The sequence below is a fragment of the Boleophthalmus pectinirostris genome, unplaced genomic scaffold, assembly GCF_026225935.1.
Source record: "Boleophthalmus pectinirostris isolate CB_2022bp ecotype Guang Dong unplaced genomic scaffold, ASM2622593v1 HiC_scaffold_4, whole genome shotgun sequence".
In the NCBI taxonomy this organism is placed as follows: Eukaryota; Metazoa; Chordata; class Actinopteri; order Gobiiformes; family Gobiidae; genus Boleophthalmus; species Boleophthalmus pectinirostris.
Genome location: NW_026571353.1, coordinates 25,635,564 through 25,779,742, shown reverse-complemented (window position 1 = coordinate 25,779,742; position 144,179 = coordinate 25,635,564). Strand labels below are relative to the sequence as shown.

Below are 144,179 nucleotides of genomic sequence, written 5' to 3'. Positions count from 1 at the left end.
GTGTCTGTGTACACTGGTGTATGGGTGTGTGTGTGAATAGGTGCTTTTGAGTGCCTTGAAGGTGGAAAAGAGCTGTATATAAATGTGACCATTTATCATTTAGTAGTTGTTGTTGTATTAGTAGTAATAATAGTAGTAGTAGCAGTGGCAGTAATCCTAACCCTAATTTACAAACCCTTAACTTACAAACATTTCACATAAAACTATGACCGGAGAGGTTTAGGCTGATGTGAGCTCACGTACAAACAACAACAAATTATGATGCTAAGATTATGGCTGTCAGGAAACAACAAGCAACAGCAGAATGCTAATGGTCGCTGCACTAACAGACTGTATATATAGAAGGACATAGCTCGCCCGATAGATCCCGTGTTCCTAATAGGGAGTTAGCATGGGTGTCAATTTGTTCCTTGTCACTTTCTATTGATCTATTATTCTATTCTATTATGTAGTGAGGATATATTTGGTCATTTTTCTTTTACAAATAGTTTTTTTTTATATTCATTGTAAAGCTACCACCTATGATAATAAGATCGGCCGACCTTCCCCTGCTGTATTCTCACATATCACCACTAGAGGCTACCTATGTTACTGCAGGCCGATAGTGTGGCAGTGTTTGTCTGATAGAAGAAGACCAGAGTGCACAGGTGAGTCTGAACAAAGGCCAGGTGTGGGGAAAGGCTGTGCAGGTTTCACATCTTCCATCTACTAATGAAAAAAAAAATTATAAAAATCTAATAAACTGGCATACTGTAGCTTTAGAGTCCAACCATTGTTTTTCCTCCAACTAGATGCACTTGACAAGTCGATACAGTAGCATTAAGGTATAATTCTAATCCTATGTACAAACCCATATTTAGACAAAAGCCTACACTGCATTTTCTGAGAGGTATGCTTAACCAAGCCACATCATGTTCCACTGCTCCCGTTACTGCATTGCCACTTTGTCCTGCCTTTACCCACTATACAATCAATGTCCACAAAGCCCCGCTAATCAACACGCCACCATACAGCGCCGCAGCTCATTAGAGTACATGCATAGCTCACCCCGGGATTCCTGCCTACTTTTCAACACCAGCGCATTACTCTTGCCCGCCGTGATGTAGCACTGCCATTGATCCACCATTGGCCTTGAAGGGTGAAGGGGCCCGCGAACGGCTTGGGGGCCAATATACGCTTCCGAATCCATCTTCGCGACGCAACTTTACCTGATTTAGCACCCAGCTTTTTGTTATCAGACCCATAAGAAGCAATGATCACAGCTCCATCTCTGTCTCCTCTCGCAAGACCTTAGATTGAGTTCATACGTTGGCACCATTAGCAGCGATTGATGGATGAAGTCTTTTCGCCGTAGTATGCAGCTGTAATAAACAATCAATGGGGAAGCATGTGCAGCACGGATCGGCCCCAGACTCGTCAATAGCGTGTATGAGAGCCCTTGTTTTCCTCTCGCGGGGTCAATACTAATAGGCCACTGTGCAGATTGGAGATCCTCAGCAAGCAATCCATAACCAAGTGTTTGCACAAGACGAGCACATGTCCTTGAAGCTCTCACTCCACTGATACTGTTATATTTGGAGTGTATTTGAAAATACAAGTACACACATGATGGGAAAGATGAATATTTTAGATCGACATAAAATCCTTACATAATTTTACATTTATGTTGATTGTAAACTGTGAAATTTATCAGATCTGTAAGGATTTAAAGGTTCTATATTACAGAAAATTTATTCTTGTGAGCTTTAAGCTATGTTATAATATTAGGCTATGTTTATATGATAACGGTCTGAACTGAAGACACAAAAGTGGCGTTGCGTCTTCACTTTTTATTCCACGTTTAAACAAGCATTTTCGGGATGAAATCTGCACGCATACGGTGAAACAAAAGTGTGTGGAATTCGACTGGGTGTGCACGCCAGGCGACTAGGTGGTGACGCTAGGTGGTGATGTATGTGATGTAAAAGCGTATGCAACGTGAGCAGATCTGACCAGAGTTTTGCGTCTTGGGCAGTGTAAACGGAAACACTACTGTATTCAACTTTTCCACTCTGGAGGGTGGCTTGAAATTTTTGCATTTTTAAGCCCCCAAAACGCAGTCACCATCTAAAGGAAAGGCACTTCCAATAAAATATTTTGTCATTTTTACCTGCAAGAGTATAAACAGTATAAACAACTCCTCAAAAACACACCTGGAGTTGTGTTTTGTTTCATTCACACATTTGAGTAACACTTTATTATCTGTTTACATCTCCAAAACTCAAAATGATACCTTCCACCTTGTGATGTCATGAAGCTGTATTTTTCATGTTAACAGCTACCTTTTAACTTGGGTTCAGTAGAGACTGGCAATTACAGGGCTGAAATAATTCAAGTGATTCTAGTGAAGGTGTATGGAGTTTAAAAATACAGTGGAGCAGTTGCTGTATCACCACATGACATCATAAAGTGGAACAGCGTGTCTTCTGTCTGAGAGAAGAACACATCCTAAATGTGCAGTGTTTGTGTGTTAAACCTGTGTAAATGAAATAAAACAAAAGTCTGGGTATGTTTTTGATGAGAATACAATATTATAACATATTCAGAAAATTTGTGTAATATGGGCCCTTTAATAATAACAATGGGCCATTAACTTCCTGGTCAAACCTTCACAATTGAACCTTCCTGCTGGCCCAGTCTCTTCATAGTGGTATTTCACCATATGAACATGCAGTTACAATTATTATTTTTTTAATGGCTGTGTAACATTTTGCTATATATGTGTATGATCTGGAGTCTGTAAAAAAAAAATCACATTAAAAGCTGAGGGTGAACAAAGGGAGTAGGTGAAAACAGAACATTTGTAATAATCGAGTACAATGAGGGAAAGACACATGGTTAAAGCTCACAAAAAGTTCACAAAAGACTATTTTGTGCAGTGTTTTCAGGATTCCCAATTATGAGATTCTTGGACTGAAAGCCATTAGTATTCAAATTTCTGCAATTGCTATTTTAGTGTGTGTGATGTAAAACCACAATGGATTCCTGGTAAGTAATAAGTACTTGAAATTACAATCCTACAAAACTATTATGACAGATGAAGTCACTAGTGAGCCCAGTAAGTATCAAAGTTCCACCGCTCTTTGTTTTACTTTTATATCTGGTTTTAGCTAATTCAATTCCATGGGCGTTGCTCAAATGATGCAACCTTTTATGGCCCTTCATACAAGATGCAATTGTAAATGTCATGTTCATTAACAATACGCAATGTGTCATCCTTGGACTGTACAACTGTAGTGGTTCTTTTTTTTGTGTGTGTGTCTGAATCAGATTTGTTGGTTGAGACTCTAACTTGGACCCTTAAAGCTGCATTATGTAACTTTTCTGATGGACAGTCCTGTGCCAGCTTGTTCCCACAGTAATGCTATTTCTTTGCTTATATTGTTCCACAGAATCACGTTTAATGTATCTGGCTTGCATTCTTATTGTAATCAGGTTAGCCTCTCCACAGACCTGACTTGTAAATGGGCCTGGAAGTGCCGCCTGCTTGTCCCCATGGCGATACTGTAGATAAGTTTCAGGCCATACTGTCAAATATCCCAGGCAAAGCAATAACATGTACAATCCAAATCGGATTCAGACACAAAATGCACTAAAATTGTACAGTGAGTGATCAAGATTACAACTATAGCCTTAAAGCTGCACTATGTAACTTTTCTGATGGACTGTCCTCTACCAGCTTGTTCCCATAGTGATGTTACCACTTTGCTTATATTTACTCATAATGTATCTGGCTAGCAATTATTCAAATACTAAAACATACCTAGAATATATGCATTCTTATTGTAAACGGGTTGGCCTCTCCGCAGACCTGACTTGGACCTGGAAGTGCCGCCACTTGTCCCCACGGAGATAGACAAGATTCATGCCAATAACAGGCACAATCCAAATCAGAAATTTAGAATCAAAACGCACTAAAATTGTACAGTGAATGGTCGAGATTACAAGTGGAGCCTTAAAGCTGCACTAGGTAAATTTTCTGATGGACTGTCCTCTACCAGCTTGTTCCCATAGTTCCCGCTGTTCCCGCTTTGCTTTTGTTTACTTTTAAAGTATCTGGCTAGTAACTATTGAAATACTAAAACATACCTGGAATACATGCATTCTTATTGTAATCGGGTTAGCCTCTCCCCAGACCTGACTTGTAAATGGGCCTGGAAGTGCCACCTGCTTGTCTCCATGGAGATAGATTGGTTTCATGCCAATAACAGGCACAATCCAAATTGGATTCAGAAACAGAATGCGCTAAAATTGTACAGTGAATGGTCGAGATTACAAGTAGAGCCTTAAAGCTGCACTATGTAACTTTTCTGATGGACTGTCCTCTACCAGCTTGTTCCCATAGTGATGTTACCGCTTTGCTTGTACAGTATTTGCTTTTAATGTATCTGACTAACAATTATTCACATACTAAAACAAACCTAAAAGACATGCATTCTTAATGTAAAGGGGTCAGCCTCTCCACAGACCTGATTTGTAAATAGGTCTGGAAGTGCCGCCTGCATGTCTCCATGGAGATAGATTGATTCCATGCCAATAATAGGCAAAACAATAACATGCGCAATCCAAATCAGATTCAGAAACAGAATGAGTTAAAATTGTACAGTAAATGGTCGAGATTACAAGTAAAGCCTTAAAGCTGCACGATGTAACTTTTCTGATGGACTGTCCTCCTACCAGCTTTTTTCCATAGTGATGTTACCACTTTGCCTATGTTTGCTTTTCATTTATGTGGTTAGCAATTATTTACATATTAAAACATACCTAAAAGACATGCATTCTTATTGTAAACGGGTTAGCCTCTCCACAGACCTGACTTGTAAATGGTGCTGGTTGTCTCCATGGTGTTAGATAGGTTTCATGCCATACTCTGAAACATTTATAGCAATAACATTTACACATTGTTTTGGAGACAAGCCACTTTTTCATGCCATTTCATGCGATCCATAATCCCACCATCTTAAATCTGTCATTTTGATTGAACTAACATTGTCGTCTTGTTCCACTAAAATACATATCACTCAGTTCCAGAGCTATTACATGCTAATTCATTTCCTTACATAAACAGTTCCCACAGTCGCTATAATGTCAAACTTATGTTTTTGAACCAAACAAATTTAAGCCGGACATGTAATTGCTAAATGACCACATGAGCGCTGTGTTTTTGCCAAGGGAAGGCCTGTATTTACATTGGGAACTGATCTTGTGACTCTCGTTTCTCTTGGGAACATCTAATGGTTACACACTAAGACAGACTGTGCTGGTAATGGACATTAAGGAGCACATTATTATAGCAGCGAAGGGGAAAAATAATAATGAGGAAAAAAGCGTGCCTTAGTTGGATGGAATGACAGTTATGCAGAAAAAAATGTCGGCGTGTAGTTGCTAATGAATACGCCGTCCTTGGCCTCTGTGCAAGATAGCGAGCGACTCCAAGCTTAATGCAAACTGTAGAAGGTCAGTGGTATAAAACAATCTCCAAAGCAGTCACGGGAGGAAAAAGCCAGATAACTCTTAATAAAACTGCTAATTAGAATATTAATGGACTGAGGCAACCACTCATTGAACAGCTGATGGATAGTGTCAGAAGGTAATGTGATATCCTGCCACGAAATTAGCCCTATAGGTAATAGGAGCTGTTAATTGAATAAGTCTATGTAATGACATTGGCCGTTATTAGGGGCGATTAATTTTAAATATGTGTCTGTTGGACCAAGGACACGTCATGACGGGGGAGTTAAGAATACAGTTACCATGGAAATACAGTATGGGAAATTGGATCATAGGTCAGATTAACTTTTACTTTGGTTGTGTTTCTTTTTTTTGTGGGTTAAAAAATACAGAACAATACAAGAACATCCACAGAACTCTAGACAAAAACAGTAACAATGCATTCTGTCTGTGTGTTTATGTGTGTATGTTTTTTTTTTTTTTTATTCACTTCCAGGCCCTGTTATTTTGCCTACGTCGTCAAATGTATAATACTCCCTACAACAAAAGCATAGCTAGACTGGACTGTACCAGACTAGAATGGAAAACACTATCACTATGTCTTGAGGGTTCATGTCTCAAGGTGCTGTGTCCTAGCTTGGCCGGCACCACCTAGTGCCTCCGCTCAATTTCATTTCTCTCCAGCAACTAGGTCAGGAATCAGAATACACTAGATCAGGGGTGGGCAAACTACGGCCCGGGGGCCGTATGCGGCCCTTTAAACCTTTTAATCCGGCCTGCCGAACTGGAATAAATTACAATAATAAACCTTGTTGATGTTTTATTTGTCATGCATTTCCAGCGTTTCCCAGTAGATGGCGCACTATATATACATTGAGGGGCGGTGCATTAGGTTGGCCGCAATGCTTTATGGGAAAGTGTTCTTACAGGAGTTATTCGGACCATGAGTGAAGTAGTTGGTGCTTAAGATATAAGACTGCACTGCTTCCTGTTTGATTTGGTAAAAATCAATCAAGAAAACTTATGGCCTCCGATTTGTAATTATTAATGTGTACAACATTTCCGCGTCAGGATTAGTCACACTCACTGGTGTGGTTGATCGGCGTGAGCTTAATTTATGAGCTGTTGGTAGTCATACTTGTAAACAGTGAACTCATGATATACTCACACTTGTGGTGTGCAGTGGAACAAGTCTTATCGGATTTATGTGTTCTGAATCTTTCACAGCAGTGATGAAACGTGTAGCACGCGTCTGAAGTCCCAACTAAATGTGAAGAACGTAACAAATCTGAGCTCTTATGTCTCCTGGCCGGCCCTTCAGCCCCTATGTGGCCCGCGAGCCAGGAAGTTCACCCACCGTAACACAAAAAATCAAGCGTTACTAACCAGTACTCCTCTGTCAAACATGCCAAAAGATTGTCCTGATCAGAACATAAATTCTGAAATTTGAAGAGTTCAAACTTTCTTTTTTATAGCAATCTTGGGCTGAACCAGTGCAGCTTTATATCTTGAACACTTCTACCTGACTTATGGTCCAAATACGCCGCCTGAAAGAATACTTTCCCATAAAGCATTGCGGCCAACATAATGCACCGCTCCTCAATGTATATATAGTGCGCCCTCTACTGGGAAATGCAGGAAAAATAAAACATTAACAAGGTTTATTATTGTCATTTATTCAAGTTCGGCGAACCTGAATAAATTACAATAATTTATTCAAGTTCGCCGAACTTATAGTATAATTAAAGTAATTTATTCAGGTTCGGCGAACTGGAATAAATTACAATAATAAACCTTGTTACTGTTTTATTTTTCCTGCATTTCCCGCGTTTCCCAGTAGATGGCGCACTATATATATACATTAAGGGGAGGTGCATTATGTTGGCCGCAATGCTTTATGGGAAAGTATTCTTTTGGGCGGCGTATTCAGACCATGATGGAGGTAGAAGTGTTCAAGATATAAAGGGGCATTGTCTCCTTTCATATGGTGATAATGCTAAGTCTGTATGGATGCAATGATTAAATTAATACCAATTATGTACAGCAGAGGTACTCTCATTTTGGTGAATGCATACATGATAAGACACCGTGGAGTAGAAACTGCTTTATTTAGTAATATGATCTAACCGCGCAGGGCTAATGTTCTCATGTGGTGTGTGGTGGAGCAGACCTCATTCACTCCTCATGCGTTCTGAAACTTCTGCGTCTCCAGAAGTTGCAGCGCGTAGTGTCAAATACGTTCTACATGAGCGTAAATACGAGTGCAATGGAGCCGGTCTCTTAACACGTTCTGCCTCCTCTCCGGCCCTTCAGTCAATTTTTAGAGCCCTATATGGCCCCTGAACCAAAAAGTTTGCCCACCCCTGCACTAGATGGTTCGCAAAAACCCGGAAGTGTGAGTTCGGGCATATACGTTCGAGCCATACATTCTGTGTTGGTAACGATTCCCGAGATCGAGGATTTAAAGCCGGAACAAAGAGAATGTTTAGAGAATTTTATCAAGGGGAAAGACGTTATTGTCCTTCTTCCTATGGGATTTGGGAAAAGCATAATATACCAGTTAGCCCCGTTAGCGGCCCATTACATACATCCCGACCAAATAGCAGCGATTGGTTAAATGATATAAAGTACCCGCCTACTGTCGAGCAAACAAATTCTAATTCTGCGAGGTCAGACGGTTTCCACGGCTGATGAATCAGGCTAATAATGCTCCCTACAACAGAAGCATAGCTAGACTGGACTGTACCAGACTAGAATGGAAAACACTATTATAATATCAGAAGCATTCATGTTTCCAGGTGCTAAGTCCTGTACAGCATTGTTTCCAAAGACTGGGTCACGAGCCTCAGGTGGGTCGCAAGAGAATTTTTTTTGGTTGCCTTTTCACGATCTGCATGTAGGTCTGCAATATACACTTCTGACACATGTTGAAACGTTAAGACATGTTTTGTATAATTTCTAATCTGTTTGTTATTATTTTATTCACTATTTTGTTCCAGTATTGCTGGTTCAATTGAATGTTGAAAAGAAAAAGAAATGGGCAACATTTAATGTCCAAATAAACGACTTATGGAGACCTTTTATCGCTGGTTCAATTACTGTTTTTCATTGTTTAAAACTTGAGTAATACAAATTGTTCAGAGAGACACGATCACTCAGTCAACAATAAAATATCCTTATCAATGTTCAATAATGGTCAAATCCACCTTTATTTTGTAATTTATAAATAATGTCAATTGACTTGGTTTGTGACTTTTAAAATATGGGTCCCTAGAAAAAAAGTTTGGGAAACACTGCTGTAAAAACTTTGTGGAGTTAATATGATTGACTGAGATTCAGGAGCAGGACCACGCCTCAGCCTCCCCCAACCACAGCTCAACTATGCCTGCAATGACCCAGAAGCCCTATTTATACAAGCCTATCCCGACAACACTGTCTGTGCTTTCTCGACCCCCTCCGTCCCATCCCTGTGTCTCTTGCTCATCCTTCAGCTGGACATCATGTACAAAGGAGGGGGGAGGTCCTGAATCGGCTGGACTGACCACCTGAGACAGGGCCCCCATCCTGAGCCTCCTTCCAGCCATCACAACTATCCATCATCAATAAATATCTTTATCGTATTCCATTGTTGTGGTGTGGTCCTAATGAATCCTGTGATAAAACTCCTTCAACTCTCGGGCTACTACAATTTATTTTTCAACAGATACAGTATGTGTGCATTACTTGGTCAAAAATATAATATTGATGTGAGGTGTGCGTGAGTGCTAGTGGTGATCGGAGAAGCTGATAACTCATACTGGCAGCTTTGGTTATGTCAGATTCAGGCTCAGGTTTCAGGTTTCCATTTATTTCATCATCTCGTGGAGAAATCTGACTTGGAGGAGGACTCAGTAGCATTAACCTAACACTCAGACATGATAATACATAACAAAAGACAAAAGGCAAGGCAAGTTTATTTGTATAACACATTTCGTACACGTGGTACTTAGTCCTGACCCTGGACACCAGCAGGAGGCCGGTCCCTGAGGTCCTCAGAGTGCAAGATGGTTCATATGGACAGAATGAAATTGTAAAGCAACTCTGAGCATCTGGAAAACTCTATATAAGACTAAAGCATTATTATTATCTTGATTGTCACCACCAAATTCTATTAACTGATTCTTTCCATAATTTCTGCAACTTTACTACTTTTTGTGTGTCTGAGATGCATTAAAAGAAGGACAACATCACAGTAATTGTCCTGACTGAGCTTTTAATCATGTTATAATCCTATTTCCACATCAAAACATGAATGGAGTTTTATCACTCACATGAAAAATCCTTTTTCTAATGTCTTCTTCTCAAGACCTGAATGTTCCTCTGTATTTTTGAAGGCTACACGCTTTTATTGAACTCTTCCTTATAATGCCAGTAATCTTCAAACTCCCCGCTGCTGCCACAAGAGGGCCCAGGATCTATTGTAAGCTTTGTACATACTCTAAAAACTTTTCCTAACATACATATACGTTATTTAAGATTGTAAGATGTTTAACTGTCTATTCAAATATATTAAGCAACAGAATGCACATAATGTTACAGCTTTAAGATAAGACAGTAAACCAGTAATAGAGACACTACTCTGTTTACTAAAAGTCTGCCATATAAATAAAAATGTATGTGAGCATATGTTTTCGATTGGAAAATGGCCCATCTTCAGAGTCCAAAAACAAGACAACATTCTTCCCTTGTTTGCCACAATCAAGCATCTAGGAAATTGCTCGCATCTGGAGACGGCATATTACACTGTGTATCGATCTATTTCCAAAAGCTCTCTTATTGTTTCTGAATTGGCACATACTATTTCTTCAACCATTCAAGAACATTAAGCAAAGCATCTGGCAGTTTAAACATGACATTTTGGAGCATACCCACTGAAAGCCATTAACTTAACAGTGATCATATGTTCCACTCAGACCTCCCCAAATTCAAATGTATACCTTATAGCCATAGACGTGCGCAGAGCTTTGTCTTTTAGATGTTTTTGTGGTTTTGAAATAGACATTTTAAATTGAATTTCACCATATTACAGCCTAACTTAATCTGTGTATCATTTGTTCATTTGTTTTTTCAAAATAAAACCAAAAATAAGAAAATGGAAAAACAACTATTTACTCCAAAACCAAAATGAAAAAAACAATAACAATTAGTTTTTTTCAGTTTTTTCGAATTTTGTGTTTAAATGAATAATGGAAAAAACAGATAATGGTCATTTCCAGTTTCTGTGACTTAAACTGCGATGCTGAACTTTCTGCGCCGCATATGGACTGAACCAGGTCTAAACATGTCTAAACCAGGACTGAGTGTCGAGACGGGCCCGGAGGTGCGCCCGCGTAGACTGTCAGGTGATCAGGACTGAGACCAGGACCAGACTGGGACCAGACCAGGAATGAGACCAGGAATGAGACCAGGACTGGACCAGGACTGAACCAGGACTAAGCCAGGTCTAAACCAAGACTAAACCAGGTCTAAACCAAAACTGAACTAGGACTAAACCAGGTCCCAGTCTCAGTTCTGGTCTCAGTCCCTCTCTGGTCCCGGTCTGATCCTGGTCTCAGTCCTGGTCTCAGTCCTGGTCTCAGCCCTGGTCTCAGTCCCTGTCTGGTCCCGGTCTGATCCTGGTCTCAGTCCTGGTCTCAGTCCGGTCTCAGTCCCGGTCTCAATCACAGTCTCAGTCCCAGTCTGATCCTGGTCTCAGTCCTGGTCTCAGTCCCGGTCTGGTCCCAGTTTCAGTCCCGGTCTCAGTCCCCGTCTGGTCCTGGTCTCAGTCCTGATCATCCGACAGTCTACGCAGGCACACCTCTGGGCCCGTTTTAGAATAGGTTTAGTCCTGGTTCAGTCCGTATGTGGCGCAAAAGTCCAGCATCAAAGTTTAAGTCACGGAAACGGGACATAGCCGTTACTCATTTTTTCCATTTTCTTATTTGTGGTTTTATTTTGAAAAACCAATGAACAAATGATACACAGATTTAACTTGTATAATGGATGAGTCAGTCGCCTTTTTTCTAATCTGTTATTATGTTGTTTCCTCGTCAAAAACATACCTGGTGCTGTGTTTTGTTTCATTCACACATGTTTAACACCTAACCCCTGCATATTTAGGCTGAGTTCTTCCCACAGAAAACCTTGTGATGTCATGTGGTAACACAGGAAGTACCCTACAATGTTTTTAAACACACCTTCATTAGAATAATTTGGACAATTGCAGCCAGAACTGAACTAAAACAGAGCATTTTGAGCTTTGGGGATATAGACAAACTAATAATAATGGGTTACTCAAACATGTGTGAATGAAAATAAAAAAACAAAAAAATAAATAAATATCTAGATATGTATTTGATGAGGTAACAATATTATAACATGGCCTTTAAACACAGGAACTTTAAAGAGTCTGTGCTCATTTTTGTTTCGTAGTTCTTGCCCCAGGACAGGTATATTGTACAAGCAGTTCTTGAGCTTGGTTTTTGTTTCTGAGTGGTGAGAGTGGAGAAACACTTATAAAGTCGTCACGCGAAATAATTAGGGCGCTTAGAACGCATAAGGTAAGTGAGAAATAACTTTGGACAACCGCAAATGTTTAAAATCAACTAATTCTGTTTTTCACATTTTTATAACCCCAAAAATCTGGTACACCATTTTTAGAAATTAAGACTTTCAGACTATTTGCAGACCACTAATTTTGTAATATTTGCACTACTAGCCTAAATGTGTTTAATTAAAAGGTAGGCCATTTAGTGCAATACTTTGTCAATTCTTTTACTTAAGCTTCTCAGGACTAGTTCAAAAGAAATGGATGGATTTGAACTACATAGACCATGATCCATTGTTCTATTTCAGTGCAGTCTACAAGAAGAAATAACAGTTCTAAACACTTTTAAGTCTTAATTCTTTGGATTAAGTCTTGTCAAGGCATTTTAAGAGGAAAAAGTAGCATATTAGACTCCACAAAATATCACAGTTTATCATGTTAAATATTGTACTGTGAGATTTGGATATTGTTACATCCCTAATCGTGAGCCTCCCCACCATATTGTGAACTTTCCCATGATATCACAATAAATACCGTGAGATTCATACCGTGACGATATCATATTATGAGACTTGGGTATCGTTACACCCCAAGAAACAAAGAATAAGCCTATGCAATGTACCATGGATTATCTAAATCTATTCCTTAAAGACAAGGTAAAAATAAGTAGTGTATTCAATACCATGTAAAAAATATGGACAATGTATTTCACATGAGTTACAAAACAGTTATTCTGGTGAGAAGTCGCTCTAAAACTTTTGACGGAGAGTAGTCAGGATTTCCTCTTCGACCACAAGTCACAACACAGTAGATAAATGAGAAAGGGGCACATGGAGTGAAGTCATCCTTTACTGCAATGGACGAGTGCTGCCCAATTGGGGAGAGCTCTGTGACAGACATACTTTAAATCAATACAATTTAAAGTTAATGGAACCAGACAGGAACAAATGGTGGTTAAACTTGAACAGACTTAGCAAAGGGGCTTACTTGTTATCAATGAGCAGTTTAAACATATGCCTAGAATCAATATACAAGTCTGGCAAAACGAATCGTTTTAGTATTTGGGTCTCTGATTTAAATGGAGCTCAACAGTGACCGACCGCTCCAGTCCCAGAAGCAAATTTTCCATTCATTTTTCCCATAGACTTTTTGAAAAATTCAAATATTCAAAGGCATCATGGAGGCTAACCAACTAATATCCATAACACGTTTGTTTAAAATCCAAAAAGCACATTAAAATGAAAGCTTCTGTGGTATTCTTAAATTACTTGCTGGTTTATAAACAGATTTTAAATAAAATTCTAGGTCTTGAGCTCATTTGTCACCACATAACTGTTGATGCCTGAGCAAATTCTCAAACTTTTAATATACATTTGTTTAAAGGTGTACGAAGCAATTTTAAGATGCATAACATTTTTCACAGTATGGCATCAAATTTATATATCTCCACTAAGGCTGCGTTCAGACTGCAGGGCTTAATGCTCAATTCGTATTTTTTTGTGAAATCAGGATTTTTTTGCGAGGTTCATTTAATTTTACATTTCCAATTAAATGCGATTTGTATGTGATCGTCAATGTGAACTTTAAATGCCCCAAAAGTGTCCCATATGTGCATTGAAAGACACAATGACGTCACACGCAGAGAGGGTGCTCAGTGTTTACAGAAGTAGCCTAAACATGGACCCTGGCATTGAGCACCTGGAAATTTTAAAGTTGCTGTTATACCAGAACCAGAACATGTACAGCTTATTTGTTTTAAGGAGAAGATTGAAAAGGAGAAGGACAAGGTTTTTGGCCATGGTGTTTTGTGGAAGTATCCGCAGAAAGGAACTTGTGGGTGCCAAGAGTGGTGGGATTGCTATGTGCTTCACTGCTTCACTGACACTGAGTTCATACACAATTTCTGTATGACGAGAAGAACGTTTGTGCACATTTGTGACGTGTAGGTGGGATGAATGCGACCTGGACGTTCAGACTGAAGTCGCATGTCAAAAGATCGGCTATGTATCGATTTAAGGACCACATATCCAAGTGACCTGGGTCGCATTTGAAAATAATCTGATCTGTGTCGTTCAGAGTGTCATTAAAAGATCAGATACAGGTCACATGGGGCAAAAAAATCTAATTTGGGTCACTTCAAGCTGTGGTCTGAACGTAGCCTAAGTCAAGTTACAAGTCAGATCTGTATAGACGCGGCTGTGCCCACAATAAGAATGCATGTTTTTCAGGTATTTTTCATCAGTATAAACACCTGTAATTTAGAAATAAATGCAAAATAAATTTAATGCCATAGTGTGGAACATTAACACGGAAAGCAATATCATTCCATGGAGCCAGGACATATGGTCAAACCCACATCTGAAAAAGTGGCATACTGTTCCTTTAAATACTTTACATTTTTCATTTTATCCAAACATACTGCGTGTACTGCGCTATAGTAGCTTTGGAGGATAATGTGGTCAGTTTGTGCAAAATGGAGCAGCTTATTTATTTTTGTCAATTCGGTAATTAAAATTTACATTCGCTAAGTAATTATGCTACAATTCCAACCAAAATGTCTTCGCCGCCACATGTTGAGTGCCAGTGGCTGTGGGTATCCATTGCAATGTGGTGTTCATGAGTGTAAAAATACTTGTGGACATGTGTTGATGTTATGCTAACTTGAATGTAGCAGGCCTGGGAGCAGATTTATGACAGAATGGGGATATGGCAGAGCTGTACGGTCAAACATAACAATGGAGTCCAGACCAAGACAGTAGAAAGAGCAATAAACAAAAGTGACAGTGCGAGAATGGCGGAGGTGCTGATGGAGAGAGACAGACAAACAGCACAAACTGGACTAAACATGGCCGCACATGTGGTCACCAGCAGCACACACTCACTCAGAGAAAGAACTGGTGAGGTTAAAACAGTAGAAGACAGACGTTACAGTAGACAGGGCAGAAGTGAATACATGACTTTAAATGTGTACTCAAGACAAATAACAAAAAAAACATGAGTTGTTAAAAGTAGAACTAAACAAAACAAAAATTGTATACTAAAAGTCATGAAAAAAATTATACAATACGATTAATTTAAATACAATCTTTAGGTAAAAAATGGCTGCAACACTATTATCTACACGTGACATGACTGTGGTTATGTTCAGTTCAGTAAATTATATTAGTGTTGCCAAGCTTGAAAATACTCAAAAGTACTCGATAACCAAAAGTAAGTGAAACTGAATCCATGTTTCATTCGTTCATTTGTTTTTTTCAAAATAAAACCAAAAATAAGAAAACGAAAATAAAATAAAAAAGAAACTATTTTCTTTATTATTTACCTCCAAAACCAAAATGAAAAGATGGGTAATGATTTATTTATTTTTTTTTTTTCAGTTTTCGATTTTGTGTTTATGAATGAATAATGAAAAAAAAGAAAAAGAAAACGATAACGGCCGTTTCTGGTTTCCGTGACTTAACCTGCGATGCTGGACGTTTGTGCCGCATACGGACTGAACTGGAACTGATCCCAAGACTGAACCAGGAGTACTAAACCGGGGCTGAACTAGGACTAAAACAGGACTAAAGCGCAGGACTGACAGTCGTCCTGGTTTAGATCTAGTTTAGTCTTGGTGTAGTCCTGGTTTAGACCTGGTTTAGCTCCCTTCTGCTCCGCTTCACTTCTCGTCCTGGTTTAGTTCTGGCTTAGTCCTGGGATCAGTCCTGGTTCAGTCCGTATGTGGTGGAAAAGTCCAGGAACAGTTTGTTTTTTTTCCATTATTTTAGTCCTTTTAAAGTCACAAAATCCTGAAAACTGAAAAAACAAATCGTTATCCGTTTTCTCATTTTGGTTTTGAAGACAAATAATGAGGAAAATAGCTGTTTTTAAATTTTCCTATTTTTGGTTTTATTTTGAAAAACGAATGAACGAAGGATACACGGATTCAGCTGCTACAAATACAACCCACTGGCAAAAATACAAAACAAAACAAAAAACTCAAAAGCGTGGCCTTCTCTCAATGAGCATCTTGATGAAGTCTCCTGAAATGTTTTTCACTCCACAGCTGTGCCTGGTCTGGGCCAGAAAATGCAAAAAGTGCAAACCAGGGTTCAATGCAAATGCTATTTTTAGTTTCCATGTGTTCAGTCATAGTTTTGATGCCTTCATTGAGAATCTACAATGTAAATACTCAAACTTTTGACCTGTAATGTACATCAATTCATTGCAAAATCTACAATACTCACCTGAAAGTAAAAGGTTTGGTCACTAAGATGAAAAATCAGTAATTAGACCCTGATTGTTTTTAGTATTCAGTACTAAAAAAATGTTATCATTGTGTCCCTGAGCATGACACTTGCCCCAGCTGGACTGTCCGTGTGAATGTGCTAAAGTGATGTGTTTATTGGACTTCACTATTCACCATTTCACTTTTTCTCCAAATTTGTTTCAATAGTCTGTCAGTTTGATTCAAAGCGATGCTGTGAAATCCCCTTTATTTCACGCCAACAAATTGAAAAATTGATCAATCCTCTAGAGGTGGTCTTAAAATACTGCTTTGAGGAGAATCGGAAATGTCATATTGGCTGAAACTTTTTAACAGGAGTGGAAACTGATTGTGTAGCTCCCCCAGTCTGCAGCGAAAGCCAGCGGAAAACCTCTGAGAAAGTATCAATAAAATGCAGCATCTTGGATCGGAGCAGGTCTGCGATCCAACAATAACTCACAATAACGTCCAAGGAGGAAGCATGTCTCCCATTTGCATTCCTAATAGACATCTGCTTTCCCCTTCAGCCACTTTTTAATAACTTCTACAGGATTGTTAAACTCATTTCATAGTTTATTCTCCGTCATAAAATTGCAGTCATAATGGGAATGGTCCCTTTGGGTTGCAATCCAAACTACCTGTAACACAAGCCAGACTAAACACCCCAACAGCGCACATACAAACATCACGCCATTATGAACCTCAAACAAGAGAGATTCTGTTTACAACTGATAAAACGTGTTTAGAGCGTGCGGAAGTGTGGCAAATACGAGGATGACGTTATAACACATAGGGCAAAACAGCAAACAGACCGGAGCGTTTGTGAGCGTTTATATGGAGCGATTTGGATCTACTACCCAGGAGGTGAGAAGGTCCGGAGTCGGATTCTCACGTCTGATTCTAAATGTTTTGTCCCACATGTTCTTCCTATTCATGAGTTTGAGGCAACTGATTCATTCTTGTTTTCGAGGATTTTGAGCGATATAGACTTGGACAAACTGCAAAGGAAATTATTTTAACATAGTAGAGCCACAATATTTAAAAAAAAAAAGAAGAAAAAGAAAACACCTCTAAAATTATGCTTTAGGATTGTAATAATAGTACAAGATTGTGAAAGGAAATGGTGTTGGAGAAAATAATATTAGTTAAGGATAGTGGCTTAAAATGCTTATTTAAAAAAGGGAGGGGGAGAGATTTAAATTGGCCAAAATATCAATATAATGGCCCTGTTACACCTTGATGATTTAGCCAGCGTATGTCCACGTACCAGAATTTCTCTAAAACACTGGCATATGCTGAACTATCAATGTTTTTGTTTTGTTTTTTTCAATTTTGGGCATATTCATAACAAGTTGTATTGATAATGCATTAGTAACTTATATAGAACATTTTGATAACTTATATATAACGTATACCAACTAATGCTTGGCGTGTTGACAGCGTCCACAGCTTATGCCTCACCGAAGATGGACGTGTTAATCGCTTATAAAAAAAAAGCTGCCGCTCGACGATTCATGATGACAAATCGATGAGATCATGCTGAAGTTTGAGGACAGCTAGTTTGTATTCTCATCTCAGCCTTGCCAGATCCTCCATCTCTCGGATGATGTGTGTAGTGCAGGGGTCTCCAACCTTTTTCCTCAGGTGAGCTACCTTTAAAAAAAACTAAAATTCCACAGAGCTACTCATTTTAGCAGGTCGCAGGAAATAAAGTATACATAAGAGCCATTGGCAAAACTTATATCTTTTTAATTTATGAGTGCACAAAATCAGGCAAAAAATAATAATAGGCATTTAATTAATCAAATTTGAGTTATTCAGGACAATAAGTGTAATTCTGAAATCCCTTGGCGAGCTACTTGAAAGCGGGTGGAGAGCTACTGGTAGCTCCCGAGCTGCTGGTTGGAGACTCCTGGTGTAGTGGGTACCGGTCTCCTGCTGGTGCCCAGAGTCAGGACTAAACAAGGGGAGTCAGCGTTTCAGGTTCATGCAGCTAAAACCTGGAACAGTCTTCCTGAACATGTGAGACAGACTCTTCTGTGACGCTGTTTAAATCTAGGCTCAAAACATTTCTGTTTAACTGTGCATATAACTGAAAGGTTTTCATTCCGCACTCTTCTCTCCAATTTATGTCTCTCTTTTTTAATTTTAATCTTCATGATTATTTATGTTTTGATTTGTTTTTATTATGATTTTAATGTATTTCTTATTCTGTAAAGCACTTTGAATTACTTTGTGTACAAATTGTGCTATACAAATAAACTTGCCTTGCCTTGCCTTACCACGGGGTCTGCTCACCATGAAGTCTAGAGGAGCACTGACAGTTTCCTTATTTTTATATACCAGTTTCCTTACATGCTGCCAATACGCCATTATATGGTAGCTATAAGTTGGAAGCGCATTCAATAAGTTCTGTGGTCGTCTGGAACATGTCAAATGCGTCTGCATACGTCAATATGCGTTGGAGGTAAGTTCGATATAAGTTACACATAGGTTCAAAGCAAGTTACTCATAAATTATGGGTACACTAGACAAAATTTGGGCAGTTTTGTTGTTTTGTATTTGTTGTGGGTGTTGCTCTATGTTTTTGTGTTGATTATTGTATTTTATTAAACGTTATATTCTGTGGTCTTCAATAAAATAAAATAAAAAAAGGATCAAAATATAAATGATAATAAATTCAAAATAAGTAGCAAAAATAGCAAGAGACTGGTGTCAAATAAGGCACAATTGTATAAATGTATGTGTAGAAGTAAAAATAAAATATAGAAACATAGTAATAGTAAAATATCTCAGCTATAAACAGGAGGAACTATGTCATTGCTACAACAACAGAGGGCAGTTTTCATGCTAAATCCTTCAAATCAGGACGGGGCATTCTGTCTATTTTGACATCTCAACTGTGGAACCACCTCCCACCAAGCTCATCATCATTTAGACCGGCTTTTAACATCTGGTACAATGATACTAATTATTAGGATTATAGTAGTTTGTCAATCTTGATTATGATTAAATGCATGTTTCAAACTCAATATTCCCGTTTCGTGCTGTTGTTATAGCGAAAACATACTTGACCATGAAACAATAACAGTGCTCCTGAATAATATGCGTCATTACATTAGAAGAAGTTAACTATGTGGGCTTAAACACACAAAATGAGACAGCGTTTGGGAAAAGCGGTGCAGTGGAGGATCTGTCCAGTCATTGTTTGCCCCTGGGCAGAGGAAAGACATTTTTGTCAAAGTCAGTTTGTGTGCTGCAGATTTGATCAGTATCAGGCAGGAGGCAGACGGCAGACAGAAGACGTGAGGCCTGGAGCGCAGAGGAGAGCAAGGCTGATCCTCACACACAACACACTCACTCACTCACTCAATAATAACACTACGCTCTAACAGTTCACTAAGTTCTCTAAAATAATTACTGAAAGCCCCCCTGTTTAAAGCCTTATTAGTAAAGAAGTAGCAATGTCCAAATCTGAATATTATGGTATAGTATTTATTGTGACTATTTGGGGAGAATTTTGGATTTGCTGCTTTTGCCTTTTACAATGTTTTAACAAGCCTTTGGCGCTATGGTCATATTCCAAAATAAAAAAGAAAAGAAAAAGAAAAGTGCTTCACTAACTATATAAATAAGTTTTCATGTTGTCTGCACTGAAAGAGGGCAAAGGATCGTGGTATGTGTAGTTCCCATATTTTTTTTATATGTATTTTTTTTTTGTACAAGAGAACAATAGGCCGCATTCATTAATCTTTTCTTAAATTTTTTTGTAACTTCCACTTTAAGAAGATGCTGAGAGAACTCTATGTCAGATTCACAAAGCGTTCTTAAGCTCGCAGATTCTTTCTTAAGTGCCTATTCACCAACACAGATACAAACACATCCGCGCTCATTTGCATTTAATTTACATAGAAATTAATATGTATATGTAATAGCGAGGGAGGTGGGCTAGACTAGGAGTGCATAAGAGTGCGCTCTGGTCATGGGGGGTGAGGGGGGGGTGATGGGGGTGTTGAGTCCAGAGTGGTGACCTGTCGCAGGGCTGTAACAGAGGTCCATATAGAGAGCACTGAGGCTGTTAGACCAATAGACTCTTAAAAAAAATTGGATTGGATTAGATTATTGAATCAGTTGATAATATATATAATATAATATAATATAATATAATATAATAGAATAGAATAGAATAGAATAGAAATAATTTAAGAAAATCTATAACTTACCAACATGGAGGAATTTGAGTTTTTGTTGCATTATCAGAGTGATAATATTCTAAAACAAAAGTGCTTCTTCCATGGGAACATTTTCAGTTAAGAAAACGATTTATGAATGCCAAAAATGTTCCTAAGAAGGCCCTAAGTACAAATTTGTTAATAAGAACATTTTATTAGTGAGGCCCAATGCATTTAAGAGTTTTGTAATTGTAGTATATTCAGTGATGGCCTACAATATTATGAGACTTTTCAACAATATAGTATCACAGTAGTTTAGTTTCCCTGCGTATTAGGAGGAAGAACTTACAATTATACAATATACAATGTGTGCATAATTATGAGGCAAGTTGTATTTATGAGGATTAATTTTATAATTGAATAACTACAGTGTTCTGGGTCAATCTAAAACATTAATAAACCTCAAACCTGAATATTTAAAAAAGTAAAAGTGAAGTTTTGGCTTTCTTTGGAGAAAATCTATGTGTGCAGAATTATTGGGCAACTATTAATATGAAAAATTATTATGCAACTAAAAGAAAAATGAACATTTTCCATTCTGACTTGTTTATTTTCATCTGTAAACAACAAAAAGAAAATTACAAATAAACATTTCTGAAATAAAAAATAATAATAATAAAATAAAAATGAAATCTGTGACCAATATAACCTGCCTTCTTCTCAGTAATGGTCATCAGCCTTCAATTCAAGCAGTCTGTCTGTTTTTTGATCTGTTGATGATCAACTTTTTGTGCAGCACCAACCACAGCCTCCCAGACACTGTTCAGAGACATGGACTGTTTTCCTTCACCGTAAATCTCCCATTTAAGAAGGGCCCACAAGTTCTCAATAGGGTTTAGGTCAGGTGAGAAAGGGAGAAATGTCATTTTTCATCTTTAAGGCCTTTACTGCCTAGCCAAGCAGTGGAGTACTTCGATGCATGCTATGGAGCATTGTCCTGCCTAAAAATCGTGGTCACGTTGAAAGATGCAAATATTTCCTGTACCAATGCTTGAAGAAAGTGTCCTTTAAAACTGGTAGCAAGTTTTTGAGTTCATTTTGAGTCCACCTTCAACTTGAAAAGGTTCAACAAGCTCATCTTTAATAATACCAGCTCATACCAGTACCTCATCTCCACCTTGCTGGCATCTGAGTCGAAGTGGAGCTCTGTGCCCATTACTGATCCAGCCCATCCATCTGGTCCGTCAAGAGTCACTCTCATCTCATCAGTCCGTAAAGCCTAAAATCTGTCTTTAGATATTTCTTGGCCCAGTCTTGACGTTTCAGCTTATGTTTCTTGTTCAGTGATGGTCGGGTTACAGCCTTCGTTACCTTGGCCATGTCTCTGCACTGGTCTCTGAGAACTGAACTCCTTAGGCCACACCCGCCCTCGTTAGAGAAATACACATCACCAAATATGTTTAAATCCAATAATAATTCAAGTTTACACAGCTTGGAGTTGAAGAATGTGCATAAAAATCATGATATGGTCAAAATTGTCACCTGCCTAATAACTGTGCACACATTGACTGTATGCACAACAAAAAATGTGACTATTTACCATTTAATAATACACTGGAAAATGCTAATCACGCAGTTTCACATTACCAGCATGTCTCCAGCACATAGAGCCAAAGCTGAAGGAAAACAGGGGCCGTGATGTTTTTGCTACAGTTCAGGCATGTAATGTATATACTACACAACACCCAGGAGACAGCAGCACGCCTGTCACTCTAAACATTTACATATTTATATCACTGCACAGGACTGAGTAAACCGAGACAACAAAATCTGTTTTCCCTCAGAAATAATGACTATAATAATGTAGTAGGCTAATTGCTGTCTGGACTATATAGTGTGGCATACACGTATACATTCAATTCAGCCCATTGCAGAATTTTGTTTGCCCATGCTTTTCCTCAATTGTATATTTATTTTGCTTAGAGAATTATTTTGAATGCGTGGTGACATTTAACCTACGCATTCAAACTGCTACTTTGTTTTCTGGCCCTGAATATACATCATGCCACAGCAGTTATATTGAAACCTACATTTTGAAATATGCAGTGCCAAATAGTGCAAAACAGCAGCTGGTGTCCTTAAAATACCCACTCTAATCCATTAGCTGCTTGAATAACCAGCGTCATGCTCTAAAACCTGCTTTATTTTTCAGCCATTACAAATCACAGTTGTAGTCGTGGATTAGAGCCTCTATGTAAGTTTAAGGTTTCTCCTCCAAATAAGTCGCCTTGGACACAGAATACACACTCCTACGAAGATGTGGACCCCAAGAAGAACCTCCCTAAGTTCAGATGGGCATGTATTAAAGATGTATTAAAAAAACTGCAACTTTTTTCATCCATATTTTGTCATGGCAAGACTGAATATAAAATAATAATGAATTTGGGGCACCACAAGGTTCAGTTATTGGACCGATTGCATTTTGTATATTTCTGTATTCATGTTAACCAGCATCAGGTAAACAGGAAGGACGTTGCAAGAGCAGCTAAAAGGGAAACAAGTCGATGAGTATGAACTTGGTGAAATCAAAATGCAAACAGTAAAGTGGTGTGTCATGGTACTCAGGCTTCTACACATCTGTCATGCTCTGGGCAGAGTTTATATGGCCTCAACAATGATCACACAACAGGCTGGTAATCATGTTGGCAGTTACTTTTATGGCCCTCTCAAACACACACCCCTGTAGCATAAATTTGTATATTTTGAACCATGTTTTTAGGAAATTTGGAAAAAACGTAACAGTGACTGAGAATGAAACTGCCAAACTTTCTTTCAACAAGAGGGGGCTTTTTTTTTTTTTTTTTTAATATGCTCTTTTAAGGTCCATACATCACCTTCTCTTCTCATGGGGATATTTTTACTTTGCCTGAAATGTTCCACACTAAGGCATTAACACATCTATTTTGCACTTAGATGTAATAAATTCACACAGTTGTTCTGAGACACAAGTTTGTGATTTTAAAACAAGGTCAAGCCACAGTTTCCTCTGCCAGTAATGGATGAGACATTCTTGATTTAATGTAGCAAAATAGACAAGTTTATACTTACTATTCACATGAAATCCCCCAACACATAAAACCATTGTCCTGTGGAAACTATTTGAGCAAATGTGACTCATTGTGGGATGGACTACTTCAATGTTGCGTTTTCACGGCTTAGAACATAGCATAGCAAGTATTTTTCTCAGAATTACCTCCTATACAGTGGGGTTTCCAAATGGCACACTGAAAGAAAAATGAGAAAATAATTTCTCTGATTTGTGAGAGCAAGATCATACACAGAAGGACCTAGCAAAGATTAATGGTTTGAAATGGAGAGGCAAATTACCCAAAACAGCAATAAAGGATTATGCTAACAATACAACCTCTTGCCTGTGGCCCAGTAGACCACACCATAGCTCACCAGCGCATGGATAAGAGGCATAACTTTCATGTGTCATGATTGAGTAAGGGGAATATTCAGGACCCACACCATACATGCTGATGCATACTTCTTCATTTCCTGCCTGGCTAGTTTAAATATGCATTGAGTTGGCCTACTGATACACTGACCACATTCTGGTAGTTTTCAGCAGGCAGCTTTGGAGGATGTGAATTTCTTCTGGGGCAATACAAATTATACATGACATCCTGTATATGTATGCATCAAAACGTTTTAACTACAGCTTTTATATTTTTGACAAATTGATATCTCTCTGGTTGCTTTTTAACCAGGAGGAATGTTTGGGAAATGTTGCCATAAAACAGATTTTTATGATTTTTTTTTTTTTTTTTCAACATCTATTTGGACTAATTAGAATAAAGATTTAAAATGTTTAAACTCACAATATTTCACAGAGACTTCAAACTCCATTTGTCAATCAATTTTCCTCATTATAATTTTAAATCCTCTTTTCTTGCAAAAAAAAATTAACTACCATGTCTATTTGTACCAAAATGTGACTTACTGATTAAAAATATAGTATGAAAAGAATGAGTAATAAACTGGAGATTATGAATGAGGCAACCTTGCTGCAAGTACTAAATAATGCAACAACATGTGACAAAAACAACTGAGTTAATGTGATTATAGTAGCAATTTATTTGTGCGTGAAAGAATGGCCAGCCGATACTAGGCACATTTGGTTTGGCAGGGTCATGTATATTTTATAAAACATGTTGTAAGTTTGGACAATGCAATATGTCCCTGTGCCCCATGGGATTTCTGAAGCTTGTACCACTTCCTGTTAAATCTATGGAAAAACCAGCTCCACCTGCAAGACTTTATGTGACTATAAATATTTAAGGTAAAGCAAGGCATATCCGTGAACAGTATACAGAAATGAGCTATTCTTGCCCAGTTTCTGAATTAAAAAACCTCCTCACAGTATCCAGTGTGATGAGCAGTACCGGACCATAACACAGTAGGTCATATATAACCATGTTCTACTTTAAAAGGCCGATTTAGCTATTTTCTGATCTATGTTATAATGTTGTTTCCTCATCACAAACATACCTGGAATTCTGTTTTGTTTCATTCACACATGTTTAAAAGGAGGAATATACTCTTGTCCACCTTGTGATATCATGGGGTAATACAGAAAGTGCTCTGTTTTTAAGATCTAGTCAGAAAAAAGGATTACCGTATTTTTCAGACTTCAACGTGCAATATCAATAATGTTGAATTCTCTCATCTATTTTCATACATAAGGTGCACCGGATTAAAGGCACATTAAGCGGAACAAACGGACGACACTTGAGACTGATACCTCAGCCGAGCCGTCCACAATCCATTGCCAGATAATGGATAGTGGCCAGATAGATAGATAATTCCCCCGGCGTTGCCTCCCTGTCTTGGAGAATGTGTATTATGATTGTGAATGTCAGTAGATAATTTATAAATTTTTAAAATTTCCTACGAGGAGGACTAAAATATACATAGAGTAATAAACTGTTTAATGCAGCTTTGTGCACATTTGTTTATGTTTTACAGAAACAAAACTTAAAACCACATGGCTAATTTACATAAACTATAAGCACTGAAAAAACAGCTCGCTCCTTGTGCGCTGATGCAGTCATCTTCTCTCAGACTTCGTGAGGCTCCTGACTACGGTAGCCATAATGCTCTGACAATCCATCAAGCGGTGCAGCTTCATAGCTTACCAAAGTCGTACTAAAATATTTTGACAGATTTCTGGGCGCCGTGTACCACATAAAATCAGCATGAGGTCAGTGAGCAGAACCAGAAATAATACATAAGGCGCACTGTCGATTTTGGAGAAAATTAAAGCATTTTAAGTGCGCCTTATTCTCCAAAAAGTACGGTACTCAGACATGTGTGAATGAAACAAAACACAACTCCAGGTATGTTTTGATGAGGAAACAGCCTTCTAACATGGATTAAAGCTCACCAGAATCCATTTTGTGTAATATAATAACTTTAATTTGAATGACATTAACAGCATCTAAATGACCTGGTGAAAATGTTGTCCACAATAAACGTGAGAGCAGGTGCTTTAACTCACACCCCCTCCTCATTGGTCAATTATCCTTTAACGACCAGGCTGCAAAAGACAGCATCACTAATGAAAAGCTGCCAATGGGTTTATTCTGTATTCAAACAGAGCCACGTTTACAGAATGCAGAGATAAATTTTTATACACTAACATAACACAATGTAATTCTTGTTATTGTGTGGGCTGGTTTCATTAACTAGTAAATTACACACACACTACTGGAGTATTAGACTACACTGACCTATAAAAAATGAAAAGACCTTTTGAACCACTTATCTCACTTATAATCTACTCATGTGCATTCAATTCAATTCACTTTATTTTTGTAAAGCCCAAAATCACAACAGCACTTCCCTCTCAGGGCACATAAGGCTATCGTTACAGCTGTTTATGTCCTGAATCGAAAACAGTATCTCTGCGGACATGCTCTGATCTATGTTATTATGTTCTATTCTCATCAAAAACATACCTGGAATTGTGTTTTGTTTCATTCACATATGTTTCACACACAAACCCTGCATATTTATGATCAGCTATTCTCTCAAACAGAAACAGACTGTTCCACCTTGTGATGTCATGTGGTAATACAAGAAGTGCTCCATTGTGTTTTTTAAACTCCATACACCTTCATTAGAATCATTTGTATGATTTTAATCCAAGAATTGCCAATCTCTACAGAACAAAGGGTACAAGGCAGCTGTAAACTCGAAAACTACAACTACATGACATCACAAGGTGGAACAGAGCATTTTGTGCTATGGAGATGAAGACAGACATAAAGGATATCCAGGTATGTTTAGATAACAACATTCTAAAATGGCTTAAAACTCAAAAGTCAATTTCATGTAAAGGGACAGTCCAGAATTTTGGACATAGAGCCTCATTTCCTAGTGAGCCAGAGCGTTGGAGACATGTAGAGACACTTTTTTAAATATTCCATCCAGTCCTTGTATTTGCAGAGGTCACTGGTGCTAGGCTAGTGAATGTCAATGGCCATAGTTATCCTGTCACTAAAAACAGTCTTACCCACTCCACAAAGCACTCAAAGCAAAACAATTATAACACCAGACTATCGATGTAAATGTCTGTGTTGATAGAGTATTTTTAGAAGTAAAACCAACCTTGCATTTGAAGAATTTATGTCAGAGCAGAAGCAGCGAGTTGTACTTCCTGATAGAAAGCTTGGCAGCGGTGGACTGATATCACCTAGCACCTACAGTATCTTATTGGCAAAGTAAAATTCCGCTGCTGCTGAGAAAATAGTCCCTCAACATGAGACGATTCATGCGATGCAAGGTTAGTCTTATTTCAAACTTATTCTATCAACACAGACATTTACATCGACAGTCTGGCAGAATAATAGATTTGCTTCGGGTGCTTTGTGGAGTGGGTAAGACTTTTTTATTGGTAGGACTGTCCCTTTAAGTAGATAAAATTTTGGTTGACATAAACCAAAATACACCAAATTGTTGACCATAAATATAAATATGTCATATTTTTCCATTAATTTATTTTATGTAAACGAACTTACATTTTTTAAACACATCAACATCAAATGCATTCTTTTTTATTTATCCTATGCTATTTATTTTTCTTTATTCATTTTTGCTTTTTTATTTTATGTTGACTTTACTTCTGCAATGAGAAAAGCTTGTGTTTTAGGAGGGGTGCACTGCTACCCCAGCTGCTCTCCAGAAGGGAAGATCAAATGTGCTCCCCCTGTGCAAATGGGGCCCCTGGATGTGCCAACAGCTCAGGGCCTGACCTCCACAACACCACACCAGCTCCAAACCTCAAGTGGATACAGCCAATTTATCAGATCGCACCCACACTTTATGCATCAGGCTAAAAATTGACCAAGACAGGCCACTGGGATGGTTCAAATGGCTTTATGAGTAAGCGTGATAGAGTACGTGCTACAGGTAAATGCAACAGAGGTGACAGAGTTAGCTGCGGTTACCTAGGTTAGAAAATAGTGAGAGGTATTTTTTGAGGTTCGGGTTAAACTGAGTGGTTACAGGATGTTTCTATTGGTGGATTTCAGACTCTTGAATGGGATGTCATAAGAAAAGTAAGGGACTGTTTTCCATCAGTTACATTGCTTTTTCCATAAAGAATATTTGAAATGTTGAACCTGATCATTTCTATAAGCAGTTAGACCATTCAGATCACTTTATTATAATAAAAAGTGTATTAAGGCAATATACATTTTGCCTGCCCCAATCTGTACTCCAGCTGTTCTCTTTTTTGCCATGATTTTAAGTGAACAAAAGTGGGACAAATACACTTGCACAAACACTCTTATGTGAACTTGATTTAATGTTCCAACTACTCAAAGTAGCAACAACAAAGAATTGAACATTCACAGTGTTGAGAAGTAACTGAATACATGTACGCATTCTGAATACTAATTTTGAGTAAATGTGTACAGTTGCATTTTCATTTGGTGATATTCAGAACACAGTTACTTTTATAAAATGAAAGGAATACATTGGTGGTACGTGATCACACAATTTTGGCTTCAAACTGCACAGAATTAGTCAGAAAAAATATAAACATTTATCTTTTTTGCACAGTGATGCTGTTTTTTTTTTTTCATATATATTTTATTTAATTTTTGATTTTTTTTTTATATTGTGGTCTTACGGCCACACAAAAATGCCACAAAATATACAAGTGTACAAATGCCACATTTAAACCCCCTCCTTCCCATTCCCAAACCCCAATTCAGCGTTCCCACACCCACCCTTAACAGACACTGAAAAAAAAAAAAAAAAAAAAGTGATGCTGTTTTTAGTTATACATTGCATAGTTACACTATTACTCAACTCTGCATGCGTGAAAATATTAAGAATACAGTACTCTGACTGGACCATGTATTGGAATGCATTACAAAATACATGTTATAATACAGGTGTTTTGTAAATAAATACATTTTGAAAGTATCCTTCCCATCACTGCATATTCATAATGAAATTGTGATTCCACTAATAGATACTGAAGTGCTATAAGCCCTTTGTAGCTTTGAAAATGCAATAGAGATAAACTTACATTCTGCAAAATGTCTGAAGAAAACCTCATAGAAAGTTCTACCAACACATTTTTTCTGTATTCTGTTTAGTTTATACCACGAATGTATACAGTACATGATATAACTTCCTCCCAACAGAAAAAAAGCTTTTCTCCCAGTGCATACGGTAGTAATCTTGAATTCACATTAGAATATGAGGCTTAGCATATGAGCAGAAAATTACACAGGCACCTGAGGCACATTTGTGTAAATAATCCTGTAACGCACACAAGAACAGACTTCCTATAGGCAGCCTGAGCCCACTGAAACATGCTCCTATGCACCTCTGCACTGTGAGGGTCAATATCATGTTGTTCACTCACTTTCACATACAGACACATCCCTGGAGGCCCAACACTTTAGCGTCCACAATGGAACAGTTAGCGCTCCGAGCCCAGATCGAAAACTGAAACATATTACGGAGCTATGCATGTTAGAAGAGAAAGCGCACGGGCAGGTATGTATAACACGGTGGGGACCAAACCTCTGCACAGTTCGTTCACATGGAGACTGCCTCCTTCATGGGGACAAAAATCAGGTCCTCATGACATAATCTTTTATTATAAGATGTCTGTATAATTCTTCAGGTAGGAGGTAGGTAGGTTTCATCTTAAAAGAAAATTAAGATCAAAGTGAGAAGAGTGAAAATGTTTTGCCGCTCATCCATGCAGCTTCTTCAGTTCTGACAGTGTTCTGTAAATTACAGCCTTATATCTGTCTGAAGGAAGAAGCAAATTACACCAAAACTACCATTCCCTAGTTGTTTACAGGCAGGAGCCCCTTACCATACAAATGCAAATGAACCATTAAATGTCAAAGAATTTTTCCAAGATTTATTTATTTTTTTAACATACATTATTATTTTTTTCTATTTCCACATTACCAATAAAATAAAAATCAAGTGACATCAGCTGTGGTTGGCATGTGTATTTAAGTTTTGTCATCTGAAACAATAAACTAAACATGAATAACTACCATAGACTATTTTAACAATGTTAAAACTATTTTTGTTTTATTTTTACATAATGCAAAGTGTAAAGGGTAATGTTTGAAGATGCTTTAGTGTTGGTAATTGCGCTGGAACACCCTCCTCTGCTCCTTTACTACGGCTGCTCCTTTCAGGCAGCTGTATGGCTGAGCTTTTTCACTTTCGCAACAAAACTTCAGGAGACGTACCTCCTCTCGTGCTGAGAGGACAGTTTCTCATTGTCTCTGTGAGTTACACCTCCACCAACTCCAATACCAGTGGTTTGAGAGTCTCTGCATCTCTCTGGATCCGACCTGTTTATGGTTCTCATTTCAATGATATTGTCCTGTGCTTTAAGTTGTTCCTTCATCTTTTCAAGGACTTTACTGGTGCTGGATAGCTTTTTTTTTTGAGCTGGACACTTTGTCTCACTGAACTGTTGGATCTCTTTATATCCATTTATTCAAGTCGCCAGCTCTTTGTTTTTCTTCTGGAGAGAAGCTTTAAGTTCTTGCATCTCCAAATCATCAGTCTTATTCCTAATTTGGAGTTTGCAAGCTCTTGCTTCAACTGCATATTTCCCTGTACTGTAGAGTTGTACAGGTACTGAATCTCCTTATGTGCATTAATCTGGTCTTGCAGTTGCTTGTCTTTCTACTGAAGAGAATCATTGAGTTTAACGGTTGTTCAGCAGGAGTGCAAACATGACAAAAAACACTTAAAGGTGCTCTGTGTCATTTTTCTGATGGAGGATCTGTGGCCTGGGCAGAAGGACAAGGGACAGTAGCATGCCAGGCGGTCATCATGACTGCCGAGAGCAGCTTTCGTTTTTTTTTTTTAATTATTATTATCAACAACATGTTTTAAAGTTCAGATATTGGTAAAACATAGGCTAAATTTGGGGCTCAGGTTAAGCTTAGGCAAGTAGTGACTATGTTTAAGGTTAGGATCAGTCTCTCGGAAATGCATGTACATCAATGTAATGTTCCCGAGAAGCATGGAACCCCAACACGAGTGTGAGTGTCTGTGCATATGCGTCTGTGTGTTTGTGTGTCTGTGTGTGTGTGCGCAGAGGGACCTGGCTTCCATTACAGCGGTGCATGATCAAATAGGAGTCAGCTGAAGCCAGTGCTGGAGCTGGTTAGCGGCCCGCCAACAAACCCAGAGCTGGAAGGAAGATTTTTATCAAACGCACAAACGCAATGAGAGGGGCATTTATACTTCCCAGGATACCCACTCCGCCCCGGCAACCATACGTCCATATAAAGCATGAAGAGGGAGTGCGTTGTCTCGGGGAGAGGCGCAAACTGAACCGCGGGGAAGAAAAATAAACAAAAGGCAAATGTAATAAAAAGAGCAGTAAAAGTCTTGCAAAATGCTATCCTCAGACTTTTTTCCAATTGCGGTGTTTAGGCCGAAGTAATATGTCATGATTTCATTGCTCCTCTAATCTGATAAAGCTTTATGGTTCCTGCTTCTATTGGCGTCATTTATTGTCATTTGGCGCTGACCCCCTCACGCATTCAGGGCTCTCCCACCACCCAAAGATTGAGTTAGGATCCACGCCTCTCGCTGACATCACCATCCGTCTGTCTGTAGCGAGGTGGGCGGGTGCTCAGGGTGAGAGATGGTTGCGATTTGGCATTTGTCTACATAGAAGGAGGAAGTTGGTTAAGGTATGTTTTGTCTCCCCCAAGAGGCAGAGAGGTGAGGTTCCTGGACAGACCACCCCACTGTTTTAAGTTGACCCAAGGGTTATCTAATACAAGTCAGGGGTGGCCTGTCTGGGAGTGTTCTGGAGATTACAAATGAGTCATTCCTGAAATGCAAAGATGTACTGGTCAAGATGGAGGATTAAAATGTCATTAAAATTCCCTCGGGGTGTGCTAACTGTGGACACTGCTCTGTCTGAAGCACTTTTACTCAACTTAGTTTTGTTTTAATACAATCTGACTATAAAGAACTGATTATTGAGCTGGAATTACAACACATGAGATGATTTGTGCTGTTAAATAAGTCCCTCAAACATAAAATTACAGTCACAAGCTTTCAGTTAGTCACTCTCACCTTTTTTTGTGTAAATTGTGTCTAACATTTGCATGGAATCTAAAGCTACGTTCAGACTGCAGGGCTTAATGCTCAATTCGGATTTTTTTGTGAAATCAGATTTTTTTTGCGAGGTCATTCACATTTCCAATTTAAATGCGCCTTGCATGTGATCTCCAATGTGAACTTTAAACGCCCCAAAAGTGTCCCGCATGTGCATTGGAGGACACGACGACATCACACGTTGCACACAATGTGCTCGGTGTTCACAGAAGTAGCGTAAACGATGCGAGCACTGAGCACTTGGCGATTTTAAAGTTGCTGTCGTACTGGAGCCAGAACATGTACAGCTCATTTGTTTTAAGGAGGAGATTGAGAAGGAGAAGGACAAGGTTTTTGGCCATGGTGTTTTGTGGGGCAATGGCAGCAATGTCCATAGAAAGAAATGTGTGTGTGCAGAGTCGCAGCCAAAAGTGCTGGAATTACTCTGTGCTTCGCTGCTTCACTCAAAGGTAGTTCATACAAAATTTTCATATGATGACATTGTGAGTGCCCACTTGTACCACTCTTGCAGGAGGAAACACATCTTCAGCAGCCTGTTTCAGTGAGCAAGTGTGTCGGCATTGGGCTGTATTGGCTCGCAACAGATGCTTGTTACAGTGTTGATATGACGTGTAGGTGGGATGAATGTGACCTGGTCATTCACACTGAAGTCACATGCCGAAAGATCAGATATGTATCTGTTTTAGGACCACATATCCAAGTGATCTGGGTCACATTTGAAAAAAATGGATCTGTGTTGTTCAGTCATTAAAAGATCAGATAAAGGTCAATTAGAAGTGAAAAAAATCTGATTTGGGTCACTTCAGGCTGCAGTCTGAATGTAGACTAAGTCTCCCTATTGTGACATCATCAATGTGTTTTCTACTTGTATGTCTACCTGTATTTTGGAAATGAAATGGTGTAATCCCTCTGTTGTTCAGGAGTAAGTCCAGCCCCAAAGGGAGGCGTTTTAGACTGAAAATGCCTTGCCATTGTTTAGAGCTAACATCATTATGGGTCATTGTTTCCCTATTGTGTATTGTTTCACCTTCAGCATTGTTAAGTACCCGATTAACATTTGATTGGCTTGTTGTGGTCTTATTCTATTGATGACACAATTTTGTTATGGTCACTGAATCTATCAGTCACTCAATCCGTCAGTATTATTTTTCCCTAAGGGGTAATTAAAGTACATCGAGCAAATAAAATGCATGTTAAGATACACTTACGGTCCACAGCATTTGACCCATTCTTCAGGAGTGCAAAGGTCTCAGTGTAGCTGAAAATATATATTTATATCAGGAATTTAGTACACACAAACGTAATGTTTTGCTGCATTCTTACCGTGAGAGTCCTCGCCTCTCCACAGATCTGAACTTGGCCTGGTAGTTGGTCCCCATTAATGCATACTGTAAAACTTCATGGGGAAATGCAGATGGTGGTCCCTGTCCTAGAAAAGTTACACAGTAGGCAAGGCAAGTTTATTTGTATAGCACAATTCATACAAAAAGTAATTTAAAGTGTTTTACAGAATAAGAAATACATTAAAATCACAATACAAACAAATCAAAACATAAATAATCATCATAAAATTAAAAGAGAGAGAGACATTAAATGAGAGAGAAGAGTGTAGAATGAAAAAAATGCACCTTTAATAACTAAAATTTGATGTTCATCTCGGACTTAGACAAATGTTATTGATCCACAAGGAAAATTATTTGGAAATTTAAAGTTGCCATAGTAACAAATCAGGCAAACAGTTAAACATGTTGGAACAAAAACCCAGTGTTTTGTTGCTTCCAGGTTTAACACAACGAAGTTGGGCTTTCCCCGCTCTTTGAAACAGGGATTGTCTTATTTCCTGTGACTGGTTCCGTCCGCGGCTCCCATAACCCAAACATACTCCACATGTGGTAGTGGCGACCCTTTCCCCCCTTTAACCCACTGTATCCACAAACTCTGAGCTGCGAACTTCCCTACATGCTCTATTTGACTTTACAAGCCCGTGTTGGCAACGTAATTCAATTTTGGAATTTATGTTTATTTCACAGCAAATCCACCAGACGAAATCCAGCCCCTATATAGAACGCAAAGGCCACTGCGTTTTTTTCAGAGCGCTTACATATGGTTATGGTTTATGCTATGTCTGCTTTTGCACGGTACAATAACGCCATGAAATTTTGAATAGAAATATCTGCAGTGTGTGATTCCCCGTGGTCTAAGCCCTTTTGAGACAATGATAAGAGTACGGTGGATAAGATCGCCAAAGCTATACTAAGGTGGTTCATATTAAGATGAAGATTCGCTATACTTTCATGGTTAAACAAAGCCAGAGAAATAGTTAGGTCACACGTGTTCATTCTATCCTATATGTTTAGATCATGTTACGTGTTTTACTGTTTTCTGTGGGAAACCGTGCCCCCGTTTAGAGCAGTGCGCCGTATTCCTGGTTTGAATTAACTAGAAACATGCTCGCACCGGTGATAAGTATCAGAGAGGACAGCCCGCAAGATTACGCTGGATCTTAGAGCGGCTTCTTTTGAGTTTTCATTTTGGACACGAGATAAGAAGAGGTCTGTGCAAACACGAAGGGCGCATATTTCAGATGAACTGCTACGGTAAGAAAACCCTTGCAAATAAATTGGACCTTTTCCACAAACAATACAGAGTTGTGACTTTTTATGTATTAGAACGAAACATATATATTTTGTAGGAATTATTAGTTGTGACAATATAAATTTGACTTTTAATTGTTAAAAAATCTATTTCACTTTGAAAAAAATGTTGTCCTTAAAGGTGAACTACCAAACCTTTCTGGTAAGGGGTATGCCAAAAGTTTGTCTCCATAAATCTGGAATTTTACACAGTAAATGGTAAATGGTCACACTTTTAAATAACACTTTACATCAAGGAACCACTCACCTATTCACACACACATTCATATACCAGTGTACGCAGACAATGGGGGAGAGGTGGGTTAAAGGGACAGTCCGAAATTTTGAACATAAGACCTCATTTCCTAGTGTGCCAGAGTGTTGGAGACGTGTGGAGACACTTTTTTAAATATTCCATCCAGAGGTCACTGGTGCTAGGCTAGTGCATGTCAATGGCCATAGTTAGCCTGCCATTAAAAGCAATCTTACCCACTCCACAAACCACCCGAAGCAAATATATTATTACACCAGACTGTCGATGTGAATGTCCTGTGTCGATAGAATAATTTTAAAAGTAAAACCAAGCTTGCATTTGAAGGACTTATGCCTGAGCAGCAGCAGTGACTTGACAGAAAGCTTGGCAACGGCGGACTGATAACACCTAGCACCTACCTTACCAGCAAAGTAAAATTCCGCTGCTGCTGTGAAATTAGTCCCTCAAAATACGACGATTCATGCAAGGTTATTCTATCAACACAGACATTTACACTGACAGTCTGGTGTAAGAGTAGGTAAGACAGTTTTTAGTGGCAGGATAACTATGGCCATTGACATGCGCTAGAGTAACACCAGTGACCTCTGCAAATACAAGGACTGGATGGAATATTTATAAAAGTGTCTCCAACACTCTGGCTAACTAGGAAATGAGGTCCTATGTCCAAAATGCTTTAAGTGTCTTGCCCAGAGAAACAATGGCAGCATTCATCTGCAGGAGCAGGATTCAAACCGCCAACCTTCAGATCAGAGAACGAACACTACCAATTTCAGTACTGACAGTATGGCATTAAACACATATATTCGTAGTACGGGCTAGGTCACTTCTCAGGTATGACAGGTACCTTGGCCTGGTGGTGGTGGTCGTTGTGGAAATAGTTAAGTTTAATGCTATACTGTGGTACATTTCAGGTCAGGTATACAGCATTCTCCCTTAATGACATATGATATGTAATCTTTTTTTCATTTAAATATTTTGTTGATCGAAACTAAAATGTTAATTCAATACAAAATAAATAAAGTAAAACAAACGTTATTTAAAATTATGATTTCATTTGTTTTATGCATGAATTGTCTTTATCTGGACTTATACTGACTAGTTTTCCCTCATAGAAAGAATAGGAAATGCCCCCAAACAACTGATTATACTTGTTAATAACATTTCCTTTGGTTTGACATAAGAATGAGTTTGCAAAACCGGCTAAAAAAAGCCCTCATGCACAGATCTGATAGAAACAATGCAAGTCCATATTATCTTGATGAATGTCACGGATGCATTACTCTGGTAAAGTGGCGTATTGAAATCATTTAATAGTGCTCTAAATGCTAAAAGCTTTGAACTTTTCTGTCCAGATTGACGCGGTTAATGGAGCATAATGAAATCACAGACTCAGTGATTGACCACTGCAGAAGATGTGGTTCTCAGAGAAGAATGTGTAATACTGAAACAGGAAGGCATGCTGGGCCCAGATGGAAGACTGAAAATGTTTCACAGATATTTCACAAGTTAATTTTACATTTTGGTTGCAACAAAAAAAAAGAATCAGCAATATTAGCAGGTCCACTAGTCATTGTAGTTTGGAAATGTGACTTTAAATACATATTTTAATGCTAAACAAATTTACTTGACAATTGATTATAATTTGTAGTTATTTTTAAAATGTTTTCAATTCATTAGCCGTTCATATTTTCCATACTCATTGGCATCTGAATAGTTATTATAGCATATAATGTATTTCATCTCATATCTAATTTATATTTCTCTCTCTTTTTGTGTTAATGTCTAACCCAGGGACAGTATTATGGTCAAAAGGCGGCCTTCTGGTTGCAGAGCAAACACTTAGTCCATCCTTGAAAAATAATAAGTAAAATAATAATATATATAATGAAACACTTCAACATTTGAAATTCTAATTCTGATTGCATTTCTATTAGTACTTAAGCCTCAAATCATTCTTTTGAATATATTTAAATGTGCACACGAGGGAACTCATCCGTGATTGAGGGGGCAGTGTTTCCCGCAGTGCTTTTTAGTTAGGGTGGCAGCCTTGACAACAATCACACCCCCGCCTTGACTACGTCCCTCAGAACCAACTGAATTTTCGCAAAATTACGGTTGTCGTGCCCCGGTCCTCACTTTCACCTTCTGCCTGCACAAATTCTCCGCCCCCCCATATCCTGCCCCTATCGAAAGAGTAATTTCAACCACTGGGGACACTAACTGCCAGCAGATCTGCACTTACTGCAAACAGTTATTTTTTCTGACCAAAAATATGAAGATTGAGTAAAACTTCATGCAGGAACAATTGGTGTTGCTCTTTACTTTTTGAAAACTTTTGCTAACTGTTTACAAGGAATTTATTTTTTATAATATGTCATACATTTGTTGCTTATTTGAGAATATTTTATTTAACTTATTAGTATTACCAAGCAGCACTTATTATTTATTATATCATTTATTTTATTTTCCCATTTGTATAATACAAACTAGTTGTTGGTTTAATAAACACACAAATAAACAAGAAGCAAATGATTTTGAAAATGAGCTGAACCGTGACCTCAAAACCGAGGTACGTACCGAACTGTGATTTTTGTGTACCATTACACCCCAAGCACAACATCACTTTTCTGGTGGAAGGGTCCGCCACCTGCTGGCCTCTCTGGAGCTCATGTTCCACAGCATGGCAAAGATAACAACGCCACCAGGCAGCTCACGCTACGAGAGATGCAGCTCACGCTATGAATAAATGTTTGTCAATGTCATTTTTTATTTTATTTTTTTTACAATAACCCTGTAATTGAATAAATGCAAAATAGACAAGTCTGCCAAACCATCAAGTTACATGGCTACCCTTTAAGTTACACTCGCACCCCTCATGACAGACCACAGACGCTATCAATCCTGACACGTTAGTATCCCCAGCGCGGGTCGGTCTTAGCATGACGGCCGCACAGGTGAGCCGTCAGCTGTTTTACATCACTGATAATAAGGCGCTCCCCTGACCTCAGCGCCGCTCCTGGTCTCCGCGTGATGGATGATCCTACCCCCTGACCCCATCCTCCGCTGCCCTGTGCGCGGTGGCCTACATCTGGAACAAAGATCACCGCTTTTTTTCTCATGCGGCGTTCCTCAGGAGGACGTGACCGGACCGATGAATTTCTGCCAAGCCACCGTAGTTGTTCACTTCCTCCACTCGTTTCCATCGGGGAGGAAAAATGAAAGAAAAACTGGCTGTGAACTTTGATGTGCGATGGTTTGGTGATGAATGAGCACTGAGACAGGGACCTGAGATATATCAATGTAGTATTTGTGTTTTTCTCTTTATCTCGAGTTATACATGTCCCCAAACAGTAAAACAAGATACATTTGTAGGATAAGCATAATGTTGGGAGGAGATGATGTCCAATTTTATACTCGCTGTGGGTTTTAGAAGTAAATTTACTGTGATATTACGCGGTGACAGAGGGGAGAAGAGAAGCCAAAAATCTGCAGTAATCTAAACATATGGATAAGATCAGATACAGTGGAGGATATATGGGAAAAATGTCAGTACAAGCATAAAGGGACTGTAGCTTACCTGATGTTCTCATGTAATGAAATAAGAATGCAGTGATCTGATACTGGTATCGAACGTCGGCAGGGATACTGACAAATTTGCTGGATTGGATATCGGCTTCTAATATATTGGTTCAGTCAGTATCCTGGTTGGACATATAAATCAATCAATGTAACAAGATAATTTACTGGTCATAGTTGGCCCAGTTTAAATTTTATTTATACAAATCTATTTTGTAATTACTTCAAAGATAACACCTAGATAACATACTGATACTGTTTGGGGCCAGCAGTACCCTCACTGATGTGGGACACCTCAAAAATTATGTTCGTCCCACTGTCACCAACCTTGGCGTCACCTTAGACAGTGATTTTAAGTTTGACAAGCAGATTAATGGTGTCTTAAAAGTTTGTATCATTTGCGGCTTTTATCTAAGTTAAACCTTTTTTATCTTTTAAACTTTTTGAACAAGTTATGCATGCTTTTATTTCATCACACCTGGACTACTGTAACGCACTTTATTCCGGCATATCACAAAACGCACTTTACCGACTAGTTTGTTCAAAACCCCGCAGCGCGACTTTTAACAGGAACAAAAAGGAGAGAGCACATTACCCCAATCCTTGCGTCTTTGCACTGGCTTCCTGTTAATTTTAGAATTGATTTTAAGATTTTACTGTTTGTTTTTAAAGCTTTGAATTGACTGGCCCCACAGTACGTCTTGGACCTCATCCAAATTTATCTATACCCCCGCGCGCGTTCTGAGGTCCGAGGTCCAGCTCCAGCTCTCTGTGCCTAAGACGAGACTTAAAACCAGGAGGGACAGGGCCTTCTCTGTGGTTGGACCTAAGCTCTGGAACACTCTGCCTCCCCACGTCCGAACAGCCCCCACACTGGAGAGTTTTAAGTCTCGTCTTAAGACCCACTTTTATTCTCTGGCTTTTAACACCACGTGAGTTGTGTGGTGAGTTGTGTGGTGAGTTGTGTGGTGAGTTGTGTGGTCCTTTATTTTGTATTTTAACGGATCAATCAGATGCCTTCATTCAGAGGTCCCTCCTGCTAGTGTTAGCAACAGGTTTGATTGACAGCTAGTGCGTTTCGTTGCTAAGTAAGCTTGCTTCTCGTTTTCCAGTGTGAAGGGCGGGCATATTTAACAACCTCAATCATGATTGGCTCTCGTGGTTGCTATGATACTCACGGTCAGATTTCCAAATCCAGATTTGCTCCTGTAACCGTTACCATCAGGAGCTTCATTTGAGTGGAGCTGAACACTGTGGGTGATGTTACACTCACTTGGTTGTTGGCATGCTAAATTGTTGTTAGTATCTCTGTGGGGGTCACTCTGCTTTAGTCTCTGAAAGTTGTGAAACCCGTTCATAAATTTATTGTGGTAAATAATTAGGATGCTTTCTGTTTGTGAGGAATAGCTTTTGACAACTGCAAACTGTTTAATCTCAGACATTACTATGACAAAAATATAAGAATAATTTTACAGTTTCATTTGGCTATTTTTTATTGTTTTTATTTATTTATTTTTGCCATAGACAAGATGCATCTAGATTAGAAAATGTGCTTAAGTGTCTTGCCCAAAGATCCAACAACATTTTTCCCCTAGTGGTCCTGCTCACATTGAAATGAATGACTATATTAACAGGCGTTTGGTATCTCCCTCTCACTCTGAGACACACTGATGCGCTGGTCTAAGGACTGGATAATGACCGTCAATACTCACAGCCATCTCACGACTCACTTCCAATCTTAAAGTTCATTTTTCTTTCAAATGGAAACAGTCTATTACTGATGTTGATTTCAGAATACAAATCGGCTATGTGGAGGTATTATGAAAGCTCTTACCAATGACAACCTCTTCATTCAGCTGCTAAGTGAGATAAGCCTCTAGTTTTTGTTATCATTTAGTTTCCATTAACTCCATTAACTCTGCAATCAAATGCCAGACATTAAAATAAAGCAAAGAAGTGAAGTGCAAGAGCCCAAACAATAGAGTTGTGTGAGATGTTAGTTATGTTTGTTTTATTTTTATTTTGGACTTGACAACCTGCATTCACATCTTCCAAAATAGATGAATAATGTGGATTTCCATCTGCAGTCCCCGTGACATCCAAAATATAGAAACACAAATAGCATAAAACAATGCAATCAAACAATACAAATAGTGATCTAAATTACAATGACATTAAAATCTCTATCCACTCACCACCCTACTCCCTCTGTGCCCTTCATCAGATACAATTAAGTTGTTAGTTATAAGTTGTTTTTCCTAAATTTGTTGGCACTTTATGCTGGCATTTCTGTGTTGTATTTATTTATTTATTTTCCTTAATTCCGCACTAAACTTTAATTAACTTTAATTTAATCCTTGGAGTCATTTATTTTTCTTTTTGGAAAAGACAAAGTAAAGCTTCAGTTCACATCTAATAGCGGGGAAGACTGGAGGGAGTTTGGGCTCCATGGGTCCAAGTATAGCGCAGATTAGTGACAACAGAAATGGGTACAATATTGTAAACAATACTTTTTTCTACCACGCTTTTCTGAAGTAGTGTCCAACATCTGCTTGTCTAAATGGAGATGTTATTGCTTGTCTGAAATGTTCCACAGTATGGCAGGAACTCACAGACATTCTTACTGTGAGCAGACTTCTCTCTCCACATATATGACCTTTAACTTGGCCTGATGATGTCTCCCAATTGTCTTGATGGAGATGGTTAAGTACAATGCTATATTGTGGAACATTAACATGCAGTAACATCTCTAAGGAGAGGAGATGGTGGATCCTGTTTCTTCATCAAAAACATACCTGGAGCTGTGCTTTGTTTCATTCACACATATTTAGCCCACTATCATACATATTTAGGCTGAGTTCTTCTTTTAAACACAAAACATGCCTGCCAGTCTCTTCTGAACTAAACATAAAAGGCAGCTCTTAACTTGAAAACTCATACGACATAACATCAAAAGGTGGAACACAGCATTTTGAGCTTTGGAGATATAGACAGCCTAAAAACGCAGCATTGCTCAAACATGGGTGAATGAAACAAATGAACAATTATGGGTATGTTTTTGATGAATGAACAACATTCTAACATGCCTAAAGGCTCACAAGAGTCAATTTAGGAAAATCAGTAAATTAAAAAAAAACTTTAATGATTCACAAAATGCTTATAAGAAACCAGTAAGGACCCCTCGTCTTATAAATAGAGACAACTTAGAATAAAATGATTTGAGTCCTGTGTCATCCTCTCATTTTGGCTGCCACCCATTGAAATACCTGCATGAGATTTTACTATTGAGATCAAAGTTCTGGCATCAGTAAAGGTTAATTGCTATATTTTTGAAGATTGGAGTGTAATGTGGTAAGTACGAGGAGAAGGCTCTTATGACCAAACCCTTATTATGTCCTGCAAATGGAAACGATTGCCGCGGCTGGGGGTCTCTGTTCCTGCTTGAGGCCAGTTGGGTGCTATCAGTAATTAGCTCTTCTAGGATTAAAAGCACGTGTAATCACTATATTCATCCTGAAAATACACCCTCTGGCGAAACAGTCCCAGATCCCCCCGGTCCTCTTCTCTGCTTTTGCAATGAAACCCAATTTGTTGTTGTGCCTTGTTAAAATTCAAATAAAAAAGCTCAATGTTATGTTCTTGGAAAATCTGAGGCACTGTCCGTGGAGTGAGCTGGATAAGGATATGACTGTAAAACACACGAGTTGCATCATTAGAAGTTTATTGGGAGGTTGTCCTCAAGTTATTGGTGTCTTTATTTTGTTTTTCAGATGCTAGTCCCAATTTCACTTCAAGAATATACATGTGTTGAATGTATTGTAGCATGCAGTAGTAGTTTGTGTATTAAGGGTTTAGCTGAGTGAAAATCATTATGTCTCTATCATAAATGTGGAAAAATCATTACATTAACTATTTTTACAAGCAGTGTATTCCAAAAATATTATTTGGCACCAGTCATAAGTCAGTTCTGGGTTAGCAGTTGCTATCAAGTAGGCTGTTAGATGGACATGTCATGATAGTGGTCAACAGTGGCTGTAGTTGTATCTTTAAGAAAGACACTGCATCCACACCACACCATATGAACACGATGAGTGAATGGCTGTTGGTCAGGGGGGCTGACATTGGCTCAGATTGGCAACTTCACTTCTATCTGCAGGGCAGCTGTGGCTACAGTAGTAGCTGAACACCAGTGGTTCTCAAAGTGGGGTTCAAGACTACTTATGTAATAACATCTCCTATGTTATACTATCTCAATAACACAATGGCCCTCATTTACGAAACTGCTGTTGCTATAACACTGTTTATTTTTTGTCAAAGTTTGCCAATCGTAAGTGTGTTTGCTAGTTAATTGAGGCTACGCTTTTAATTATCACCAGCAGCTCATTGCTTTAAATATAAAACAGCAGCATACATAACTTTGGACACACTCCCGGAGAAGAAGCCCAGAGCAGAAGCACTGACTTCGAGTAACAGAGGCACTCAACAGTGGTAAAGACGTGAGAAACACTCACCCTAGCATACTGTCTCTATGGTCTGGGGGACCTGGGAAGCAGTACGCAGTAGATCGGATCAAAGCGGTTCTCTCCCGCCCTCTCATGTGCCAGGTTCCGAGGTCCAAGCATCCAAGCGCAGATCCAGTCCATGAAGTCAGAGTGGCACCGTCTCCGCCCACTACGCAGTGGACTAGGTCTGGGCAGATTGGCCATCCTGTGCTCTGTGTCCTGGGGGTCCGGCTAGTTCTGAGGTGGAACAAAGATAGGAGTGAATTGCGGATCCAGTTTGGTCCGTTATATGTTGTTCTGAGTGGCCCGTCAGCGGCGCAACTGTGGCGCTGCTCACACAGAGGCACCTAACGCCACTCCCCACTCCAACTCATCTGAGCCTGACCTGAACTAGAGATGCTCTCCGCTGGTTCAGGCGAGTCTATTACAGTGATTTGGAAGTTGAATTAATAAATGACAAATGTATAATATTTTTAGGGTTAAGATTTGTTTTCTGCAAATCACACATTTTCTGCATTTTACAATGAGCCAAAGTCTTCTTTTTATATAATTCTTTATGATTTCTTCAGATAAATGTACATTTTGACATATTCCGTGAGCTCATGCTGTAAATCTCAAGGATGAGGCCACATAAAATGTGAATATTTCGAGACGTTTCATTCAAAATATTTTCACCCACCACATTTATCAGTTGCTGCTCATGTGTACGTCAGGATCAGAATTCTGCTCTTTTTGATGGAACGAATTACACCAAATCCATAATCCAAATCCATAAAATAATCCAAATCCATAATCTTTCATCCACTGTTGGTTACAAACATGGTTTGAATTTCTGTATTTTATTGGAATACCATTGTAGAGATGATAGGGAGTTCTTGGGACATGTTAAGATAAGGCATCCCTGACCTCAAAACCTTTGAGAACCCCTGACTTACCACTACTAAGTGTGTAGTGAATGAATGCAAAGTAAATGGTTTGGGTATCTTGAAAATTAGTTGTAGTAGTGTGTATGTATAATGTAAGAACAAGGGGGCAGGAAAATGTTTAAAATAAATGCATAAACATGGGTAATGGAAACACAGGTCAATATAATATGGATATTTACACCTCCCAAATGTCCCAGAAACCTTAACCTACCAGTGTAATGACCTGCAACATACAATAATACAATACAATTAAAGGTCTTTCTTATGCTGAATTTGCTTATGTGAGCTTTTAGCTGTGTTATAAAGTTGATACCTCATATCTGCAGTTGTGTTTTGTTTCATCCACAGGTTTGAGTAATCCTGGTTTATTAGTCTGTCCAAAGCTCAAAATGATCTGTTCCACTTGTGAAACGGTCGATTTTAAGTTAACAGTTGAAAAGAGAGTGTACGGACATGACATCACAAGGTGGAACAGTGTTTATTGCTTGTGTTCTTCTCTTCTGTGTGAGACAAGAGCTGTGCCTAAATATGTAGGATTTGAGTGTTAAACATGTGTGAATGAATCAAAAGACAATTCCAGTTATGCGTTTGATGAGGAAACATTATAACATAAATCAGAAAACAGCATAATATGGGCCCTTTAAAATATTTTGACATTTAGATCAGTCTTACTCTTACTCACAGTGGGGACTATATATAGCAAGCGCTGCTGCTGAGACTGCATCACAATTTCAGATTTAATATTCATGTCGCATGTAGAACAGATCACTTCATTAATCTCCTGTCATAAGGGTTTAAAGAAGCAATTAGAGTTAATTATGAACAATTAAAAATGCTAAGAAATGATATTAAAACATACTACTTCTTACCTAATTATATTCCATGGAAAAGTCTATGGAAATATTCTCTGCAAATATTAATATTCGTTTTTGTCACTTAGATTAAAAACATTTCCTCTCATGCGTTAAGCCAAATGGTGAATGCCGGGGGCCACTATCGGCATAATGAAATATCCACATGTTCTACTAATTTGCCTTTATTGCACTACCAAAATTCATTGTTGCGTGAAAAATAATAAACATGGAATATCATTATGTGACTACAGCAAAAACCTCCTCCTGTCTGAGTGTGGACTGTTCATGGATTTCAAATTATGTGTCAGTAAAGTTGGCTGTGAATGTTACCAAAGTATGTAGAATGTAGGAGGAAAAATGCATGAAAAAAATGACTTTGCTGTTGCAAACACAGACCATCCTGTAGGCAAGAATGCGTTTGGAGGTTCATGATGTAACCTATAAAACAATGCAATAATTCAAAATCATGTGAAATCCTAAAAATATATCAGTTTAATGCCATACTGTGAAACAATCTAAAGAATATTATAACATCTCCATGGAGACAAATTACACTGGGCAACTATAAAAGTCCATTCAGATCAGAGTGTCAAGGCATCCAGTTTACATGCAAAGTCTATATGGACACATGTCCAGGGCGTCCAGTGTTTTTGTGGCGCATCTTCGGGCGTCAGCGCAACGAGAATCTGGTGTCGACACAGTGCGTCTTGAGTGTTTAGGCGTCAACCCTCTGGATGCGCATCCTGGGCCCAACCAGAGACAACTATCCAGTGCTGTATAGTAAATATATACACAACGCAACTGCAGAGCCGATCACCAGGACTAAACCAGGACTGGACCAGAACTAAAACCAGGACTGAACCAGGACTGGGCCAGCATCATTAGCATGTCATTAGCAGAGTATACATGCCTCAGCCGCTGAGGCGATCACCTCCGCTAATGGGTTTTATGTAATACATACAATAAAGCCGGGGGGCATCTAAACTCAAATGCAAACATGTCCAGCTAGAGGTGTCCAGCGCATTTTTAGATGCTCCAGACTTAACAGACCTTGATGATGGCTAAAATGCAAAGGACCTAATGTATGTCGTACCAAGTCTCAAGGCGTTCGAGGAACCACTCAACCATTCGCACACGCTTTCATACATCAGCCTCCACAGACACTGGGGGCGCGGTGGGTCTAATGTTTTGACAAAGGACAGAACAACAGCATTCATCTGTGGGAGCTGGAATCATACCGCCAACCTGTGGGTTTGCGGATCTGACCACTCTCACAATGATATTTATGTCAAGAGCGGGATTCAAACCACCAATCTTCGGATCAGTTGACAAACACTCTACCAGCTAAGCTACTGTCTAGATAAACATAAATAAACGCATAGATAAACATTACACTGTGATTTTAACCAGACACATGGAAAACAAAACTAGTTAATTAGTTTGCAGCGGTCTAAAGGTATTCTGCACATTATGAGCATCCAAATTATTTATAAGCACATTTCACAACTTTCAGAGGCCAGAGTGGAGTTTATCCATCAGAGTAATCCTAACAACTAGCATGCAAACCGTGCACTTCCTGGTTATCAGACAATAAAACTCTTTATGATTAGATTCAGACAGAACACAGTGGACTTATTTTAACCTCAAGAGGTGTTAACATATTTTATCTGTGCTTTGCTCAAATACAAGAAATCAGGGCCTTTAATGATATTAGTGTGGAGAAGCTCGGATTTTAAATGAAAACCTGTTTGCCAACTTTTTCTTAACAAGCCATTCAATAACACTCTGAAATAAGTGGCTATGCAGATGTGGTATTGACTGGAGCCTTGATCAAGTCTTTTAGCGGTTTCTCCTCAATCGACTTTCAATCCACACTTTTCAACGGGGGCTAACGCTAACGGTAAACGCCGTCAGCGGCACTGGTTACTGCATGTTCCTAATTGCTTTATTTTTAACAGACTTTGCCGATGGTATGCACTTTTTTTTCTGTCCGTGGAGAATGCACGCGTGTGGTCTGATGCATTGTGGGTAAGTGTGTCCCCCGGCATGCATGGATTTGTGTTACTGGGTTGGTGTGAATGTAGCAGACCAGAGACCAGAGGGTATATGATTTATAACTTTTTTTTGGTTCTTTGCTATTTACTCAGTGCTTCTTCGTGTATATGTGCATAGATATCAAAACAAGAATACATGAAAAGAAATAATAATAAAACTAAGATAAGAAATATATAACAAAAAAAGGAGGCAGCCGGGTTGCACATTAATACACAATTTCAGTATATGTTTTTTATTTTTTCCCAGTTTATTTGTATATATGTGAATTCTCTTACACCCCTCGGTAATGTGTTTGACAGAATGGAAACCACAGAAGACGCCCGAACCAAAGATAGACATTTTTTGCATGTAACTCCACAATTTAAGTGCATAAATTACCACCTCATAAGACAAGTTGATTGTAGCATGTGGACAATAACAGGGTCTGTTCAGCCAGTGCACTGCATAGAGGAAAACAGTTGTCATTACTGGATAGAAGCAGCAAAATTATTTATGAAACAAAAATGAGGGTAGAGGGTCGCAGGTCTTTGACAGAAAATTCACGCGTGTTTGGAGAAGAAATCAGCAGAATTTGTTCCTTAAAGTCTTTTGTAAAGAAAAGAAAACACTAATTTACACAAAACAAGTAGCCAAATTACAGTTGTTGCCAAAAAGACACTGATTTGATGATTATAGGTCCTATAATACACAAAATTGACTCTTGTGTGCTTCAAGCCATGTTCGAATGATGTTACGTCAACAAAAACATACATGGGTTTGTGTTTTGTTTCATTCACACGTTGATTATGGGAACTCAGATGATTATGTATCTTTTCTGAGACCACATAAATGCAGCATAACACCTGAAGCTAACTGCCTCAACTGATGTGAAAGATGGAAACAAGATCTCTACTATAGATCTGACCACTCAACCATTGATGTATATGTCAAGAACGGGATTCGAACCGCCAACCTTCGGATCAGTGGACAAACGCTTTACCAGCTGAGGCCTTGTGATGTCATGAAACTGTAGATTTCAAGTTAACAGCTATATTTTAACTTTTTTCAGTAGAAATGGGCAATTCCAGCGCTGCGATTATCCAAATGGTTCTTGTGAGGGTGTGCTGGCTTTCAAAAACACAGTGGAGCACTTCCATATGACAACAGTGTTTTCTTTTTGAGAGAAGAACTCAGCCTAAATATGCTAGGTTTATGTGTGAAACATGTGGGAATAAACAAAACACAACTCCAGGCCTGTTTTTGACGAGGAAACAATATTATAAGACAGATCCGAAAATAGTGTAAAATAGGCCTTTGATATTTTTACATTCTTCTCTAATACGATAACATGCTCGCATCCCTAACACAAGAGCAGCCTATTCATCCATTTGAAACTTACCAAACAAATAATGTCTCACCTCCCTAAGTCCATGATGAAGGTTCGATGGTATCTGAGTAATCATCATCATAATGGACTGTTTTTCCAGGCTTTTATTAAAGTGAAAAATAGCTCTGTGTTGTCTTCCTGCTTTTCAGGAGAGGTTTGTTTTTCTCACCAGTGTCCTGATCAAAACTATATTTGTTCATGAGTGTTCGACAGGCTGACTCACGCATTAACCAGTGTCTCTTTCCGTGAAATGTCTTTTTTGAAATGCTACTGGGTTAGGTTCCATGTTGTTTGGTAAAAGGATCAATATGAAGAATGTTACATGAATGCTCTAATACGAAAAATAGATCCTTATCATATCAGCTTTTATGAGGTATTCTATGCTGCCATACCAAGACTTTTAAGAACTTTGTAACCTCAAACTGGACTAAACATAACAAAATAGCTGACTGTTATGCACTTTAATGCTGACATGCCCTTTATACTGTTGCTATGACTGCTACTGTTTATTTACCTGACCAGCCAGAACCACATGCTTTGACAAATCTTTACACAGACAAGTGGACCTGGTGCCAAATCCCGTTTTCCACATTTCAGAGGGCGTGACTGACAGGAGGATTAACCAATCAGAGAGACGTATCCTCTGTTCATGTCAAGAGAAAAGAAAACAACATAAAATTACTGAGATACAGCATGGGATCAACAATCAAAGCACCAAACCATTTTTTCAGGTATAAGAAGTTATAGATTTTGTTCTGAATGTTACGAGAATTTTCAAGAGATGTCTTCTGCATTTGAGGGAGAGACAATACAAATTAGCAGCTGTGGTCGGACCATCTCAAGTTTGGATGGAGGTTTTTCACACTCTGTGGTCTGGATTCGAACAGAATGTAGAAGGGACTGGCTGGTCAGGCTATCTTGCAAAAATTTATACAGAGGTTAATTGTGGGGTTATTGGATGGGGTCTTTGGCATTGCACTTAACATCAAAACTATGCAGTGTATGAGGCTCTGAACATAATTTTGTTGTTTTCTACGACAATGATAATAAATCTTGAATCTTCAAAAGCAAAGTTCAGTTCTGTAGTCTGTATAAGGTCTTGTCTGCTTGCATTTTTGTAAATAATTAAACTTAATAATAGGGATGTAATAATATTCGATATAATAGCGAATCTTCCAATATTGGTCACACAATTCGATACACGTGTCGATATGCACGTGTTCCTCCATGCACTCTGTGTTGTCATTTATTTAAGTCCAAAAGGAAAACGGTTATCACAGTTTCCTCCTCAGATGCAGCAGAAAACAGCTCCATAGGGACTTAGAGCTGAAATATTCTAACAGGTGGATTTTATCTTTCAGTCACTTTTTATTTTATGTTGACAGACCAAGGAATGACAAGGAAATGAACTTTTAAATACTTTAGAATCACTTTTGAAGAGTAGAGTGGCTATATTATAAAATATAAAATAGCCTAAGAAAGCTCTATTCTTATTTTCACTGAATAGAAATGCTGAGCTGTAAAACATTTAACCAAATGAACTAAAACACTTCACATATAAAGTACAACTGTACAGTAGTTCTACTGTAAAGTATTGTATGTAATGTATGTAATGCTTCATTAACATCATAGTGTTATTACATTATACTCATTAGCAGAAAAAAATTACATGACATTTTTTTTTTATCTTAAAATGTATTGAAATTGAATCCATATCGTGACCCGTGTATTGAGATCCATATCGAATTGTGGGAAAGCATTGTTCCATCCCTACTTAACGATAATAAATATATTATACTTAAAGGTGCAATTTATAACTTTTCCAGTGGAGGATTCGCCATGTGCTTGTCTTCATGGAGATGTCATTGCTTAACCTGGAATGTTCTGCAATATGGCATTAAACTTAACTATGTCCAGGGAGACAAGTTAAAGTTCAGTTCAGTTCTGTGGGGAGGCAGCATAGTAAGAATGGACATTTTTTCGATACATCTTTGGACAATAAATAAATGCATAACATAAAACTGAGTAAATGCAAGATAGTTCCAACTAATATAATAGTGTGTATCATTCCAGGTTTAGCAATAACATCTCCATGACAACAAGGATGACAAGCAGGTACCAGACCCTCCAACAGAAAGGGGAGTGTGTGAACTCAGTGTTTACGGAAGGAGCCTAAACATGGATGCCAGGATTGAGCACCTGGTGATTTTAAAGTTGCTGTCGTACTGGAGCCAGAACATGTATAGTTTATTTGTTTTAAGGAGGAGATTGAGAAGGAGAAGGACACGGTTTTTGGTCATGGTGTTTTGTGGGGCAATGGCAGCAACGTCTGTAGAAAGGAACATGTGGGTGCAGAGACGTAGCCAAGAGTGGTGGAATTGCGATGTGCTTCACTGCTTCACTCACACAGAGTACATACATAATTTTTGCAGGACGAGAAGAACTTTGTGTACATTTGTGAGCACCTACCTACAGTCCCTGACAAAAGTCTTGTCGCTTATCCATTTTGTAGAAACAAAAGCTTATAACCTGACTTTAAATTAATCGATTGGTTTTAGAAATGTCTCATATGAAAACTAAAACCCTCCCAAATTATGCTCAATATACTAAAATAAATTTGCTTCACTGAAGAAAGATTGATCATTTGATAAACACAGAAAGGTCAGATTTTGGCAAGACAAAAGTCTTGTCGCCTTGTCATATGATGCACCCAATCCTAGATTACAGCCTCACCTGTGATCAGTTACTGATCAATCAATTAGTGGGTGTGTATAAAAAGAACCCCAGCACACCAGACCTTCACATCAACTGCAACTTGACCTCTGACAACATGCCTAAGATCCACCCTGAGACCAAAGCGTTAATTATCAAGAGGCTGAAGACCAGATCCACTGCTGAGGTGGTGACACCTTCAATGTGTCTCAGCGTCAAGTACAAAGAATAAGAAAAAGATCTGAAATAACTTGAGATGTTTTTGACAAGCCCAGGTCCGGCAGACCCCGCAAGACAACTGCTCAGGAGGACGGTTTGTTGATTCGAAAATCCAAGGCCAGCCCCTTTTCCACTGCAGCAGAGCTCCACCAGGCCTGGTCACCTCAAGTCCCTGTGTCAACCACAACAGTTTGTAGAATTCTGTCTGGAAATGGCCTCCATGATCGAATCAGTGCACAGAAACCAGCACTAAACAAAAGGCAATTAAAAAACCGTGTGGCATTTGCCAAGTCCCACAGCCTGCTAAAAGGATGGACACTGGAAAAGTGGCAGAAGGTGGATTTCTCAGATGAATCCTCGGTTGAATTACATCACAGCCGCCGCAAATATTGCAGGAGACCTACTGGAGCCCAGATGGATCCAAGATTCACCCAGAAAACAGTTAAGTTTGGTGGCGGAAAAATCCTGGTCTGTGTTCCATCCAGTATGGGAGTGTGCGAGACATTTGCAGGGTGGAAGGCAAATATCAATAACCTAAAATATCAAGAAGTATTAGCTACCTCTTACATTCCCAACCATAAAAGGGGTCAAATTTTGCAGCAGGATGGTGCTCCATCACATACTTCTATCTCTACATCAAAGTTTCTCAAGGCGAAGAAGATCAAGGTGCTCCAGGACTGGCCAGCCCCGTCACCAGACATGAACATCATTGAGCATGTCTGGGGTAGAATGAAAGAGGAAGCATGGAAGGCAAAACCAATCCAAAACCAAAGAATCTTGATGAACTCTGGGAGGCATGTAAGAGGCTTTCTTTGCTATTCCTGATGACTTCATCAACAAATTGTATGAATCATTGTGGAACCGCATGGATGCGTCCTTCAAGCTCATGGAAGTCATACAAGATATTAAATATGGATCTCACAGCACCACTACTTAATTCACTGACGTTATGCAGCATATTTTGAAGTATTTTATTTGTAATGTAAATTATTTGTTCAATTTTCTGTAGGCGACAAAACTTTTGTCTTGCCAAAATCTGACCTTTCTGTGTTCATTAAATGATCAATCTTTCTTCAGTGAAGCAAATTTATTTTAGTATATCGAGCATAATTTGGGAGGGTTTTAGCTTTCATATGAGACATTTCTAAAACCAATTGATTAATTTAAAGTCAGATTATAAGCTTTTGTTTCTACAAAATGGATAAGCGACAAGAGTTTTGTCAGGGACTGTATACCAGTCTTGAGGAAGGAAATACTTATTGATGACGTGTAGGTGGGATGAATGCGGCCTGGCCATTCAGACTGAAGTCGCGTGTCAAAAGATTGGATATGTATCGGTTTTAGGACCACATATCCAAGTGGCCTGGGTCACATTTGAAAAAATCAGATCTGTGTCATTCAGACTGTCATTAAAAAAATCATATACAGGTTGTATAGGGGCAAAAAAAATCGGATTTGGGTCACTTCAGGCTGCAGTCTGAACATATTCATTTGTGATTGTTGTCATTTATACTTTGTCAGAATTAATATAGAGGTTTATTAATTTGACTTCAGTGGTTTTAGAAAAGTAAACTGTGCATTTCTACTGGACCAATCAACCGGGGGAGAATTTTTTCACATGTCTTCTTTCTTTAACCCAACAGTCAAGATGGTTCTGGTTTGTGGATGGTTGTTTTGGAAGACTACTGACATGTCTTTAAAACTACATCAACTGACAGCTCGTGCTAAAAATGCTTATTTTTAAAAATATTATATGTTTTGCCACATGTTTTCTAGATTTGGAGAAGTCTATATTTAAAGCTGTCTTCACATATCTGTCATGTTTTCTCTGCACCTGTTTTTCCCAAACCAAGGACCACCAGACAGCTTTCTCAAAATAGAACACAATGAGAAAGCTGAATGCCTCTAGCCAGGTTAGAAATTAAATGAATTCAGCCAACAATTGAAAGACTATTGATATTTTGCAGCTGATGTCATCCACCTTCCCTGGGGGTGTGAAGCTAACTGAAAGCACTAGCTACTCTGTTCGAAGCGGTGTTACTTCAAATTAGACTTAATCTGAACTTTATTTTAACACAATCTGACCAGAAAGAGCTGATTTGGTTGGAAATACAAGTGAGATGATTTGTGATAAACAAGTCTTTCACAGATAACACCTTAAACAGGATAAAAAAAATGCTCGGATTGATCACAGGCTTCTGAAAATGTACAATTTATATTTTTCTTGAGTTAAGTTTTGAGTTTTAGACCATCTTAAAACCAGGGATCCCACTCTTTTTCACCGACAAAATTTCTAAACTTTTCCATGACATTTTCATGACCTAAAGTGAATTTTCCATGACTTTATGGCACCCTGCATGTGTAGAATTCATCATACTTGTAGAGCTAAATATGAAATGTCAACCCTTTCCACTCACCTTATGGTTTGGTATTAGTTTTTTAACATTCAAAATACTGTCAGTGCATTTATTGTCATCTTTTTTAAACAAAAGTCGCATATGTTCAGAAATAATCATAATAGCCTAATGATAACTTGTAGTTGAGTGAAAGAGATACTAACATTCCATATCTTTTCCAGGCTTAGAAAATGACATTTTCAATTTCCATGACTTTTCCAGGCTAATGTGATGTGAGCATTGTGTCACCATGGAAACAGCTGAACTTTCCACCAATGAAAATGCATTATAAAACACCCCCAGCGTGATGTCACGGCAAAGTATCAATATTTCACCTAACAGCTGTGGCACACCATATTCCAGAGAGGATCAAATTAGTTTATTCCAAAGCTCCTCATCTAAACCCACTTTTTCCCCCACCCTGAAAACCCCAGTATTTGTGTTAGCGCATTTCAACAGGGAATCCCTTTTCTCATTTTCTAATACTAGATTGTCTCCAGCAGAGGCCACATTGTGATGAACTGAAATGCGCCCTGTTCGAGATGGTCCGCCATGATACCCACTACTCCTGACCTTGGCCTTTCCCCGCAATCTGAAATATATATATATACAGATATCACATTGAAATAGAATCCATGGTGCTGAAAACCATTTTGCAGCTGCTAAGGACTACTGTATAGAGATAAACAGTAAAGATTGAGATGGCTTATTGTATAAAAGTGTGTATTTTTCTTCCATGTCTGTCTGTAACTGAAAAGAAGTTGCAGCACAGCCTAAAACAACATTTAGTGTAAGTTTGGTTGACCCCTGAAAGCTTGTCTCGCTCCACGTAATATTTGGACAGCCTAGTTCAATTTAGCGCGTCATATCTCCATCTGCCTTGCTGTTTATCCACCTCGAATGGGAATTGAAAAGTGAGGTAGGCCAGCTGTATGCGTTTAGAGCACCGGTAGTAGCGGACATGGCTGATCCCCCCTTTGCGTTGGCCTTGTTACCGTGCCAACGTGTCCCCTCCATTCACCAAACCTGGATCTCGTAGCTGTCGTCTGGCAACTTGATTCACGAGCTGATGCCAAGATCATGAATGCTTCAAATTGGGTGGAAAAAACTGTAAATAAAACACACATGGGGCTTTTCATAGCAACGGTAGAGCTGTTGACATCCTGTACCTGTTCTGTTTAATCAAATAAGGGCCAGTGGTCATGTTTGTAATGGTGACGTTTAATGGTTGTATGCTGTTGTGAGTCTTTCTTCACTTGTCAGGCTTGCAAAACATCTTTTTATTTAGTCTATATATTTTATTAAGAGTTTCTGGAATACAGTTTTCTGTCTTATTTCTCATAGCAACAATTTGTATTACTTGTCTTACTATATTTAATACTAGTCACACTGTTTTTTCATGGTTTGGGTGGTCCTGCCACTTATAATCTGGTGTGAATTTTCACAATGACAGCTGCAAGAAGGTGCTCTAGGCTTGTGTACTCCTGTGCCACTGTCACTTCGCACTCTACTGCACATGTCGACTGCATAAGAAAGAGAAAGAGCCACTGTCCTGTCATTTATCATGTCAATCAATCGCACCATTACATCTGTACCACTGAAAATTTAAATAAACAAAGACAACCGAAACCTGTCAAGATTCAGAAAGGTCGGAATAATTACCTCCGCCAAGGAGGTTATGTTTTTGTCGGTGTTTGTCTGTTTGTTTGTTTGTCTGTTAGCAACATAACTCAAAAAGTTATGGACAGATTTTGATGAAATTTTCAGGATTTGTTGGAAATGTGAAAAGGAAGAACTGATTTCATTTTGGGGGTGATCCGGAAGAAATCTTGGATTCTGGATCACTTTGAAATTTTAGTTAACATTGTGGTAAATGGGGCCAAAAATTTTGTTTCTCAATATCTCGGTTAATTATTGACCAAACCCCATGAAATTTGACTCAGGGATGGACAATGGGATCCTCTTTCATATTCCAAAGGCTGATCCGGATCTGATCCAGAAGACTGATTTTATCGCAATTTATATAAAAAATGGGGGTAGTCCTTGGCGGAGGTCTGCGCTCTCTGAGTGCTTTTCTAGTTATTACTATAACTTGCCTGTCAAAATGAAATGTCGGTTCCTGGTCTCTGATTTAGTAAAATATATTTCCCCAAAAAGTATGACTTACTGCCCGGAATGACTTATATATGTTTTTTTTTTTTTTTTTCTTCTTCATTACGCATTTTTTGGCTGGTGCGACTTATTTTCCGGAGCGACTTGAAGTCTGAAAAATATGGTACATACAGTATACATTTATATAATCATGACTTTTTTTTTTTTTTTTTTTTATACCAGTTTCTTGCTATATTTTCTACTTATTTGGAATTTATTGTTGCCATTTACATTGTTGCTCTTTGTTATTATATTATATTGTGACATGTGAGCTACTGTGCCCAAATAATTTCCCTTCCGGATCAGTAAAGTTTGTCAAAGTCCTGCATCAATGTTAGACTTAAGACAAACAGTATTGATCCAAAAGGGAAATAAAAAAAAAACAAAAAACTCATATGAGACTCTTTTCTATCTAGTCTATTTTATTGTAAAAGCAGATCTTGTGTCAAATTTAGACCATTGTGAGCTATCTGCTCTTATCTACATTGAATTAGGAAGCGTTTTATTGTCTGAGAACCAGGAAGTGCACTGTTAGCATGCTTATTATTGGTAGCTTTACCACGACTCTGCTCTGGTCTCTGAAAGTTGTGAAAAGTGCTTAAAAAAAACTTATTGCGGTGAATGATTAGGATGCTAGGAATACATTAGGAAAGTCAGGACTGCTGAAAGCTGAGCTGATTCTGGTTTTCACATTTTTAAGAAAGTAAAAATGTCTTTCCGTATGAAAAAAAGGACTGTCTGTAGGGAATGCGTCTCTCAGTGGGCCTGGTAACGCCTTGGGGTCCCCCTGGAGGAGTTGGAGTGAAGATAGTTCCTGCTCAAACAGCTGCCCAGGATAAGAGGAAGACAGTTTCCTTAAAGAGTGATTGAAACTAGACATCTTTAGAACTACTTTATGTGGAAACAAATGAGCCCAAGCAAACTACTATATTACCGGAATGATCTGGAGTGACATTTAAAGAGCACTGCACATAGACTCACAAGCAGATCCTTGGTGATAATACACTATTCAGAGTCAAACTAAATGAAAGCAATCTTTTCCAGACCTGCACTCTTCAAGTACATCTAATTAACAACATATCTGGGAGTTGTAATTTCTCTCTTTGTGTAATGGTTTTCTTCTTCTGTTATTTCTAAATTGTTTTACAAAGGTGTCTAAAATGCACGTATTGAAATAAATGACTTGACTGACTTGACCTGCGCTGTCACACACAATAAGGCCTGTTTCTGTTCCAGATGACACAGGCGTTACAAACTCGCCAAATCATGACGAGGGAAGGCAAACAAATCTGCTGCAGACTCCAAGGCCGGCACTCAAGGTTTTCCATCAGGCAGCGGATACAACATTAAATCCAGGACTCAACTCTCCATGGAGCAACAGTGCAGTTCTCATTTTAAATATTCACACTATCTGGGACCATACACACTCCAGCCACAGACTACTGTATCCACGTGAAATTGCAATTTAAACTGGAACTAAACATTAAATCTGCTTCTTTGCTACTAAACTGTACATGTAGTGTTTTAATAGCATTGTATACTGTTTTCTTTATGGCAATTTTAACTGTGTGTGTGCTAAATCCATTGCTACTGCCATTTCATGTACTATGTGACATTACATATGACTTTGGAATTTTGGACATAGGACCTCATTTCCTAGTTAGCCAGAGTGTTGGAGACGTGTGGAGACACTTTTATAAATATTCCTTCCAGTCCTTGTATTTGCAGAGGTCGCTGGTGCTAGGCTAGTGCATGTCAATGGCCATAGTTAGCCTGCCACTAAAAACAGTTATACCCACTCCACAAAGCACCTGAAGCAAATCTATTATTACACCAGACTGTTGATATGAATGTCTGTGCTGACAGAATAAAGTCTGAAATAAAACTAACCTTGCATCGCATGAATCGTCGCATGTTGAGGGACTATTTTCTCAGCAGCAGTGGAATTTTACTTTGCCAGTAAGGTAAGATAACTCGTCTCTACTGCTCAGACATAAATCCTTCAAATGCAAGGTTGGTTTTACAACTAAAATGATTCTATCCAAACAGATATTCACATCGACAGTCTGGCATACTAACAGATTTGTTTCGGGTGTTTTGTGGAGTGGGTAAGACTGTTTTTAGTGACAGGCTAACTATGGCCATTGACATGCACTAGCCTAGCACCAGTGACCTCTACAAACACAAGGGCTGGAAGGAATATTTAAAAAAGTGTCTCCACATGTCTCCAGCACTCTGGCTCACTAGGAAATGAGGTCCTATGTCCAAAATTCTGGTCTGTCCCTTTAAAGCCAAGTGTGTCCAATTACAAACACCTGGATGAGCATTGGCAGAGTTTGAAGTGTGGATACCTGTTAGACCAATCACCCCCCCTTCACCCATTTTTTAGTCCTCCAGGTACTCCCCAAGTTAACAGCTCTATTTGAAATGTGGTTGTGGCTGAAGTTTAGGTGCTTAGTCCTACTTTAAAAACTGCAGGTCTAGCATCTACTCATTTTTCATCCAAACATGGTGTTGTGATTGGGATTTGGCAGCTAGGAACAAGAAGAATTTCTACCGATATTAAAAAATACAAATGCATTTTTGTCATCAAGAAAGCTTTGTGAGGGATCAAAGGTATTATCCATCTCTGCTGCCTAAGAACTGATTGTTGGCCATAAACGAAAAGTTATACTGCTGTTGTGTCCTTTGGCAAAATGCTTTATCCACCTAGTCTGTACAAATGTGATGGTGTGGGCGTCAGAGAGTTTATAAGCGCCAACTGCTACATCAAGTTTTTTAGGAACTAGTATTTATTTTCTAGTCATTTGGCATGTGTTGCATTCACATATACTAGTGGCCTTGGGGTTGTGGGTTCCAGTCTGGACTCAGGTAATTTTCTAAATTGATTCTACTACATAAGCAAATGTCATTTTACTTTCGTTGCTTGTGGACACCTTTTTCTTAAGTTTCATCAGAGAATGCAAATACATCATTATTGGTTATAGAAACCTCAGTATGTTTACGTAAGAGCATGACAGCTACAAAGCAAGAAGGTGACGCTAACTGACCAAGCATTACAGAATACTGAAATGTAACAGTTATTTTGCAGTGACGTGGAGACTGACAGATTCCTGTAGTGGCCACAAATTCTGCAGCGTGTTAGTTAAATAGTGTTGGACTTGTTTAAAAGTATAAAAGCCTGTGTGTAAGGCATTGTGCGTGGGTGAGTTTGTGAGTGTATTGAATAGGAAAGCGTGCCATTTCCAGGGTCTGTGTGACATTTGTGCTGAGTGGTGGTCACCCGCGGCGGTCAGCGGTGACGTACATGTGACAGAAATGCTGACCCCGATGGTCAATCGAACCACTCCTCTGCTGACGGTGCACTGTGGGAAGGCTCCTGTGCAAATGCAAGTTCCACACTCCAGAGTTCATTAACCTCGCTGTGTATGTTCAGCAGCAAACTTCAAAACAACACAACTACTCCAAAAGGTGTAGCAATACCAGCATCAGGATTGAATAGGCATGACTATGACTGATGACAATTCTGAGGCCTCATTTATAAAGCTCACGTACACATTAGTACTACGTAGGCACCCCTTACGCCAACCGCGGGATCTGCAAAACTCCTAAGTGCAGCACTTTGCTTATCTCTACAGCAGCTACCGTACACTCTGTACAAAGTCTGGAGACACAGGGAAAAAGCGACACTCATGGAGACGAGAAGAAGTGAAGAGAGTTTGAGGAAGTGTTTGATCCAGAAATCATCAGAAAATACATGTATATAAAAATAATTACATTCAGATTTGCACATTTAAGCAGAGATGAGCCAAAACACGGAGAAGGCTTGTTTATTTCAGAAATTATTCAATTATCATTCATCATTCAATGATTCAATGATTCAACATTTGAAATTGCGTGCACGAGCGTGTGTACTTTACAGGTGCAGTGCTGGCTCGCCCGCAGTCCCTGCAGTGGACATAGACTTCTATAGAACACAGTCTGTAGCTGTGACCACCACAGAAAGGATGAAATAATAAGCGGACCTGAGAAAAAACTCTTCCCTCGGACGCGGCACAGGAGCGAGGCTTTGCTTTAATGAACCACTGGGACTAAACACACGAGCGCCAGAGTGGCCCGAGTATACGCTTGACACGAAGCCTACTGGCCGAACCTGAACCCGAACCCAAAATATTCCTTGCATTTTTATTTGTAACATGGAGCTCTCCCAAATTGCTTTTGGAGTTTGCCCGTAAGGGATCTCTGGATAGATAAAGGACACAATAATGGCTGTTTTCTGTGTGTATTTTAAGCCTGTCAAACCCACTGATAATCAGCTCATGTTTAGGTACAAGTCATTCACGAGTCACTTTGCATGCTGCTTTTATGGTGAAGTCGAGGTGTGGAGAGGGCGTGACGTGGACTCACGTGTGCAGATTCTAGGTTTTCTAAATTTTGAGTTTGTGTAGTGCACACATCTGTTGGACACTAGAAGTAGTGTCACACTCAAGCCATTATTATTTGACTCAAAGTGAAAGGCATTTAGCACTAGAGTCAAGTTTCAGTTCAAGTTTAGTCAAATCAAAAACCAAGTAACAAAAGCTCAGCCCATTTAAGCAGAGATTTCTCTTTTCACACACAGCCCCCTCATTGGCAAGTCCTATGAATGAATTGCCCAGGAAGTCCAGAAGGTTATCTGTCTGGTCACGCTTCGAGCCAGAACCAAACATGACTGAGCAATCTGATATGTTTATTTCAGTGACACACAGGAGCTTAGTGATCATCTATATTATCTATCATTTAGTATTTTGCGCATTGATTCTGCAGAAATCCTCGATATTTTTCAATCTCCTGATATTGTGATATTTTTTTTCTTTTTTACTCATAAGCAGGTATATTTGTTTTGATATTAACAGCCCATGCTTTTCCCAACTGGCTAAACTTTGTCCCAAAAGTCTGAGTCCTCTTGTCTGAAGTCAGGTCACGTGTAGCTGCCCCTCAGAACCCAGTCCACAGTCATTCCAGTGTAGTTTTCTGTCATTTTGAAATATTAGATGAAAATAACTGCAAATACAGTGCCACTCTCAGAGATTTCCAGATCTAGCTAGTTCATGATCAACCAGATGATTACACTAGGCATTTTTAGGTTGATAATCAAAATCTTGAAGCCATCCTGACACAGGGAGAGCACGCCAACCTAAAACATAAAAAGGACCAATTATACCTCACTATTCGCTTAACACTCTCTATTTAAAAGTTGAAGTAGAACTGCTTGGCCGCTAAGTGGAAATCTGCAGATCTCAGAAAAAGATGCCTAATTCATTCAACGTGACTGTGCAGCCTCCGCCCTGTTCTGAATATTAATCAGTGAATGTTCCCAGTATCAAGCTGGCATCCAACCTCAACAGATGATGGATGAAGCACCAACTGGACTATCTCTCCTCCCTCTCCTTCCTCTCCTCCACACTGCTCTCTCTCCTCACTGTTCCTCCTCTTCTCCTCCTCCTCCTCCCTCTCCTCTCTCTCCTCCCTTTTCTTCCTCTCCTCTCTCTCCTCACTGTCCCTCCTCTTCTCCTCCTCCTCTCCTCTCCTCTCCTCCACACTGCTCCATTCAGATACAGCCAAATGATTTATATTTGGACTGCTTCCTCATCATTGTCTCCTAACTTTTGATTTTCTTTTTTGGCATTCTAAGTTGTATTGTATAGACTGGAAAACCTCAGCTGCAGCACTGCTTTTAGTTTTAGACAAACTGTTATCTATTATATTATGAATCGCATAAAAGAGACGCAGTGTTGCAAGATTTTGGAATATATGCATAATTTAGCATTCGTTTTATATTATAACCTTAAGTGTATTGTGATATCGTATTGTCAGAATTCTCACAACAATATCGTGGTCCATCACAATTTATCGACTTGTAAGGTTTTTCACTTAAAAGGTTGTATGGGAGATTTTTAGTTTTTTTTTTGTTTCACATTGTCAGTGAAAGTTTAAAATACCATTACAGAGATGCAGCAGCCTTGTAATTATGATGATCAAAAAAAAAAATAAAAAATCAGCATGTGTGGACATAGTGAGACCAGATAAACATCAGCTAATAGAAAACGAGGCTGCCTCATATTCTATTGGCTGTTAGGTTGTTTCTAGTGTAACTGGGATTATGTGGTTTATGCAGCGGTTTTCAGAGGCTTTTTAAAACTGTAGCTTCCTCGCATTTCACACAAACTTTGTTGCGATGGCGGACGAGAATGCACGACCAGTTCGCCGCAAAACAAAGTCTGTTTTTGAGGTCGCTGAAAGAAGAAGAGATGGGGTGATTCTTGGAGATCTCTTCCAGCGATTGCGCGAATGAAGCAGACAAAGGGTCTAAAAACTGACGCGTCGGTTGCCAAGTTATTTCTAGACAGGTCACTTCAACAGTAATTCTGAACCTGCACTGGCTGTAAACAAGTGTGATTTCTAGAGTAAGGAGGCGGGAGGAGGTGTTCCTACTGACGCATGCACAACATTTGAAAAAGGACTGTCACGGTATTTCTTTTCCCTTAAAAAAAACCTCTATACAACCTTTAAAAGTATTACAAAAGAGGGAACTTCACAGGTCATGATCCTTTACTTATTATCTTACATGTAAAGTTATTAAGCACTTTAAATTTTATTTCTTTGTAATATGGCAGTAATGATTCACACTGAAGACTGGTCATGGTATTAAAAAAGGAAAAAACACTGTATCTGTACGTGAGATTTGGATATCGTTACATCCCTAGAATTTTGTGTCACCAAGCTAATAGTAAATCACTAAAATGTAAAATCTAAAATACAGATTATCTCTATATGTACACTACTGTTGTTTATTATGCTTCAAAATAGAGAGAAAAAGAACTATACCTTTATGAACGTCATTTATGAATGAAGTATGTGGTGAAAAACTACCCACCTCATGATTTTTTCGATATGTAGTAATTTTAGTACAACTTGGCAAAAAATAAATAAATAATTCATATTTTATTAATTATACATAGATATTTTTTTATGTGGGTTTTGTCATCATTTCAAAATATTTAAAATTTAAAAACATTCACAGATCACAGGCCGATGTAGACTATCAATCACTGTAAAAGCAACACCAGGTTTGGGATTCATAATGTTACACCTCATTCAATCAACTTTATTTGTTTTGAGCTTTACAACAGCAGCAACTGAACCAAGGTGCTTTCCATAACTGCATTAGAAGACCAACCAATTTAAAATACAGTAATTATACTGAGGAGGAGAAAAAATGAAATAATTTGGCAATTTTGCAATTAGATTTTAAACAAAAATATCTCAGTGTCAACTCTTTGAACATAAACCATAAACCACGTAGTCTTTTAATCAATTCACCATTGTGATTTACCCACAAAATAGTAATTTTTTTTTTCTCCAAAGCCTGATTTTTGCCCCTAACCACCACATGCTCTTACTGACAGAGGATTGGCTGTAGACCACTCCATTAAAAAGCCCAACGCAATCATTCATAATCACTGACTATTAAAAATCACTTCATCTGAACCTCCATTAAACACTGATTAATAACACAGTGCAGTTATGTAAAAAGGGCAATTGAGAACGAGCAAGTTTTTACCTGTAGAACCACCGACATCTGATAAGTGCCTCTCCTTCTGAAAAGCGTATCTTTCCAAGCAGATAAAATGCTGTATGTGTCAGGTGAAATGTAATCGTCCCTGTTCTTTGAAAGGCGAGATCTGGAGTAATAAATTCAAACATGTGGTGACACTGGTCTTTTGTTTCAGGTTTATCTAGCTGTGTGCGCCGCTGTCAATCCTCCCCAAGTACCGACATTAGAGACACTAGTTCCTGTGCGCCGCTCTGCACTCTGTTTGCAACTTGATAATGCCTGAAGCGTTGATAAGAAAAGTACATTATATCATATCTGCTTTTTATTGTATCCCAAGATATGAATTAAAGCTATGTCAGAAATGCCATGGCCACATGTCTGACAATACTTAAATATTTATACCCTTGTATTAGGGATGTTACAGTATCCAAATCTCTTGATACAATATTTTCACAATATGCATCTCACAGTACGATATTTACTGTGATATTTTGGAGAGGCTAATATAACTGTAGATATGACACTTTTTGCTTTTAAAATACCTTGACAAGATTCTGGTGCGAATTATTACCGTCATAATCCCAAGAATTCAAGTAAAAAAACATCAATCCTGGGATATGTAGTTCCCTATACTTATTAGCAACTACTGTAAAACCATGCATTTAAGCAAAGGAACTTGCAATTGGATATATTGTGACAGCCCACGATATTATTGTGAGACTTCTGAAGATATGATATCGCAATATTTTGGTTATTGTTACATCCCTACCTTGTATTATATACTTTTGAGGAATTGAATAAGGACTCTACTTTTGTCACTGTAAAAATGGGATTAACCTGAGTTTTTGATTGCAATTCTGTTTATATTTCAGCCTTTTTTTATTGATCAAGTTTAGGTATCCTTCAGTTCCCCGGAGCAACTTGTAGGAGCAAAGAGAGGGCAACTACAAGAATTAAGAGGGGAGACTAAATCCTTTTCCGACTCAGATTTGGTCACATGGGAGTAAATAATTGCAGAAACATTCATTCAGTTGAACTGAGAGAGAAAAATATGCTCGTATGATAAAGAGTTAAGTTTCTTTTTAAAACAGGATAAAATTCTGGTTCACACTCCTTCCAGAAGGTAGCAAAAAGACACACATGTTGTTTGTCCCCCGCCAATAAACCAGTAATTATGTTAGGCTAAATAGAAATGGCACTTACATTTGTTTTTACTCCAGACCTAAGACCTAAGGGGATTTGTTAAAGGTGCACTGCGTAACTTTTCAGATTGAGGATTCACCATCATGGAGATGCTACTGCTTTGCCTGTAATGTTATATACAATGCATTAACTCAATTATGGGTGTTTTTATTGCTCAAAAATTCCTTTAAAAGCATGTATTTTTACTGTGAGTGGGGATACCTTTTCACAGATCTCCACTGTAAATCGACCAATTGGAGTGACATCACCTGCTTGTTTCTATGGAGGCTAAAAAGTTAAATGCCATAATTTATAATGTTGCAGGTAAAGCAATAACATCTCCATTGAGACAAGCAACTGGTGCCAGAAAAGTAGTTTTTTGTTACTTAATATTAATATCAGAACATAGCCTGAAAATAAAAAAAAAGTAGTTACTCGAGACCTATATACAGTTACATTTTATCGTCAAGGGAACGATGTTTACAGTCTATTTTGGGCATGTTACTTTGAGTTAATATCTTCTATTTGAGCTGTTCTTCTGGAGATTATATATGTCATTTCAGTGAGACAGCCACCCTATTATTATCATACCAAAACATTCAAACTTTGACATGCAAAATTCCTCAGCCTCATTCTCACTTGGCGTTGGTGACCGGATGACATCACGCGGTAAACACTTTTGATTGGCGGACAGCTAAGCCTTCGCCAAACCCTCCTTGTACCCGTTGGTGGTCCCCCGTCTCCCTCCTCGCTTGAGTCCTGCCCCGAGGCAACTCCGAAATGGGTACGAACATTTCACTCTCTCCGCTCCAGCTCAAGGTCGACAAAGCACATGGGATCGATTACGGCTTATGAGCCCGCCAAGGTTTTCGAAATCCTTTTGACATGACAAGTGCAACCAGTGGAAGAGGGGATGTGTTTGGTTAAATATATAGTGGAGTCATACTTCAGACTTAAGGTGCTATGTATGTGCCATTTATTTAAGTCTTGGGTATCAGACCTTCAGTCCAATGGAATTCACAATAAGGGATAATTGTGCTGTCATTTTATTTCAGGTTTCCCGTAGTAGTTTTATGTTGGAGAAGAGCCAGGTGAGGTGCTGTGGTGCTACACGTTAAACACTGTGGGAGAATACAGTCTCCACGTAATGGCCTGTCACATGGAAAGATTCTTGGTAATTGTATAAAATGATGTGGATGTTTAAAATATGTGTAAAAAAAAAAATCATCATACAACTTGAATTGGTCGTCACTCTGAAGGCCAGATGTGCCTTCAGGCATTTTAGTTGGTGATTTCATTGAGTGTTTTATTACTGTAAAACCATATATTTACATAGAATATAGTAGACATATACTGTATGCCATCAGCAGAAGACATTTGTTCAAATCTGAGGTCATTTGTGTGAATAGTTTTTTTTCTTATTTGAATGTATCCGTTTACACAAAAGTATTAATTGACTTACTGATTTACATAGCACACGCCTCCATTACATTTAGACTTTTAGACTAGACTGATATATGGATTGGCCGATATTTGCTCTTTTTAGACTTCATTCATCAGCAGTGGACAATATTTTATTTGGTCCATCCATTTGCCTCAAAATGCATACAGAATATTTACATAAAGTTACATTTGAACTAGGGATGGGCATGATTAGTCGATTACTCGATAATTGATCATTAAGAATTTCATCGATTACGTTCATTTTAATCGACAAACCGAATGTAGGTTGCTCTGCGTAGCGTAGGGTGACCAAATGTCCATGTTCGGGGACAAACAGGGGTCTGTACATGTAGCTCTCTGCACTCAGGAGGAGTGAGCAGACATAAACAGTCGGTCAGCCTGCAACGTGCCAAAGCGCAAATGCGTATTTAACGATGACTTGTACAAGAAATTCCACATTTTCCGTTCCGGTCGGGACAAGTGGGAGGCCATGTGCACAGTGTACAAAGCAGGCATATATGTTTCAGTGTCCGGTGGGAAAAAAGTTCACCAGGACACCGAAAACATGAAAAAGCTTTGCCAGGTGAGAGTAGCGCAATGTCAATGACGAGTCCCCACCTCCCACCCCCCGTACGGTGTCCTGGTTTTGACAAACGGAAATATGGTCACACTAACCTGTATTCCACTGAGTCGTGCCGCATCAGTTTTTTTTTTTTCCTTCGCTTAGTTTATGCAAATTAGCCATGTGGTTTTAAGTTTTGTTTTTGTGAGAGTTGCGCAAAGATGCATTAAACACATTATAATCTCAAACGGGCTGATGTGGCTCTAGAGTGGTTACGGTTTATATGTCATAAAGTTGAATTTAATTTATGCAGATTAGTAGAGCAGATAGTAATAATAATTATGATAATTTTAATTTAAAAACATTAATGATTAAGCAATCGTAGGGAGAATTAACGATCGATTAAGAAAATTTAATCGAATACCCATGCCTAATTTGACCACTTAAGTCCAAAGAGGTACTGAAAAATTCCCATAATCGGCTTTACATATCATTCCCAAAATAATGGCAGAGCTTATCGGCATTCGGTTTCTCTGTATTCAAAACTGTTGGTAGCCATTAAAAAAAGCATATCATTCAATTTCTAATTACATTCACATTTACAGGAAACTAAAGAGAATGGGTTAAAAATTGCATAAATCACATATTAAAAACCTGTGAAAATAAATGTTTTTAGCTTTTTAATTTTGTTTGTTTTTGGGTGCAGTCCATTGCTCAAGTAAGAGCTATGACAAGTTTTTATAGAGGTCAGAGAGGTTATACAACGCATTAAAGCTGTTGGAAAAATTGTTACATGTACAGTCATTTTACTCTGAAATAGTGTATAGAGTACATGTTGAATTACTCATGTCTTTACTTCAACCGAAATAGCTATCAGTCTCCTCATAAAAGAAGAAAAAAGAACATTATAATGGTAAACAACAGTGCCCAAAGTTTCTGCTCCAAACTGAGAGCCAGCCACATTAATTTGTCCTTTTTCATGCCCACTCACTCCACAGTTTAATTTTCCATCATGTAATTTGGAAAGCTCTGTGACTGCTCTCAATTTCAAATTTCAGAACAAGAAGCCATTTCCTCTGCATCTGGCCTGCTTTTCTCGCATCCACTCTCCATATCCACTTGGGCTCACAGAGGAGGCGGTTCTTTCATCCTCTGCATGCTACAGTGGGCCTGGAGTGTCTGGACAGCCTTGCCTCCTGTTCCTCGGGTTTGGGGAGTGTTATCCTTACATTTACATGGCCGTGTAATTGTTGAACTTAGCAGTGTGTTCATTCATTAGTGTGTACTTACCTCCCCTCCCTCTCCTCATCGCTCTACATTAGCTTTGACAGTAATGAGTTGCCAGAGCTAACCTCTTAACTGGCCTCATGCATGCTTGTGGCACACTCACTCACGGCTGCTTGGGTGAAATGGAAACATGCCTACTCAGACTTTTCCCTCTGTTTGTGCTGTAAAGAAGGCTACCATTTTAAAGGCCCCATACTGCACACTATGGTGAGCTTTTAGTCATGTTAGAATGTTGTAACCTCATCAAAACCAGACATGTGTGAGAAACCCTCTGTTATTAGTCTGTCTACATCAAAAACTCAAAATGCTCTGTTCCACCTTGGGATGTGATGAAGCAGTAGTTATCAGTTATCTAAATGATTATAGTGAAGGTGCATGGCGTATAAAAACACAGAGGAGCACTTCCTGTATTACCACATGGCATCACAAGGTAGAACCTTGTGTGAGTGTTTTCTGCTATGTTCTCCAGCTATGTTCGTGAAGAGGAAACAACATTATATCAGCATAATATGGGAGCTTTAAACAATATGGCATTAAACGTATAATCATGCATTAGTGACATTGCACGTATTTTAACTGCTTAAAAAAATGCCTTGATAAAACATGCATTTTAAGTGTGAGCAAGGTCACCTCTCCACAGATACCATACAATGAAACATTCTAGACAAAGCAATAACATCTCCATGAAGGACTCTTTCGACGAAACCTCCACCAGAAAAGTTACGTAATGCATCTTTAAATTAACTGTCTGAATTGAATTGTGTGATTGGTGCTGTTTTGTAGGCTGTTTGACATCAACCTCCCGAGGGACTGAAGATGGAAACAATCTTTACATTTAAATATTCATTAATATGTGCTGTCTCCTTACAAATAAATAAATAATAGATAACCATTTATATACCACCATAAGCTTCAAGTGTACCATTTTCTCTGAGTCAGCTAAACACAGCGCTTACTCGGGTATTTTAACAGCTAAAAAAAAGCCTTGATAAAACATGCATTTTACTGTGAGCGAGGTCACCTCTCCACAGATTAGTTCACAAAGTTTGACTGGTGGCATCACCTGCTTGTATCCATGCAGATAGGCAGGTTTAATGCCATACTGTGAAGCATTACAGGCAAGCCTAGGGCATCTCCATGGAAACTCCTCACGATTGAAACCTGTCGCCTAAAGCAGTGATTATAAGAGCTCAACCTTTCTGCTGGCACTTCATAATTTACACAGCGGTACGATATAATCCAGTGAATGCCCTGCAATGCTTCATACTATGAAGTATTCATACTATGAAGCATTACAGGCAAACCAATGACATCTCCATGGAAACTCCTCACAATTGAAACCTGTCGCCTAAAGCAGTGAAAATGAGAGCTCAACTTTTCTGCTGGCACTTTATAATTTACACAGTGGTACTATATAATCCAATAAATGCCCGTCATTCTGTTGTAATTGTTATGTTAATGAGTCAGTCAGAGGAGAGTGACAAATCACTGAAGTTCACTGAACAAATGCAAAGAAGGGCTCAGCAGCACGCCAATATGTACAGTATTATGAAAGTGAACAATTCTCTGATATTTAGACTTTTTAATTGCCAGTCAGTCAGATAGAATGGGCTCAGATTTTTATTTTATAGCTCACCTGCCAACAGTTGGGCCTGCCATATTTCATGTAACTCTCTACTAATGTAACTAATGCAGCAATGACAAGATATGATAAAGATTAAAAGTCTTTAAGTGTTAGTTTAATTCGTTTTTTTACTTATTTAGAGCTTATTTTTACCATTTATATTTTTTCTCTTTGTTATTATATTATGATGTGTGAGCAATAGTGCCCAGATAAATTCCCTTGTGGATCAATAATGTTTGTCTAAGTCAAAGTCTAAGATTGCAATGACAGCCAAATACTGCTGTGGTTTTTATTAATTAACTGACACACTTCCCCAGGGGTTTCAGATTTGAGTTTTCAAACATGCATGAAGAAAACCATAAAGTCATTTTAAATACATGATTGACAGGAAAAACTCACATACAGTTTTTGCAGAAATTATTATCAAGTGACTAAATAACCATGCCTACGATTGTGACGAGAACAGATTTTGCTGGACGATTAATTGACCAAGAATTTATTGCGATAAATGATAATATTGACATTTTGAGACCAATTTCAACTAATATAATGACCATGGAATAAAAATGCAAATACACCCTTTCAATGATCAATAAACCTTACATTTTAAAGAACATTTAACACAGGAACTGTAAGACAATCAATAAAAAATAGGCTTAAATAAAACAGACTTGTTAACATAGGACTAGCCTAATGTAGTCTGACTTACAGCAAGAACTTGTTAACAAAAATGCACTTGAATAAACCACCGTTGAACCAAATACAACCAAACCATTAAATAAAATGAATTATTAATTAATTAATAATTAATTAATTATTAAAAGTGATTTTAGTCACTGACTTACATTGGTATATTGTGTCTTGTCTCTCTGTGGCTGCTGCTGTGAGCCTCGTCATTTTGGTCTTCAAGTGTTCATATTAACCCGCGACACAGGATCCTGTTTCGCTATGAGTGAGCTGCTGTCCTGTCTGGTGTCGTGCTGGTCATCCAGGGAGCTAGGCTAGCCGTGTCGCTCGGGTTTGGGTTTATGTCTGTTGCTGGGGTTTGAAACATTTCCTCTCATCATTTGCGCGCTCGCTGCATTTGACCCATGTGGCTGTTGAGACATGCCCCCCCTCACCAGTGTGGATTCGGCCTCGTGACTCATTTTGGAACTCGGCGATGTACTGTTTTGGTTCTGACAACGGCTCTAGCTTGTGCATCATGTTAGCCGCACAGACAGCGGCGCTTTCTGCACTCAGACTACATGCGCATCCTCTGTGTTGATAAACACAGCACACGTCATTACACTTCTTAAACGAGAAGAGTCAGAGAGCGATAGAAGGCTTCTAACATTCAGTCTCTTTGAGAGAGAGCAAGGAAAACAAACAAGCATGCAAATAGAATTTATCACGGCCAGAAAAGATACTGAGCGTGTTAAAAGTTATCGTACGATTAATTGATTTATTGATTATCGTTACAGGCCTAACCATGCCTGCTCATATAAGAGAGCTCTCAACACCGGCAGCATTTTCTAAAGCTGTAAAGCAGAGGTTACTCCAAAGAGGGGTTCTTGGTTTAACTTTAAACTTCTAACTTTAAAGGTGCACTGTGTAACTTTTCTGGTGGAGGGTCCATTATCTGCTTGTTTCTATGGATATTTCATTGTTCTGTAAATAAGTCAGTATGTAAGTAAGTAAGTAAGTTTTTATTTATGTAGCGCTTCTCACAAACATATGTCACAAAGATAATGGACCTAGAATTCGTGCTTAGCTTCTGAGATCTGACAAGATTAGGTTTTGACAAGCTGGTATGGCTCTGCCTGAAATGTTCCACAGTATGACATTAAACAGCTCTCCCTTACATTTATTCACTTAGAGATATATTTATAGCTCAAAAAATACATGGAAAAACAATAATTCGGACTGTGAGTGGGGTCGCATCTCCACAGAACAGACTGTAACTTGGTCTAGTTTGGTCTCCATGAAGATAGAAAGGTTGAATACCATACAACACATTATAGACAAAGCAGTAACATCTCCATGAAGGAATCTTTTGACAAACCCTCCACCAGAAAAATTACGCTATGCATCTTTAAATTAACTGTCTGAATTGAACTGTATGTGTAATGAGGTTGGTGTTACATTAGCTTTTGTGTGATTGTTGCTGTACTTTTCCCTGTTCTGTAGAATGTTTGACATCAACCTGCTGATGGCCTGAAGATGGAAACTGGCCTTGTTAGCTATAATCTTTACATATTTACATTTTAAATATTCATTAATATGTGCTGTCTCCTTACAAATAAATAAATAATAAGTAACCATTTATATTCCACCATGAGCTTCAAGTGTACCATTTTCTCTGAGTCAGCTAAACACAGCGCTTACTCACAGTGGGCATTAACTTAAGTGAATCTATGGAGGTTCAGTCTCTGACCCACAGCCCCAGCACGGCTCCAGTGCACTCAAGTGATCCGCTACAGCTCAAACTCTATACCACGCTGTTTACTGGGCACCATATTTCCCCTGACAGATATATGTTATTTATTGCATACATTGCTGTTTGGAGTACAGATATTTTTTTCCCCCATGTTATCAAAAATGTGGTGCAGATTTGGGGATTCATGAAGGACTTCTTGCCTTTCAGGTTCTATATCCTGAGGGTGGAAGGATACACGGGTTTGGGTTATGCGATTCCTGACTGGACCGAGGAGATAAGAGCGGTTGAATAAATCTACGGCCTTCCAAATGGGGTCCGGTGACATTGGAAAGAAAGAGGTTTTTGGTTGGTCGGCCGGATGACTGACGGGCCGGTGTCGATCCAGCCTTGGAGCCCACCAGATAGAGCTGGTATCATGGGGAGACACGCCATTAGAGGGGGCTTTGTACATACTTACACAGGCACACTGAAACTGAGCACCAGGGCAAATGTGTTCAGAAACAGATGCACAGTGAGGTCAGCTGCAGGTGATGTTAGTGATATATTTATTTGTGAGTATTATAGTCAATAAACTATGTGCTTTTCAAGTAGCCTTAAACTTAATATAACTAAACTTAATATAACTATAATAAACTAAAAACAATTAAATATTAGACTATTTCAATGCTGTTTCCTCATTGTAAACATAGCTAGAGTTGTGTTTTGTTTCATTCACACATGTTTAACACACACACCCTGCATATTTAGATTGAGTTCTTCTCTCAAACAGAAAACACTCAGAATGAATGAAGTGATTATATTGTCAAAAAACTTTATATTTTCTTATTTTGGCATTGTGCATTTGAGAGTCCCATTGTTCAAGAAAGCGTATGTTCAAAATTTTTTCTTTCCATCTACAGGTAAGTAATTGTTTGTCGGTAGTAGTACCAGCCAACCACACAGTCAGTGCCAGAAAATATGTAGAAATGTCCCAGTTTTAGATCACAAATGGAGCAGTTAGGAGAGGGATTTCATCTTGAATAATTTGTTTGGAGTAAAATATGTTCTCTGAGTAAAAGTGAAATGAATAACTTGATGATTAGGATTTCTTGACAAAAGTTGCACATTCTGCCCGATTGTTTTCCAGTTTACACCAGAAGTGTCATGGTGCCACTTAGTGCCTCCGCTCAATTTAATTTCTCTTCAGCGACTTGGTCAGGAATCAGAATACACTAGACAGTTTCCAGACGGAAGTTGTAGACCGCGCACCAGCCAATCAGCGAGGAGCTGTGAAGCCATGACTGGGTTGCTTTTTGTGGTACAGCATGGTAAACAAGTAAACAAATAAATAAACAAACAGTAAACAAAGCGGTCAAGATGGATGTAGACGAAGCCATACATTCTCTGTTCGCAACGATTCCCGAGATTGAGGATTTAAAGCCAGAACAAAGAGAACGTTTGGTGAATTTTATCAAAGGAATAGACGTTATGCCCTTCTCCCTACAGGATTTGGGAAAAGCTTAATATACCAGTTAGCCCCGTTAACGGTGCATTTCATATGTCACGACCAAATAGCAGTGATTGGTTAAATAAAAAAAGTACCCACCTACTGTCAAGCGAATTAATCCTAATGCTGCAAGGTCAGATGGTTTCCACAAAGTAAAACCGGCTGATGAATCAGGCTAATGGAGACCTTCTTTATTGAGAAGATCTCAATTAATCTTTTTTGATGATAATTTGGATTCATTTACGGCGTACATTACTGAATATAGCTGCTGTGTCTGTTCTCCTCTGTTCCACTCTTCAAATCATTTTTTATCAGGATTGATCATGGTGGGGTGCTAAAGGTCCAAAAGGAGCCACAGAGGGTAAAAGGCAGAGAAAGAGTGAGCTGAGCAGACAGCACAGACAGCACAGACAGACAGGCAGCAGAGTGCAGAGATGTTATCAGGGATCAGAGTCTCAGCCTGTGAACTCCACATGGCTCCACCCCAAATGATTCAATCTGTGAAGCAGAGGGAAAGACATGGAGGGCAGATAAAGTCATGAGACCACTTCATAAAACATACGCCGCTTTGTGTTGTGTCTGGGGCCGAGCAGAGACGTGTCATCAGACATTTCCAGACATAATCCTGGAAACTGACTCAAGATCTGGTTACATTCATCAAGGTCAGGAGATAAAAAACACCAGTACATAATATTGGGTGTCATGGTTACATTGTCACTGGAGTGATTAAACTGGACTTTTTTGGGGGGTCATTTATCTGGTCTCTTTATCATCAGAGGTCAACACAACAAACCTGAGACATGACATGACATGACAAGGTAGAACAGAACATTTTCTTCAGCTTTGGAGATGTAGAGAAACTAATAATAAAGGGTTACTCAAACACGTGAATGAAACAAAACACAACTCCAAGTATGTTTTGAGGAGGTAACAACGTTTAAAGGTCACAAGAGTCAGTCTGGTGTAATGTAGGTGTTCTGTCTTTCAAACGTTATTTAGTTCATTTTAATGCATATAGTTTATTTTGAAATCCGTGCTTTTATTTTGATACACGAGAACGCAAGTTTTCAGCAAGAGGCAACAAAGAGGCAACAAAATGGGCTCATATCATTAAAAATCAAACTTAATGCACTTCCTACATAAGGAACGCCTCTGTGTATAATTATTTAAAAAACAAAACTAAGTTAAAAAATATCTTATTATTTAACAACAGCTGTTATTTATGTTAACTGTTTTCTAATTTTCTTTGTATCACACATCCTCAGATAATATCTAATGATAAAAATCAATCTGTGATAAATGCATGTATTTATTTTCATGTTAAAATAATTCAACTTTTACGGGCAAATTGTTATAACTGTTTAACTACAAGTTCTCAACATATCTGTACTGGAATGTGAAATTATTAAGAGATTGCTGATTGTATTTTTGTATTTTCTCTTGCAGTTTCACTCTGCATTCAAAAGATAAGCATTAAATCTGAAAACTACAACAACCGTGTCATCACTGAATCAGAGTTTAGCTCGCTGTCAAGCTGGAACTGTGAACGTCTCAGTGAGGACAGTACAATAGGACCTTTAAAATGTTCTTTGAAGCTAACATGGCTTTTTCTGTTTCATCCACATTCCAGTTCTTTAAAGTTTAAAACATTGTCCAGAAAAAAAACAAAATAGCTTAACTTTCGAATCAGCATTCCCTTTATTGTTAACCACATAAAAGATTACGATGGCCTGTTTACTGGTCTCCGTCTGCGTTGGGGGAGCTGTGGGGTGGCTGTGCAGATGTAATGCAAACAGCACATGTCCCTGAGAGACACAATCATCATTAATGTGGAGCTTTAATGAAATCAGCGGTGCAGAGTGCTGAGCCAGCCACTGCCCGCATCCCTCCACCCAGGGCCCTGTCTAACCCAGTCTACACAAGCATCCCTCACTGCCCAAACAGACCATGTAACAGCCAAATCCTCCTGCTACCATTACCGGAGAGGCTGTTTGTTGCATGTTTTGATAGAATACATGTGAGCAGTAAATAGTGGTGTAGGGGATGTTATTAGATTGTATAGAATAGAAAACAGAAACACATTTACCCATCTCCTGCACTTTGGCTCTCAGCACCAATAATTGTCCAGTTCCTTTTCCTGTGGGACTGAAAATCAAAGCCATATTCTGGTTTGTGTGGATTCTGTGTGGTTAGATTATTACCTCTGTTATATTCTGGTCAGTGAAGTAGGCTGGGAAAATGAAAGCTTATCTGATCATTCAAACTGCTTCCAGAAATATGTGTATTTTGGTTTGTAATGTTTTAGGCATGTAACAAAAACTGAAATATCATGATACCGTATCGTCAAAAGTCTCAAAATAATATCATGGGCTGTCACAATATATCGAAATTACAAGTTCCTTTGCTTAAATGCATCGTTTTATAGTACCAATAGCTAATACACATCAAGAACTACATATCCCATGATTAATTTCAGCACAGACAACATGAAGAAAAATGTTTTTACTTGAATTTTTGGGATTATGACAGAAATAATTCACATCAAAATCTTGTCAGGGTATTTTAAAAGCAAAAAAGTGTCCTATCTACAATTATATCAGCCTCTCCAAAATATCGCAGTAAATATTGTACGGTGAGATGCATATTGTGATAATATCGTACTATGAGATTTGGATATCGTTACATCCCTATAATGCTTTGTTTATTAATTTATATGTTTTTTTATTTCTAATTTGGGTTTGAAGGTGACTCAGCTCATTCCAGGAACTATGGATCTTTGGTGGGACAGCCTGACCTACATTATACAAATGAAAATGCCTATGACAGGTTGGACAACTAATTTCTCTAAAACACAGTTAAGATTTGACATTTTTTCCCTAATTTTCCCTAACAAATAAAATGATAAGAAAACTTGTTTATTTTGTTGAAATCACTTTTAAAGTCTGAGAAAAAATGTGTAAACTGTGACAAAAGAGTAATGTCATTAATTTGTTTTAAAACGATCAAAATCCTGTAGTTTTCAACATATTTTTCAACTTTTCAAATTGCTTCTTCACTGGTATAAAACTATAATTTATATTTACAAAAGGCATTATTCTAACAGTGAAGTAAAGAAGTGAGTGTATATGTATTTTAGGTTAATACCATACCAAGTTTAATCAGGCATTGTACTTTTCTTCAATCTCCACTCTCTATCAGCTTTGCCTTTTTTTGCTTCTACCCAAACTTCCAAAATATGGCACTAATCAAACCCAGACTTTAATATGTTTTCAAACTTTTTATTATGCAAAAATGTGATCTTGAATATTTACTCTTTCCACGCAGACTCAGCTCATTCCACCTATAGAAGCCTAACTACAAAACTCTATACCTATACACAGCTGTGCATGGCATGGCTCTGTGCTGTGGGTTTTCCCAGGAGCATAATGTTAGGCCATTTAGAATAAGGCCAAACCCTGAGTACAGACCTTATCTTCAATGGCTCCACAGAACTCCAGCTGTTTTTTAATTGGTTGCTGGGCTTTGGTGAACAACAAGTACCTCCCGGCAGGAATCGGCACGCTGATGGAGAGGCAGTAATGCATGGCACGTGGCCAGAGACTGAGAGGGCTCGCCTGGGTCAATAGAAGCAAAACAGGCTGCTGAGGTTTTCAAACTTTCCTCTGGGGGGAGAGATTTACATATGATTTATGCACTTCGCTCCGACTGATTTTGTGGGCGATTGAGTAACATAAACCAGCATCATTTATTTACTGCGATTCTGGCCCTAAACCAACGAGACTCTATTAGTCAGAGTGGGACTACCAGGGGGGCTTGGATTGGCAACATAATATGAGTGTATGGATACAAAGCAGAGCGTGCTGGAGTAACCCCCACCAAACATTGTTCTACAGCGATGGTAACACGGGAGCCTCGCGTACATACACTAACCACATTCATCACTGCCTTCTGCTGCTATAATTCTGATTAATCATATCAACTGTCTGAGGAGTCCATCTGTGGAATGACGCACAATTTTAGAGCTTCTTTGACTAAATGGGACACATCTGTTGACATTATGTGGATTGTAGCATCAAAATAATGTTAATTGGACAATTTTAGAGAATCATTCATTTCAAGGTATACACAATTTGAGAATTTGCAATTATCATTGTACAATACATGGACACGTGTAACTTTACCATACTTTTTGGACTATAAGTCGCTCCAGAGTATAAGTCACACCAGGTAAAAAACGTGTAATGAAGAAGAAAAAAATATATATAAGTTGCACTGGACTGTAAGTCGCACTTTTGGGGAGAAATTAATTTTATAAAATCAGAGAACAGAATCTGACATTTCATCTTGAAAGGCAAGTTATAGTAATGACAAGAGAATAGAGAACAACAGGCTGAATAGGCGTCTGGTACGTTAACGTAACATATGAAGAGTTATTCAGCTAACTATAGCGTAAACAACATAACATAAGTTTTGCAACTTGGTAAATTCTTCATCCTCGGTGTCATTTCTGAGCAACTCCGCAGCTTCCGGAGGTAAACGAAGCACCACTTCCTCTTCTGCGTAGCTGTCGTCAGACTCAGCATCAGTTCCAGTTAGAATTATTCTGGGCTTTCTGAATCCTAACAGGATGGTTTCCGTTGTCACTGAAGTCTAGGCTTTGTCGATCCTTCCAGTGACTTCCAGGAAAGTTGCATGGTGCATCCTCCCAGCTGCCGTGAAGCTGTGTTCTCCATCTCCGCTTTCCGCCAGTCCCTCACAAGTTTCTTGCTCACTCCAAACTTTCTTTCTGCTGCTCAGTTACCATTTTTGGCTGCATATTTCACTACTAGCAGTGCACCGGAGTATAAGTCGCAGGACCAAACCATGAAAAAAGTGCAACTTATAGTCTGAAAAATACAGTAAGTTTAAAAATAATTCAGGAATATTCGATTTAGCATTTTTATGAATTCTTGAAATTGAGAACTGCTGATTAATTATCCCTCTGCAGCTACAGTGATATTAGAAGTTGACAATAAGAGTTAGATGTTGTTTATTTTGGCAACATACAAATTAATGTGTCAATCATATCTGAAACATTTTTAACCCCCAAAAAACATGCAAATAAGTTTGATGAAAATGAATCATAGATCACTATTATAAGCACATGTATTTGCTTATACAACACTTAAAAGATAATTGTCCAATGAGAAGGGGATCAGGTCTCTTCTCACTAGAAGGAGTTTTTTTTTTTCTTTTCTGGTAACTTCCTTGACTTCCTGGCTAACTCCCCGTAGTCCTCCAAGTGTCAGTTCTGAGGTGGTCTGGTGGCTGTAGAGCTGAACAGATGAGAGATCCAATGGAATGTGACTGATGTTAGAGTGAGCTTTCACTTCTGTGGGCCATTTACCCTCAGGACCAGACAATGAGTGACACGTATTCTCCTGCTGGTCTAACTACACCCTACTGAACCTGTCCAGTCCACCGACACTGCTAATAGCATTATCTTTGTCTATAGGAGAAGTACGGTGACACTCAACTTAATATCTATGACAGCAACTTAAATTCAGTCCCAATCTGCAATTAGTCCAGTTAAAGACGCTATATTACACAAAACTGACTCTTGTGAGCTTTAAGCCATGATACAATATTGTTACGTCATCAAAAAATATACCTGGAGGTGTGTTTTGTTTCATTCACACATGTTTGAGTAATACTTTATTACTACTCTGACTTTATATTCAAAGCTCAAAATGCTCTGTTCTACCTTCTCATGTCATGTAGTGGCAGTTTTCAGGTTCACAGCCATATTTTATCTTTAGTTTAACAGAGATTGGAAATTCCAGGACTGTAATTATTCTAATTATTCTAGTGAAGGTGTATGGAGTTTGTAAACACTGTGGAGAACTTCCTGTACTACCACATGGAATCACAAAGTAAAGCAGTGAGAGAAGAATTCAACCTAAACATGCAATGTTTTTGTGTTAAACATGTGTGAATAAAACAAAAACACAACACAAGGTACCAGAAAATAGCCTAATATGGGCCTTTTAAATTGGATAGGATATGGATAGGTATTGATAGGCTTTCATATGTAGCAGGTTTTCACAGAGGGTTTTGGTTCTGGAAGTTCTGAGGTTTCACGAGGCATGGTTTGTCCATATACTGATAATGAGAGAAAAAAAACTTGAATCAGTATGCAGGTTAAGACACTGTGAGCGCAGGTTCAGTGGCGATTGTTTAATACAAAAGAGAGTATTAAAAGGATCTTGTATCTGCCCCAGTGGGAGGCCTCGATCCATTATTTCTTGGCAGTTTGGTTTTAACGTCAAAGCACCAAACTGAAATGTCACTCGGACTTTCCAAGCGCACTTGTCAGGGCCGGAGAAGCACCGTCCCCCAAGGCAAGATAAAGCTACACATTTCATCCAGTGCGGTGTCAAAAAGGCTCTCCTCACTGTGTCTCAACATTCGGATTCTATTTGTCAAGTTCTTTTGATGCTATTCTACAGATACATCGGGTGAGAAACTGTTCTCCCCCGCCATGCTATGAAATAGTCAGCACTCGCCACGCGCTTTCAGGGGCTCGTGCTCACTCACCAGGAGGAGAGCTAACCAATTTGCAGAGGCTTGACACCTGCAGCCACCGGCTCCTCTCGCACTGCTCTACCTTGACCATTTTTTACTTCCATGTTCACTTACTGTCTCACCTGACAAGAATCACAGCTGTCTTTCTCTTCACAAAATCCAGCTGGAGATTTAAAAAGAAAGGTTGAAACATGTGTGAAGTGGGGTGGTTGGTTGATTAAAGATGGCATGAGGTGTTTTTGTAATGCATTTAAAGACACAATTTGCCTTATTACCATAGTGTACATTTTAGAGATGTAACAATAACTGAAATATTGTGATATTGTATCATCAGAAGTCTCACAATAATATCATGGACTGTCAAAATATATCGAATTAGAAGTTCTTTTGCTTAAATGCATATTTTTATAGTAGCAACAGCTTATAAACATAAAGGAACTTCATATCCCATGATTAATTTCAGTGCAAACGTGAAGAAAATGTTTTTACTTGAATTCTTGGGATTATGACGGAAATAATTCACACCAAAATCTTGTCAAGGTATTTTAAAAGCAAAAATGTATCCTATCCACAATTATATTAGCCTCTCCAAAATATTGCAATAAATATCGTACCGTGAAATGCATACCGTGATAATATCGTACCGAGAGATTTAGACATTGTTACATCCCTACTACATTTATTTACCTGGATAGGTGCTTTTGTTGCTAAAAATCACACTGAAAAAAAAAACATGCATTCTTTGTTAAAATTCACATCAACATGTTTCAAGCATCTGCCCTCAAATGTAAAGGTGTCCTACTCAGTTACATCATTACTGTACGTGAGGTCGCCTCTCCATAGATCTGACATGTACCTCGATTTGGTGGTGTTTTCTGGTCCTAAAAAAATAACACATGCAAGGAGACAAAGCAGGTGGTAGAATTCACCAGGCGTGCTTCTTCATAGATCTGATCATTAACTTGCTCCCTCGTGATAACCAATTTTACTTCCATACTATGAAAGTAGATACATAATAATTGTCTCAATCAGAAACACCAAAATCATGTGACAGAATCCTAACGGTGCGTAAATTATTTCTATCCATCATTAGTTTTCACGCTGTAAACTTGACTGTCATTTATTCTTCTGCTTTTATTCTAACTACAATCTACCTGTCCCATCCAACACTGCTAATATCTTTGTCCATATTGTGACACTTGACAACTTAACAAATTCTGTCCAGTGACCAATTAGTCAAGTTAAAGCTCCTATATTTCACAAAACTGACTCTTATGAACTTTAAGCCATGTCAGAAACTGAAATCACGTGACTGAATCCTCACAGTACCTTAATGATTTCTATCCATCATTAGTTTCATATTGCAAACTTGTTGCCAAGAAGCAAACTTCGGCTGCCATTGGTCACAGCCCAGTCTCCTTGGTGTTCCAGTCTGCTCCACCTGTCCTTTATCCGTGTGTGTGGCAGCCTGGGGTCATATTTGATGAATTCATAAAATAAAGTGAGGACGAGGATGTGATACCAGCATATGCTCCAGGTCCCCGTGAGTGCCTCATCTTGCCACTGTGTGCCCTTAAAAGTGCACTCGACCCCTGCCTCAGTCTGTGGGCCACACTGGAGCATATGGCAGGTTTATGACGGCTGTCCAGTCGCAGCCACCAGCCAATACAGGCCAGTTTAGAAGTGAGGACGCACCATCTGCCAAAGAATCGTTCACTGCCACACACTGCTCAGATTTAGAACCATAAGTGGACACACACACCAACGTGAGACAACACAAATGCTAGAAGTACTGATAAGTCCTTCAGTCACCTTGAGCTGCAAAAGCTAAAAGGCCAAAACTACGACATGCATTTATTTTTTTCATGGTTTTACTCTTTGTGTTTCACTGCCAACAAGTACACCTTAACTATCCTAATAATTAATGACCTAACTCCTAAACCTTTAATTAGTAGTTACTACACCTGACTCATTCTTAATAAACAATTTGTTAATTATTCATTAAGTATGTTTTATTATGTCAGTTTAGAATGTAATGTTTACTTTTTTTCATTTCAAAGAACAATTTATCAATTTGGACATTGATCGAGTCAGATTCAGTTGTATTTTTTAGTTATTAACCTTTACTTAACCGGGTGAAAATAAACACTGAGATCGAAATCTCTTTTTCACGGGTGACCAGGTCATTTGGCTTTCACATACATTTTTTCATTCTTTGGCTTGAATTACATTTGTTTTCATATTTGTTTCATATGGGCAGTTTATTTCAGTGGCCAAAGCAGAACGAAACTGGCACATCTGCTCCACTTGTGAGAAGCCACTTAAGTCCTAAATGTTATACAAGTGCAGTCATCAACATGACAAGAGACTGAATGAATGAAGAGTCTCCTCTGGGACTTGAACCTGTGTTGTTCTGTTTAGCTTGCAGAATCTCAACTACCACACCAAGGCACAGTTCACAGGGAGGAGGCATGACTTCTGAAGGGTCACACGTGCTATGGGTGGGTCCCTGATTATGATACAGAACAGGACCTGAACATTTCAGAGGAAATTAGAAGAGCGGTCCCTGATGTGTTTCAGAAAGCTGCACAGAAAATATGCCCTCTGGTGTTTAAAAGTGGAATTAATTTAGAACAAATATGTGTATTCTGTATGTTCATGTTGTGAATGAACAGTGAATCTCTCTAAGGAGAAACATTTGTAGGTTAAGAAGACGACACTGCTCTCAATGAACAATAGACAATGATGACTCACTCTGTTTTCAGCACTTTTGCTATTCTAACTTGAGTTTGCCAAAGTCCTCCACAAAAATACAACTGAGCAATTACTCTTTTCAAAAACGTCACCAGTGGGCTCTCAGTTGAACGGTGGAATAAGATGTAGCCACAGTGCATTGGCCTGGCTGCATCATTTCCGTAAAAGAATTACCTCCCATCTGTTGTGGTGTTTATAATTAGTGGTAAACGCTAAGAGGGGAAATTGAATCTCATTTGACAACGGCAGTAACAAACACAGTGCCTAGCCTTAGCGACAGGAGCATTATACAATGGAAAGAAATGTTCAGGGATGATGGGGAAATTACTCCAAACTTAGGCAAGAAAATATGAACAGAATGGAGCGAAAGTGGAACAACAACTTCAGACAAATGTTCTGATGAGCGCGATCACATCACAGTTACACATGTAAAATGCATATCAGTCTGTCTTTGTTAGCAGTAACATAACAGAGGAGCACAACTACAGTTTGCAAGCCCAGAAGTAAAGATTTAGATGCTAAATCCAAAGTTATTCCAAAGCCCTAGACAAAATACAAACAAGCAAGGTTTTAGCAAGTTTCAGTGGATATGATATGTATCTCTTAGTTTAACACTGTTTTTTGTTAACCATTGATTATCATTGCTATGAAACATATCATGTGAGAACAAGCCTCTACAATTTAAAAGAAACCTACATGTTTAAAAAAGCCAGATTCAGAATCAAGGTTATGGAGCGAAGCATCACTTGAAAGGAGTTAACTTATGGAAGAGTCTTGACAAAGAAACAAAAGAATCAAGTACAATGATGGCATTTAAAAAACACCGAAAATCGAATGCAGTGTGTATGTATGAAAAAGAAAAGTAAGTTGTTGTGCATAATAGTGAAGATTTCTGTTTGCAGTTGATTAATAATTGTGTCTAAACTGAAATGTATCGATTTGAAATGTGTTAAAGTAACTATTGGTGTTGATGTTATGGGAGAAGGGGGGCAGATAACATAAGACTACTCTTTTCATTCATTTCTTGCATGTTTGATATTGTGACACTGTTGATGTCTTTTTTATACTTTATGAATGAAATAAATAAACAAATAAATAAATAATAAATGCTGGGTGGTACTGATAAAGGTTAGAACCACAAATATTAAACCTGCAATATGTAATTCTTCTGGTAGAACCTCTATGGAGATGTTATTGCTTTTGCTTCATTGCAGGTGCACTATGTAACTTCTAAGGTGGAGTGTCCGCTTATCGCTTGCCTCCATTGAGATGATATTCATCATGGGATGTTCCACAGTACAGCATTAAACATATTTGCCTTACATTTATTCAATTACATGTGTTTTATAGCACAAAAACATGAATTCTTACTCAGTACAGGCTTGCTTCTCCATATCTGACCATTAACTTGTCTCCATTATGATAATCAACTTTATTCCTGTGAAATAATCAAGGCAAAGCAGTAATATCTCCATGGAAACAAGTAGGAGGCAGACCCTCCACCAGAAAAGTTACACAGTGCATAAATCATCTCCATGGTGACAAACAAGCAATGCCAAGTTACAAGTCCAATCTGTGAATAGGCAAGCTGTTAAAAATGGGGCAATACAAACACTTGGAATTGATTTGCAAGATATACTATAAGTCTGATGTTACCCCCAGTTTACATTGCGCAGCATACGGGTCCAACGGCCGTCATTACGTTATGCGCTGCTCTAATTAGGTTGGAGTTCAAATTTTTCAGCTTCAACAGAGAGTCTCTAGGCTTTTTATCAGGGAGAAGACAGGAAATAAGCATGTGGTGTCAAAATAAACTTCCAGTGCCCTTTGAAAATACATTTTTTAAACCCACTAGAGTCGCATAAACACCATGGGTTGCATCCAGGAGCTCAGGGAATGACTCGTGATGGACTACAGAAAGTTTATAGCCATGGAGGATAAACACAAACCACTTTACGACGTGAAACAGCAGCGTTAGAAGAACAACTTCTGAAGGAAAAGGCGCGTGGAGCAGACAACAAGTTAAATGGTGAGTAGCCTAATTAATGTGAGCACCGCTGATATGGCTTCTTATCGCTACAAAGCTTGTTGTCAGCTTTTGTATAGTTTTTTAAAAATGTAATTCATCTAATCATCAATGAATATGTGAGTAATATAAAACAGTATGGTTGTAAACGTGAGGATATACAGAGGCTGGTGTCTCAGGAGCAGCTCTGTTGCTTCTGGTGTAAATTGATGCTTTTAAAAATACACACGTACTGTATGCAGCTCTGTCTATCTTACGTGTCGCTGAAGCTCTTGGTATAAATTTGTGGTTATAGTGTGGAATATTCCAGGCACAGCATAAAACATCTCTATGGAGAGAAGCAAGCAGCCCAACAGAAAAGTTACAGTGTACACCTGAAGAATTTCTAAAATCAATGCTTATTCTATAAGCCAGCTCAATGCAGAAGTCTTGCCTTCATTCTTTCTCCTGTCGCCTCTTCTTAGTCATTGCAGTTTTCTCTGACCCTTATGTTTGCACACATTACGCACACAGTCTCTCACCTGTGTGCCGGAGCAGCTCTGTGTGTAATGAGACGTGTCTAAGGAGTAAATAACACATTGTCATTGTCAGTGGAGGCTACCCTGCCGCACCTCTACAGCTTCATTTAATCCTTGAATTCACCTCTCGTGCTCTTACAGGCTCCCATGACAACGCAAGGGGGCAGTCGTCTCTCCCGTCATCAATCACCTCGTCCCATGCACTGTCACCCCGCTGGCAGAGGCGCTGTGTTGTGGGCTATTGTTTTCTTGGCTGTTTTGTTTGCCGTATTAGATGGCTTCTATTTCGGGCTATTGAAGGTCTTGTGGGTTAGTGTCCTGATTATAAGGCTGCAGAGCGCGGAGATGAATGTTAACCTCAGGAGGGAGACACTGTGCCCAACTTTTAAGGTCAAGGATGTTACTGCTGTCCTTGAAGAGAGGAGAACTTCAAATCAATGGATGAAGATTGAACACTAGCATCTAAATGGTGCAGAATCTAGTGCGAGATATAAGTAATCGATGAGAAAAAAAACTGATCTATCTCTGGATTTTCTGTGTTTAGCCCATCTAAGAACCTCGACCATCAGCAAATACATTTGAACTTACTCATTAGGTATCTCTTTCCACATGGTGTTTTACTTTTGGAAGGTAATAAGCAATAGTTTGTCTCTTGTACTATCTTGTAATATTCCCTGTTCACCTTTGGGTTTGATTGTTAATGACATGTCTTTGCTTGGCTTGAACACAGAGTAAGACAAGGTTTTTCTGGCTGGCCTAACAGCTGCAAAAAAATAATGCTGTTTGATAAAAAAACACAAACAAACAAAAAAAAACTCTCATTCTTTATCCCACCGCCAATGGGTACTGTCATTTATTGATATTGCTTATTTAGAGTTGTCCACACTGTGCATGCATAATACTAAAAAGAAAACTATTAATCTCTGGAACCAGTATCTGATCTTAAAGCCTAGTTGTGAGGTATACATTAAGGCAGGGGTGGGCAATTATTTTTTTCCATGGGGCCACATTAGAAACAGAAAATATTGTGGAGGACCAGGCCAAAATGCTTAACTCAATTCTGCACAATATGAATATTATTTCTTTATCAAAAGCAGTAAATAGCATTGTTTTGACAAGCTGGTAAGACTGGTAAGAGTTTATGTTATGACTAAGCAATGAAAAAGTAAGATGCCTTACAAAAAATGTAATTTAAAGAAAACACCTCTAAAATAAAAGCAATGCAGCTTGCTTGCATGAGGTCAAATTATAAAATATGTTTATTTTGTCATTCCAAATTAGCTTAAATGGGACGGTCTGAGTCAACCAAAGGGCTGTATGTGGCCCGGGAGCTGTACAATGCCCAGATCTGCATTAAGACATTGAGTGATTAAGTGATATTGTCCTGTAACTGTTTGTGTTGTTTACTTTATTTTACAAAAATCAACAATAAGCCAGTTTGTTGAACCAAAGTCAAAGGAGATAAGTTAAATAACCTATAATCAAATGTTCAATTGATGTAAAGTTCATATTTCCAGAATAACAAATGTACTGATGACACAAAGTGTGGTGACACAGCAGAATAGGAATCTGCATATTCTCCCTGTGTCTGTACTGTATCAATATTGTCCTTTCAGAGGCCAGGACCCCACTGTAAAATACATTCTTAATCTCAGTACAACATTCCTGGTTAAATAAGATTTCTATACAAGAAACCATTGTACAACCCTTAACCTATGTACTTGTTTTGACAATTATATAGTATAATTATGTTACAATTATTTTAGAAGATTTGTGTCAAGGAACTTTGCATCATTTAAAGAGATGGATGAGCAATCACACTGACATGTTTCATAGGAAATGGTCTTTCAGTTCATCATCAACACCGAGACGATGGACAAACAGCTCCAAATCCATGCGCTGCAATGGATGTGCCACAAGAGAACATTCTTCACGTATGTACAACAAACCCGGGTTTATTTTGGCCTGGACTGGACATTTTCTGAAACATGCTGGATATATGTCTTCATGGGCATTCATATGTTTTATGATCACTGACCTGACCTAGATCAATTATCCTCCTCACAGTGGCTTCATGTACAGGGAGGCTGCGATGATGCGATGAGATAACTCTGTGGGGAAATCAAAATGCCTGAGTCTGGACACGCCTGGGAGAAGTCAGGAGATCTTTTACTTCCTGTTACAATGAGCAGACCAGGTCCATGCTCTCCTCTCAGGCTCACTAAGATGAATGGTCACCCCACAGTTGGGTTCCCATTACGCAGTTTTTCAGTCACCACCTCGTTACGGACACATCTCTCACTGTCAGGCAGCGGCAAAACAAAGCAGTCCAAAGGCTCCGGGTCCCACAAACCAAGCACTCATATCTGATCTGTACAGCAGTAAGGTCAGAACATTTTAAACCATGCACTTGAACACATGCAGCATGAACATGGAAAAGCAGATTAACATACAGACATACTGTCTTTCTCAGGAACCTGCATGGATAACAGTATTTTTAACTATCACAAAAGGCTATTTTTGCAGTATCTACATTTCCATTCTATGTATTCTAAAGGATGATTGTCACTACGCAGCATTTGTCTGTCCTATAGTGATAGCTCTGTGCTTAGGTAATGTTCTTTTTATACATGTCGCCATCAATATTTCCTGAGGGTCTGGTGCTAACTTACGGCACTGTTCTGTCAGAAGCTCTATTAGACATTAATCTGATATTTATTTTAACAGAATTTGACCAGAGAAAATCCATTTTATATTTTTCTTGAGTTTTTACGATATATATAATACTTTTTTTGCATTGTGTCACCATGTTACGAAGTTACATCCACCATACTTATACATGCAGGTCTTCGAATAAATCCATGTTGCAAAGTCTGAAAAAAAATGTCTGAAAGCTTTAATACTGTAGCTTTAATAAAACATTTCTATTACTTGGTACCCTAAAGATTTTTTTTTTTCCTTCAAGTCTGCAAAATCTCTTTTTTCTACAACATGGCCGCTTCCAGTGTGCAATAAATAAGCAAACTTCAATGTGGGAGTCATCATCTGATAACTGGATGAGAAACTGTAACTAATAACCCTGTGTCAAGTCACAGAATATATGGGCTCCCGTACGGTTAGATAAATAGACTGAGTGCGCCCCGATGATTGATCCTATATGTAGGTGTTGATTTACGGCTTTTTGTGAACGCCTGCCCACCTGCTCTGTCACGTGTTAGAGAGAAGTAAATATTTTCAGCCAAAAGCCCAAATGCAAACGCTCTGTATTTTCCCACAGCCTTGATGAGTAGCTCTATTAATAATGCATGCTCTTCCCTACGTACCAACTGTAAGTTATTGTTAGTCAGTGGGTCCATTCATCATCATAGTGAGTAATTGGCCTGGGTGTAATGGGAGTTAATGACACTGCATTGGCCTAGCTTTTAGTGCGGTGATATTTGTGAACTAGTCGGCTCTTTTGAACAGTTCTTTAAAGAGAACTTAAAGAGAAGCTGCTATTTTTTTTTAAAGACGTGAATCTTTTTCTTTCTAATTCGTATGCTTTTGTATACTGACAAAGACTCAACCAAAGTAGGCAACATGGGTGACAATTTTATGCACAAAAAACATAATTGGCATCAAAATAACAGTTTGTTTTTACATTACTAATATTGTTGTGCAACATTTTATTTAGATTATGCATAATTTCAAAGGGTAAACATACTCCCACTCTCAGTTGGAACCATTTTAAACAAATCTCACAGCCTTGGCCATTTCTCTCTCTGATTATTTGTAGATAAACTGAGCTCTCACATGGGCTTGTTGTATAAATAAATATATAAAGAGCCACATTTCTGAACGGCTCTTTGAATAAACCTATTCAAACTGATCTATTCTAAAGGTAAATGCTTCTGGACTTGTCATGTCAATATCTCAACATTGAGCTCAGGACATTTCACACAAGATAGCAAAACAAAAGTTTTTCAAGTAGTCTTAGTCTTAGTCTAGTCACCTTCCATGGAGATGTTGCAGCTTTGCCTGGAATGTTTTACACTTTATAGTATGGCATTACACTTACTCATCTTCATGAATCTCAAGGCATTTGCAAGAAAAACATTCGTAATCAAATAATTGTGAGATATATTAGGGGTTATGAGGTTATGGTTAGGGTCATAGACTGTATAAAAGAAGTGGACTAAGTGAGTGTGACATCACCCACAGTGTTTAGCTCTGCTCAAATGAGGCTATGATGCTACGATGCTCACGGTTACTATGAATAGGATTTTTTTGACAGACAAAATTGCAAAAAAAAAAAAAAAAAACAATCCAGGATCATGTAGAACAAGTTAATATGAACATTTTAAGACCAAAATGACAAGGCTCACTGCTGCAGTTACAGAGACAGGGGCGACAAGTAGCCGGAAAAGCGTCCTGGCGAGCTTCCTATTTGGCACACATGGCTAAGGCGTTAGCTATGTCCACTCATATATACAGTCTGTGGTTAGGGTTAAGGTCAGGGTTATGGGCTTAGGGTGAGCATGGCAGTGGCCGATCATTGTCACTTGCGGCTATATTTTTATTATTATTACTCGAGATGAATTAAGATATAGCGACTGAATATAGATGAATATTGTGATTTAAAGTGTGCAAATTACAACATAATGATCCATGGATGTCATAGATTATAAGCAGACACAAGCACAATAGGTCTTCTTTAAAAATGTTAGAATCAGTGGGCCTAATAATTGGTACCAAATTTTCACATGGGCATTTCCTAAGCTTGACTGAATGCAATTGCTCCATCCTTTACCCTTGTGCCCCTATTGATCTACATAAGCTACATGTAAGCCTTTATTTATGACGGAGCTCAGGAGAAATATAGCATCTAAGTAGCTTCTCTCCCTAACCGTAATGCACATTAAGACCTCAGGACGAGCTGTTACTACTAGCCTCCTGGTGTGTTTGTTCATGCATATTTATGAGCTAATGAGAGGCTAACATTTGCTAGCATGTCAGTGTATTAATCTTGGATGCCTCTATCTGTCTCTTCTGGGAGATCAGTGAGACATAAGTGTGATGGGCTGTCATGGCTGCATAATCACTGGAGCCATGATTGGTCAAGGCTTTGTGTCATGCTCAAAGAGTAAAGCGAACAGCAAATGGATCTCCGTGGTGATAAATGAGGCATCATATTGTTCTTATTACAGATTATAAAGACATGTGTCACTGTATTAAACATAGTGCCATCTGTAAAATGTCACTGATTATAGATGAAGGTCATAAAACGTGGTGAATGTCAAAATTGTAAAAATGACATTTAGTTGAAGATGATGTAAAAAAGCCTGTTTTAGCTCTTACTAGTTATAGAGCTTGTGAAAAGAATTAGGTCTTTAAAGGGCCAATATTACGCTACTTTCTGATCTGTTATAATGTTGTTACATCATCAAAAAACACACCTGGAGTTGTGATCTGTTTCATTCACTCAAACTCTGCATATTTAGGCTGAATTCTCTGAAACTGAAAACACTGTCCCACATTCCTGGTTCCAGGAATAGAACCACAAACCTTCCTGCTGTGAGGTGAGTGAGCCATGCCCACCCTGCTGCCATGAACCTGTCCTGAGAATCATGTCTTGGTTCTTAATATAATACATGTAAATTGGATGAAATTACTTGAATAACTATTACAATTTGCTTATAGGTTTAATTTACTTTTTTTTTTTACTCCTTTGAGAAAATGTCAGACGTTTGAAGCACAAATAAGAAAAATAATCATACACTGAAGACATAAATATTGTTAAACAGGACTGACATTTACAAGTACGCTGCTACATTTTTTCCTTTGCTGTGATATTTCAAAAATGTTTATCATTCAAAGCATTCTTTAGTTACAATCAATAAACGTAAACACAGTCTAGATAAGCTTCTGGCTCCCAATGTCACTATTGAATTTTGCAGTCTATGTATAAGACGCATTCACACTTTGATACCAGTATTGATACTTTGTGGTGACATGCTGGGGGTGTTCTACATGTATATGTATGGCAGAATATTCACCAGTGATGATGGAGACAATTCAGACATCAGGAGTCTCCAACCTACAGCTCGGGAGCTACCAGTAGTTCTCCAACTCCTTTTAAGTAGCTCGCCAAGGGATTTCTGAATTACATGTATTGTCCTGAATAACAAATTTGATGAATTAAATGCCCATTATTATTGCAGAACTATCATTGCGATGCCTGACTTTGTGCACTCATAAATAAATAATGGTTGTTTATGTTTTATGTTTTATCTAACTGTACCCCAAGTCTTCCATTGGCCTGTACACTTTATTTCCTGCTTCAACTAGTAGCTTTCTGGCATTTTCGTTCGGTAAAGGTAGCTCACCGTCTTGGTTGAAGACCCCTGGCATACATAAACAAACACTGCTAAATGAGCTTTAAATGACAAAAAAAGACAAAAGACAAACAATACAATATATACAATATGGTTTTAAACAACACATTTTCAAGTGCCTGTGATCAATATGAGTGTTCATGGTCCTGTTTAGGAGTTTGATTTTTAACAAAAAAGAGTAATGACTAATGCTTTCTTGTAACTGTAATGACATTTGAGAGGGGCTTAACAGTACAAAGCTCACCTGTTGTAGTTCCAATTTAGTCAGTTCATTAAAGTCAGATTATGTGATCATTTTAAAATCTAACAAGCCTCAGACAGAGCAGAGCCTACAATTATCATCAAACGTATCAAAAAAACTGTCATGTAAAATTGGTTTGGTCTTGTTCTAGTTGTGGTTTAGTCCTGTTCTAGTCCAGGTTTAGTTCTGGGTTAAGTAAATCCCAATCTAGTCTCAATCTGAATGTGCAGTGTGATTTTACATGCGTGTTATGGATTACTCGTCATATCATTTCATTTTTCAGAGCAGATCTGTTGTGAGATGCTCTGAGTCTCTCCTCTGCAGCTGCTGTCTGAAGCACTTTATTGAGTTATTGAGCACAGAATATATGACAAATGGAGTCAACAGGCCTGGCTTTGGTTTACATCTCTATCCAAACAATCTGTGTTTACTCAGGAAATCAAAGTATAAATCTGTTCCCAGGCCTTTGGGCGGATCAATAGGCTGCAGCAGATACCTTCAGATGTCCGTCAACAAACACACTGCCACTGCATTGAAAAGACAAACTCCCAAATCTCCCAGTGGCTTAATGCAAAGGCAGGGATCTTTGCAAGAGAATGTGCCTTGTGTCTGAAGGAGAATATGTTAAGCAAGGCAGGATTTAATATAATACTAGTGAAGCTGGAATACTAAACAAAAGGAACTAAAGAGACACATTGTTGACATCTTGGGAGATGTACAAGAGTAGCTACTTTAGAATTCAGTTTTCCTCTTGTTGATGGAGTAGCCTTTGAATGTGAACAGGTCATAATCATGGCAGCAAGGTAAGATTCATGGTGTGTTCCAGTCATCCTCAGAGGTTGGATTTTATGAGTTCCAACTTGTAGACGATGACTGGAACGTGCCGCGATTTCGGAATTTCAGAGTGCGAGTTAGAAAATCCAACATGACTGCGCCCTGAGTATGGTAAAAATTCAACAGTTAAAAAGATGGATAGTATTTATTTTCCCTTTAGTTGCTCTGTATGCTAATTATTGCTAGCTGTACACAGAGGTAATGTCAATAAAAGTCCAAGTTCACTGTCAAACAGTGCTTACTTAACTGTTTATGTTGTCCGGGTTACTACATTAACTTAACCGGATCCACATATTGGCTGAATTGAGCACATTCCTAGGAAAGTGTATTATCACTTTATTGAATCTTTACTGTAATATACTAGTCATTGTTTTCCAGCTTGACAACTGGAATGGGCATCAGATGTTTAACTTGGAAATTACGTCATTCTGAGATCCGAGTTTGGACCTCCAAGGGCGACTGGAAAGCAGCATCTTTGTTAGATTCTCAAAATTGTTATTCCTGTAAAAAACATGGCATTTCCATGGTTTGAATAAAATGCTTTATAAAAAACATCTGTAACCTCCTCCATTCTAGCATTTGTGGCTTTTATGTGGTAATATTAAATTGTGCAAAATATAATAAGGGATTATTAAAGGCCCTGTACCTGTGAAAACATAAAAACTGAACTACCGTAAATTCCAGACTATAGAGTGTACCTGAATATACGCCACATCAACTAAATTTTAACAAAATTTTTAAATTGTACATATATGGGCTACACCTGAATATAAGTCGCAGGTGTCCATGCCTTCAAGAATGTTATCAAGTTCGGGCCGTCTGCTTTTATCGCCTCTGAAAACTTTTGTCGTCTTTTTGCAATGAGTCAGTTTGTCATGCTGCCGTTGCCAAAATCTCACCATCGACTCACTAATGCCGAGCTCACGTGCAGCAGTTCTTTCCTTCTTCAACAGCCACATCAATCGCCTTCAACTTAAAAACTGCATCATCTGTATTTCTTCGTGGGTTTTGTGTTTCTTCGTATGAGGGTGTGTGCATGAAGCTCAAAATAACTGTTCAAAACACAATCAAACAGCATGTTCCTCGGCGCATCATCACCTCCGTCTCCACGTAAATGACGAGAAGAAAGTTTGAGATGTTTCTTCTAGTCATTTATGCTTACGGGTAAAAAGTATTCCCCTCACTAATGTTAATTTAGCATCATAACTTATTTTATCACATGGCAATAAACTGTTAGAGTGCACTGACAATATCACTAAGAAACTTCATGTTAACCCTAGATCCATGTGTGAACCGCACAGACAGAGGCCTTTTCTGCACTCAGGCTGTGCACATCGGCTGTGTTGCCAAACCATAGACCGTATATATATGAATGTGCCAAACAAAGAATCCATCCATATATTCGCCGCTTTATTTTATTAGCCGCAGGGTTCAAAGTGTGAGAAAAAAGTAGCGGCTTATAGTCTGGAATTTACACTACTTCATTCAGTGGTTTGCAGTGATCCAAAGTTATTCCTCATTTACCGTAAGCAACCCAAGCATCTTAATTTTTCACATGCCACAACAACTAGGATACTATCTGTGTACTTCCTGACTCCTAAATGAGAAAAACGATTTATAATCAGATGCAGACAGTACACAGTGGACTTATTTTGACCTTCAGATCTGCTCATGCAATATATTTGTACTGGGCCAAGACCAATTTTCCAAAAGAAAAAAAAAAAAAAAAAAAAAAACAATAAGATAATGGGATCCTTAGTTATTAAAACTGTACACACATTGCAACACTGAAGGAAAAGTGATATTGCTGATATTTTGGAATCAATACAAGAATGGAAAAGTCTGAAATGAGTTATATGGGTTAGAGCGAGGGTCATAATGTCGAGACAATAATAAACACAACTTACATGCTACCCTGACTGGTCTGGCTGTTATAATAGCTGTAAGCCTGGTCTGTATGCATAAGGGGGCAGGGCACGAAAAGACACTGTCACTGGTGGAGTCAGCATGTTGTTTACAAAGCAACAACAGACACCAACCCTCGAGTCCCTGTGAGCCTCATTAGCTGCTGCCATTTCAGCTCCTGTTCTGCAGTTAATCACTAGTCCATCACCTCTCCTCATCACTGCTGCTCAGGCATTAAGTACACAGAGCAGCTATGGTAGTGGACCTGAACAGTTTTACCAATATGAAATACAAACAGTGGTGCTATACTTAAAAAAATACAGAGTTATATGGCTAAAATTGTATTCTACTACAAGTACTGCTGCCAAATTTGAACCACATTTGTGCACTTTTCTGCTTAATTAAGAACAGCTACAAGCACATGTTTAAATATCTACTCAAAAAGTACCCAAAAAGCAATCTCAGTTACAGCAGATACTTTCCACCCCTGAACAAAGTAGTAGGTCTGGAAAACTTCATTCTTCATTCCTATTTTTGATTCTAAAGTGAAGTGCTTTGAGGTAGAAAGGAACTATTTTAATGTGTTAATAACATGAACATGCTTTATTGACTCTACCTGTGACGTAACAATCCTGGGAAAATTCAAATTGAGTGTTATCTGAGGCCCAGAGGTAAAGGACAATTTACAGAGGATTACTGAAATCAGTCTGAATTAAGCAAAACACAACTCCATGTATGTTTTTGGTGAAGGAACAATGTTATAGCAGGCATAAAAGCTTCAGAAAGTCCTTTTGTTTTGATTTTACAACATCAAATTAATAAAATAGCTTCACACACATGTCAGAGAAAAAACTATGTGACTAAAAGAAAGGTTTTGTCACCACTTAACGCATTTGGCCCTTGAACTAATGCAAGACTAAAAATACAACTACTGCAAACTTTCAGCCAATCAGAAAAATGATCCTGATGTTGAGTGACAGAACAGTTCCTTCTCCACATCACACTCAAATCCCAAAACATTTGTTCAACCCACTTATCACATTGTGTTTTTACATTTAGACTATTCTTGACACGCGCGAAAAAGGATTAGTATCTTTTTAGTCCTGGCGATTGGCTCGGTAGCTGCAGCGTGTATATATTTATAATCCACTAATGACATGGCGTAGATTTTCTTGTTCTGGTGTTTGTGGCTGCCTGCCCCAGTGTGGCTCTCTAAATGAACGAGAATTTCACCCACACTCCGAGTTTACGGACGGTTTATCCTCAGTATGCTACAAGTCATCCATGCATCTCTACTGTGCATGGTCAGACTATCGGGCTTTCAGACCAATGGGCTGACCCCGTAGTAGGGGTGTAACAGTAACCGAAATATTGTGATATTGTATCGTCAAAGTTCTCACAATAATATCGTGGAACAGCACAATATATCGAATTACAAGTCTCTTTGCTTAAATTAAGAGTTATGGTGCAGCAATAGCTAAAAAGACAGAGGGAACTATAGACCATGATCCTTTGCTCCATTTCAGTGCAGACTACAAAAAGAAATAACAGTTCTAAGCATTTTTAAGATTTAGTTCTTTGGATTAAGTCTTGTCAAGGCATTTTAAAAGGAAAAAGTAGTATATTTACAGTTTTGTTAGACTCCACAAAATACTGCAATAAATATCATACCATGAGATATATATCATGAAAATACTATACAAAGAGATTTGTATATTGTTGCATCCCTAATCGTGAGCCTCCCCACCATATCGTGAGCTTTTCCATTATATTGCAATAAATATCGTACCGTGAGGTTCATACCATGACGATATCGTATCATGAGACTTGGATAGCGTTACATCTCTACCCCGTAGTAATGTGTATGAATTGACTAAAATGTGGGAATGAATTACATACAGTATTGTGGGAATGAAATAGTAATTTGACAACACGATTTATTATCTTTTTTTGCGCACGTCACTATGTGGGCTATATTCTTGTTGATTTGGGGCGATTAAGGTTAAATCAATGTCATTCTAAGCGTGCATTGTACTGAATCGAATTTGACAGCAGAAATATTTTATAAACTCTACATGTGACGCAACAATTCTGAGAAAATTCAAAGTGGCTATTATCTGAGGCTCAGGGGCAAAGGACATTTTACAAAGGATAACTGAAACCAGTGTGAATGAAAATACAACTAGGTATGATGGAGCAATGTTATAACATGCATAAAAGCTTCAGAAAGTCCTTTTGCTTTGATTCTACAACATCAAATGAATAAAATCGCTTCACAGAGAAAATGTGCATGGTGTTCTGTCGGCACATGTCAGACAAAAAGTTATACAACTAAAGATAGGTTTGGTCACTACTCCATAGTATGTGTTAATATGCACTTGTACTAATGCGAGACTAAAAATGAAAATGTACTCCAAGTTATCAGCGAATCAGAAAATTGATTTTGATGTTGAGTTCATTCTCCACATCACACTCAAACCACAATAGATTTCTACAATCCACTTATCACACTGTGTCATGTTTTCAGAAATGTATTTTTACATTTAGACTATTCTTGTTTATTTGGGGCCATTAAGGTTAAGTGAATGTCATTACAAACGTGCATTGTGTGTTAGTAATGATGCCTCGCGCAGACGTTCTGTGTTCAATGATAGCAAATGTAATGAGCTCAGATCTGTCTGCAAATGATTATGACCTTGTTGTCCTTTTTACCCTTGTTTTCAGAAACACAGCAGACATATTTCATAAAAACACAATTGCATCACACGTGTTCATACAGTAGAACTAATGCACTGGCTCAGTCATTAGATTTGCTGACAGTCTAATGTGAAGTGTCAGAATTTGAATTGTATGTATTTATCTTCTCGTACATTGCAATTATTATGTAGTATGATATATTTATGGGGGGAACAACATGCCCACAATCATATTATTTATTGAATGTCTAAAATACTTAGAGCTACAAAACAAAGAACAAAGCTATAAAAGAAAAAAAAAAAAGGGTACATAGAAATAAACTACAGTATCAATTAGGAATGTAACAATAACCGAAATAATGTAATATCGTATTGTCAAAAGTGTCACAATAATATCGTGGGCTGTCACAATATATTGAATCACAAGTTCCTCTGCTTAAATGCCTCAGGAACTACAGGGAACTACATATCCCATGATTCATTTCAGTGCAGACAACATGAAGAAATATGTTTTTTTATTAGAATTCTAGGGGTTTATGACAGTAATAATTCACACCAAAATCTTGTCAAGGTATTTTAAAAACAACAAAAAAAAGTTCTATCTACAATTTAATCAGCCTCTCCAAAATATCATACCGTGAGATCCATATCGTGATAATATCATACTGACAAATATGGATATCGTTACATCCCTACTATCAATGTCAGCACTATTGATAATTCGTCATTAACATTCCCGGAGGTGTGATGCTAACTGTAAGTTCTGCTCTGTCTGAAACATTTTAAACTTTAATCTGTGCTCTATTTTAAAACAATCTGACCATGAAAAAAATCACTTAGCTGGAACTACAACAGGTCAGCTGATTAAACAAATCTGTCACACATAACATTTTAGTCACTTTCACCTTTTCGCTGAAAATCAAACACCACAAAACCATGAACGCTCATGTTAAATCACAAACTCCTGACAATGTGGTGTTTAAATCCATTATGTGTTTCTTAAAACTTTTTTGGCAGTGTTTGCTAAAGTGTGCATTGTGTGGCCATTGTAACTTCAAAACATTTCACCATTAGAGATACATGTAGAACACCTCCAGTGTAATGTCACTGCAAAGTATCAATTATTATCAGGGATGTAACGATATCCAAATCTCTTGATACGATATTATCTCGATATGCATCTCATGGTACGATATATTTATTGTGATATATTGAAGAGGCTGATAAAATTGTAGATAGATCCCTTTTTTTCTTTTAAAAAACTATTACTTACTTATTACTGTCATAATCTCAAGAATTCAAGTAAAAAACATATTTCTTCATGTTGTCTATGCTGAAATGAATCATGAGATATGTAGTTCCCAGTGTTTATTAGCTATTGCTGCTATAAAACCATGCATTTAAGCAAAGGATTTTGCAATTTTATATATTGTGACAGCCCGCGGTATTATTGTGAGACTTCTGACGATATGATATCACGATATTTTGGTTACTGTCACATCCATAATTATTAATCTAAGGGGGCAATCAATTTTTTGTCAATTTGCTCTTTTCTCTTACCTTTTTGTCCCTATATTTTTTATTAATCTCTCCCCCATTTTTTTGTTCCAAGAATATTTTTGAGATGCCTGTAGAAGCTGCCTGTAACTTTCTATCATGTCATTATCATTTCAGTAGCAAGGATCATTCTCATAACACATCTACTTTGAATGAGCATAGCATTTAAGTTGAGAGGAGAAAGCAAGCAAAAAGTGGGGGCTCCAACCTTAAAAGTACCTCTCCAGATCTCACAGATATTAAAAGAACATTTATATTTAATATCCCTGAATGGCTCCTCTTACCATCTTGCTTATTCTATTTCATATTCTGTATTCGCTGCATGTCTAAATGTGAAAGGTGAAGGTCTGTCCTCTCCTGCTCCTCATCCTCTGCCTGTATTGAACCTCTGACCTCAGGGTACAGGAGCAGTGGACAGTGCCAGCTCCAGTTCAACACCTCACACCCACCGGTTCAAACACAAGGCTTATTTTAGCATCTATTTGTGTTTTTCCTTCAGGTTAAAAATGATTTAAAAGAGCCTTGAATCTGTAGTCTATCAGCACAATGTCCACAAAGCAATCTACACTGACACACTGACATTGATCGAAATAGCTGTCCACCTCACATCAGAAAAAAGTTCACGATATTTAGTAGTTTCTATTTAAAAGTGCTCTATGTAACTTTTCAGGCGAAGGGATCGGCCATCTGCTTGTCTCCATGGAGATGTTATACTGTATTAGATGTTGGATTGCTGGGAATGCTCCACTTTATGGCATTAAACTTATATCTCCATTAAGTCAAGCAGGTGATGCCAACAAGCCAAGATACAGGTCAGATCTGTGGAGAGGCAAGACCACTCATTGTAAAGCATTTTTTCAATGTGTAGTTTTAGCACTAAAACACCTTTAACTGAATACATGCACAGACATGACAGAAAAGCTGTACTGTGGAGCATTTTAGACAAAGTGATAACATCTCTATGGAGAGTAGGGCTGCTCGATTATGGAAAAAATCATTATCACAATTATTTTGGTCAATATTGAAATCATGACTATTCAAAGGATTATTTTTTAGTTATGATGCATTTATTCAGCATTAATTTTTCTCTCTCAAAAAAACACTAATTTTAATTTAAGATAAACTTTCAAATTGTAAATAAATATAGGCTACAAATATCTACCTTAGAGCAGTTTTGTGATGTATAAAACATAAAATGAATAAAATATACTTTGACCTTGAAATGGAAAAACATAAACATATCCAAAATAAACTATATATTCAGCTGTTCTGCAATCTCTATATTTAAAAAAAATAAAATAAATGTAATTATTTATATTAAAAAATATCCCAAAATAAACTTTGCTAAGCTTTAAATCATTTCAACTTGATTATATGAGTTTGAAGATCGTTTGACACACAAATCAAAATTGTGATCAAAATTTGATTAATTGCACAGACATGTAGATGGCAGTAAATTTTTTGTGTGTTCAAGCACACTTAAGAGTCCTGAATCTTGAGTCCTTCTCTCTGACTATTGCACCCCACTGGTACATGTCCTCTTGTGCTAATCCGTAAAGCTCCTCCATGTCTTTAAAGTCCTGACACTGACCCCAGACTCAGTTAGTGCTCGTATTGCCTTCACTATCCACCAAATAAATGTTAAAACTTTCATATGTCAGTCTTTGAAAAGATACAGTTAGTTTTAGAAATAATTAATCTATGTTAGTTTATTCAGAAGCTAACATTTGTTATGCATTTTACTGAAGAATTCAAATGTACCCAAATGTACTTTGTATTGCCTTGTTAATTCAATATTAATATTAATATCAACTAGATTTTGTTTTAATCATTAGAAAACCTATGAAAATATCAAATTTTTTAGTGTAGTGTCCTTAAACTCAAAAATGTTCAGCTCTGACACAAGTCATTACATCTTTGTTAAATTTAATGTTGCGTTAATTTAATTCTGAGTTAATATACAGTAGCTGTTGTCTGCTTTTCACAGGTCTGACATGTTTGAGTTGAGCTACATGCTTGTCTCCATGGAGATAGTTGAGTTTAATGCCATACTGTGGAACATACCAGACCAAGCAATAACATCTCCACCAATAGAAAAGCTACAGCACTTCTTTAAAATATTCAAAACCAAATATTCTCTGTATTATTACTGTAACAAAACACAATAATTTGAACTGTCTGCCTTAGCAATTGGCCTTGGGAGATGAGAGGTTGTACATTTGTTTTGGTGTGACCGCCCTATCAGCTCCATTGTCCTCTGGGTGCTTGTTCTGGCCTGTCCCCATCATTTTCCTAAGCGCACTAACCTTTCTCTGCGCGTTGTGATAATGGCGGGTTTAATGTCACTGCGTTCACCGGGGTCGGACGGGGAAAGCAGGAATTACACAAAGGATTAAATGGAATAATTATCCGCTGTACAATTATAAGTGACATGAGGAGGACAGAAGAGGCTGATAGGACTGAGCCTATCACAATAGATGGATTACAGGTGCAAGTAAGGCTAGTTATTACTACCCTTAATGCTACTGATTTTCAAATTATGTGCCGAAATTAGCTTCATTGCATATTAACAGATTATTCAGAGTTTCTTTCGATGTGCGAGAGTAACTGGAGTGTTCAGAATGGTTGTCTAATGTTTCATGAAGGTAGGTTAGTCCATTCAACCTATGGGAGATATACTGTAATTTGCATATTTTCAATACTTTTGTTGTACTTTTTTGGATTTCCAAGACGCTCCTAGGCCACAAGTTTTAGAACACCCTAATTTTTCCAGTTATTTATTGCAATTCAAGTCCTGCAAGTCCAATGAAGAGCTTAAAATGGTACAAAGGTAAATACTGAAAAGCCGGGGGTTAAGAAAAGATAAAATATAACAAAACACAAGTCCAAGCTCTGCCAAAACTACCTCAGGAAAAAAGAATAAGATGGTAAACTTGAAAACATGGAATGTCCCGCACAGTCTCCAGACTTAAACCCCATCGAGCTGGATTTGGGATCAACGGGAATGGGAAGAGTGAAAGCGAAGCAACCTACAAGTGCCACACATTTATGGGAACTTCTGCAACAAACTTGGGAAGAACTTTCTGAAGAATATTTGATTTCTATTGAAAAAGGAATGCCACGAGTGTGTTCAGCTGTTATATCTGCTAAAGGTGGAACACTTTCATGAATCAAAAGTTTAGAACAGTTTTGGTCAACAGTAAAAAAAAAAAGAAAAAGTGTGGTGTTCTAAAACTTTTGAGTAGTAGTGTAGTTCATCCAGTGTGTTCTTCCATAAATTCCCACACTAGAATTGAGTGGTTCTTGATGTAAAGTGCCTTTAGAAGTGGAAAAGTAAATTTGACCATTCTACAGTGACGAAGTAGCATGAAGTCTGGTCAGAAAATGCTGATTTTTTTACTGGAAAAAAGTAAGTACTGCCTTTATTTGTCTGTTATCATGGCAGTATTTTGCTTGTGCCAACTACATTTTCAGTGAATGTATTTCTGTTCTACTCACAGCACAAACACAACAATTTATTTTTGTATTTTAAATTGACAAGGAAAAACAGTATATTAATGTTGTGATGACAGTTGAAATCCTGACAGAAATTCCCCTCCATTTAAACTATAGCATGTGCAAATGGTCCACCGACAGTTTCCAGTGTTGATGTGTTGATTACAGCTATGCTACAGTACGTCAGTGAGAGACTGATGAGTAACGCCCTCAAGCTGAATCTAAACATGCGCGGGGAGAGGGCTGAGGAGCTGTATGCTTTTGTTATTGCTGACACATTTGAATGACACCATGGCATTGGCGACAGCAATAAATGGCTTTGGATGTGGTGAAAGATAGAGAGGAGAGGTGAATAACTTAAGCCTCGAGACGTATTGAGAAGAAAGGATGGCTGAATGGGTGGAAGACGAGTGGAAAATGTGCGCACCGAAGCGTAAAATTAGCAATTACGCAGGGTGTCATCAGTAATGACTATTTCAGTGCACATATAGAGGGTTAATGTCCAGCAGTCAGACTGTAATTCACCAGTTACACCTGTGTTCCATCACTCGGTCAGAAGAGGCTGCCCAGCCCTCACACTCTCTGCCCAGGCCTTTGTCAGCCAACAAGTCCACCATCTGCTGGGAACGCTTTCAGAGGCGATTTATGTTTTAAGACCCATATGCTGACCTTGGTGCGAAAAGAACAAATTTGCTCGAAATGACTGCTGCCTCCGAGTGAGTCAGTCTGTTTAGATCGGAGATTTTTCAATTGAAACAAGCGCCACAACTGAGTTAGAGCGAAAGTGTTAAATGAGATTTCACTTCAAATTTGCACTCTGAAAAACAGAACTGAATTTGCCCATTGATTTTTTCAGCTTATGTCATCAACATTCCCCGAGGGTGTGATGCTAACTGAGGTACTACTCTATCTGAAGTTGTTACGCAAATTAGATTCTAATCTGAGCCTTGATTAGAGTTACACAGTTAGACCATAAATAGCTGATTTAGCGAGAACTACAACACGTGATCTGATGTGTGCTGTTAAACAAGTCTGTCAGATATCAAATTATAGTACCAGTAGATAGAGACATGCACATCTAACAAATTCCAACTGCGTACTGGGTCCAAAAACAAAAACTGTGCAAAAGAAGAAAGAGATCCGCACTGCAGTTCTTTGAAGCTCCCAAATTTTTATTTCTGTGGCACCACAATGTGATGATTCGGGTCAAGCTCTTCTTCAGACATGACTGAATGACTATCTGAAGAAGAGCTTGACCCGAAACGTCCTATTGTGTTGTCACTGAAAAAAAAATTTGGGAGCTTCAGAGACCTGCAACGTGGATCGCTTTCTTTTTTTAGACATCAAATTACAGTCACAAGCTACAGTCATCCAACAGTTTTTCAGTTAGTCACGCTCACCTTTTTGTTAAAAATCAAACACCAAAATAGGGTCTGAACACTGATCACAGGCTTATGAAAATATGTTGTTTAAATCCATTTGGCATTTTATCTTGCATTTTCAGACTATTTTAAAACTTTTTTGGCTGTGTTTGTTAATATGTGCATTGTGTCACCATGGTAACTTCTATACATTCCGTCATAGACATACATGTAGAACACACACACCATGTTGCCAATATTAGACTTTTACTGTCCATGGATTTTATCATAATGAAATATTAGGAGGACTGTTGCCATAGTAATTAACCATTCAAAATAAAATATATCTTTAGAACGAAACCTGAAACCCATGAACTGCACTTCATGACTAATGGCATCAGAAATGAGAACATATTATGATCAGGGAGTTGTGGAATAAATATCCTATACCTCAAACATTTGCAAATGAAGTTGACTCAGTGAGCATACATTTGGGCATTGCAGCTTGGCTTTAATTGCACAGGAAATTGCTTGTACAATTGGTCGGATAGTCTAGTACCTTTTCAATAGTCAAAAGTGCTGGGATTTACTGTCCTGTCTCCAACAAAAACTTAATCAACCTTGTCACTTGAATCTAATTATAATTTACATATTTGTTTTGGTGCATTGTTTATCGGCTCCCTGGAAATACAGAGCGTTCCATGGGCGTTTGGAAAGTGACATCTTCATTGCTCTAAACATCTTTGTTTCTGGCAAACCTGTCTGCAGAAATAGTCCCGCTCATTTGCTTTGATTATTCCAGCACTCTCATAAAAAATAACCATCTGTCCTTGATTTCCAGAGGAAGCGCTTTTTAAAATCCCAGCGCTTTCATTCATCACCATGATGTCACATCTATCACTGCGGCGATGAGAATACAAATGAGCTGGATGCACGTTCACTGGTTCGCTGTAAATAATTTACTGTTTTGTTTTATTGGAAACAGAGACAACATTATTTTGTTCTAGGACTCCCCTTGGCCAAGGTCTGCAGACACATTCATTCAAAACGATACTGAGAAACTGTCCCATTGGCTACGGTTTTACGGTGCACTATCACAGAAGGGAGGACCCTCCAGTGGCATGAACACACCCACACAAGAGCCACAGCTCTTGTGCTCTACACAGGTTCAGGCTTCACTGACTTCACCACTACTTTAAGAAACAAAGTCAGTGTGTGAAGGTTTGGGAACCATCAGACTCAGTTTGATCACAAAGCATACTGTATAGCAGACAACTTGTGTGGCTTTGATGCGTCTAGGCAAACGTCCAGTTACATTTCCTCTCTTGTCCCTTCTTTTTTTTGACCCCATAAGTCTTTCATTTTATGTTGAGATGAATTTGAAAAGGCTGCCTGGCACTGCACGCCTTCAGTCATTTCAAGTGCAACTTTGACCGTTAATTCTGGTGCCCGGTTCACAGGCAGTGCTGATTATAAAAGCTTTAATTGCTGCCTTTAATTACCCAAGCATCGCCGGTGGAGTGACAGTTTTAGAACTCTCCACTTTCTGCCCCTTTAAACTTGCCAGCGAGTCGTAATCCTGTTGGGAGGGTGACATAGTGGAATTGGCTGAAGCCACTTACTTTTCAATAGTGCACCGACCATCTAATCAAACCTTATGAACTAAAGCCCAGGCCGCTCCATTGGGGCTGGCTCCAGCGGCCAATCGGCAGTGCAGTTACCTCGGGCTGCTGTAGCTCCTGAGGCCTTGGTGATGAGTGCCACAGAGAGCACTGCACTGTGAGAAGATTTTTCTCTGTATTCCAGTTGCTTTGGGGCACTTGCAAACTAATTTTCTTCCTCCAGTATTACAATAAAAAAGCACTACGTAACTTTTCTTTTGGAGGGTCTGTCACCTACTTGTCTCCATGTAGATGCAATTGCTTTGTCTGGAATGTTTCACAGAGCACCATTAAATCTCCATGGAGACAAGCTGCAGACAGATCTGTGGAACAACCTTGTTCACAGCGAGGAGGTATTTTGAAAAACATGAAAGTTTAATTTAACACTATAAATGACAGACAAATAATGCAAAACTGAGAAGCATTCCAAACAAAGCAACAAGAGCTCCACAGAGACAAGCAGGTGGTGGACCATTCACCAGAAAAGTTACACGGTGTACCTTTAAGTTAATGCTGCATATTGCAAACAAAGCTAAGAAGCACAAAGAAAGAAAAACTGTATGACATTCCACACTAGAGATGTTTGTCTGGATATGAAAAGATGAAATCAATACACACGTCAAAAGAAATGCGTATATGCGTATTGGCAACAAAGCAGAGGACAATTCTACGTATTGTGGGAGTTTTATAAAGTTGGCAATCTTGTGCGAACAAAAGAGTACTGAAACAGCCAATTAAAACTAAACAATATCGAACGCAATAAAATGACTCAGTTGTTGTGTGCTCAATGTGTTTCATTGTCATGGAAACTAAAAGGATTAGTTCTTGCTTCAGTTCATATATTCAGAAAGTCTAGTTTTTTAATTTCTTTGATAGTCTGCTATAGATAGAAGACATATACATTGCTAGCTCAATCTTATATACAGTTCTCTGCTCAATTATGTGATTTTTCTGGAAGGTTAAAAGGAACTTCTAAAAAACAACCGGCTGAGAGAAAGGAAAGCATACCAGGTTGGGCTCATTCATGTTTTCTGTGTACCCATGACACAAAATTTTCATGGAAATGCTATAAAACGAAATTTTATTCTTTTAGATTCTTAGAACTTAATCCAAGCGCTTTGCCCAAGTCTCCTGGTGCATTGGACTTTCATTTAGAGTGGTCTTGACTACACCAGTGTCACATAGTAAAACCTCTCTGCTGAACCTCCATTTCCTGCTCTTGTTTTTGGGGCCTTTTTTTCCAAGTGCCACTGACAGATCTCTGGTTCTCTCTCCCTGTGTAGCCCAAAGCAGCCACAGGACCAGAACTATCCACCCGAAGAAAATCAATTTGTCTACCTCTGACTGGTGCTGCACATCCTTCACTTCCAGCGCTGGCCAGCTTGTTCATTTACAGAAATGGCTTGAGTTGGCCTCAAGCATGTGGTACAAGCCGCCACTGTCAGCGGGCTAACAACCATTTAACAAAGGAAGAAAAGAGAGGGAGAGGCTATCCACTCCCCAAATCTCATCTTTTGTCTGTTCATTGGTTTATAATGAAATAGATGATTAGTTTCATCTGGAATAAAGCCTTGACCACTATGTGAAATGTACACTGACAAACTGCACTGTATTTATTTCTAAAACTTTACTTTACTTTAATTAAAATAAAGGAACCTGGTCTTGGCTTGGATGTTAACAGATACTTTGCAGTGACATCTTGCTGGGGGTGTTCTAAATGTTCAGTAGAAATAATGTAGTGTTGTAATAATGGCTACAGCAGATACCAGGAAAAACAACAGACATCCCAGTCCAGAAAAGTGTGGTGCTGGAAACAACAAATATACTCCTCTCAGGCTCCCAGGCCTCTGGTAGAGGACCCGAGCTGGATGAGGGTGAGAGAGACCAACCATCGTGGAAGGTGAGAAACACACGCACATTATATATGTTTAAAGTATTTATATATATATATATATATATATATATATATATATATATATATATATATATATATATATATATGTGTGTTTAAAGTTAATGAAAGCACAAAGACATTTTTGGAGTGTGGCTCGATTATTAAAGAAATGTTTTTTTGTTTTTTTTTATCTGTAAAAGGAGCAGGGTAAGGCAAATAATGGTTGGAATATGTATTTATGTTAATTGTCAGATTTGTTGTTGTTGTTCTCTTTGAATTGAACCCAACACAATAACAGCGTGAGCAATAAATAAATTAAAAAATAAATATTAAATAAATAAAATGGATCCGTGATCAATACGAGCGTTCATGGTCCTGTTTAGCTGAGCGTGACTAATTGAAAAACTAATCCTAGCCAGCTTGTGACTAATTATGTGTGAGAGACTTGTTTAACAGCACAAATCAGCTCACTTGTTTTACTTCCAACAGAGTCAGTTCTTTCTGGACACTTTGAATTGCTAATGGTTAGAGATATTTAAAATGTTGTAACCAGATGACATTTTAAGGAACATAACAGTATAAAAATTAAATTACAGTTAATGACAAAATGCAGAGTGTAACCTTCCTCCACCAGCATAAACTGTCCCTGGCCAATTCTTTCATCACTACAACAGACACAAATAGAAAATCTGTTATCCACTTGTCAATGATGCCTCATTTGTGTCAGTGAAACATAAAACTCTTGTGAAAACATAAAAGGCAAAAAAAATACTTTAGTTTTCTGCATACCCAATATGAGCAGAGAAGAGCTAGTCCAAGTTAAACAGGCACCTCTGGCATCATCACTTTCCTGGTAAAATATTCTATTATTTTGAGCTCTTTGCCACACACCCCGCTGAGACAGGACCGGCGTGTCACGTATGAGAAGCAAAGTGTTTGTTTGATAGGACCTCCTGCTCTGAAAATGGATCTGGAGAAGAGGGAAAATTACACTCAATTATAGTTGTTCCAAACCGCAAATGAAGTTCTGCAACTGACAGACGAAAAAGTGACAGGCCTGTTAATGTCTCGAAGGGTCTGCTAAAAATCCAACATGGAAACGATTTTTATGGCGCCACAGCTGAAGCGACTAAAGTGAGCTGAAGTGAGTTGTTAGGGATCATCAAAATGCGCGTAGAAGATCCATGCGGTCTTCAGTTCTTCAGTGAACAAATGCAGTATATGAAAAGTGTTGGGTACTTTAATTTGGAGGTATTCAGAATAGAGATAGATACTTTTCAGAAATTAAAGGAATAGGCTGTAGTGCTGAAAAATGAAAAAATAAAATAAAATAAATAAATAAATACTGAAGGTGAGGGTGAGTGCATTTGCTCCTCCTATAATCAGTGATAAATGAATGTATCACAAATGTTGCAACAAACAAAGTTCTTTTAATCCTGCTGTATTTTTTTATACTTCCACTTAAATAGTACAACTCATGGCTATAGTGTTAAGAATACACTCTGATTAGGAGTACTTTACAAAATACATTTTAAAGGCTCGGTACCATGGACCATATAAAGAAGTGACCTATGCGAGTGTGACATCACCCATAACATACGGCTCTGCTCAAATGAACCAGGAAGTGTGCGTTAGCAGGCTAGTTATTGTTACAGGGTTCCCATTCTTTTTCACTGACAAAATTTCAACTTTTCCATGACTTTTTCATGACCTAAAGTGAATTTTCCATGACTTTACGGCACCCAACATGTGTAGAATTTGGCTTATAGGGCTAAATATGAAATGTTAACCCTTTCCACTCACCTTATGGTTTGGTATTATAGTTTTTTAACATTCAAAATACTGTCAGTGCATTTATTGGCATCTCTTTTGAATATACTAAAAAGATATGAAAAAGATACTAAAATTCCATGACTTTTCCAGGCCTGGAAAATTACATTACCATCAATGTCCATGCTCCATGACATTTCCAGAATTTCCATGCGAACCCTGTTGTTAGCTTTACACGCTGGGAAGGGGAACCATCATCATCAACATTTCAGCTTTTAAAGGTTGAATTTAATATTATAAATATTATGAAAATTGCACAAAAATTAAATAATAAGAAATTATTAAAATAATAATTGATTTTTTTTTTTTATCTGACTGGGCGTGAGCGCTCATGTGGTATCAGTCAGATGATGGTTAGGTTTTGTTGGTTTAGGTTAGTTTATTTTCCATTTGTAGTTAAAAACCACATTGGTAAAACATGTGATGATGAATTGTGTCGAAACTATCAGTGTGTTTTTAGATTGTCAACACTGTTTCCACCCGCATTAAAAACTGATTGGCAAACCATGCATCTGCAGCTCGCTCTGCCTCACGTGCACCTCTGCAGGTGTGCATAGGGGTGGAAAGGCTGAGTACATTTGCTTTGGAATTTTTACTTACATCACTAGTTATATATTTCAAATAAGAGTCTGAAGGCCTAGGTCTGGAGGACATGGTTCACCACTGGTATTAAGTATTTGGTAAGATGAACACTTGAGTATGAAGGATACATAAACACAGATAAAATCCCATTTGACAAACTGAGCATAACAGGCACAATGTGACATTGGCACCAACACAGTTAAGAACGCTGCCTCCCATCTTAATCCACGCTCTAAATATGAAGTCTTAACTAAATCTCAGTAGTTTATCAGATCGCAGATACTTGAGCTGAAAAGTGCTGGAGCTAGCGACTTTTCATCCCCATTGGCCCTCATGTATTTGGGCGCCACCTTCACTGCTGACACCAGTATTGGCACTCTCACTTTTCTCTCTCTCTACTCCTCTTTCACTCTCTCTCAGCCAACCATTTCTCCGTCAGTATTATCATGGTCTACTGCCCCCCATCTCCTGCGGGGATTAGCAGGCTAAACGCGATGGGGAGAGGCTCGCGGAGATCCTAATTCTATCAGTGATTGAAGCCAGTATCGGCCCCAAAGCTCCCCAACTGGACCAGCAGGAGTTCTGAGGCACCACGCCGAGTCGGAGTGACCTCAAAACTGACATTGCGGCGACCTTCAGCGGGACGTGGTGATTTGGTGAACGTGCTGGAAAAGTGAGATAAGGTTTGAGATTAGCGCTGAAGACTCCATGTGTACAACAGATTAAGGAGGACTTCACGCCGGAGATGGAGAGGCTGGTGGGCAGTTTGCATGTGATTTAGTCCGGATTACATAAAGATTCCATTTGTCACAGGCTACCACTTCTGGGCAGGTGAAGTTGAACAAGGGGAGAGGGATGTTTAATCAGCTTAATGCGAAAACACCATTAGGGCCTTCCATCTCACGTACTGGGGTATGTTTAAGTCTCATTAGCAGTGTATGGAAGTTGGTCAGAAATATTGGAGGTCAAACAAAACAAGAGTGATGCAGTGAGAATATAAACTAAAACATATACAGTGCAAAAAATGGAATATAAAAGTGCACTATGTAACTTTTCAGATGGAGGTTGTCTTATCTGCTTGTCTCAAGGAAGATAATATTAGTTTGCATGGAAGATTTGATAGTATGGCATTAACCTGTCTGACTATGTTCATGGAAACAAGCATGTCATGCCTATGGTGACCAGATTTTCAAAATAAAAAACTATGACATCCTTGGTTTATGGTGGTTGGTAATAATGAAATTGTCAAACAAGTGCGCAATTAAGGAAAATTGTTCTGCACTCGGCACTAATGTGAATAAGTATAGTCACATTTTCTTTGTGTTTTGGTCGTTTTTATGCAGCTTTTTTTGTATTTTACCTAAACAAATTTCAATTTATGCCTCTCTTTACTGTTGGCAGGGATCAGATTGGTCAAAAATAGCGACACCTGGGACATTTCTTGAATAAAACTGCGACAAATCACTGGTTTTGGTTAAATCTGCTGGGACAGGGGACACAGGCCTCAAAACTGGGACTGTCCCGAGTAAATAGAGACATCTAGTCATCCTGGTCATGCCCCCAGGTCAGTTCACAGGTCAGATCTGTGGAAAGGAGAACCTTACTCAGTTAGAATGCATGTCTTTCAGCATTCCAGGCAAAGCAATATCAGCTTCATCGAGACAAGCACGTGGCAGATCCCTCACCAGTAAAAAAAACAGGTACAACTGACCTATCCTCTGGTTAGGCACCCCTGAGCAAGACCTAGAAAAGGCTCCCCACAGTGCTGTAGTGGCCCTTACCACTGAAATATAAATAACCATTTTCCCCATGGGATCAATGCAGTTTATGTTAACTGGGTTTAACAGGTTTTGTGATTTGTGTAAACTTTTTAGTATGGACCGCCTGCCAAATGCACACACTAAAAGAACATGCAATTCTTTGTGGGAAAAGCTTTTACTCTGAGGATCTATAGGTCTGATACTGTCACTGCCCATTTTGACTTTGTACAGTACACTTTTTATTACTTCTTTTGAACATTGCACTGCATGTCTTCTCTCTTCCAAATACAAGTCAGACTAACAGCCCAATCAATACTATTACAGAAAATGTGAGGTCATGCTTAGTAGTCATTGGGCCCTTGAGAATTGTAATCTGGGGAAATTGGACACCATGTCTACACCGACCTGAAACATGAAATCGAAGGACAGACTCAGATAGCACAACATTCTGTGTAGATTCTTAGCAGTTATTTTGTAAAAGGGAAAAATACTCTTTTTAAAGGGCCAGGATTACACAAAATGACTCTTGTGAGCTTGAAGCCATGTTATAATGTGGTTACCGCCTCAAAAACATACCTGGAGGCTGTAGCTGTGTTTTGTTTCATTCACACATGTCTGAGAAACCCTTTATTATTAGTTTGTCTACATCTCCAAAGCTCAAAATGTCACCTTGTGATGTCATGGAGCAGTTGTTTTAAAGTTAACAGCCCCTTTTGCTTTTAGTTCTGTAGAGACTGGCTGAAATCATCAAATGATTCTAGTGAGGATGTATGGAGTTTAGAACCATAGTGGAGCACGTCCTGTATTACCATTTAAACATACCAGCTTGTCAAAGCCTGATCTCGTCAGATCTCAGAAGCTGGTTAGTACTTGGATGGGAGACCACTGGGACAATCAGGTGCCACATGGTCCTTAGACAAGGTACTTCACCCACATTGCCTAGTATGAAAGTGTTGTGTGTGTGAGTAATGCTGGTGGTTGGCACAGGTTGGCAGCCTCGCTTCAGTCAGTCTGACCCAGGGCAGCTGTGGCTACAACAGATTGCCACCACTGGGTATGGAGGGGACAAATAATGCTCTGTAAAGTGTTTTGAGTTTCTAGAAAAGCGCTATATAAAACTCATTATTATTATTACATCCCATGCAGAATATGCAAGATTTGTGTGTTAAGCGTGTGAACTGTGGGTATGTTTTTGATGAGGAAACAACATTATAACATCAGATCAGACAGTAGCATTGTATGGCTGCTTAAAATAGTGCTACACACTTAGTAGCAGACACCATACAGCGAATGTAAACTAAAAATAATTGGCATTTAACAGACACTTGTAATCATTTCATTAAACCATGCGCTCCTATTGTCGCTCTGTGGCTCTGCGCACCACCAGCACCAGCGAGGCTTCTGGGCAACAGTAAGCCTCTCATTAAAGATTGTCCCTTTTCACGTTCCATTTGTCTTGCGTTGCCTTGGCCAAGCTGAAAACATGCCCGGGCCATTCTCATCACTCAAGTCCTCGGTGTGGTACGGCTGGCAAAATGGCAGCTTTTCAAGGGCACTCTGAAACAAACCATTTTTATACCATGTTTTCTCCTTCCGACACAAAGCAGCGCCTCTTCACCTGTCAACATGATTATGCCAAGCCAGTTTTTCTTGCCCTGCTTCGGAAAAGGAGACAAAGTTTCCCACATGGAACTCTGGGAAGTCTTGAGATTCCGAACAAAAAGGGGGTCTACAATGCGCAATGGATTACCTCATTCCCTTTGCGTCCTCAAGTGGCCAGCCATTCTGTCTCCCACTTCTGCTAAACAAGGACTTGGAGAATTCGTGAAGAGGTAGATTGGAGGAGAGGAAGAGCAAATAGCAAAGTGGCTTGTGGGAATAAAAGGTGCAAGGTTGTATGCAAAAGAAGAGAATTTGATGTTTAGCATTGGGCCATGTTTATGATAGGGAAGAGTAGGGCAATTAGCCCAGGAGAGAGAGATTCACACAGGAACCAGTAACCCAGAGTGAACCTCCTGCAGTTTTTCAAGGTAAACCACCTCAAACTAAAAATACAACGTGCATGTAAGATTGTGATTGAGCCTTTTACAAGTCCAACAGAAACTTTTGTAAACTTTTCACCTTTTAATTGACCACACCATTGCACACAGACACTCAACAAGCAACCAACACTATGTGACATTAACCCCGTTATACAGTATGACCTAAACCACAAAGCCCCAGACACAGGTACAGTTAGCTGTAGCTGTAGAAGTGCAATATTATTTTCATGCATACCACTGTATTTTAGCTTGTCTCCTCCGGGAAAACAATTATAAAATTCACCTAAACATTTTCTTCTTTAGCTTTGTATGTATAATTAAAAGGTGCACTACATAACTTAAAGCAGAGGTCACCAAACTTTTTTCTCTGGGGGCCACATTATCGTTCCTGACCGTAATGGGGGTCAGGGTCGGGTCGGCCGTATAACAATAGTATGACCCTGACGATGCAGATTATATTCTTTGAAAAACGCCACACTTTCTTTACATATCAGACAAACTGCACGCTCCTTACACTGAATAACAAAATAATCGGTCTTCTACCGTTCTTTGAAAACTCTGCACTCTATGTCAACTTTTTGTACTTTAACACTCGCCATTTTGCTGTCCTTAACTGCACTTCAGTACTTTGTGTGTGCGTTGACTGTCACTGTTTGATCTCGAGCTTGTCAGATGATGAAAATTTGGCGGCAAATTCGGCAGCAAATGTAAATACGTCATATAATTATTTAAATATAAATGTCATCTTTTCATTGAAAAAAATCAACAAAATGCAAGATGCAGATGTGTTACTATTTGCCAAAAAGTAATTTAAAAAAAATAGGCCATGGCAACTTTTGAAGATTGCCTCATAGGGCCAGTTCAAGTGGTGGGGGGCAGAGGGGCTTGGGGACCGGTCAAAGGGGTGTGGAGGGCTGGAGTCGGCCCATGAGCCTTAAGTTTGATGACCCCTGATTTAAAGGGTTCATCACCATAGAGATAGTTTTTTCTGGAATGTTCCACAGCATGTCCTTGAACTTTGTTATTAAATAGGCCAAGTTACTGGTTAGATCTGTGAAGAGGGTATTAAAGGTATAAGGTTGTATGCAAATGGTGAGAGTTAGATGTTTAGTACTGGGTCACATCACAGAACTATGAAACTATGAGAATATGATCAGTAAAAAAAAAAATGCAGTTCCTGTGGTTTTACATTATTATTATTTCTTTGCTTACCTTAGATTAGATTGTCTCCAGGGTAATCATAATAAGTCATCAACTCCACCTCCAGATTCTGTAAAGATCACGTTAAGTCATTAATTAATTGACACTATATTATTTGTGTTTATTATAACCACTGGTTGACACAAGAAACATGATTAGTGAGATGTAGCCAAACAATTCTTTTGCATTGTACATGGGCAATTAAAGTGGCAATACACAACTTTCATGGTGGAACTGTCACCATGGATATGTTATTGCTTTGCCTGGAATGTTCTACAGTATGGCATTAAATTTGTTGTTGAATGACTAGAATAGATGTTTGTTTTGAATTGAAATAACTTGCTTTAAAAACACACAAACTAATTTTAGATTTAACATCAGGGGCAAATAGTAAATGGTCACATTTTTTAGCATTTTTCCATTACAACACTCAAAGCACTTTCCTTCAAGGAACCAATCACCTATTCACACGCACACTCATACACCAGTGTGCACCAGCCTTGGAGGTGGGTTGCCCAAGGACACAACAACCTGTGGGTCAGTGGATCTGACCGCTCTACTTATGTGTTTGTGTCGAGAGCAGAATTCGAACTGCCAACCTTTAGAAGATTGGACAAGCATTACACCAACTGAGCTAGATGTTCTAATTTTTTTTACATGTATTGCAAGTGTAAATAGTTGTCACATTTCATATATTCATTAGTCTCTACAGTCCAGATGATTGCATGGGAAATAGCATAGATTTCACGTTTGACTTGGAGCCTTGCCTTCACACTGTGCACATTATTACAGTCACACCATGGGCCAATCTGATCCATGTCACACTGAGACACAGAGTGCTTCTGGGGCTGCACTTCTCACTGATCAACAACAAATTCAAATCTGTCTGAAATAATCATTTCTCCTTTTCATAAACTAATGATTCTGCATGCAGCTGACAACATATATTTATTTAAACTTTTATTTAAAAGTACACTTTGTAAATTCCACAGCATAAACAGTATAAAGAGGTAAGCCTACTCACAATAAGAGTGCATGTTTTAAAATATTTTAGCAATAAAATACCTAGGCCTAATTATAAATATAAGAAAAATTGAATGCCATACTTAGGAACATAGCATAGCAGCTCCATGGAAGACGGATCCTCACAAGAAAACTTACAGGTTTTTCTTATAGTTTGTCTGTGACCGCTGAAAGATGGAACATGCAAGAACTGTGAGGTTTAAGTTCTAACCATTACGTCATTGTGCTGTTAGTTATAGTTTATTTATTTATTTATTTATTTCTCAACAACTTTCCACCCTCAGCTAGTGCGTGCAATTGTGCCCTGTCATCTTCCATGTTTAGTCTGCCTCTGAAATCATTGCATATTTATGAAGTTTACCCCATGTTACCCCACATCCCACCCTCACCCCTCCCACACCCACGCCTCTCCTGTTTGGCCACTCACTCAGGAGTCAGGAAGGGCCCATCGTCCGGTGACAACTGCCATCATCGGTGCATGACTGTGAAGAAAAGTGTTCAAATCTTCTGGGGGCTGTCTCTGAATGGGCCCCCATAGATCTACATTTGCCTGACACTGTGAGTGACAGAGCCAATCGGCCAATCACTGCCCTGGAGACTGACGTTTACAGGTGAGAAGGGCGGGACGTGTTTGAGTGATTGACAGGCTGTCACTGAATCAATGGGGCATCCTCTGTTGTGGTGTATGAATGTGTATGAGAGTGAGTTAGGGGGGCAGTGGGAGGGGCATGAGTGGTCAGTTCTGTACAAATTACCCAACGCACTTTGAGTGTAGTGACAGGTAGGATCTGGACTGTCAAAGTGGTCCCTCCCATATCTTCAGAGGACTCAGGACAGAATGTATTATCAGAGATCTGTCAGGAGTCTCTGCGGGTTATATCACGGCTATTTCTGCTTTCTTTTTTTTTTCTTTCTTCTTTTTTCCTTTTTACAAAAGAAACTGTAAACTATTTCTTGTTGAAGTAAAAGTTGTTCTTTAGATACTACTTAAAGGTCCTATCCTACACAAAATTGACTCTTATAAGCTTTAAGCCATTTTATAATCTTGTTACCCGCTAAAACATACCTTGGATTGTGTTTTGTTTCACTCACACATGTTTAAGTAACCAGTTATTATTAGTCTGTCTACATCTCCAAAACTCAAAAATCTCTGTTCCACCTCATAATTTCATGTAGTGGTAGTTGTCAAGTTAACAGCTACCTTTTTACATTTTGTTCAGAAGAGATTGGCATATCCAGGGTTGAAATTATCCACATAATTCTAGTGAAGGGGACGTATATGGAGTTGAAAAACACAGTGGAGCACTATATGGAATACATGACATCACAATGTGGAACAGAGTGTTTTCAGTTTGCTGCAGAAACTCAGCCTTAATATGCTTGGCTGGTGTGTTAAACATGTGTGAATGGAACAAAAACCTCTAATTGTTACCAACAGTTCGGTACTGAGTGAGACATGATACTATTTATATAACCTTAACATCTCTTTGAATTTTAAAGAAGTGTTGAAATCGTGATTCAGTGCCTACTTTTAACATCAATAAAACTAAATCGAAATCATACTTGGAACAGCATGTACAGATCGATAATGAAAATGAAAAGTTCTCATTAAAACAGGAGTACCACAAGGGTCATTTTTCATCCCCTTGTTATTTACATTGTATATCTATGATCTGCCAAGTAATTTCCATCGTGGATCAATAAAGCTGCTTAAAATTAGTTACATAAAAACTACCAGATTAAATAAGACACAGAGTGATTTCAACTTGAACTAAGGTGGGGGTGTTCCGTATGTATGTGTACAGCATAAAATTCAGCAAGCACTTACCATGGTGACACAATCGCAGTCAAAAAAAAAAGTTAAAAGATTGTTTGAAAAAATACAAAATGGATTTAAAATACACATTTTCAGAAGCTTGTCATGAATACGAGTGTTTATGGTTCTGTGAAGGTGTTTGATTTTCAGCAAAAATAGCTAATTCTAATCTAAATTGTATAACAGAGCTTTAGACAGAGCAGTGTCTACAGTTAGCACTGTGGGAATATTGATAACACCACCTGTAGTATCAGCCTTGTTTGCATTGAAGTTACAAAAAACTTTAATTAAATAAAAATCATAAAACAAAATACACAGAACTGTTAAAACAACAATATGGAGCCAGCAATGCAAAGTGTTAATATCTTCACCACACTTTGACAGACCAATCCTTGACACCACAGACCACCGGTGATCTCACATCTGGAGTTTTGAATGAGTGAGGTCGGATGTTTCGCGTCAGCACTTTTACATATCTATCACCGTGGAGATGCTTTGGTAGGTAACTATCAGCTGCTTACATCACTGTTGTGGACGCTGCATGGTCTGTGTCTCCGGTTTGCCTCTAGAGGTTTGTATTCTGGGGAGAAATCATTCAAGAGGGCTTTTAACTGCTTTAAATTGCCTGGTTTTCTCAGACATGTACTGCCCTCATGTGGCCAGGATGTGAACTGCAGAGCGTGGGAACAGTCAGCAACATGTGTAATTGGTTAAAACGTATTGCGTAAAGGGAAATAACTTAAATTCTGAATTCTAATTATGGTACTAATTATGGTGGAGATGATGGGACGCAGGCCTTTTACTGACAATATTCAAATCTAGGCACAAAATGGTTCAATTTACTGGTGCATAATGACAACTTAAATGATTTAGTCTTTTTATAACGATTGTCCATTTAACTCCTTATCTTATGAATGTAATATTAAACATACTATAATATGCAAAATTGTCTCTTGTGCATTTTAAGCCATGCTATATACCTCCTAAAAACATACCTGGAGTTGTGTTTATTATTAGTCTGTCCGCATCTCTAAAGTTAACAGCTACCTTTTAGCTTTTGTAAGTAGAGACGGCACTCATTAACCTCACTAACGAGACTAACTGATATATTAAGGGTAATAACGTCTTTCCCCTTGATAAAATTCACCGAACATTCTCATTATCAATCTTGGAAATCGTTGACGACACAGAATATATGGCTTTTCGCTAATTGGCTGGTGCCCGAACTTGCACTTCCGGGGTTTTTGTGAACTGTTTAGTGTATTCCGACTCCTGACCTAGTCGCTGGAGAGAAATGAAATTAGGTGGCACTAGGTGGCGCCAGCCTGACTACACTTCCTGTATTACAACGTATGAAATCACAAGGTGGAACAAAAGTCTATAATAAATAAATATGCAGGATTTGGGTGTGAATAAAACAAATCACAATTCCAGGTATGTTTTTGAAGAGGAAACATTATATATAAAATAGATCAGAAAATAGCGCAATATGGGCCCTTTTACATTGGTAATAAAAAGTTTTCATGGTGTTTTCATTATCAAAAATCATTTGGTCCATGGTGGAAGAACAGTAATCGTCTTTATCATTAGTTAGTGAGTCGCTGGTTCAATTCCAGGCCAGCTGACGAAACAAACTTTACATGTGCTACTAATTCTCTGCTGAGTGTTAGAGCAGTAAATCAGCGCTTTCTCGTAGATTTCCCCAAGAGCACATTTTTGCATTTGTGGCTCGAATAGGAATGCCTGCATATAATATCTGAACACATAAATTCTCACGCTTGGCAATGAGCAATGTCTTTTAACACATAGACTCCTTGTGTGAATCTGAATTTAAGTAGAGGGCCATGCTGTAGTGTCTCCAGTCACTGAATCTCCATCTTGTGTGACATAGAGAGACATGTTTGTGGATTTATTGCATGTGCGGGAGCTTGTGGCGCCTCTTTGGGTGGTCCCAGAGACAAAGCATGTGCTGATCTGGTGCACTGTGTCTCTATGCAGTCATTATACAGTGTGTGTGTCCATGTGTGTGTCCATGTATGTTATTAATGCGATGTTGACGTGGTTGTTGAGTTCGGTCATGCTCCGGCCCACCTGCTGCTGACAGACAACAAATGAAGGCTGAATGAAGATTCGTAGGCGTAGACAATCAAGGAAAATGCACAGAGTATGTTTATTATGCAAGATCTTTACAAGTTTTAATGTAGAAGCTAAAAGAGCCCATTTTATAATTTCGTTTGCTCATGAAAAGCATAACTGGAGTTGTGTTTTGTTTCATTCACACGTATAAACACACAAACCCTGCACATTTAGGTTCTTCTTTCAAGCTGAAAACACTCTCTCTAGAATTATTTGGATGATTTAAGGAATTTCCAATCTCTACTGAACAAAAGGTGAAAGACAGCACTTGACTTGAACTACCACTACATGACATCGCAAGGTGGAAGAGGGCATTTTGAGCTCTGAAGATGTAGACAGAGTAATAATGAAATGTTACTCAGGCATGTGTGAATGAAACAAAACACAACTCCAGGTATATGTTATTTGGTTATTTTTTCAGGCCAAGAGTTTATTTTCCATACCTTTTCGACTGCTCACTAACTGTCATCACGTGACCACTCTGAAGAAGACCGCTAGTGAGCAGTCGAAACTGTCAGATATGAAAATAAACTCTTGGTCTGAAAAAAGAACCTAATAACATAAATTAACGAAAGACCAAATGAACCTCATTGGACAACTCCAGGTATATTTTGATGACATTATAAGATTATAGTATGGCTAAAAGTTTGCAAGACTCAATTTGCATAATGGTTCACTCCATAAAATTTTATTGGATTCCTGCTTGTCTCCATTGAGATGTCACAGCTTTGTTTGGAATGTTCCACAGTATGGAATTTAACTTGAAAATGATGCATCCCTAGCCTAATTCATCAGACGGTTTCACTTCCTAGAAACCGTCTGACCTTGCAGTGTTAGGATTTGTTCGCTCGATGGTAGGCGGTACTTTTTTATTTAACCAATCACTGCTATTTGGTTGTGACGTATGTAATATGCCGCGAACAGCACTAACTGGTATATTAACTTTTTCCCAAATCCTGTAGGAAGAAAGGCAATAACGTCTTTCCTCTTGAAAAAATTCACCAAACATTCTCTTTGTTCCAGCTTTAAATCCTTGATCTCTGAAATCATTTGCAACACAGAATGTACGGCTTCGTTTACATCCATCTTGACCGCCTTGTTTATTGTTGTGCTGTACCACAAAAAGGGCCTCCTCATGGTTTCACAGCTCTTCGCTGATTGGTCAGTGCACAGTCTACAACTTCCGGGTTCTTGCAAACTGTCTAGTGTATTCGATTTTTGACCTAGTCGCTGTAGAGAAATGAAATTGAGCGGAGGCACTAGGTGGCGCCAGCCTGCATTCCTACTATGAGTGAGGTAGCATCTTTTGGTCTGGCAGTGCCACCTGTTTAATGCCATACTGTGGAACTTTCCAGGCAGGGTAATAACATCTCCACGGGGACAAGAATATGACAAACCTGCACTGCTTAAAAGTTACATAGTGCGTCTTTAAATGAGTATATTGTCAGTGAATATGATGAACGCTTTTCAAATGTATAAAACCACAAAAAACTGCAGGGTAATACTGGGGTAGACTGATTGAGGCAATGGGCTCTATAACCACAAATTACTCACAGACAAACCACACTCATACTAGACAAGGTGGTTGAAGTGTCTTGCCAAAGGACACAATAACAGTGTGCACCGGTCACAGCTGGAATCAAAATGCGAACACAAGGTTGTAGGGCAAACAGTCTAACCACTGAGCTACTGCCTGAGTGCTAATCCTAAACCATTATGTACTGAGGCATGCTAATCAAGGCCAAACAATGCACACCACTATCTTTAGAAAATGTCTGACACGCAATTTTATATTATAGTGTCCAGCTCCTGCTTGTCTCCATGGAAGTGTTATTGTTATGCCTTAAACATTCCAGGGTATGGCATTAACTGAGCTACTGCTTCTTTGATCAGACCTTGATTGCTGTCGTCTTAAACCGATTGTCCACTGAGCTGTGTTAATTGGATTACAATGCCATGCCAATGCTCCGAGACAATGACATACATGCAATAGAGGTCCCACCACCTGCGTGTCTCACAGGTTATGTTGTTATGCCAGGAAAGTTTCACAATATGGCATTAATCATATTTAGTTTTTATTCAAATACAGGTGTTTAAATTGTTTGTTTTTGTTGTTGTCTTTCCTCTGATGTGACCTGTACAACACTTGGTTGTCTTCAAGGAGATAATTTATTTGAATTTGAATGCCTTACTGTGGAACATTCTAGATTTTAATGTTTGAGGTTACGTTTATATGATGACGATCTGAACAGAAGAGGCAAAAGTGGCGTTGCGTCTTCAGTTTTATTCCACGTTTAGATGAGCGTTTTTTGGAGGAAATTTTCGTGCATACGGTGATGCAAAAGTGTGTGGAATTCGATTGGGTATGAATGCCAGGTTTCTGTGTACTGTATGTGTGACATAAATGCGTATGCGACGTGAGCAGATCTGACCAGAGTTTTGCGTCTTGGGCAGTGTAGACGGAAATGCTACGATGGAGCGTATTCAACTTCTCCACTCTGTAGGGTGGTTTCAGATGTTTGTGTTTTTAAGCCCCACAAACGCCGTCATCATCTAAACGAAAGACACTTCTGATAAAATATTTTGTCGTTTTTACCCACTCATATAAACAGGAACATTATATCTCCATGGAGACTAGTGATGGGACTTTTGCCTCTTTTATAGGATCCGAATCTTTTGGACGCATTCATGTCAAAGAGATGTTCAGAAGACTGTCTCTTTTATATTTATATGACAGAAGCCAATGTGAAAACTCAGATTATCTACAAAATAATCACAGAGAGAAATGGCCAAGGCTCAAGTCTGTTTAAAATGGTTCCAATTGAAACTGGGGGTGTAATTACCCTTAACTACAATATAAAAAATAACAGTTATTAAAATGCCAAATATATATTTTTTGAGCAAAATAACTCAATTGTGTTGCCTGCTCCACTTGTGTGCTGATACATGTGTTAGTTCTGTATAAAAATACATAGAAATTAGAAAGAAAAAAAATGTGGTTCTTTTAAAAAATGAGGTCCAATTCCAAACATTCACTTTACCGACTAGTTCACGAACGTCACATCACTAATAGAGACAAGAAGGTGGCCGACCCTGCACCAGAAATGTCATTGTGCACCTTTAAAAACAACTTAATAACATGGAAATTCAGAGTGACCACTTCTAATAGAATTTTTTGTTAAAATTTTTTTATCTGTTATTTGGAAATTGGTAACCTTCTAAAACCTCTAACTGCTTTCACCATAATAACCTTAAATGCTTTAGAGGGCAAAATCCAACAGCCAAACTTTCACTTATCCACTTTAAGCACAAGTATGAAATGACCCAAAATTGCCCATTCAGAATCTGGTGACTTCATCTGACCTTCACAGAAAAGGCCTGTAATAACTCAGGTAAAAGGGCTGAAGCTTTTATGTTTCAAAACACCAAATCAGCCTCCGGGAGAGAAGAAAACCATAGAAAACATTTAACAGTAGGAAAGAAAAGTCAACATGGTAACATTAAATACAAGGAAAGGATGAATAACAACTCACTTCTTTTCCTTTGAGAATATTTTCTTGATCTTGGGGAGGTTTTAAAGTTTTATTTATTAATTATTAATTTATTTGCTTATTTTGTACAAAAAGTTATCTATTTACTAACCAGTATTTGCCTCAAAACAAAGAGGAGGGAGGAGACATCCAGGGAATGCAAGGCAAAACTCATCCAGCAGAGGGCAGTATTCAAACAGCTGTAAACTATAACTGTAAAACCACAGCTGGTATAGTTTGGTACAGTTATAAATAATTAGTCAAAACTAACAATGAAAAGAATTGATTTTTAGAGGGAAAAGCAACTGAAGAGTGAATGATTGTGCTGAGACTCTGGACCTTCTTGTAACTGTTCAAATAATTTTGTTTTTTGTTTGTTGTGCAAACATCCAAGTGTTAAAAAAAAGTATTTTCTAAAACTTGGCTAAAAAAAAAAAAAAATCTATATACAATATTTACTGCACAAAATCAATCGTATAACTACCCAAATCATTCAGCTCCCCCCCACACTTTCTTCTCATGTCCACACGATGTCACTGTTCAGATCATAAACTCAAATGGAAATTAAAGCCAAACCGACAGCTCCTCCACCAGAGAAATTACAGAGTACCTTTAAAATTGGATAATGTGACAGATTCTAGACAAACTCTAGAAACTAGGCCACAGGTCACATGATTTTTATGGTCAAGAGCACTGTCAGACTAAGATGATGCATGAAAAAAAAAAAAAGTTACATATAGTGCGCATTTAAAATTCTAAAAAGAAGTATAAAAACTAGAGAGTAGGTCTCTTTGACTTTTATAATCAGGAGCACATTAATGAATGTTCTGCAAATTTTCACGAATTAATGTCAAAGTAATTTTTTTTTCTTTGCATACTAGCAACTAAGCATTCCTATAGGTGGAGCTGCAGTACTGATAGTTGTGTTTGACATACCAATGGAATCTGGGTCATGCAGTGTATAACTGATAGAAATTTCAGCACGATCGGACTAAGTATGTGCGTGTAAGATATTTTAAACTATTTTTTGGAGTCATTTCAGCCCCTGCTGGACAACCGTGAAAAATGTGGCCGGGAGAGGTTATCAAAGAAACAGGAAATGAAGGCGTTATTTGCTGGCGTGCAACAGACAAACTTATTGGTCCCCACTCCCATTCTAGGTGGCGCTGTTGAGTCGGATCGCTTCAGACATTGTTGCAATTAACTTCGTTAATGACTAGAGTCAATAAAAAGAACCCCACAAAGAATAATTATTACAAACATGTAAAAGCCTTATGACTCCTGTCCACAGTCTTTGCTCCTGTCTGAATCTAAAACGCACATAAATGGTTTACAGAGAGCGCCCTCTAGTGGAAAAGGCTGTTATGCACAGCAGGTAAACACTTATCAGCAAGATTCGAGATTCAAAAGTATCTTTTGTGTACTTCAGTGCAGGTGTTACTGCCTTCAAGTAAAACAGAGTGACTATAACAAGTCAACATCACCAGGCTTTGCCCAACATGCTGAGCAGTTTATGTGAAACTAAAATCCTAAGTACCTGGTGGCTCCCATACACTCTGGTTAACCTAGCACACATACCACGCAAATTGCATGATCAAAAACAGCTAATTGAATAAAGTGACTCACCATGCTGTCTTCAGGTCGCTCTCGTGTCTCCTTTATACGAAATTCTTAACGTCCAGATTCACTGTTTTATCCTGACATGTCCATAGACATGTCCACAGACATGTCCAAACATGTAAAGTGGTGACAAATTTACAGTCCTCTTTGAAAAACGATCTTTCTCTGGGGCTCTTGCTCCATTGTCCAGTACTTTAGATAAACTTTACTTCTCTACCTTTAAATCTAACTTGTAAAACAGTCATTCAAATGTGCCTCCTCTTCACCAACGCAAGGTGGGCCTGTGACTCTCGCACCGCTGCCCACACGATGCCCTACTCAAAAATAAATATTGGCAACAAATATATAACTTATGTAAATACAACTAATTTAATTTATTTATATAGATACTTAAATGTCTTAAAACCTGAGCGACATATAGAAAAAAAGAACAACAAAAAAACTTAGCAATAGGTATATATATTTTTTTTCAATATAAATGTATGGGCTCTTGGGGGCCCTCTGGTGGCCTCGGGACCATAAGCAACTGCTTAGTCCGTTTATAGGCCGGGCTTGCACGCAAAGCTCCTATGGTTCAATTACTGAGGTCTGTGGAGTAGGCTGCTCCAGCTCATGTCCCACTAGTGTTTTGGATCCACTAAAACACAAGGTTCTTCTCTGGAGCCCAGACTGCACATGAGGCGCGGAGTCTCAGTGGAGCTTTCCTGGTTAAACAAAGGGCAGACAGCAGGGAATGAACCAGAGAACTGTGTTTCTATGAGACACAAAGGAAACAGAGATAAACAGTGCACCTTTTACTTTCCTCTTACCATTCACAGAGACACTAGAGTCACTGTTGTTTTAGTTTATTGTTTTTATTTTAACAGGGACCATATGCAAACACATTCATTTCATGTAAGAAGAGATGCTTTACACCAGATTTAGTTAAAGCTATTTTCCATCTGCAATCTGCAGCCCTCGGGCAGGTCTTTTGTCCTCATATCACAGTTTGTGTTATGTCTGATGTCAGTAGCACTAACAGAGGCTTCAGTTGAAAAAAAAAAAAAAAAAAAAAAAAAGGTTGTCTTTGAGGTTCAAACAACATGCTCAAAGACCAGTCTAAACATTCCCAGACTGTGAGTTTCAAATAGTTGTGCTGATTTTGCAGGGGACTTTCTGCACCTCCCTCTGTACATCCCCGTCCAGTGGTCACAGAAATGAGCCTTGAATGTCAAACAACATATGGCCATTAGTGTGTGCTGTTGTTCTGTATGTGCTGCCCCATGGTAAAAATAGACCAGGACCAGATGCTAGCTCCCATTACATTGTATGGGAAGCTGACCTACAAATGCACTGCCAGATAACTTACCACCTCACTTTCAGTTTGCTCGAAAGCACTTTTGTTTTTCTATCTCAGAGTGACTCATCCTCTTCATGATCAAATCTGAGCATCGTCTTTCCAATAAAGAGATGGGCGGAGGTCAGCTCCGGAGCATCAGCTGAGAGGAGAGAGGCTGAGGAGAGATGTGATTGGCTAGCCCAGAGTCGGAAGAGTGCTTTAGATCAACACTTTGAGAGAAGACTGTTGGATTCTGGGAAACAAAGTCACAACTGGCAGGCTGCAAAACACCTTACATAATCACCCTAGTTTTTTCCTGCTCCCGCCTCCTTTACGATAGAAATCATTAGAACAATTCGCCAGAAGCTATCATAATAATGGTGCTTCCGGGAAGAGAGAACATCCATTTTTCCTCATAGACAACAGTGTTTCCCAATCAGAGGTGCAGGGATATGATAGCATTTCCAGGATTTATTATTTGCAGTCTTTTTGTTTTGATGCACTGACTGAAAAGTGCCTTGAGTGTGCATGTCCCAAACCATTTTCTGTTTATTAGAATGATTCAAGAAAGTCATCTACTACACTGATCTATGTAACCCCCTGCTTTTCCATGGAGATGTGGTTGTTTTGCTTGGAAATTTCAAAGTATGACATTTAACTTCTCTAGTTCCATGGAGACAAGCAGGTGGTGGACCTCTCACCAAAAACTTACATAGTGCACTGTTAATTTAAATTAGGATAAGTGGCTATACCAATTTGCCATAACACACTAACATAAAATTAAACATATGGGTTACTTAATCTATATTTGTTTATCTATATATGTATGTATGTATGTATGTATGTATGTATTATTATTATTATTACTATTAGTAGTAGTAGTAGTAGTAGTAGTAGTTGTAGTTGTAGTAGTAGTAGTAGTAGTAGTAGTAGTAGTAATAGTATTAACATTGGAGAATTTGCAACAAAAACTCCTATACAGTAACTATTGCAGTTGATAAATAAATAAAACTAAATATTAATGTAATAAATTTTACACAATTTTACTATTATTAACAAAACTTTTCTGCAAATTGTGCTTCAATTTATAACTTTTACTATTGCTTACATATTGCAGTAATTAGCAGTGATGTTAAAAACAATTGTTAATGTTAATGTTTTGATCTGTGGTGCTGGTGTTCTTCCACTAGAGGGCAGCACAGTCTTTCTTTAAAAACGACGACAAAGCACCAGGACGTGCAAATCTACAGAAATGTCTGTCTCTACTGTTGCTGTGACATGAAACTGGCCTTTGTCTGGTTAACAAGACAATGGTTTTGGGGACTGTCAGAAGCATTGAGACTTTAAAAAAAAAAAAATTAATCCAATAATAGTGTGTAAAAGCAGCATCAAATAACACTAAGCAAACACACGTCTTTTGAATAAATCATGTTAATCTACAACGAGATTATGTTGACCCTGACTTCAAAGCAGATCAAAATGGTTTATCTGTGGCTAAAGATAAAATCAGGGAAACTATTTGTGTTCCATAGAAGTGGGATAGTCACAGCCCCAGCACCACTAATATGTGACTCTTACTCAACTCTCTCCAGCCTCTCACAAATATGTTTTCATCATGTTTACACTGGAGACTATTCATCAGGACAGGATCAAAACATGACCTATTTGTGTCAATATTACCAGATAGCATTTCATAGTTAAAGGTAAACTGTGTATCCTTTCTGGTGGAGGATCTGCCACATATATAAAACTGTGAGCGGATTCGCCTCTCCCTAGATCTGACCTGTAACTTGACCTGTTGGCGCTACTAGCTTCTCTCCATGGACATACGTTTACTGTGGGCCAAAACAACATCATCTCCATGGAGACAAGCACATGGTAAACCCTCCACTACATTAGAAAAGTTGCACAGTGTAGCTTTAAGACCTGCAGTGTTGACTGAGATCCTTTTCAGATCGATTAACTCTAGCACACCAGTGATAGTGTTCGTCTTACTGGTAAATACAGAAGTTTGGCAAGTCGTAACCAGCTCTATCCAGTTCAGAGTACTGATGTGTCCTTGGGCAAGACACCACCTTGTTTGTGTGATTGTGTAGTATAATAGTATAAGTAAAAGGTACTGGAAAAGCTGCTTGAATAAACTACAAAGCTTACAAAAACTATGCGTAAAGTGAAATTTGAATGTCTAATTAAAAACCTGTTATATAATGTATTTAGTTTAGTTTTTTTCTTCTTTTTTTTTTTTCATTTGTGAAGCCCTTTTGCAGCACATGACTGGAGCGTCTCTGTACTCACATGGTGTCACCTGACCAAGTGAAGGCCATAACCGGGAGTACAGTATTTGAAGTAGCTGCTCTGACCCTCTTCTGTCATGTGGTGTAGGAATGCTAGGACACACTTTGCCATGACATCACTATCTATGACTATTTAGAGTTGTTACTGTGTGCAACCATCTAAAGACAAAGCAAAAGTTAGAACAAAAGTGCACTGTGTAACTTTTTGGATGGCGTCTGCAACCTGTTTGAGATGTTAAAGTTTTAGGTTAAATTGTAAACTAATCTGTTTTGCATTTATTGAATTACTGGTGTTATTTATTGCTCAAAAATATCTTCAAAAACATCAATTTTTGCATCTTCACAAAACAAACCTATAACTTTCAAGTCCCCATGGTGATTTATAAGTTTCTTTTATAAGAACTTTCTAGGCTGACAGACCCTCCGCAGTGCAACTTTAAAATGGAATGGAATGGTGGTGTTTTGTGGATGTTTGTGTGCTCCCTTGGGTGCAGCCCCGGCCCAAACGGGGTCTTACATAATAGATCATGTAAGCTGTTTTCACTGGTGAGCGGGCGATATCACCTCTCATCTGAAGGGCACCTCCTGTACACAGTGTCCTGGGCACTAACTCTTCTACAACTTTCCTCTGCGTCTCCTCCAAGTCTGCCTTCCTATGTTTACACTGCAGAAAACAAAATGCACGAAGGTTTTCTCTGTAGTTTGATGCAGTTTGTTTAAAGTTTAGTACATTTGGTTAAGGTCAGTTTTCATTTTTTGCATGGTTCAGTTGTAAAAATGATCTTAATCATACAGTTATAAGGTACTAGGGCTGGATGTCATTAAGAAGTTGCCTACCTCGATACATAGCCCACGATACGATACATATCTCGATACAGTGCACTTTTGGTACGATACGGTATATTTCAAATCAATTCAATACAGTTCAATAAAAAATAAAGGCTAAATGATGCCTGTGATACTAAAAGTCTTTGTTAAACCGCTTCTTTTGCAAAGTGAATATGAAATACACCCATTTTAATCATCAAAACAGTGAAAATGTCAAATGTGTTGCATGAAAAGGTGTTGCAGCAAAACTATAGCTCTGTCACAAAATAATTTAGTAAAATATACCAAAAAATACTCTTGACGATATATCGATATAGCAGTCCCCGATATCAATACTGTATCATCATATTGAACAATACCATGTATATAAATATTTCGATATGTTTGCACAATCCTATAAGGCACACCATATAACTTTTTTCTGGTGAAGTAGTCTGCTCCCTCCATGTCTCTACTGATACTTTGCAGCTGATGTTCTCAAAATTCCCTGGGGTGTGATGTTAACTGTAGGCACTGTTCTGTCTAAGGCTTTATTCGATGTTAATCTGAGCTTTATTTTAACACAATCTCACCATAAAGACCTGATTAAGCTGGAACTACAAGTGAGCTGATTAATGCTGTTAAACAAGTCTCTCACAAATTACTGTCACAATATGAGTTTTTCCAGTTACTCACACTTACAATTTCTGTTGAAAATGGAACACCTAAACAGGACCATGAACATCTTGATCATCTTGATCACAGGCTCCTAAAAATGTGTTTAAATCAATTTTGTGTTTTTTCTTGAGTTTTCAGACAATCTTAAAACTTTTTTTCACATTGTTTGCTAATGTGTTCATTGTGTCACCATGGTCACTCCTAAACATTCCACCATTAGAGATAGGACCTACATGTAAAACACCCCCAGCATGATGTCTGCAAAGTATCAATAGAGATGTTTACTGTACCTAAAATAATCAATAATATAGCATTTTCTTCTTTGAAGAGAAGCAGCAGTGCGAGGCCTGATCTGTGGAGAGTTTTTATGTATTGGTAATGGATAAATGTGAGGCAAAATATATGATTCACTCATTAACAGATGCAGCAGATTGGTGTCCAACATTATATTTTGTTGCACAGTTATAGTGCACTGTTTACAGATGTATTCTCTATTAATACGTGCAGCTGATGTCATTTCCTGAGGATGTGATGTTAACTGTGAGCACTGCTCTGTCTGAAGCTCTGTTGCTCAAATTAGATTTAAATCTGAGTTTTAATTGAATGCAATCTGATCATAAAGAGATGATTTAACTGGAACTACAGCAGGTGAGATGATTTGTACTGTATGTCAGACATGAAATTACAGTCAGACCAGTGAACAGTCATAATGACTCTCACCTTTTTGCTGAAAATCAGTCACCTAAACAGGACCATGAGCATAATATCCTCATATACGTTCAAATGTGCTATATAAAAAAACTTATAATAAATAATTTGCATACTCTTATCATATTACTCACAGGCTTCTGAAAACCTTTTTGGCTGTGTTTGCTAATGTGGGCATTGTGTCACCATGGCAACTTTTAAACATTCCACCATACACATACATGCAGAACACCCCCAGCGTGATATTAAAATATCAATAATCACTTGCTGTTTCAAGTTGAAAGGTCATAGTGCAAATCTAGTGTGACTTATTTGAACAGTTTATCCCTATGAGAAAAAAACAGAACAACATATTACGGACTTTCCTGCACTCGGTTACACTGACTTTGAACTTTTTATTTCATAACTCGGGTTTGCAACAGGGACAAGGTTGATTTTGCCAATAAAAGATTTGAACTTATTTTGACATAACACGCAACTAAACAACAATATTCCGTAATACAATTTCATTATACAACATTCCACGAACATAAAAGTGAATGTGTGCCTCAAACCTGTAACCGTAAACTCATCTTTCAGGAAATACTATAATAGCACCAGGATCTAATACAAGGAAACCTGATAAGACTGTTTGCACTGTGAAGTTGCTGGTAAGTGACAGAGCGGCAGAGCACAAAGCCTGGGTTAAAATATACAGTAAATGAGCAGGACCTTTACCCGGACAGTGTACTCCTCTCAGCACAGGACACATTCTGCCTCTCTGCCTCTGTCATGTGCTGCACTCTGGAATGTACTGAACCTATGACACAGAGGGCAGGAGCAGACAGTGAAGCAGACAGTAGAGCAGGAAGAGGAGCAGACAGGTGCAGATACTGTAGGTGCAGACAGTCGAGCTGGGCCAAAGGTTGTGACCTGTTTCTGCAGTTGTGATATAAGCTACTGTAGGAACCTTTGTAAGACAACTTTGAAAAGCTGCTCTGTGTAACTATGACATTAAATTAAGTTGTTTTATTCTTGAAAAACATACATTCTTAGTCTTAGCAGCCCTAGTGGTGTCACCTACATATACGATAACAGAAATATTAATGCATTTTCATGAATCTATCAGTAAAAGTAAATGGTTGATAGTTGATGGAGAGAGAACCTTGTTTATTAAACCATTTCTATGTATATATATTTCAGTGCAGTTTTTCTGTATTTCCCGGTTTAAACTCAATTTGTCCTTACCAGCTGTTTGTTTGTCAGAGTTTGTTCTTTCTGATCAAACAGAATTGAGAGAGGCCCTGTGCTGAGTCAGTGCACACAGCCCACTCACGCTCTCTCTCTCTCCCCCTCCCTCTGTCCTCTCCCTCTCGCTCTCTTTCAGTCCTCTCTCTTTTTGTCTCTGTCCCTCTGTCGTCTCTCTCCCCCTCCCTCCCTCGGTTCTGTTCTGTCCTGGAGAAGGTGACAGGTTCCGGACACCCCCCTCCGCTCTGTACTCCTGGGACACACACAGACAGTTGCACCAACTGAAAACATCTTTTTACCGTAAAACTCGCCACAGGTCACAGGGGAGTGAGCCAATGATTCAAAGTACAAAAGAACTCATTGCGCTACAATCAAATGTCAAGCACTTTCAAATCTGTGTTTGGTAGAATATAAAATATGAAAGAAATATTACTCAGATGTTGAAGAAGGCTTGTTAGGGTACCACTTTATAGTAACTGCACTTTGATTAGCTTTAACAAAGACTGACCAAAGACTTAATTCATAATTATCATGCTTTATTAAAGTGTAGTTAATTGCAATAGCAGTAGTAGCAGCTGGTCGCATTTTATTTAGCACTTTTCCACCTTCAAAGCACTCAAAGCACTTTACATTCAGTCACCCATTCACACACTGGGGTATGCAGAGACTAGAAGTGAGGTCGGTTAAGTGTCTTGCCCAAAGACACAACAACAGCATTCATCTTTGGGAGCTGGAATTGCACCTGTGAATCAGTGGATCTGACCGCTCTACCGCCTTGCAGCAGCAGAAGTAGTAGTAATTGTGGAAGTAATAGTGGTGGTAGTAGTAATAATGAACTTGTTTTTCTTATGCAGTTGGCCTACATAAATATTTTTCAAAATATTTTACATTGATACACATTTTCACTTTCTTTTTGTGGTAGGGTCCATCCTGTCCCACAGTCCCTTACCCCCTCTTAGCACCTGATTCACTATGGCATCTTGCTGAATTCAAACTCTATGACTTTGACCCCTTTAATACGAGCTCTCACATAGTGTTCCTGGCTGACATGTGCCGTACCTAACAGAAGAAGTCATGTGTAATCTGAGGTGAGTGGAGTAAAGGTGAACAAATCAAAGAGGTGAAGATATCAACACTTAACAATGCCAGTACTCTTGTCTCACAGTCAGACAGACGGAATTTGGAGCATTACAGTTCGGGGATTGCATGTCCTCCTTTACTCCGATTGGCTTTCATAGTGATACTTTGCAGTGACATCATGCTGGGGGTGTTCTACATGTATCTCTAATGGTTGAATGTTTAGGCGTTAACGTGGGAACACAATGCACATTAGCAAACACAGAAATATAAGTTTTAAGACTGCTGCATATTCATGGTCCAACAAGAAGGTGACCGTGACTAACTGAGAAACTGTTGGCTTATTGTGTCTAACAAAGCCTCAGACAGAGCAGTGCCTACAGTTAGCATCACACCCCCAAGAAATGTTGATGACAATGCAAAGTATTAGGTGCTGTGGTCTACTTCACCACTCTTAAACACCCGGTTTGCCCTCCTCTAGGTTGTGTGATTTGATAATGTCATAATTTCAGATTAAGAAGATTAAGAGAGAAGGGGCATAGGCCTATATAACTGTTGGGATAGTCATTGTTGTTGAAATATGTATAAATATACTGTATATAATCCACAAATCTGAATTCTTATAATTATTTGGCAAGGACTGGCTCCATGAATTTGCCATATTAATCTCCACTGCTCCTCAAATGAAAAATAAAACCTTAGTCCTTATAGAGGTGCAAATGCAAGGAGCTGCAACAAAAAGGTGAAAAAATGCATACACTCAGATGGCTGATGATCTGACGAAGGTTTTTTGCCAAAATGTTACTGAATTTTTTTTTTAAGTTTTGGACTACAGCCATCTGAGTGTGATATGCATTTTTCACTTTTCATCCACTGTTCCCGACATTTCTGGTTTGCTTAAGACAATATGCACAATATGTCTGTAATATATCTGTACTGGAGCAAAACATTATTTTTACTTTATTACATGAAAAAAAAATCTGACTTTAATGATAGTAGTAGAAGTAATTGTAGTAGGTTAGTTGCAGCCAAAACAATAGTTGCAGTAGTGGTTGTAACACTAAGTATTCAAAGGCTTCTTGATTTGTTAATAGCTGCTTTGTCTTATTATCAGCCCTAAAGAGCTACTTGAGAGCCCACGCTATAAAAGCTGACAGCTCAATGTTAGTGCTGCAGCAGAAACAGGATCAATATTTATGATCAGGCTGATGCGGGCTGTGTTTTCACTCCTCCAAAGTGCAGCCAGTCATTTGTTTCAGGAAAAGTGCAAACCCATTTCTTGTGCTCTGCGGCTGTTACTGTAACTGCTCTATCTTACGAGCAGCTCAGACTATTACTCCTTATGAGCTCTGGATATATTTGACTTTGGGTTGGGATTTCTCAAGAAGTTGGGAGTGTCAGAGGGAGGAAGACATTATTTTTACACATCGGTCTTTAGTAATATACTGGTAGACACATAAAATCACTATTGACATTTTACTACTATCTTCCACATTTAATTATCATTAAAACTTCACCAACATTTTAGGCAACAATAGAATAATTCAATTGTTGATGTGTTTGTTGTACTGAAAATGCAGGAAAAACATGCATCCTTGCATTTACACAAACCTCCAATGAGGGCCTCCTCCTGCTTGTTTTCACAGAAATGTTGTTCCTTTGGCTATAATATTACACAGTATAAAACATATCTGTCTCAGAATGTTCCTAAGTATGGTTTTAATTTACTACTTCCATTGAATCATGCAGATGATGTGCCATCTCCAAAAAGTTACACTAAATCCCGATACTAAGCTGCTATTACATACTGTTACTTTTACTGCCTCCCATTCTGCCCATAGTAAAATGACTACTACTAGTTCTACCAACTTAGTAAAAATGATTTCTTGAATAAAAATTTAAAAAAAGATTTTGATTTGCACATTTGGCCATGATTCAGCATTTATTTGATACTTGAGACAAAAATATGCATTTAATTAAATGGGAGAAATAGCTGCAGTCTTTAAATAAGTCAATGATATTAACCTAAATATGAAAAGCACATTTTTAGGTAACTGCACCCAGTTTGTTAATGGTTAATCACCATTATGAAAAGTATTTAAATGCAGTCATGTCTGTTTATTTGCACTTGTTCTTTATTGAGTATTTCTGTGTCCACTGGCCAAAAGAGCAAAGAGCTCCTCTTCCTGAACACTAGGCTCAGTTTCACAATATCAACAGTAAATGCTGCAGAGCGCACTGGATGTTCTTGAGTGAATTCCCACTCAGCTGTCGTCACTGTTGACCAAAGATCCAAAGTGTGTATTTTTAAGTGGTTTGTCCAATGTGGAAAATCCTGGGAACTTACGCTAATGTCAGACTGGACAACTCACCCCGCCTACTTTATTTTGAAAAAACACCTTATTTTCCTCATTCACTAGTTTAGTACATTTTAGCTCTACTCTTTTATACTTCCGACCTCACATGCATGCAGTGTCTTGCTCAAGGGCACAACATAAGTATGCACCAGTCAAATAGTGTGAAATTGTTATGTTATGGGAGTACAGTGAGATTTATTTTCTATTTTGGAAGACTTGCAGCCAAAGTAGAAAGTTACAGATATTGTTAGTTAATGCAGTGGTTGGTTATTATATCATATAATTTCATATTTCTTATAGTTTAAAACAGTTACATAGATTAATATGCAAATGGATATTGTGCTTATGTATTGTTTCTTACCATCTTGAACATGCATGTGGCAAGGACGTTTTCTGCTACTTTGTGCATGGTTATTGTACTGCATTTCATCATCGCCTTGCACCAAAGCTTCTGTTTCATTCACCAAACAGTGGCCTGTCAATGAGAGATGAAAGGTCAGTCAGTTGGAAGCCCAGAGGTCATGGGGTCGTAGGGTCGTAGGGGGAGTGTCTGTATTGTAAGTGTGCCATGTCCCTTGGGTTGTGTAAAGAGGGACTGGACAGCTGTCCCGGTGCATAAAAACACATTAACCCTGCTGTGGCTGACCACAATCTGGGCCTATTCTTGGGTAATGGCTGGAAAACAACTGGTTAAAACATGAAAAGTGTTGAAATAATGTGAAAAAAGACTAAAATACATTTGCAAGGATCTGTCTAAAAAATTAACTTAAAGTAATTTCATTTAAAAAGTTCATTCAAAATAAGAAAACTGGGTAACATTCCAATACAATACAATACAATACAATAATATATACTTGGTAACATGTAATACCAGTCTGCTTCAAGCTGGTATGGCATCTTTTTACCTTAATATCTTGACGTTTTATTTCTATATCCTTGAAAAACATGCATTCTTACTATGAGCAATCTCGCCTTTCTAGAGATCTGACTCGGTACTTGACCATGGAGACCAAGCAGGTGGAGAAAAGTGGAAACCACACACTTCTGTAATTTATATACATATTTACATTACCTAGTCTTTCATCAGATTCAGTGATGGGAAAATGTGTTGGTGCAATGAGCCAACATACCTATGGCATTTTTGAGATTCTTGTACATCTGCATGGGCCTGCACAACCATTCGAATTAATGTCATGATCATTCCATTGCCATTACTTATTAATAATGTAGAATTTTAAACACTTCAGTGGGTTTTGTTCTTGTTTTCAACTTTTGTGCAATCCTTCTGAGTCATTGTGAAAGTGAGTCCAAGTCAGATCTTGCCTGCAGACATGATCAAGCATTCTTCTCACGTTGCAGTAAACAGCATTTTAGGCACTTTATGCTATTTGCTTTAGGTATTAACGGCTGTCATTGTATGAATAAATGTTTTGAACAAATATAATAGTAACAGGTTTTCAGTTAAGGTTAGACAAGGAAAAGTAAAATTAAAGCTAAGTGTGTTTTGCCTTTTCTTTTAAGAGACTCAGACAAGGAATGATGCCCTTAACCCATAGCTTACTGGTTCAGTCGCAATGCAAATTTTGCAGACTGTTTATGGATGCACATAACAATGCAAATGAGCTCATGTATTCAGTGTGTTTACATGAACATAACCCCTGAATGTTTTTAAATAATAATAGTAAAGACCTGCACCTCCTGAAGCAATACCTGCCCTACATAACTAACAAGCAAGCCTAAAACCACGCAGAACCTTTGAGTCTGTGACAGTGGATCCAAGCCATGAAAGCAACCTATTAATCACCAGTGAAATTTAATTCTTTTTAAGTCTTTCTTCATCTGTACTCCTTCATACAAAACATGCTACAAAATCCTGCACACAAAACACACACGTGGTTCTTAGTCACTCTGTCTTTCAAAAGTCAAAGGGCCTATATTTCAAACTTAACTGTGTCTGTGACTCTTAAAGGGGCGGCGTGCGTATTTAGCCGCAGCTGTTGTCTTCCCCCCATAGGCACAAAGAGGAGCCGAGACCATGCCCTTTTCACCGCCTGTGTCATAGTGCTTTCTCTCATCCCACTGCTCAGGTTTCACAGCCCACACAAGTGAATCAACCGGCACCCAACGGCACCCACCGCACCGCACGCTCCCGACAAGTGAATCACGGTCTTACCCCCACCCACGCTCTCCTCGCCCCTGCCTCCTGGTCTCCCTAGGGTGCTGCCGTTGGAGTGAGTCAGGGGAGAGAGGAGAGGACAGGGTGAAGTGGACAGAGTGCATGGGGTTTGGGTGGCGAGCAGAAGGCCGGCCCGGGGGTGCTTGTTGAAGAGGCAGCAGATGTACAATGTGGAGTCTGAGTCACCACGGCAACTGTTCCAAGCGGCTCTTCAATGGGCAAGTGACAATCAGACTTTTACAGTGAAGAGGAGGTACAGGTGGATGCGTGCGGTGTTGGATTGCATTAAAATACCCGTATACTTTGTTAATACAGCTGCGTCTGTCTTATGTTTACTCACATAGAATGGGCAAACTCTGATAAAGCGTCTTTATTTTTATTATATGGCAGTTTTATGGCAGAATATTGATACTTTGCAGTGATATCACACTGGGGCAGTTTTACGTGTACTTCTATGGCCGAAATGTTCAGAAGTTACCATGGTGGCATAATGCATACATTGGCAAACACTGTTAACAAAAATGTTGACAGTGCCCAGTTGACAAATTGACAGTTGACAAATTGAATTTCTCCTTTGCCATGGATTCTACCTGGACGACTGAGGGACTGCCAACAAAGTTTCAAGAAAAATTACAAAATGGATTTAAATGGCACATTTTCAGGAGCCTGTGATCAATACGAGTTCACAATCCCATTTAGGCGTTTGATTTTCTACAAAATAGGCACAAATCAGCTCAGCTCAGCTCTGCAGCTCAGTTGTAGTTCCAACCAAGTCAGCTCTTTCTGGTCACATTGTGTTAAAATTTGAGTTGTAACTTGAGTAGACAGAGCAGAGCCTACAGTTAGCATCACACCCCAGGGAATGTTGATGACACCAGCTGCAAAGTATGAATTGAACAACTGCCATATGAAGTTAAAGTAGTGCATATTAAACAGTGGCATATGTTAATGATGTAAAATTGGCCTCCAATTGCTTGTGTCAATACAGGTGCACTGGGTGAGTTTTCTGGTAAAGCTTCTGTCACCTGCTGTGTCTCTAGAAAATGTCTTTTCCTGGAATATTCCACAGTATGGTACAAATGCATGCCCGTCTACCTTTCATTTCAATTACAGGGTATTTTTATTGCCTAAAAATACTTGGTTTGGTGGAGTCAGCTGCTTGTCTCCATATAGATTGGAGAAGGAGATGGTTTTTGTTGAACATTTGTATTACCATTTTGTTATAACAAGGCAGGGTTTGCAGTGCATTCATATAGTTTTGGAGAATAAATATAGATTCAAGGAAGTCACGGTTTCACTAGCTCCATCACACCATTGAAACTTTCACTTCACCGCAAAACTAGAATATAAAAAACTATAGAATATATAAAAACTTTAAAGTGTTTTAGTTTTCCGTGTCATCTCATTTCAAGCAGGACAATTCTATTACTTTCATAGATACTAAGTTCTAATTAAGTATGCATTCACAAATCTATCTGTACTATAAGCAAAGTGTGCAGAAAACTTTTCAGTACTCCATGACTTTAAGTGGCCATTCAGCTGAGCTATGGACGATACAACCACAACCCAGAACTGCACTTAACAGAGGGAAAAACCTGACCTATTTCACTAAGCACGGTGCAGCCTTTGCCATGTGAATTTGGCCAACATTTGATTATCTTCTTGTCCTTTTGGAGATGAAAGAACATGGAGTTTTTCAAAAAGCTCTTTGTAACATGTTGTGCTGTGATGTGTGTGTGACCTTTCTGGAGAGGGTGTGAGTCAGTGGGTGTAATCTTGTGGGTGCTGTGTCTTAAGCAAAAGCAGCCCCACGTGGAGAAGAAAAGAGGAGCGACTGAAGAGAGGGAGGAGGGAGAGAGAGAGAACTCGCACTAGTGAGACATGTGAGTCACCTCTCTCTCTTTCTCTCGTTCTCTCTGTCTTCGCGGGTGGTGGGTGGGAGTCTGCATGTGGGCCTTGCGATGTGTGTGGTAGCGTCTCATCTACACCCTCAAATGCCACTCGCTTCACTGCTCAAAGCAAATAGAGTCATAACAAGCTATTGAATATTTGTATATGCCATTGTGCTGGAGTGTATTAAAGCTGCACTATGGAACTTTTATATCACTAGATCTGTGGATACATAGTAAGAATGCATGTTTTTCAATCTATGTTGCTCTATGTAACTTTTGTGGTTTAGGGTCCGCCATCTGCTTGTGTATTGACCTTGCCATAGAGTAATGAAGTGGAATTGCACATCCACTACAGTAGTTGGCAGTGATGCTCTCAATGTCAAAGTGTGCGCAGGAAGTATTATAGCCTGATTCATCAGCCTGTTTCACTTCGTAGAAACCGTCTGACCTCGCAGCATTTGAATTCGTTCGCTCGACGGTAGGCGGGTACTTTTTTCATTTAACCAATCGTTGCTATTTGGTTGTGACGTATGTAAGGCACCGCTAACGGGACTAACAGGTCTAATAAGCTTTTCCCAAATCCTGTAGGAAGAAGGGCAATAAATTCACCAAACATTCTCTTTGTTCTGGCTTTAAATCCTCGATCTCTGGGAATCGTTGACAACACAGAATGTATGGCTCTTCACTGATTGGCTGGTGCAAGGACTCGCACTCAGTTTGTGCAAACCATCTAGTGTATTCCGATTCCTGACATAGTCGCTGGAGAGAAATGAAATTAAATGGAGGCACTGGCTTGGAGTATTAGCCCTATCGTGTCATTTTTTGTTGTTGTTTTGTTTGTTTGTTTTTTTGCATCAGGCACATGCACACACAGAGCAGGAGTTATGAAGTGCAGTGAACAAACTGTATGTAAAACATATGTAGCGCTCAGCTTCACTGTGACTACGATAGGAAACGAGGAAACACCAGTGTGTTTACTGTGCCTAAAAAGGTTGGCAGCTGACAGCATGAAATGACAGCAAATTACAGCGTCGCTTAAAGACATTAGTTTAGGTTGCTTTATTTGTACCCATAGGTAAATTTGTTTTGCAGATTACACCTCAATCACACTGATTTGTGAATGCTACTTCAGTAAACCAGCGAGCACTTTTAGCACCATATAAAGTGGCATACCAGATAGCAGAGGAGCTGATGCTGCCGATCTATAACACAGACATCATCTTTAAAAACAGGGAGGATACAGAGCGGTATGTGGATGGACACATGCTGCGTGTGTCCCGGGAGTTGCTTTGGAGACACGACTAAAAAGTTTGCTCTTGTATGTAGGCAACTGAAGGCGAGGATGCGATTTATCCACGTTTGGTATTGGTTCTGTGGAGTGGGGGGGGTGAGAAATGTTTTCTTCCTAGGGGTGCGTGACAGAAAATAATTGAGAAGCACTTCATTAAACATATCCACATAGCATTTATCCATTAGGTTGTTTGTATTGCTCAGACATTACGACATTAAATCCTTTTGTGAATAGTGGTGTCTCTCCACAGATCTGACTTGTAATCTAGACTAATGCTATAACCTGCTTGTTTCTGTCAAGATAGAAAGGTTTAATCTATACTGTGGAACATTCTAGACAAAGCCAGAATATCTTCATGGTGACATGCAGGTGAAAAGTCACACAGTGCACCATTAATGGACCGAGTATTTCAGCCTTGAGTCCAGAGCAGAGGAAAACTCATATGTCCTAAAGCAGTTTAAATAAGGTTAAGAGCACTCCACTGTGAAGCACCTACGTATGACCAACCTTAAAGCTAATATCAGTTATTACCAAGAGATGCTTCATGGTGGAGGCGATTTGAGTGAGTCAAGTGGAAAAGTATTCATCTTAAAATTAATAAGAACTAAACTGCATTGCACTATATGAGTTTGCAATTTATTTTTCAAACATTATTTTCTATCTCTGCTTTTAGGAAGTAAATTTCCCAAGCCTCACACTACTCCAACAGGGGCGAGTAAAAAGTCTGCAAAAAAATCAGTTTGCATATCAGATTTTAATATGCATTTCTTTGCAGATAAGTACAGTGAAGAGAAATGAAACTGGCCACTGTGTGTGCCCCCGCAATGCTGTAGTGTACACACAGAGCGGAGTTTCCTGAAGCAGAGGAATGCCCCGGCCCCCCAGCCCACCTACCCCCACTACTGCCCCCGCTACTTTCACTTCAGACCTTTACAACATTATGCACTGTATGTGACACTATGACGCCAGTACACGCATATTTTACACTATTGTACTGTATGTCACAAAGCGATGTGGTTTGGTAAGGGTCACCTCAACATGACGTACATTTAGTTAGTTTATGTAATAAGACAGGGTCAGTGCACAGTATATACATTAACCTTAACAGGCGAGATGCATTGTACCATGTTGTAGTACCAGGGCTAATTTCCACCTGTAGTCCCTGGGCAGGTTAATTAATTGTATTTTAATTGACCTTTAGGTATCAGCTATTCTTCCTGGAGACCTATGTAGCATGTTTTGGGTTGGGTTTACTTCATAAAGCTTATAGATTATGTTTATTTATCTTTAATACAGAAAGATGCCTGTTTTGTATTTTTGTTGCATATTAATTGAAAATAAGATACTACTGTAATTTCTAATTAAATCTTGATACTGGAAAAAATATGGTAGATATGCAAAAATATTTTAATGATCTTGCACGGTCAGATCTAGTTTAATGTTTAGCTCTGTTGTAGTACTCCAGCCAATACATTTCTTAGGCTGTATGTATTCAGTTCAGTCTTTATTAAGTACATAGAATATGTGGTTCATAGTTTTAAAAAATATATATATATTGCATGTTATAATGTATCATTAAGAAGTTGCATACATAGGCCACGATACGATACATATACCGATGATACAGTGATCTTAAGATTTGATACGATATAATTAAAATCGGTTCAATAAAAATAATGGCTAAATAATACTAGAAGTGAAAAGTGATACTAAAAGTCTTTGTCAAACAACTTCTTGTGCAAAGTGAATATGAAACACACACATTTTAAACCTCAAAACAGTGGAAATGTCAAATGTGTTGCATAAACAAGCTTCGTTCCACTAAACAAGGAACAAAACTGTAGCACTGTAACAACATAATTTAGTAAAATATTCCAAAATATACTCTTGCCGATATATCGATACAGCAGCCCATGATATTGATACTGTATAATCACATTAAATGCCACAATATATCGATATTTCAATATTTTTGCACACCTCTAGTATATAGACTGTGTATGGAGTACAGTAAAACCACACTGGTGCACTTCCTGTATTACTACATGACAACAGAAGGTGGAACATGGGGTTTTATGTTTGAGGTTTGTGCATTAAACATGTGTGTGAATGAAACAAAACACAACTCTAGGTCTGTTTGTGATGAGGAAACAACATTGTAACAGATCAGAAAAACGTTTCAACTCTTCTGAGCAGTTTGTGCAGCTAAGCAATGTTTACTCTGAGGCGTGGGAATCTTTTGTAATTCTCAAGCAACAACAAATAGTTCAGTTTCATTTTCCGTACTAACAAATTTAGGATTTTCCAGAGGGGACTTTCACTATTACATTTTATGCATGCTTAAACAGGAACTCACTACCTGTGCACTTGTCCTGGCTCAGACAAACTACTGTGCATTTTGATGACCCCTCTAATGAACTATGATGACCCTTGAACTTTGACCACCCTCGCCGCGTGCCCAGATTAACACGAGACAAAAGCGCTAGGCCCGGATCAGTGCGAGGAAGTGGAGGAGTGCGTGTTTTGCTAGCTCACAGGAAGCGTTTTGTCTCAGGGTTTAGCGAGCTGCCTGCAAAGGAGGTGACGTAGGAGGGGTTCATGGGTAACCCTTAACCACCACCCAACCAGAGGAAAGTGCCGCAGTGTACAGGCCTACATAGGAATAGGTAATGGGTGATAAAGTTCCTAATATATGTTTATCAGACAGGAAAAAACATGTCTCAGGAAAAATCTGTAGTTCTGTCATTTTGTCACAATAAATAAGCGGAAAACCCTCAATACCAGAACAGATTTTATAGACTGTACAATTACATTTTTGACACAAAATAATAGTACTTTGTTTTGTCTGATACACATTTTGATACAGCTAAATATTATTTAAAAAAAATTTTTTAGGAATTTTGACGTTATTTGTGTGTTTGATTTTTCTTGCCTGGGACTTGGGACCCAGAATACACACTTCTTCAGTACTTTACAAAGACAAGAGCCTGGTTACTGGTGAATCTCCTCAAGATGCATGATTGACAGGTGGATTAGCCAATCAGGGACATGCTTGGTCTGTCGTATTGGAAAAAATGAGAAAAACAATGAAGAGATTCTGGAGGTGCCAAACAGTGACATTTCAAAATCAATACCTGTTCAAATGAGTTTCTAGTAAGTAGGAATTTTGCTTTGCTCTGGAGCTTTGTAACTAAAATTATGCAACCTTTATGCAAAATTGTGCAACCTTTGCAGAATGTCACATGTCACAGACAAACAGTGAGAGGACTATGTCATCTTTTTTACTTTCACTTTCCACAGAAGAACTGTAGTTGCAAGAGAAAAATACAGCTACACATTCAAAGAGCGTGCACATTTTAGTAAAACGTATAGCTTACAAGTATGTTTGTATTTACCATATGCTCTTTCTAACATTTATCTTAATTTGCATTAAAAAAAAAAAAAGGAAATTCAAATCTTATCTTTCATGGGCTGGAAACGTGCTCACGTCACAGAAAA

General features: G+C 38.5%; 2 long non-coding RNA genes across 2 annotated transcripts; both read right to left on the bottom strand.

The window, feature by feature from the left end:
* Positions 1–30,057: 30,057 nt before the first annotated feature.
* LOC129411279 (uncharacterized) lies at positions 30,058–33,603 on the bottom strand. Its single transcript, XR_008633235.1, has 3 exons — positions 33,497–33,603; positions 33,382–33,431; positions 30,058–31,713 (listed from the first exon to the last, which is right to left on the bottom strand). It is a non-coding gene; the product is annotated as an uncharacterized LOC129411279 (long non-coding RNA).
* A 9,656-nt stretch (positions 33,604–43,259) lies between these two features.
* LOC129411278 (uncharacterized) lies at positions 43,260–125,138 on the bottom strand. Its single transcript, XR_008633234.1, has 3 exons — positions 124,863–125,138; positions 114,744–114,801; positions 43,260–43,395 (listed from the first exon to the last, which is right to left on the bottom strand). It is a non-coding gene; the product is annotated as an uncharacterized LOC129411278 (long non-coding RNA).
* Between the last annotated feature and the right edge of the window lie 19,041 nt (positions 125,139–144,179).